Source organism: Leucopleurus acutus, assembly GCF_964270905.1.
Source record: "Leucopleurus acutus genome assembly, chromosome: 16".
NCBI lineage: Eukaryota > Metazoa > Chordata > Mammalia > Artiodactyla > Delphinidae > Leucopleurus > Leucopleurus acutus.
The window spans coordinates 49,223,843-49,368,021 of NC_139158.1; the positions used below are offsets into that span (position 1 = coordinate 49,223,843).

Sequence of the window (144,179 nt, forward strand, 5' to 3'; positions counted from 1 at the left end):
TGCCCCACACAAGTGAGTGAGGCTGTCCAAGACCAGCCTGCCCCTATCTCTTTTATCAGATGATTACAGACTCACGAGCAAATCCAGTCAAGATCAGTCAGGTCTGGTCTAGAAAAGCAGAACGACCCAGATGCTCAATAGACTCATGAAAAATGATAGGTTCATTGTTTTATCCCTCCAAATTTTGAGGTGTTTTTTTCCCACAGCAATAGCTAACTGATATACCCCCTTTAGTGTTGGTAGGGATAAAATAGCAACAATAACCATATTAAAAGCAATAATACTACTTGTACAATTTGAACTGTAGAAAACTGTCAGTTTTCTGCCATATTTGACTTGAAAAAACAGCAATTTCATGTGGACCAACCTAATATTATTAAATACTTCACACATGTCAGGTACTATGAGAAACATTTTACATGGATTATCTCATTTAATCTTTACGATGACTCTATGAAGTATATACTACTATTTCCATTTTATCAGTGAGGAAATAAAGGCTCAGTAAATATCTGCTGAAGGAATGAATAAAAGAAAGGGTAGCATTTCTCAAGGTCACATGACCAGTACCCAGTGGGATGGGAATTTGAGCTTAGATTGGCTTGATTCCTCTGCTAATGTGTTTTCTACAACAGGAGGCAGATGGTAATGGCATTTATCAAGACTTCACTTGGCATCGGGCTAAGACCTTTACACGCCGTATCTTGTTTAACCATCACACATAAACCTGTGAGGTTGGTGTGATTTATGCACGGGGAAGCCAAAGCACTCCAACACTCAGTAATGTAACCAAGGTGATGTAGAAAGTAAGTTGCCAGGCCAGAATTCGAACCCAGGCACTGCTCCAGGAACTGCTGTCAACTATATGTGGCGTCTTTCAGGGGATCAAAAAAGGAGAAATGGAAAGAGAAAATGGAGTTTTTCATAAGCAGTGCCCTCATAAATGTTTTGCATCTCTGAATTTGACTTAGGTCTCCATTACACCAGCTTCATGGTAGTGAAAACACCTGGTTTTATAAAGGCTCTTCATTCCCAAGGGGGCATACGTAGTCTTCTCATCTATCTCCACATTATTACATGTCACCTTTTGGGAAACCAGCTTAACCTCCTCATGGAGACATGGCAGGTATCTGTCCTGCGAGGTCCTTGAAAAAGCCCCACAGTTCTCTACAGAAGCTGACTGCTGCAGCCTGAGATTTCCACCATCAGTATCACAGCTCTGAGTTAAGGCATTATCGCCAGAAAGCTCTTGTAAAAATGCAACTGTGTGACCTGTGAAGGTTAACATTAATTCATTTGTATTATGCAAATTTAATTAAGGGACACAAACTTAGGGGTCAGCAGAGACCAGACACGCAAAGGAAATGATGGAAGTGGCCCAGTGTAGTACAAGAGGGGATGATGGGGACTGTGGCAAATTGAGGCATGTGTGTCCATTCTAAATGAAGATGTTGGTAGTAACATCAAAGCAATCGTTGCCATTGCAATAAGAGATGTTCTATTTTACAAAAGAAGGTGAAACATCTAGATATCTGTGGGTAATTTCTCCTTAAAATATTACGAGGGAAAAAATGGATCTGTGGGCTGGAATTGGTCTGCAGAAGGCCAGTTTGAAACCCTGTGCTGAGATCAATGCATCAATTCCTTAAAGCAGAGGTACCCCAGGTGTGGTTCCTACACCAGTGACATCAACATCACCTGGTAACTGGTTAGAACAGCAAGATATTGGGCCCTATCCCAGATGTTCTGGATCCAAATCTCAGAGTGTGATCCAGGTTTCTGGTTTAACAAGACCTTCAGGTGACTGTTTTGTGTACCAAGATACCAGTGGCCCAGATGCATAAGTACCAGATGTGCAGGGTATTTGCAAGGAGTCAAGGGCAAGATCTGGGGCTAATCAGGAGGAAGGTCTCCAGTCCTCAAGGTCAAGGAGCAGAAAAGGGAGGACAAGCCTCAAAAGGCATTCTGGGAGCTCAGCAAACAGGACTGTCACCTGTGAGGCCCCTGGGGCCTTGCACAGCCTCTCGGTGACTCCCCCTCCAAAGCTGAGATACCGACTCTCTGGGCCTGGTACCCCTCTCCTCCCAACTCTCAGGAAAGTGACACTGTGTTATTTGCAGAGCACTGTTAGGGCAAAATCTGTTCTGAAGCATGTCTCCAAAGTTGTCACCGTGCTCAACTAATTAGTCAAAGGTTTCCATCTGCCTCATGGCTCGCCACACTTTTCATATTAATTTTTTATGCAAATATGATTCTGGGGAGGAATGATGTCAAGCAGAGTGATAGGTACCTCACTGGAGCCAGAATAGGATACATGCAATCTCCAAAATCTCCAGAAAGGTCGTGTGGAACTAAGCTTTTGTATTTGGACTCCTCTGAAGCTTAAAAATAACTTTAAGTAAAGTCATGGGAATGTCTGAGATACATATATACATATATACATATATATATATATATATATATAATATATATACAATATATATGTAAAGGAGATATTGACCTAACCTCCCCACTGTAACCTTAACTGTATAAAAGGCTGTTCACCAAAACAATCATTCAAAGCACAGTTCAATTAATTTCTCCTTTCTTCTTTGATCCCCCCTCATTATTTTGCTTAGCCATGTAATCTTATTTTATTCTTTCCCTCTTTATAATATTTGCTTCCTTCTTTTTAAAAAAGCTAAGTTATCTTTCAAGAACAAATTCCATTGTAGCAGTGACCTCGAGGATGATAAGGCAGTAGATTAAAACCCAGGAGTATCTTGAAATGCCAGGGATAATTTGAAAGAAAGGGTCAATTGTCTAATATTAATTCAGTAATAACTGGAGAGGCATTATCCTTATTGCCTCCTTCCGGGAAGAACTATCCAGTGTCTGATGAAGTTCAACGTCACTGCAGGGGAAAGTAAAGCAAAACTTGGATAGAGTCCAATTCTGACTCCAATACTGAACCCATATTCAAATTCTAGCTACAGATAAGTCTTTGTTGGGATGAAAATGAGACTCAGCGTTCTGATAATTTCCTTCCCTGTGTATCAGGTAGTTAATGCTGCATACAAAGCATGCCAACACTAAATGGCTTAAAACAAGAACTAACCACTAGCTAACAACTCCCATGGTTCTGCTGATCTGGGCTGGGCTCCACTATGTGACTCTATCATGTGGTCAGCCGGTGGGTTGCCTACAGACTTACTGGTCTCAGATGGGCTCACTTTCTGTTCACCAAGCCTGCCTACAGAGCCTACCTAGCTTCTGGGGAGAGACAGTATGACAGCCATTGTTGGCGCCCTGCCCCAGTTCCCTAGGATTCCTTGGGTGAGTTCCTTGTGCCCATCCCCCAGGTGAGCAGTGCTTTGTTGCTAAGGAGCGGCCCCTGTGATCCTTCTCAGAGGGTTGCCCTTGGGCTACTGGAGCTGGCAGTTGTGAGAGTTACGTCCTCCTTTTTTTTGGCCACAACGCACAGCTTGCAGGGTCAGTTCCCTGACCAGGGATCAAACCCAGGCCCCGGCAATGAAAGTGCTGAGTCCTAACCACTGGACCGCCAGGAAATTACTGAGTTGCATCCTCCTGGCCGACCTCTACCCAAGAGCATGAAAACCCAGCTCCCTTACTTCAATGGAGATAAACTCTGAGGCATCATTAATGCTCCAGAACACCCCACAGGACCAGGCTAAGGCTGGGAATTTGCTGGAAACTGCACCTTTTCTCTACTTCTTCCCAGCCCCTTCCTGCTTTCCTAACTTCCTCCTGGAAGCACTTCCTTAAGAGACCAACAGCTCATGTACCCTCATCTCAGGGGCTGTTTCCACAGAGACGGTCTAACCCAAACGTCTTACATGGAGCACAGAGCAGCCCTGTTCATCTGTGGGATGTGTATATAATTTCTTCATAAGAGTTCACATGAAGAGAAGTTTCCTAGCCAATAAGAATTTAAAATAAAAACCACCTCATAGAGCCCGTTTATGTTGCTGAAAGGACAAATACACAAAGAGACAAAGCAACTCCTTGGATGTCACACAGACCCTGAGGACAGGGCAGACTCGGGGCTCCACACTCGGGGTTATCACACTGTCACTAACCTGGGGACTCCCACTGGATTCCCCTGAGAGTCCACAACCCAGAGAGAGGGAAGGGAAGTTGCCTGCATCCTGAGAAACGGGCTTCAGAACTGGCTCAGCCCCTGTGATCCTCTTTCCCCACTCCCTTCTCCCTTCCTTCCCCCCCTCCTCTCATCCCCATCCCTGCCCTCCCTCCTCCCATCCCACATCCTCCCTTCGCCCTCCCTCTTCTCTCTCCAGCTCATCATTTTATCATCCTCATCTTCCTCACCTTCTTCATGATCGTCACCATCTTCTCCAAGTTCCCTTTCCCCAGAAGACTTTTCTTCCTACTAATTTCTGTTTATTGTCACAAGTAAAGACCTGTGAGCTAGTGATTTGGCTCAACGCACAAATCTGGACCGACAGTTGCGAGGGAGCTGCTCCAAGGCATTTCCGTCAGCGGGAATGCCATCTTGGAGATTCACAGACACAAAACTGGAAATGCAGAAGCAGCAGCCCTTCTCCACAGAGGAATTTTATTGGCATTGCAGTTCGCAGATCCGCAAGGCTTGATTTATCGAACGGGAGATCCATGTGAAAATACTGTCAAGCTTCGGGAACTAGGAAGATATTTAGATCACTCCCCTCACGTACATCATATTTATGAAAGGAAAAGGAAGTATGTGGACTGTAAATTAGAAAAAGCTGGAAGGAAAAACTCTATCCTTTCCAAACTCAATCTTTTATGAACTTCTTTCCAAAGGGTTGAGCTCGACGGTAAATACCTTATGTTGGTCGAGTGTGCCTTACTTTCTGGCTTCCAAACAGCCCTTTGCAAAAGAGGCATCTTTCAGGGATTCCGCCTGGGCTCCCCCAGATCTGCCCACACCTATGTTTCTGCCCCTCCCCAACACTTCACCCAAGGGCAACCACCAAGTCCAACGCTTACACTAATTGAGAACTGGAGAAGTCAGAGAAATAATTGTGTCTCTCCATCTTTCTGTAGATAAAGAAACTGAGGTGCACAAAGGCAAGGGATATACAGAGAATCCAAGAAATGAACCAAGGGCCAGCCCTGGTCTGAGAGTCAAGAGTCCCAGGTCCCAGACCCAGCTCTACTAAAAGTTTCCTTTGTGACATCAGGCCAGGCATTGCACCCTTGGGGCCTCAGTGTGGTTAATCATAAAAATAGCCACAATTGTTTGTGCTTCCCGTATCCATGCTCTTTGCATGCGACTCTCCTGCATCTTCCATCAAGAAAAGGAGTCTATTTCCTGGCCCCTTAATCTGGGCTGGTCTTGTGATTTGCTTTGGCCAATAGAATGCAGCAGGATGGCAGTGCCAGGTCTGAGACTAAGCCTCAGAGCCCTTGCACACTATGGCCCCCTTTCTTGGAACCCTGCGCTGCCATTACATGCAAAAGGTCAGGCTAGCCTTTGAGAGGATGAAAGACCACATGGAGCCCAGATAAGCCATCTCAGCAGAGCTCTTCCTCGACCAGCCAGTCCCCAGCTGAGTGGGAGCTGCCCACAAATGCATAAATTTAGCCCAAGCAGACAATGAAAACTATGCCCATCCCGAATGTGTGACCCTCAGTATCATGATGGTTATTTCAAGCCCCTGTCTTGGGGCGGTTTGTTATGCAGCAAGATTTAACTGACAGACTTGGTTTCTTCACCTGCACAAAAAGGGGTAGGACATAAATATCTCATTTTTTAGGTGCTTTTTGAAAGACCAAGTCTATAATAGGTTAAGACCCAGAGCTGAGCTATCCAATATGGTAGCCTCTAGCCACATGCACCCATGTAAATTTAAACTTAAGTAATTGAAATTAAACAAAAGTAAAAATTGACTGCCTTAGTCACACTATACATATTTCAGGTGTTTAACAGTCACTTGTGGCTAGTGGTCACTGAATAGACAGCACAGGTACAGAACGTTTCCATGATGACAGGACACTGCACTGGATGATGCTGGCCTGGAACCATCAAGGGAGTGGGCATCACAGTGGATCCTACAAGGACAGCCAGACCTCCTGACCAGCCCTCCCCCACCCCCCATCTCCACTGGCTCTCCCACAGCAGCCTGCTCCACCATGAGCAGGTTCATACATCCTTGAAATTTTCACATCTATATTTTGAGGCTTCTGCTTTACCTAAAATATCTAACTCGTCAAGGAGGCTTTGGATTGACTGCACGCAAGTTCAGTATTTTGGTAAGACAGTGGGGGAATAAGGCTCTCAAGGTAGGACATTCTTCAGATAGATTGTAAGATTTCCCTCCTTCGGGGGACTGTCCTAGTTTTTATTTTAAGCATTTTTTTTCCATGTTGATGAGGTTGATAGTTGACTTTATCTGCATTCAATCCTTAAAGAGGATTGACGATTGATTGATTGTGTGTGTGTGTGTGTGTGTGTGTGTGTGTGTGTGTGTGTACATAGGAGGTTTCCTCCCAATTCTCTCTCCACTTTTTTCCCCTCTCCAATGCCCAGGGCTTCCTCTGACTTCAAAGAACTAGAAAAGACTCAGAGGAAAACGGATACCTGACCTAATTAAGCATATAGATTGAGATTTTCTCTCTCGGTTGATAAAAAATTCCCTTTTCTTCACAAACCTCATTCCAATTTCCTGGATAAAGGAGACTCAGAGAACCACCCTCCTGCTGTCCCTCGAAGAAGTATTGTCCCTGCAAGAAGCCCAAGGCAGGGAGGGCAGATGGGGCCCCTGAGACAGTGGAGGCACATGGGGGCCATTAACACGATGGTTGGGGACTGCTTTGCCTGGCTTTGAATCCCAGTTCAGCCACCTCCTACCTCTGGTGGATCCTTGGTCTAATTACTTAGTCTTCATGTGCCCCAGATACCACATTCATAAAGTGAGGATGGCAACTGTTGTTACCTGGTAAGGGTTTGATGGATGAATACAAGAGAAGCCCTGAGAATAGTTCCTGGCACAGAGCAAGAGCTGAGGGTTGCCAAAATGGACATGTCAGTGCCCCAGCCAGGTCCTCTGGGACCCAGGGCGCTGGTTCTGGGCACCCACCCTCCAGCTGTGTGTGCTTTCCTTCTAACAGCTGGCACGTGAAACCTTCTTGAGAGGTGTTCCCCTAAGCTCCCGGAGCCACTCTACCTGCTCAGGCAGGCAGCCTGTGTGCCAGGTGTCACCCCAAGCAGATAGTTACTGATGGGGCAGCAGTCACAAAGCCCAGCTCCTTTGACAATGACTGTAATTCACACTCCAGAGCTGCCCTCAGGATCAAGCTGAGGCGGGGGCTTTGCCTGTAATCACTGCCTTGCTTCTTCCCCTTTTCTGTCCAGCTTCCTCTGCTCCCAGGTTCCCCCGGAGAGTGCTTCCTCAATAAATCATGTGCACATGAATCCTTATCACAGGCTCTGCTTCCAGGCAACCAGACCTAGGATGGTAACTATTACAATTACTATTATTATTATGAAAACTTTTTTATTATTTCAGTCATGCCATAAAAAGTAATTTTGATTCCTAAATAAGGTGATGATCATAATTTCTCCAAGTGGACAGCATTCAGCACTTTCCAAAGCACTTTCCTTTTCCCCTATGTCAGTCCCTTGTTAAGATCAGATGTTCCTGGGAACAAGAGATTAAATGAAAACCCCAGTCCATCTTCTATTCTCTTCCCTCCCCTGGCTCCTCCCAGCACAGCCAGGACCTCCTGTGTGATGATTCAGACACATCAGTCCATATGACTAAGCTTGATCCTCTCCCAACCCTCTTCCAAACAGCCATCTCCTGGGCCCCAGGCTGCATACATTCTAGCATGACTCACCCTTAGAAGGACAAACCATGGGGAAAGACCCCCACAGACCCTGGGTAGCAATGGTTCTGAATCTTGTCTTCTTCAAAATCCTTGGAGGGGGATCCCAAGAACTGTCAGATTAAAATACACACTCCTGAACCGCACCACCCCACACACAGTGGTCCTGATTCAGTAGGTCTTGGGTGGGACTCAGGAATTGGTACCTAACAAACAAGTAGGTGATGCTGTTGTGCAGACCCAATGGGAGGATCGTGGCCCTGGAAGACCCCTGACTCCATGGGGAGGGTCATGGTTGGAGGGGGCGCCAGAGAGGGACTGTCTGTGAGGTGCAGCGTCCAAATCAGGGCCTGGTTGCTTGGCTCTTGGGTGGTATGTTCTCGGCCATATAAGAATGTCCACAGTCATTCCAAAACTTATGAAAGGCAGAGTCTGCAACACGGCAAGAACACACTGTATCAGTTGACTATTGCTGCTGTAACAAACTACCACCAGCTTAGCAGCAAAGCAACACCAATGTATGTCACAGTGCTGGAGGTCCCAAGTCTGAAATGTGTCTGATGGTTTTAACGTCAAAGGCTGTGTCCCTCCTGGAGGCTTGAGGGAAGAACCCACTCCTTGCCTTTTGCAGCTTCTAGAGGCTGCCCCACATTCCTTGGCTCCTGGCCATATCAGTCCAACCTCTGTTCTATCATCACACCTCCTTCTCTGACTCTGACCCTCCTGCCTCCAAGTCCAGGTTTCCACTTTCTCCCTCCACACATTGCCTGGCCACCAGGTGAGCAAGCTTGGGCTGGGATGCTGGAGGATGAGGAACTGCATGGATCAGAGACCAGATGTCCCAGCCGAGGTTGCCCTGACTAGTTAGCCCCCAGATGACCTTCCAGATGCCTACAGGTGCTTCTGTGAGCCTAGCCAGACTTCGGAGGAACAACACATGTTTGCTGTATTAAGCCACTGCATTTTGGGGTGGTTTCTTAGGCACAGGGGCTAACAGACACCCACCCTGAGTGGAGGGACGGTGGGCAGTGTGGGTGCCTTAAACCAGGTCCAGCCTATGGTCTGTGTCTTACATGGTCACCACTCAATACATTAAGAATCTGAGGGAAATCACTTTAAATTTCAGACTTGTAGCTTATTGTGAAATATTAGAAGAGCTCGTGGAAAGGGAGCATGAGGAAGCCTTCTGGGATACTGAGGACGTTTGGGTTCTCACTCTGGGAGCTGATTGCACTGAGTGTGTTTAGTTTGTCAAAATCCATCAGGCTGGTTTCTGCCTTCAAGGATCGTACACACTGGCTTAAACATAAGCACAGGCTACTAATGTTTGTTTGCCTTCTTATGTGGCAGCCCGTGGATAAGTTTTACTTCACAGAAATTAGAACATGTGATCAATATACTCATTCTACAAGAGAGGTGTCATAGTCCCTAATTTATAAATGAGGGACTCGAGGCTTAACTGAGTCTGGGAAACAGAACTTTGACTTCAATTGTGTTTTCCCCAATACATTATACTGCTTCCTGGATAGGAAGTAAGATGAAACACAAGAACCGTCAGTCAGGTGAGCTGCTGAGGGTTAAATGAGAGAGTAGTGTTGAAATGCTGGCGATGTTCAGAGATCACTGACTATTTCGATATTCACACTTTCCCCAGGTGACCCTACCCACTGATTCAGCTACTTCTATCTTTGCTCTGGCTGTGCCCCATCCTGGACTTCTCTGATAGCGATACTTTGGGGGCCAGAAAGGTCCAGAAAGGTTCTGTAGCCACCAAAGTGGCAAAAAAGCATCGTGTGTAAGGACTCAGTAAATCAGTAACTGTTGTACCCCTGTTGGACTGCGTGACTGCTCTCACATTGTTTTTTCTAAACTCCCTTTTTCCCTCTATGAAATCGTCTTGGTACAGCCTGACTGGATGAGACTACATTTGAAATATATGAAACCACGGAAAGTATAGAGCGATCTTATAAATTATTCTCATTCACTCATTCAACAAATCATAACTCAATATCTCCTCTATTCCTGGTGCTATGCCCAATTTTTCTCCGTATCTTAATTAATTTCAGGCACATTCTACTCAGGAATATTCTCAGCATCCTAACTTGGCTATAAAATCGGAGGCTTTGCATTGCCTTAGATATAAATACCAGGAGGAACAAACCACATGCAGTTAACAGCATGCAGAATCTTCAGATCTGACACCCTTCCCCGCGATTGGATTGGAGTCTTACGGAAATGGACAACCCATAGACTTCAAGGCTTCTCGTTTTAGTTAAAAGAGATACAAATTGTCTCCCCAGTGCCTCTTCTCCGCAGAGCTGCCTGGGATAAAATGCTGAGGTTGCATGAAACCATCTCCAAGCAGAAACCTGAGGCAGATGCCATTATTTTTTCGGGTTGTTTTAATGGGCTTGCTTTGAAAAAACAGCGGTGTTTTGTCCCAGGGTCCTTCGTATTTTACATTGGCTTCAGTAATGACTCTTTATGATGGCAGAGCAAGACCAGTTGAGAACCAGATGTTACTTAGACATTGATCAAGAGTTCCCTTTCACATAGGTACTTAGCTTTCTCCGCTGGTATGAGCCTTTGCTATTTGCTCAGCTCAGGACACTCTGTTTCCTCCACTCAAGAGTCAACACACAATTACTGGCACCTGTCATGTGCCAGCTCTGAGTGGGGTCTGGGGTTAAGGTGGTATGTGGAGGAATGGGTGCAGCATGGATGGAGGTCACTGCCCTTGCCTTTGAGGATGTGTTCTGCTAAAGATGCTTCTCCACCCTTCATGTCCCTCCTTGAGGACTGCCCTGGAGGGCAGTCTGAGTCTTCTCTACCTCTATGTCTCTAGTGCCTGGCTTTTGGGGTAAGGGCAGCTGCTCAGCCCGTATCAAATAAATAAATAAATGAAAATTAATTGAAAAAAAGAAAGCCATCCATATAATGATATGGAGGAAATGCTTTCCAGACACAGGAAACGCTGCCTGCAAGAAGCAGGCATTTGTTCAGTCCCTTGAGTAGGGCACCTACCCAGCACATCCAATCACATCTAGGTGATTCAGCCTGTCTAAGGTGGAGGCTCAGTTTACAGAAACCCACTTTCCCACAGATATAAGCCACATTCTCCAATACCAGCTTTATTTTAAAAATCCACCTCCATCTGCCATTTTTTTTTTTTTGCGGTACACAGGCCTCTCACTGTTGTGGCCTCTCACGTTGTGGAGCACAGGCTCTGGACATGCAGGCCCAGTGGCCACGGCTCACGGACCCAGCCGCTCCGCGGCACATGGGATCCTCCTGGACCGTGGCACGAACCCGTGTCCCCTGCATCGGCAGGCAGACTCTCAACCACTCCGCCACCAGGGAAGCCCATCTGCCATTTTCAAAATCTTACTTCTCAGCTAGTTCAAAACTTGGGTGGGGAGGAGGGATAATCCTTATTGGTACCCCCCTGAAAACTTATAGCAAGTGGAGAATTGGTCCAGGAACCTGGAGGAACCTCAAGGGATGTAGTTGGTGGGTCACAGTAGCAAATGGAGAAGCTTAGGATGGGGGCTGGTGGACACAGTAAATGACAGATGCCTGTGTTGACCCTGAGGCTTGGTTGTATCATTCTGCAGTTGGGGCCTCAGTGCTATGATCCAGGCAGGTAACTTTAAGCCTCAGGTGCTAATCTCACAGGGCCTTCACCCGGATGGAGGCTTTGTCCATGGGTGAGTAGATTTATTCGTGGAAGCAAGGCTGTGAGCAAAAGTGAGTGCCTCAGCGAAGGTGCTGACCGATTGCTCCAAGGCACAACCTTACCGTATGCCAGGTAGACAGCAAGCATCAGCTGAAGTCAGGGCCTGAGAAGCAAATACTATCCTGGCCTCAGCAAGAAGCAGCCTCATTAAAGGCAAGGTCTGCATGGGGTGGGCTCAGGTGAATGCTGAAGATTATATACAGTTCGTTCTTTGAAAACATCCATACATCCAAGGGACACTTGGGGAAGATACTTAAATGCCTAAAGTCCAGTAACAACCCATGGACACTGTATCAGTTTTCTATTGCTTCATAACCAACCTGAAAAACCTATGGATTAAAATAGCTATTTGTTCGTTTTCATGGGTTTCTGGGTGGTTCTGTTGACATGGGCTGGGCTGGGCTAAAATCTCAACAAGGCTTGTTTGTGTATCCACTTTCCACTAACTGGTCAGCTGGGGGTTAGCTGCTGAAGAATGGCTTTGGCTGGGATGACTTGCCATTGCTCCATGTGTATCTTCGATACCTCTGCAGGGTAGCTGGGCTTGTTCTCTCAGCAGCAGTGGGTGTTTCAGAGAGGAGTGGAAACGTCCATGCGCTGTTCAAGTCCCTGCTGTGTCCCATTTGCTACTGTCCTACCAGCGAAAGCAGAGCACATGGCCAAGTTCAGAGCCAGTGTGGGCACTCAGAATAACCCAGCCATCGCCACTGACCTGCCCTCTAAGGCAATAGGACCTGTTAGCTGTGGGGCTTCGTTGAGTTAGGAGGCGGGAGTGGGAGTGGTTACAGCGAAGAACTTGAGACAACTGAGGAGAGACTGAGAATCGTCATCAGCAGCCTCCCACTCCAACCCCCAGCAGACTCTCTTTTAAATCAGCGTTGACCCCATATTTAAAGAATACTGCGTTGAAGGAAAGACACTGTGAGCACACCCCGGTGCCCACGTGTCTTGGTCCAGAACTGCTTCTCCTCTCTGCCCCTGGCCAAGACCGTCATGAAATAACCAGTGACACAGAGCACAGGTCTGGGGAGGACATACCCTGGATCCTGTGCCAGTTCTGACCTAACCGACTTAGTGCCTTCAAGTTCATCTTTAAAAGGAGACAGGGGGTCTTCCCTGGTGGCGCAGTGGTTGAGAGTCCGCCTGCCGATGCAGGGGACACGGGTTCGTGCCCCGGTCCGGGAATGTCCCACATGCCGTGGAGTGGCGGGGCCCGTGAGCCATGGCCGCTGAGCCTGCGCGTCCGGAGGCTGTGCTCCGCAACGGGAGAGACCACGTCAGTGAGAGGCCCGCGTACCGCAAAAAAAAAAAGAGACAGGGAAAGCACAGCACTGGGCACGTAGTCAATCACAGCCTTTACCCTTATAGTTATTATCTGGGAGGACAAGGTAAGTGGAAGAGTGGAAGGAATGAAAAGAGAGTGGGGCAAAGAGATCCATTAGCAGTGACAGGAATTAGTGGAGCTGATTTATTGATAGTAGGAAAGGGTTTGATGAATATTTAAGCAAACAGTTTACTGGGGTGAAGAAACACCTCTCTCAGGAAGGAGAGGAACTGCATGCATTTAGTGGATAATAGCCATGAAAGAAAGAGCTGACTAGTGGATGTGAGATGAAAGCTGCCCCTCGCCTTTTCCAGACCTCTCTGGTCATGTCCCCTGGGAGAGGCTTGAGGACAACAGACCTCAGGGCTTGGGTCCTTAGGCTTGGGGCAACTAAGGGGTAATGATATCCCAGGCCCATTTTTTTTCCTTAATAGGGAAAAGCTTACGCTGGAAGACTGAACAGCCAAGGCAAGTAGATACATAGCTTCTGACATTGGACAGGACTGTGCCAACCCAACTAACAAATGACACAAGGGACTTGAGTGCAGGGATGCCATATATAGGTGTGTATAGTGTGCTTGAGGGAGCCACTCACATCACGGACTATGTAAACATTGCTCTCTGATGTTGTGCAGTATACAAACTGCACAGCTGTACATGGCTGCCCTGCTTAAGTGGAAACTTGTAAATTATTAAGCTAATGTGGAAATTCTCCGAGTTCCTTTGGTATTAGTCCTTTGAAACACTGACAACTTTCTCTAGATGAGGCCTAATACAAACCTGATGCAAAATTTGGAATGGTTTTTCTACCAATTTTTCTTCCTGAGAATTCGGGCAGATCTGAGATTATATATGATTTCCCAGGCTCTTTTAGAGTGTTCCATTCCATGGTTGACTCCCCATCACAGTGGAGTGAAAATGACACCCTGTGTCTTCCCAGCTGTATCACTGCTACCGCTGATGTGAATGCTATATTCTAAATGTCTTGCCTCTTGGGTTCAAGTCAATCAAAAGTGCTTCTTCCTGTTCTTCACTTGAACTGCTGAAGTCTGCAAGTAAATGAAGGTGAGGGATGATTCCATAAACGAGGGAACTGTCCCAGGGAGTCCTGATATGATTTAATCAATAAGGGAACTGTCCCAGGGAGTCCTGATATGATTTAATCAATAAGGGAACTGTCCCAGGGAGTCCTGATATGACTCGCCTAAGGCTTCACAGCCCTACAGCAGCACAACTGGGTTTAGAAGCTTTATGCCTAGGCTTCCTCCCAGGGTTCTTTCCACTGGTACTTGAAACTATTAATACATTATTTAGGCAATGATGACTACACTAAGCTTTATATATCCATTTGTTGTTTAAATGGATGGTAAATAGAGTAGACACTTGACACTTGGGAACAATATGTCCCAAGGTCCTTTGTGAATCTGCAAATGTTCAAATACTATTAAAGCTATAATTCTCAAACTAGGTGAGGGAGGTGTGAGACCAATGCCCCCTAGACATTTTTGTTGGAATCATGAAGAATTGTGTATAGTTTAAGAATAGTCAACATATCAATAGTGTTTTTATTATAAGCCATAGAATGCAAAGGTCAACAAAATCTTGATGGGTGGGAATAGAGAGAAAATAAACTGGGAGTGCCTTTCAAAGGACATAATTAAAAAAGAAGAAAAAACCAGCTTGAGTAACTGTCTACTGAAACATGCAATTTTTTCCCTATGAGACAGTAAATTGTAACTGAAAATTTTAAGTGACCCGTGCAGACTCTTGAATATTCCATAAATATAGGATTAAAGTCACAGATGTGAACTTCTGTCGAGTAAGATATTTCACTCTTTAATTTAAAGGAGACTTTGACATTCCAACTAAGAACAGCCTCCCACATATCTTTCTTTGCATTCTCTTCATTTCCATACATGCACCAGCAGTTGAATTTCTTGGGAGAAGGGAAATTTTAAGGGAGAAGAAAAGCTATTATTTGGTTGAATTGCAGTATCATTTAGGTGTCTTTTTGTTCCAAAGAGAAAACTCCAATCACACAGGCTGGAATGATAGAATTCACTGGCGTAAGTATCTGTAAAGTCCAGGGGAGAGTTGGCTTGATTCAGATGTGTCCACACCATCATGAGGGCTATGGCACTCTCCTTCTGCAATTCTAGTGGTTCTGTCCTTGTCCTCAGGCTGGCTTCTCTCTCGACAGCAAGAAGCCTTCAAGCAGCTCTGAGGGCTTCCATCTACTTCCTTGTTGACAACCAGAAGTGACACAGAGAGAGATAGACAGTCAATCCTGATCTTGACATTTCACTCTGACTCCAGTAGACTGATTGTAAAAAGGGCCCCGATTCTCCATCTCTCCCTGAAACCATGCCCTTTGCAATGGGAGCTTGTAGCTCCTCCCACGATGAAGTGGAGTCTGTTTCTCCACCCCTAGAATTTGGGCCGCCCTCATGACTTGCTTTAGACAACACAATACGGTAGAAGTAACAAGGGGCTAGTTCGGAGCATGAGCGTCATGAGAATCAAACATTTTCACTCTCACTTGGAATCCTATCTCCACCATAAGAACAAGCTGTGGTTACCCTGACGGGCAATGAGAGACCACATGGAGCAGAGATAAGCCGTCTCCGTTGAGACCAACCTCAACCAAGCTACAACCAACCAACTCCCACACATACGAGAGTCCGGCCAGGAGCAGCAGAACCACTTCCTGATCCACAGCTGACCACAGACACATAGGTAAGCCCGGCCGAGGGCAGAAGAACCACACGGCTGACTTGCAGAGTTATAACAAACGCTCATCGTTTAAAGCAACTGAGTTTGGGGGCAGTTCATTTCATAGCAGTAGCTAAATGATACACAGATCCTCTAAGGTTGCCTTGATTGCATTGTTTTAAGTCACTTGGTGGCCCCAACACCAATCACTGTGGTTGAATCTAATCCAATCAAGGCAGTCCTTGAGCTGCGATGGGGAAGTAGAAGTGGAAACCAGAAAGAACATCACAGATTATTAGGAGGGGGATAGGAGACAGCTGGGGAGTGGGGATGGCTAGGCTGTGGCAACAACCTAGCTACCACCATGGCCTCAAAAGAGCTCCCAGGTGGGTGAGGATGGAACGAGATGAGGATGATGAGGTGACCCCCCACCCCGGGTTGAGTGACTCTTACCCAAAAGCCAGCCTCGCAGCATATGCAGATTAAATGTCCTGCCTCAACAAAATTACAAGTTACTAACAGCCCTGAAATTGCCGGTTGCTTGAAAATTCTTGAAACGAACACGTCAAATCCACCAATGTCAGCGTTTTAAGTACTAATGGTTTCTCACATACCATATAAAAAAATATTAAGAGAACAAATTCCATGTCTTTTAAGCTCAGAAAGCCTTCAAAAAAGAGAGCTGGGCTTCCCTGGTGGCGCAGTGGTTGAGAGTCCGCCTGCCGATGCAGGGGACACAGGTTCGTGCCCCGGTCTGGGAGGATCCCACGTGCCGCAGAGCAGCTGGGCCCGTGGGCCATGGCCGCTGGGCCTGTGCATCCGGGGCCTGTGCTCTGCGGCGGGAGAGGCCACAACAGTGAGAGGCCCGCGTACCGCCAAAACAAAAAAAAAAGAAAGAGAGCTGTCTGCACTAAGTAGGGCACATTTTCCCACGAGTGTCCAATGCGGACTTTCAAGGCCCAGAACTCACACATCATTTTCTCCAGGAGCTTTGTGCAGTCAGGGATTCCTCTCGCAATACGTATCAGTGTCATGAAACCGCCTTGTAACAACTCATTTTGGAGTTAAGTTAAAACACCATCAGATTTTGCTGAAATTTGCTTTTTAAATGTTCTGTTCTAGGCTTTTTTGAAATGCAACTGGAAAAAGGTTAAAATCATGCTTAACGTTAAAAAAAAAAAAAGGAAAAGAAAGCATATGCAATATAAGCATGCTAACCTGACAGGTATAAATGTTGCAGAAGAATCACCCAGGACACAATCAGCAATGGCAGTCGGACTTCAAAGGGCAAAGAGCTACCATTAAGGGAAGAGGAATACTATTTCTTTCCAGCTGGGGGAAGAGATAATCATGGGGTTTCTGCGCGTCCACATCCCATGCACTGCATTTTCTCTTTTGAATCTCCCTTCTGCTTTTGGAAGAAAAAGAGCTAAGGCATGTGTGTACCGGGAGAAGTGAGCTGCAGTCCTAAGAAAACAATTTAAAGGCATTTTAAAAAGAGTATTTGTAAGCAGTTAGGCTTTTATTACTAGACAGCATACCATAGCTTAGGGAAAGCCTCTGGCAACCAATGAAAGAAGGTAATGCCGAGGAATTTTGGTGTGAAAACTGGCCAAACAGATTGGAGTGGATTTAACATTAAAATCCTGTGGACACTTAAGGACTCATTAAAACTTAAGGAAAATTGGATTAGATTAAACAGCTGTGGAAAACAGGGACGTGTGAATAAGGGGTTTGTCATCTTGAAAATATTCCTATAACTTGACATATTTAAAGCGACCTCAGTAGATTGTTGCGGTACATTAACCATATCGATAGCCCCAATTCATCACAGTTGCCTATATCCAGGCCCTTAAGTATTACCCTCCTGAGACTCTGTGCTTAGACATGTGATGCTCTTTGGCCAGTGGGGCAGTAGCAAACCTGACACACACAGAGGCTTTGAAAAGTGCTTGTGTGTTTTCTCTCTCTCTCGGATCCCTGTCACCCTCATGTTTACAAGCCCAGGCTCGCCTGCTGGAGTCACATGAAGCCCACAAAGTCATCTCAGATTTGAACCCATGAGAATATTGCATCCAGAGAATCTGTGAGAAGATACAGTCTTAAAATCTTTAAAGGATCTTTTGTCTGACCTCGCCTCTGCTACTAAAACCTGTATTAGTTATTGCTTGGGACATAACAAATGACCCTATAGTGTAGGTAATTAAAAAACAATAAACATTTATTATCCCATGCAGTTGCTGTGGGTCAGAAATCTGGGTGCAGCTTAAAGGGGTGGGTATGGTTTGAGGTCTCTAATTTGGTTGAAGTCAAGATGGGTGCAGGCAGCTGAAGGCTTGACTAGGGCTGGAGAACCTGCTTCCGAGATGGCTAACTGGCAAGACAGGTATCAGGACACCTCATTTCTGCACCACTTGCATCTCTCCATAGAACAGCTTGAGTGTCCTCACAACATGGCCACTGGCCTCCCAAGAGTGAATGATCCAAAAAAGCAGCTCAGAAGTTATGGTGTCTTGTATGACCTAGCTGTTAAAATCACACGCCATTATTTGTGCAATATTCTATTGGTTTCACAGATCAGCCCATTCAATGTGTGTGGAATCTCACAGCGATTTGAATACAAGGACATCTGGAAGGCTGATTGACACATGTGATTTTGCAGATTTAGATCTACAAGTCAGTGCTCCAAGAACTGTGTGCGTCCTTCCAGATCAGTCTCTTGTATTACTTGAATGTTCTCTCACCTTACCAGCTGCAGGCCCCAGGGAATGAGGCTTCAACAGTTTGTCCTAAAGTCTGTAGACTCATTGGCTACCACAGCCAAATGGCAAGATCTCAGTCCATACCTTTTCTTGTATTTCTCTAGTGGTCACCGGCATTGGCAGTGGGTAGTCTTGTTTGTTTCATGTTTAATTCTTTCTAACCTCTGCTTCTGCAATTGCAGTTGCCTCTCATACCCCACTGGTCCATGTGGCTGTTTCTGCATGGATGTGTCTTGGGCACCTGTTCTCTCTGATGCTACTGCTGCTGCTGCTGCCCCTGCTACCTGAATCTCCATCCCCAGGTGCCCTGATATTGAAGAGGCTTTCAGTGGGTCATGTTCTCAGAGCCACCAGCCACTCCCTGAGCTCTGGGTCTCACCTCTCTGGCTGAATGGAAGGAACCCTCTTTCGTTTCATGTGAGTGCATGCGTGCGTGCGTGTGCGCGTCTGTATGTGCTTGTGTGCAGAAGTACATGGTCCCTTAGTGAAATGTATTTCCCCATTTTAGTCTACACCTCCCTCCTTACTATGATGCAGAGGAACCCCACCAGTTGTAGTTTTCACACTAAACCTAACATTTCTGCTCCCCTCTCCCAGCCCAAACACTGAGAATGACCAATAACTTTCCTTAATAATGGAAATTTTCTTTTCCTCTCTTGACCCCAGTGCCACTTCCTGCAATCTGGCTTCAACTGTTTCATCCTTCAAATCTATCTGCTGTGTCTCTACATGTCTGAACCTTGATTGTAATTCATAAATTCTTATTCCCTTTCTAGTGCAAATAGGTATATCTATTTGATAGATAGATCTTAATAATATCGAAAGTCTTTGTCGGAATATCTTATAAAATTGTTCAAAGCAACTGAATTTGGGGATGATTTATTACACAGCAATAGCTAACTGATACACAGATCTTCATAGAGTGAATTTACATTCTGATTTTTTATTTTATTGCCTTTCCTAGCATTAGATTATTTCAAGTGTATGGAAGTTTTAGTTTATAGACTTATTTTAAATGAGAGCTCCTCCCCCAAGACACACACCTTCCTTTCATGTGTATCCCTCCCTGTCTGATGCTTTTACAGTTGCCTCCACCTGAACCTCTACTCCCACAATTCAGAACTAGATATGAGATGGTGATGCAGAGTCAATGTGGGCTCAGCTCCTGGTCTCAAGGCTGCGTCTGTGCCATCCACCTCCCCATTCCTACACTTGCCAGCAGGACAAAGCAAGGCAAAGCTCTTCCCCATGCCCCTTAACCCTTGCAAATCAATCAAGGGGACATGCCTACCTAGAACGCTTGCTTCAATCTCTGTATCATGTAGTATCTGGTTTTCTGGAATTCTCTGTCTTCATGGCCTCAAGTTCACTTCCTCATGAGGACAGCCCAGGCCAGGAGTTGTGCACCTCTAGGCCCCAGGGTTGGCCAAAGGGTAGCTTTTTGGTGTTGGACTGGGATGGACAGAGTTGAGTGTGTGGGCTAAGGAGATGACACATGAACAAGGAGACTCCTTGTGCTACAAGATAAAGACAGGGTTCTAGGAGAAAAGGTGTGGGCTGTGGGCAGGAGCCCAGGAGCCGGGGACCGCCTCTCCTCCACCAGCACATTCCCTGGTGCAGAACTCTGAGGGGTTAAGGATTCGAAATTTGAACCTGGCCTTACAGATTGCTACAAAGTCGTATGTGTCAAGGTAGAATGCTAGAACATATTTTACTTAGCCGTTACTAGATTTATAACTGTTAATATTTAGACACATAATATGCGGGTAGCCATTTGTACAATTGCCCTGGGCCGTATAACTCTTTGGGTTGGGCATGGCTAAATGGAGGGTCTGAGGTGGAGGGGCTGGTGGGGCTACTTCCAGCAGCCAGAATATCTCAGACTCAACTCCAGTCCACATAAACCCTCACTGCACTTGTAATTAAATTTTGTTAAAATTAGATTATGCTGCCACCAGGGGAACTGTAAGAATGCCCTAATGAAATCGTGATCTAAACGTCCAGGCTTCTCCCAGATATGATTAACAAAGATCAAGAATGTAGAATGCTTTTCCCATTTAATTAAGTATTTTATGAAGTAGGAGTCTTCACTTAAGCAACTAAGCGTAAATGTCAATCCCTGCATTTAAGTGGATGCGTAATTTGTTTTAAAATTCAGAAGTCCCCGCATTTAGGAAAAACTTTGTCTGAGTTACATGATGCCAGAGGTGGGCTGATCACAGAGAACCCTTTGTCCACGTGTGACTAAAAAAGCCAGGTTGACTTTCAAACACGCTTTCAGCTGTAAGTTATTGGAGTGGGTCTTGCCAGACTTGCTAATTAAATTTAGGGGTAAAATGGTCTGTGCCTAGGTATTACCATGTCATGTACGAGCTCTTTGATCCAATTCCTACCGCAATTTAAAGTAATTTTTATTATGGACATTTTCAAACATACACAAATACAGATTGTACAATGAAATGCATGTGTCCCAGTTCAAAGATGATCAAAATTCTCTTCAAGTTTTTGTTTGGCGGTAATTCTACAGTTCCACAATTTTCAAACTGAATTTTCTTGTTGACAGAAGGCAATGGGTTTCTTCTTGGTTTGGGATTGCTTTGACTTTATTTTTCTTTATTTATCATGTCACCTGTGTGATTCATCTTCTTTGTGCCATCAGAAGGTTGAGGACTGAGGCCAGCACGTAAGTAAATGACTTCATCCCAGTTAGGGGTTTTCACAGAACTCTTGTTTGGACACTCTTCTCCCCACCCCCATTATTGTGCCAATGTCTCCATTGTTAACCAGAAAGGAAAATGCCTCTGGGAAGAAATTGGAAAGATGACATCAATTTAACACTCCCTTTGGGGGTTAGCTCAAAATGACAGAGCAGCAGAAAGCAGTAGAAAAAGCTTCCCCCACAAGAGAAACTAAATGATTCTGAGAGCTGCTACCAATCAGGCGTGGTACTGACTAGGCCCTGATAATGACCTATGAAAGACTGCTTTCTGGTTGCACTTGGTAATTCGTTTTTCTAACCAGGGCATCTTATCCGGAGTTTGGGAAGACTGCATAGCTACTATGTAAATGGCAGGCACGTGGCAAAGCCGAGAACTAGCTCCTTTTATTTATTTAGGCTGTAAGAAGTCATGTGTCCTGCCTTTCCTTGTCCACGGGCCGGTCGGGGATCAGGGGTCTGACTACAGTGGCCTCTGTTCCCACCTGCCCTCATCACTATGACAGGGAGTCTGTGGCCTCTTCCACGGCTCTGCCCCTCCCTGTTCTCCCACCCACCGTGAAGTGCTCTTGTGTTGTGAGAGGCCAACGCTGTTCTGCAAGAGAAAACTCCCTCACCTCCACACCTTTGCTGATGGGGGTGGGGCAGGAACGGGCTGGATTGCCCAGGTTCAAGGGTGAGAGCTGGAAGCCAGTGAGCGGCCGTGGGATGACAACACCACTGAGGAAGGAAGGACAGCAAAGGGAGGGATGTGTGAAGGAAAACTCGACACCATCCCCTGAGGCTGCCACGAGCCGGACTTGATTCTTTCTGGTGAAGGACAGAGTCCACACATCTTTTCAGCTGCTCCAAGGCCTGAGGGCAATACTTCACAAAAAGGAGTCAAGGATGGCCTGGTTTCCCGCCTCAACCCTTGAATGGCTGCTCGGTCTGGCCTGTACTCTGGGCCCTGTGTGGAGGTCCAGAAACTGAAGAGCCCTTGAGAAACAGCCCTGAGAAGGCCATTCATGGGACTCGAGCTAAAGGCTTGGCAAGCCGACAAAGGCTCCTTACAGAGAGTAGGAGGTGGGCCAGGGAGGTCTAAGACAGCCATGTCCCCAACCCCCCAGCTTGTCCACTAGTCAGTGTCACTCCCTCCACCCAAGGAAGTCCACTGCTTTCCTTTACCCTCCTTCCAAAGACTTCGCCTCTCAGAGGAAATGGCCAGTCACTCTCTCCTCGCCCCACGGCCCTTTTCCTTCCCCGACTTATTTTGCCGGCACCATCCTGCTTCTAGTCACATCCGTGCTCATTTCTGAAGCTGTCATGAGTTGGAGGTCAAGGTGATCTGTGTATGTGGAAGGTTTGGTTTTCTCAATCTAATAACTGTTTACCTGGAAAGGTGCAAGTTTCTCTGCAGTTACAGGGAAGAGCTTAGTTCATTTCTTTCCTGACTTCTGAACTCAGTCTGAATAAATGAAACACTAAAGAACGGCAGTAAAACCCACCACAAACATCCAAAATCCACCCCAAACAGGAGTTTTCTTGCACATTTGGTCGGTCAGGACACGGGAATCTTACTGGAAATGGCTGCAGTCTTCGCTCTGCTTGATTAAGCTTTCTCGGGAGCTGTCTGAAGAGGGATGCGCCTTTCTCCTGAGTGGAGTGGAAGGGGGTAGGGAAGGGGGAGGAGAACCTTAAACATTGTCTAGCTGGGAAGAGGTTTGGCCTGGGAGATGCTCAAATTCAGCCCGGGTTTCTGATTGGGTGGATGACAGCCAGTCTCTGGGAAGCCACCGCGTCCCAAGGCTCCCATTCACACTGGATGTTATCTCCAACCCAACTGTACCTACAGTCATGGGATTTTTCTAAGGGAAGCCTGATTTTTCTAAGGCATGAGCTGCTTCTCTCTTGATTTCTGATAAACCCATGTGGCAGATAAATTTGAAATTCGAGGAAGGAATGCAATTCTTCCCCAAATTTAGCAACTCTTTCAGCAATCGAGGCTCTGGCTGGTTACTAATAGTAACCAAGTACAGTTCCTCCGTGGGGAATGCAGGATCTGGGATACTCCACCAGTTAAAACTTTCTGTACTGCGGGAGAGGAACAGAGAGAAAGCAGGGGCTCTGACAAGGGAGGGGTTCCTCAGAGAAGAAAGGGACGGAAGCAGAATCAAGGGCATTGCCACATTTCCCCAAAGACCTGAGAGTAAAGAGCTGACTGACAAATGCACATGTGAGGTGACAAAGGCTAGGTGCGACACTTGTTCGGTGATACGGTCACAAAAGACAGAGCCGATTAAGCAAGTGCTTGCCAAACCGTAGGAGTTCAGGTGATGTGCCCAGGCCACCAGCGGGTGAGCTCTCCCTAAACTTTTCCACCTGCTGAGCATCTCCTGAGTGGGTTCCAGGTCAGGGATTCCCGAGGAGATGAGAAAATGAGAAGCTCCCAGTAGAGAAGCTGTGTGAGATTTCCTGCTCACCTGAGAGAACCCATCCTTTCTCCCTGCTCCAGCCAACCGTCTATGTCTATCCCCCAAGTGTTGGCTGAGCTGTTATATCAAAGTCCAACTCCCCCTCCCCTTCCTGACCCTCTGAGCGCCAACACTCCCCATCCTCCTGTACCTGGAAGAAGAAGCCCTTGGGCCATCTTAGGTCTCCTGGGGTGTTTGCTGCTAATGATGATGAAGACACACAGGGGGAAAGGCCCCTTACCATCCACCTCCACAACCTTTACTTGTTTTACTAGGGCCTGGCTTCTGAGTACAACTGTACAGCAGTGCTAAGGGGGATGTAAACAAGAGTGGAAGTGATGCTGTAAGTGACAAGACAATCTTGCACTGAGGTGTGTACTAACTCCAGGTAAAGGCTCCAGTTTGAGGAGGGGGAGATGATAGGGGGGCAAGATGTGGTCTGAGGAGAAGCTACAGCTGTGCCTGGAGGATTCGGGACAAGAAACACCTCTTGTTAGCAGAACCAACTAGTTACCTGGGGAGGAGACCTGCTAAGTGAATGTTTGGGCAGTTCATGCTGTGAGTACGAGAAAGGGATTCCTTCTCCTCTCCCCTATAAAACAGTCATGTTCACTAATGCGTTTTGCTCAAGTGGATTCTCCGTGGGCAACTTCAGCAGGAACTGAGTCTGGGGTCCAAGTTCGAAGGAGCACAGTGTGTTCACGTGGGCCCCTCCAACATTCAGGTGAAATGCTGTGGCCGCCTGATGGCATAAATGACTCAACCAGCCACACCCCGTCCTTATCCACAGCCTTCACCACATGACTTTGCTGCCCTTTTCAATAAAGAGGTAGAGTCTAATTCCCCACCCCTTGCATCTGGGAGGCCTTCTGACTTGTTCTGGCCGACAGAACACAGCATAAGTGATGACATGCAAGTTCGGAGCCCAAGCCTCAAGAGGCCTTGCACGTTTCCTCCAGATGCAGGTGACTTTCATGTGCCTCGGCCGTCGCCACGGGACCACGCCTGGGCTAGCTTTCTGGAGGATGAGAGGCAATAGGAGAAAAGCCACCCCAGCTAACCCTCACATGTGAGGCCAAGTCAGCAGAGCTGCCAAGACAGCCCGCAGCTGTTCTGAACATGGGAGCATAAATGCACTGCAGTGCTACACTGAGCTTGTGTGTGTCTGCTACACATTATTTGTATTTGCATTATTTGCATTATATGTATGTGTACTTTAACAAATGTATTTTAAGTATGTCATTCTGGGGGTCAGGTTGGAGGTAAGAAGAAGAGAACAGGGAGTGGGGGCTACAGAACAGGCTGGGCAGGGGCTCCACCAGGACCAGTGGGGGCGGGAATATCAGCCTGGGTTTGGAGGCTGGGAGAGGAGATCCTGCAGGCCAAGTGGCCAGCACGTACTTGAAGCAAGTGGAATGTTAGAGAGACAGGGCTCACAACTGGAGTCCCCAGCATGGGCAGGCACTGAGACCAGTTAATGGTGATCAGAACTTAAGCAGGTGGCATGGTCCAGTGGGCCAGAATTGGGACCAGACACTGATGAAAGGGCTGGGGCTATGAACTCGGGGGTGCAGGTGGAGGGCTGGGGGGTACAGAGAGATTGACAAGAGTGAGCTCAACAAACAGAGTTCAGGGTCAAGCAGTCAGGGAGTCAGAGGCTGGGCCTTCCGAAACCCCTAGTTTATTTCATCCACTAACGCAGACTGGGGTCGTTTGGGGTGAGCTTCAGGGTCCGTGGGTTCGGAACATAAGCTTCAGACTGATTTCAGGGTGTGTGCGTGGTGCCAGAGCCCCCAGCAGGGAACAGGGTGCTGAAGCTAAATGTCCATGTGGGTGTTATTTTTTCCAGCACATTTTCTACACCAGGGGTTCTCAACCTTTCATGGACATCAGAGTCCCTCATACCTGCTCTCAGCTTCACATAAACACAACTGGCCCCTGAATGAGAATCTCTGGGGGGTAAGGCTCCTGAGGGCTTATTTTGCAAAACAGAGAACCCAGAACAAGGGACCAGGAACTAACTTCCAGGAAACCAGGGCCCAGCACTGGCTCAGGACTAGGTAAGCCTACAGATGGAGGACATCGTGGGGAGGGCAGGTGGAGAGCCACCCACAGTTGGGGGACACGGACTCGGAGCTGCCGGGGCTTCTGACACACCTGTGTTTACCTGAATAAAAACAATTAGCCCTTCAAATATTCCCTGTAATATTCACATCACTCATAATGAAGGTCAAACCTGCTTTCAACACACAGCAAATAATGTCAAAGTTAAAACTGATTTTAATCCCCAAATAACTTGGAGAAGGGGTTATATCCAAAACTGTCTGAGTCTGTAAGCCAAGAAAAAAGAGCTTATTTTGACTCTAGCAGAACTCGCAAAGGGGACATTCTTTCACCTGCAAAATAGACTCCTCCTGGAAGATGTCTTCAAAAGGTCTTTTGAAAACCCGCTGTGTATGTACTCTTTTACAGAGTAATTTTCTGAATCCTAGATAACTTCCTAGCTGTGAAGGCGTCTGACATGCTAGAATCCACCTACCTCAGTGGTCTCTCATTAACACGACAGAATTTAAATGCTTACTAGAAATACGGCTAAAATATGAGAATTCTTCAACAATATAGCTCTTTGTAACTTTATATACTCCCTACCTATTGGCCATAGTTGATTTAAAAGAACAGCAACAAAATGACCCTTTTTAATTGTCTGCGTTGACAACTTTTAAAAAGTGTGTATAAACTAAAACTGGTTCTCATAAAGGCACATATGAGGGAAATGCATGGGTTTAATTTGTGGCCTTTTATATTTTGTTTCACTTAACAACACTTTTATGATACTTCCTGTTTGCCAGGTACTGTCACAAGTGCTTTAGAAATCTTAGTTAATCATCATAATAACCCTATTAGGAAGCACTGTTATTACTGCCATCTTTCTTGAGGAAACTGAGGCTCAGAGAGGTTAAGTAACTTGCCTGAATTCACATGCAGCTATAGCTTCAAATCCAGGCAGTCTTCCTGCATCTAAGTTATAAGCCAGCACCCTAAGTTGACTCTGTTTTTCCTTCTTCCTAAAAGAATCTTAGAATCAAGGGTGGGTACCTATAAACCATCTACAGAGGATGGTAGAGTAAAAACTGTTTTCTTTCCCTTTCCATAAGGCTAAATATAAAGCAAGAGGCTTCATTCCAACTTCACAAGCCCCCTTTTGACTGGATGTCACAGCCACTGCACCCTGGTTGTCTCTCCTCAATGTTTCTAGAATCTTCATCCTTCTCTCCATTTCCTGCCCCCCTTTGATCTTTGCTTGCATTACTCACAGCCCTACCCTCTCCTCCTGCCTCCAGTCTAATCCAGTCTACCCTTCCCTAAGTTCAGAAAGACGTTTTTAAATCACGAAACTGCTGTCTCATTTCAAACCTCTTCAATGTCACTGCTTTTTTCTGTGGATAAAAGCAAATTCAGCCCAATATGTGAAGTGCTCCACGTTCCTGCCTGGTTTATCATCCTGCCCCAAGGCTGGCACACAGCAGACGGCCTCGTTCTCCCACAGGTACCCTTGACCTGAGCCACATCCAGCTGTTCCCAATCCCATCCCCCTGCTGTTTCTCTCCTGGAATTCCCTTCATCCCTATCCCTTCCCTCTAATTTGCGTCATCAGTCTCCACTAGATAATTCTGCACTAGATAATTCTAATGCATCCTTCAAAACCCAGCTCAAGCATCCCTTTTTCTTCCACCCAAGGGTGATCTAGATGACCCTTTCCATCGGTTCCACAGTAGCCAAGGCATTTCTCTACTGCCCCTTAACCCTACTGGTTTATTTCTGTACTGGCCCCTCCCTGACATACCACTCACTTAGATGGGTGCTACTCAAAGTATGATCCGCAGACAACAGCGTCGGTCAGCATCATGTGGACATTCCTTGAGAGGCAATTTCTCAGGCCCCATCCAAGACCAACCAAATCAGAGGGCAGAGGCCAGCAATGCACAATCCTCTGTGCCAACAGCACAGCAACACTGCACTGGACCAGAAGCTTCTGAAAGCACTCACCTTGTCTCATAGCACCTCTTACTGCCTGGGATGGAGCCAAGACTCCACGAATGATCAATGAATGAATGAACATTGAGTTAATCCTCTGAATGATTCATTAAACCTGGTATGTCTTTCCTGGGGAGCTACATTATCCAAGAAACACTAAATACTAAAAACTCTTTAGTCCACTTATGCCTCCAAATATTCTTAGAGTTGAAATTTTTCTTGAACTTTGAATTGGATAAGGCTCAGGAGTTCTGAGGGTTTGTTTCAGCACTATTTGAAGAGATGCTGAAATAACTTTTAAGTTTAGGGCTGGCTAAGGCATGCACAAAAGTGAAAATTCCATAAGATGCACAGAATGTCTCTCAAAGAGTACATTTTTATGTATTCTACTATAGAGCAGAAGGTAGTAACCTCCATTTCAAGCGCTGAAAGATTGTTTGAAGCTTCCTTAAATAGTCATTATCTCCCCTTTGATTATTTTTTGAACATAATAGTTTAGGAATGAAAATGCAAATTGTACAGCCACAGTAAAGACTGCTATAAATCATATTTCACAGACTTTTCCAGTTTCTCACAAAACAGTCTTTATGCTGTATGCTGGTCATGAAGGTTTATTGCAGCACTTCTTATTAAAATTAACAAGGCCTACAATGAGGTAACACCTCACACCAGTCAGAAACGCCATCATCAAAAAGTCTAAAAGTAACAAATGCTGGAGAGAGTGTAGAGAAAAGGGGACCCTCCTACACTTCTGGTGGGAATGTAAATTGATGCAGCCACTATGGAAAACAGTATGGAGATTCCTCAAAATACTAAAAATAGAGTTGCCATATGATCCAGCAATCCCACTCCTGGGAATATATCCGGACAAAACTTTAATTGGAAAAGATACATGCACCCCTATGTTCATAGCAGCACTATTTACAATAGCAAAGACATGGAAGCAACCTAAATGTCCATCAACAGATGAGTGGATAAAGATGTGGTATATATACAGTAGAATAGTACTCAGCCATAAGAAAGGATGAAATAATGCCTTTTGCAGCAACATGGATGGACCTAGAGATTACCATACTAAATCATGTAAGTCTGAAACAGAACACCATATGGTATCACTTATATGTGGAATCTAAAATATGACATAAATGAACTTATCCAAGAAACAGAAACAGACTCACAGACATAGAGACAGACTTGTGGTTGCCAAGGCGTAGGGAGTGGGGGAGTGACGGATTGGGAGTTTGAGATTAGCAGATGCAAACTACTATATGGATAAACAACAAGGTCCTACTGCAGAGCACAGGGAACTATATTCAATATTTTATAATAAACCATAATGGAGAAGAATATGAAAGAGAATATATATATGTATAACTGAGTCACACCGCTGTACAGCAGAAACTAACACAACATTGTAAATCAACTATACTTCAATAAATTTTTAAAAAATTAAATTAACAAGGCCACTAGGATGACTTATTTTTAAAGTTTTCCAGGTACAATTTCATTTCTCTAAAAGAGATAGTCTATTTCATTCCTGTAAAAGAGATAGTCTATTAAACTGTTCACCTAAGTCATAAAAACAAAAAATACACCTTAATTTTGAAATAATTTTCTGTACTGCTGTTGCATTAAGTGAAAAACTCATCCTTAAATTCTAAAGCACAGCCTCTCTTCACAGCACTTAGCTTCGTTACTACCAAGAACAGCTTAAAGAGGAATCAGTAGGAGCAAACTAACATTTCAGTGGTAGTAGTCTAATAGGCAACTTTAATTATGTCCCGTACACAGACAAAGTACATATTTGACAAAGTAAAGGGTGGGTGTTTTGTTTAACTATGTATCTTGAAGTGAGGAACTTGTTAGAAGCTCAAGTATAAAATAGTAGCATCTGCTGGCAAAACTGCTGTCCAATGGACATTTAAGTAAACAGGCAAATAGAAAACTACCATTATGAGGACATTTAAGATCTGCATAAATAGGAATTGTACCTTCCCCACCGCCCTCACTCAAAAAAGGCTCAGAAGAAGAAACAGAGGGGAGATGCCCAAGTTGGGAAAAGGTACCCAACGATTCCTCAGTGACTGATCTACAGATGCTAGTGTCTTACACTGCTTGGTGTGTGACAAGGTGAACCACTGTCTTCCTCTCTTCCTCAAAAGTATTTTCGTCTCACCTAACTGACCATATCTTGGTTGAGAAACTTTTATCACCAGTGCTTAGGTTGTTTATGGAAATAAACGAAGAGGTTCTGTTGTTGAAATGTTCCCCCGGTTTTAGTTTTGTTAGATGATCTATTCTAAAAAGTGGAGGATAACGTGAAGTTTTGAGCAAAGGAAGTAGTTGGTCAATAAATGTAAATGGCTCAGAAAAAAATGCTGAAATCTATTAATTATTGATAGAAATCAAAAGCGTAGTCATCTACTGCAGCATCTCAAAGGCACGCGCAGCCCTCTCTAACAAACACTTAAGGTACCCCCGGTTTTCAGGGCCACCTGCTTGTTTCGGCCTCTAAGTTTCATGCTATTTAGTTCCTCAGGAATGCTTTTCTCCTTCCTGTTTTTTCCCAAGTTTAAGTCCATGGCTTTTGTAGGCAAGCCAAAGAGTCAACTGGGAAGAAAGTGTAATTTCAATGACATTTTGATCCTGAGTGCCGACAGAAGAGGAGGATCATTTCCAATTGTCTTGGGATACTGAAAACAAACACATGTGGATTAAGTTTAAAGAGCACCAGAAGAGATAATGGCTAAGACTTTCCTGGATTAAGGATCTTTGCAATCCAGGTTGTATCTGTAATTACGCTGATGAGAATGGGTATTTCCAGTTCTCTTACTCTTTGGAATAATTCCAAAAATCCTTTGAGTAGGTATGCTATAGAAACTGAACTATGAGTAGATGAAGTAGTTAAGCAAATACACAGGGTTTCACAATAAACTCTAGTATAAAAGTAACAGAAAGCTGTAGTAAAGCAAAAAACATATGTACGTGTGTGTGTAATTATACATGAGTGTGTGTGTGTGTGTGTGTGTGTATACTTGATATAGGGAAATATAATGGAAAACAGTTGAGAACTTAAAAATTATATTCACGATTGTCATATGACATTTATCTTTTTTATTCCTAGACGTAAGCAATTATAACAAAGCAGGAATAAGCAGCAGCACTGGTCACATCTAAAGCTAGATGTGATCTGGTATCAATAGCCCAGAGTACAGGGAGATCTACTAGACATTTGAGCAACTCTACCCAGAATGCCAGCCAACCACAAACTCCATTCCTGGAATATAAATGTATCCATTCACTCCCTCTCATCAACTTCATTCACTCTCTCTCATCAACTTAACAGTCAGGCTTTCCACAACGCAACTGATTAACATATTCATTGTTCTTTTATGCTTTTGCCTCAGATTTTTACTTCTTTAGGGATCAAGGATATGTGAATAACTTAGCAAACAAATGCTCCTGAAAAAACCATCTCTGTAAAATATAAGTGGAACCAAAAGTGCCAGAATGAGTTTGTTTTTTTTTTTTTTTTTTACTATTTCAAGGGACCTACAAAAATGCTAAGGAAAACAAATCTATGAACCACTTTTATTTTATTTTCACTTAACATGATTATATACATTCATGTGTCTAACAAGATCTGCACTGTTACATTAAAAATACAGTACAATAACATTCAACATGAGGTACTTCATATTTATATATTTTTCCTTCATAAATAATGCTGTAAGCTACTGAATTCAAGCACTCTGATGCACAAGTGGCTAGTGTCTTGAATTAGCGAGCTTATTTAAACACCTTAAAAAAAAGACAGTTCAGTGCAACAGTTATGTAGAAATTAGACCATTTACTTAAATACTATATTAAGATATGCTTAAAGAATGTTACATTAGAACTGCTAGCCTAGCTCCCCTTATCCCCAGGATATAAACAATGACAAAGACTGCCAGGTACATTGGGAAAAGCATCTATAGGGCATTGTTCAATAAAGTTGCATTTATACACTACAGTTGCCCGCCTTGTCAGAACAATGGTTTCTAGTTTTAAAAGCAACAAAATTTGAGATTACCAAAGAAAATAAAGCAAGCACATTAGCCTTAATTCCATGTCACTGAAAATGCAGAAGGGAGAATAGGATTTAAAAGATAAAATTTTCTTGTTTTAAATACAACTTTCAAATTTAACCCACAGATCTTGGCACCAGCCAATCAGATGATGGATGGGTTTTGTTTTTTTTTCTTTTTCAGGTGATAGCAATTAATATAAAATTAAGTTCTTCCACACCTAGTGTACAGGATCTCACGTGGCTCTCACCCAGCGGTTCCCCAGCCTCTGGAGGGCAGCTACTAACAGGAGCACTGACCATGGGTGTTACTGAATGAACAATCTTCACTCTAAGGTTATCACACCCATCGCCAACAATCTGATATGATGAAATTAGTGCTAAATAAAGTTTCTTCTCCTCTGGCTTAAAAATTAGTGCCTTCCAATTAGGTATATAGTCTACCAATTTGCAAGGTAACTATGAGTTACCGAAATGTTTAACCGTAATTTATAAATAAAACCCTTTTGTAGAAGTATTTTTTAAATTGAAAACGTACCTTTATTTCAGTTTGCCAAAACTACTGTCATCTTGCTAATAAGAAATAATTGTTAGATAATTTTGGAAAGTTGTCCTGGGAATACTCATCTATAATCACCGTAATAGCTTTTGATCATCTACGCTAACAGACATAGGTAATGGTAAAGGTGATTAAAACATTTCCCATAATCCAGTGTTCTCCTCCATCAGGGAAGCCAGCCGAAGCGACAAGCCCATGTCTACAGGGGGAGAAGTGGCCCAGAAGCACAGGCAGTCACTCACTGGGGCCCGGCTGGGGCCAGCAGGGGGACCATTTCTGTCCCAGCCCTCACTGACCAGGCAGGGAGGAGACAGTTCCTGAGCTGGCACGCACCTGAACGCGCACGGGCACCCACGCACACACCCACCCCAGGACTAACCCCTGCTCCAGAGCCAGCTTCGGGCTCACAGAGCAGAAGAAGGAGGCGGCCAGTGACCACACTCTGGGTGGCGGGGAAGCCATCTCAGGATCACGCTGGGCAGAAAAGCTGCCCAGAAACACATGGATACTTCAACTGGGAGTGAACACAGTGGATACCACCAGGGTCACAGGCACTAAGCCAGCACAAGCCTTCGCTGAAGGAGAATGTTTTGATGAGCTTTTCCCTCCTTTGTTTACATTATCCATGGACAAATAAGAGAGCTGGATGTGATGCTGAGGCAGTGAATATTAGGTATCACCAAGTGTATCGCTCTAGACCATTTTCTAAAAACCCTGCAGGCATATATTGGCACTTTAAGATGGCCAGAGGCCAGATTCTAGCAGTCCAGGAACAGGACAGAATTATAATTAACTAAGAAGATACAATGTGGTCAAAGTAGATCCGGTGAAATACATTACAGATTAAGAAAAAAAAATCAATGAATAAAATATCTCATTACATTAACATGTAGTGCTACAAAACTAATTGTTATTCCATTCATCTAAAGAATTGTTTGGTCCTCTTTTCATGGGAAAAAGGGAATAGGAATTCTATACAGTACAAATTTTGAAAACCAGCAAATGGCAGGGATCAGAAGCTAAGCAGGGAAAAGGGTCTGACTTTTTCAAGCTCTGTATTATAATTTGCCATCAATTAAACTATCTGTCGTATGGGACTTTTTTAGGCTTCCTTTTAAAACCGTTTTAGTTTAAATTAATAGGCCTGCAACTTTTTCCTAATGACAATAAAATTTTATAATTTAGTTACTTCTAAAAGAAGTCTCTGTACTGCAATATTCTGTCTTCTAAACTAAAAGAATATAAATCTGTCTGTAGCAAAAGTCATGACCTAAAACTTCCAATTTCTTACTTTACATTGACACTTTGCAGTTTAAAACTTAACAATCTTATGAATTTAGGATTTAAGAAAAAGCAATGCCCAAAAGTAAAATATTTAAAAGGAAATAAAATAAGAAGGTAAAGTGACTACTGTCTACTTTCTTAATTATTAATTACCAAGCAAAACGTCTTTCAAAATTGTACACTGAGGTTTATCTGTTTTTTGGGAAGTGAAGGGTTCTGTTTAAAAATAATTCTTGTTATTGTTATTTTAGACTATTTATTCCTATTTAAAATAAAGCCCAAAAGGGAATTTGAGGTGATCTGAAAATTGTCCTAAGAGGGACAAAACTGGGAGATCAGTGGGGCAGTTAGAAAAGAACTCAAAATCTCCCCAGATGTATAGATCCAACTCTAAGAACCACAAGCCTTGATGAGAACTTGGCTCTTTTAGGCATAGAGTTAAAAGCTGAATGCTGCATTTTTGCCTGTACATAATTAAAAGGTTGAAAGAAATCAGAACCTGCCTATAGCTCCGTTCATTACAAACTACCTGCGCTGATTGCATATCTGCAGCTGAGCTAAGCATCAAGCAAGCAGGAGTGTGGTGTGCACCTCAGAGCCTGCACTGCTCCGGGAAGCGTGCTCAAGCGTAGAATATAAGTTCGGGGATCTGACCCCCCTGCACCCCAGTGCCGTTGGTGCTGTCCGACGAGCACTGGAACTGGACAGTGACTTTGCCACACTGAACTTCTGTCATGCCTTCCTGTCCAAAGTAGCTGAGCTCATTGCCGTCCAGGATCACGCTGGCCGTGTAGAAGGTGTCTGGCTCAATCTGCACCGGGTACTCGAACCACACGGGGAAGGTGTTGCTGGAGCCGTCTGAGAAGTACTTGCTCAAGTTCTGCCCCAGGACGACACCCTGCCGCTTGAGTTCGATCTTGGCACTGTACTCGGCTGAGCCGCAGCTGGAGCCGTACAGCCCGAAGCCCGCGATGAACACCCTCTTGTCGACGGCGAACTGGATGCTGTCGCAGCGGCCCCGGTAGCGCCACTGGTTGCTCCGGTAGGCGCACGACTGGAAACGGTGGCAGCGCTGCGGGACGAGGCCCTTGCGGGCTTTGCTCACGAACTGCAGCTCGGGCTTCTTGGCCGCGGTGTACCAAAGGAAGATGTCGTTCGTCTCGTTCAGAGTTAAGACTCCAGACTGTGCAGCACCGTTTGCAAAATCGTCCAGGGCCATGGTCGGGATGCGGATCAAGTAAAGCGCCTTCCCGAGGACCTTGCGCTTGTTTTCAATGCTCAAAGCCAGATCTTGTCGCTGGCATTCCACTTCAGCCCAGTTGAGAGCTGCCTCAAAAACCACAATTTCTTTGGCATTCAGAGTTTCCCTGCGGAGGATACTTTCTAGTGTCTGGAAGTCAATATCACAGAACCCCTCAGACTTGAGAGCGAGCTCGGCCTGGGCGTCGATCACCTCCCAGCACCGCTGGGTCAGGTCCGGTTCCTCAAACAGGCAGCTCTGGGACAGGAGGACACAGGCGTTCTTGGCGCTCAGGCTGGTCTCCAGGAAATTGACGCAGGCCCGGGCGAGGTGAGGGACGATGTACTTTTTGGCAGCATAAAGAGTGGCCAAGACTGTGTCAGCAGCCAAGTCAATTTCATCACAATAGATGTATCTGCAAGAAACAGCGCTGCATGTAAACGGAATTTTCACAAAAATGAGCGTGTCCAGTGAGAAAAGATGTAACTACTTTCAAGTTAGTTCCAAGAAAATCTTATGTAACAGTTATTACAAACATGATTAGACATTAAAACAACATCTGAAATACATTCATAAGTTATTAATATTTCAACTTAGTAGAAAGTTTGTATAATTAAAGACATTAACTTCATGTAACCATTCTAGCCTCTATTTTAAAGCTACAAAATATAGAAGATACTAGAACATTCAAGAAAGGGCTGAAATCAAAAATAGTGAATATGAGGAAAAAATATAGCAAAATTCTATTATATATACTATACTATATTTAGTTAAAAATAACCCCTATATGTTTTAGGAGAAATATATGTATGTAGACTTACTTAAAAATTTTTCTGCAAATTCAGATGGAAACAAGTATCTTTAATATCAATACTGTAATGTTAGCAATGATTGCATCTTGACGCTTTCATATAAGAATGACTTGGATTTTCCTTAAACACAAAACAAAACCTGATCTTAAGATATTTTTCAAGTAGTTCCAAGTTCAATAGATTTTTAAATATGGGCTCCAATGCTATCTTCCGGTTAACTTTACATAGAATCCAACGCAGGCTTTGTATCTGGCTTTTTTTTTTAAACTCTAAATTCTTTCTTCTCCCCCACACATTCCTTCCACCTTCAGAATTAAAGAATACATTATTTCCAGATACACTTAATTAAAAAACAAAGTTAAGAAAGTCTAAGTATGCACTATTTGTGTGCTTCTGTGAAGTGTCCCCATTTCAGGAGATAAGACACTTCTTATTGTTTTGGGGGACAGTGTCAGTCTCCCAAGATGCTATGTAAAGATAGAAATCATCTGCTTCTTTTAGATGCTGTGGCTGACTAAGAGACAGTAATAACTGCACATGAGTAAAAAATACATACTAATAACATAATTAAAAAATGTTTCTAGCTACTTGCTGTGACATTTTTCTCACTGAAACACATATAACAGGAAATAAGCAATAGCTTCTGTAACAAAGTACAAAAATATAAGGATGGCAATGAGAAAAATGACCACAATCATGAATGGAACCTGAATTTTTTCTCCCAGGAAGCCCTTACTCTTTTCTGATAGACTAAGCCAGCCACTGGCAAGATGGCAAGACTGCTCGACTAAATACCTGCAGCACCAGGACCATGGGGAGGATTCTGCAGCACGGTCAGCACTTTGTAGCTCTTAACCTAGAACTGGCAAATGAGCAGTCTTCCCTTTTTCTTGACAGCCCCCTTTCCAGTAGTACTGGCTACTCACCCACAATGCAGGGGTGAGAAAAACCTGGCCTCCGCTATCCCAGGCAACTACACTGTGCTGATCAAGCCCAGCATGACAGTAAATGGCACCTGCTACATTTCTGATTCTTACCACTTTACATGGACTGCTCATATAATTTTAAAAAGCTGTATCAAGATATATTCTAGGCAACACATTTATAAGAAAAGATGCCTGTCAAATGATGAATCAAATGGCTTAGGTGAAACGGAATTTTGTGACTCGTACTCGGGTTTCCTAATTATGTACATTTATCTGCGGCAACACAACAGTCTACTTGACTACAGTGAGGACAAAATGCCGAACTAGTGTCAGCATTCTCCTCTGCAACAGAAATAATGTCAAATATACAAAGCTAACTTCACTGGGGAAAAAAACAACACACAAAAATCGCTACAGGTAAAACTGAGTTCTGTATGTATATCTCTAAAACATTACCAAGGTCACAAAGTGTCTGTTCGTTAAAAGTAGCGGATTAGTTTATGTTTTGGTACTTCATGTGCTCACTTGCCTTTAATTTCCCTATCTCCCACTATGAAAGTTCTAGAGAGCAACAAATGGATTTCAAAACCATACTACACATAAAGAATTAAACACTTTAAAGTTCTGGAACTAACTATAATACTTATTTTTCAGTAGGCAGAAGACAATATATATCAGCATTTTAAATGTTTGTGGGATTACTGTCCAACTTGTTGAGCCAATGAATAATTTTTTTCAACAAACATTGTAATTTATTCCAGTGACTCAAAATCCCCACAGCAGCAGGTAACCTTGAACTCTGGTACACTTTGGTGTGCTAGAATAAGAATCAAGAAAAATCACCTAAACATTACTTAGAATAATCACTGGACCCTAACCACACAGTAGACTATCTCACTGTCCAGCACCAACACAGGTCACAGAAGTGGATTCTATTTATCTGGTCAACATTTACTGGATTCTGAAAAAGACCCAGGAGAGAGAAAACTATTTTTTTAAATAAATTTATATCTTATAACTTTACATTTCTGTATGACCAATTAAAGTTTTTCTGAACATATCCATATACATCTATAGAAAATTATTCATCTTTCAAAAATTTCTCTACTACAAAATGCAAATGTCTCTTATCCTTGAGAAATAGTATCTGACTTCATGTGACAGCATGTGTATGTATGTGTGCATCAAGATCAGACAATTTCAACAGATAATAAGTTTTATAATTGCTGATAGGAGACAATAACTCCTAGAAAGCTTAAAAACCTCCTAACCGGTAGTATTTAAATAATGTATATAATTTCTGGAATTGTGAAGCAAAAATATAATTTATGTCTTTTTAAAGACTTCTTCACACACAATACTTTCAGAGAACACATGCTCTATTAGATAACACACCAGAAAGTTCTTTTTCTCTAATTATGTCATTAAAAATGAAATCACTATACGTGCCACTTGCCCCCAAATTCCATGTCAAGGTGTGATTGTAAACGCCTGCTTCATTCCAAATGCTCCCCATGAAAGATGCACAGGAGTTTTCATCAAAAACACTTACAAGGTAAGCAGCACCCACTTTTTTCATCAGTCTCTCTTTTCTATTACCTGGAAGTTATACTTAACTGTGAAGCCATAAGAGCACAAAAACAGCATAAACAAACTCTTTCCAAACATACGCAAGATGCTTACTTCAGCATAGCGAGAAAAGCAGCAGGGTCGACATCTGGTATACGGATTTCATCTTTGTCCTCGGCAAGTTCTCCGTAAAACATTGCATGGAAAACAGAGCTCCCAACAGCTAAAACATACTGTGGAGAAAGGGAAATCTTATTTCATGCACTAAATTGAAAACATTTTCAGCAAATCAATCCAGAAAAACAACTCTAAGCAATCAGCTTTAGTGGACACAGAGCACCTAACACCTGCTCTACTGACAAAGCCAAGGTACAGTGGATCTGGCCATGAAAGCAAAAGACAGAAGTTCACGCAAACCAGTCTCTATGCTGCTAATTATCAAGGCTTTAACAGACTGATGCTCAAGTTCCCTCATTATAAAATAAATAAAATAAAAGCTTATCTAACAGATTTCTCGGAGAAGGGTAAACATATGACTTTCCTAACCTATCACAGCAACTTCCCATGACTGTAGAGTTAAGAGGGCATGTTTTTGTGTGAGACATAAAGCAGGGTAAAAGGAAACAAAGAAAAAAAATTAAGCGTGGCCAAGGCCCTCTGGAGACGCTGCGCTTTCTCTGTGATCGGGTGAAACACGCACTGCCTGCCATTGGCAAGCTGCCCACCCCAAGTTCCAGGCTCACGGAGAGGGTCCCTCTTTGTAAATCTCAGTACTAAACGAGTAATGCATCTGTTGCTTACTTTGTGTCCTGGCAACCGCTGAGTCCCACCTGGTGGCCCAACCACAAAATGTACATCTGCCATCAAATCATTATTGAACATCACTGCATTTCTGTAAACAGAGGCAATTCATTAATTCACAGCGTTTTAACACCCCCTCCCCAACATACAAAACCCACAAAAGATTCACAAGCTAAACAACAGTTTAATAACTTCAGGGTAAAGCTACAAATAAAGGTTCCAACTATACAACTGTGTCTGTAATCACTGCAAACACATGGAAGTAACTGAAGTTTAAAAAAAAAAAAGTTATCCAAACTTTTCTTTAGACTTAAGGACAAATAAAAGGTTTCTATCTTCTATAACCCACAGACACAACCCTGTCACCTAAATGTTACAGCTTACAAAAACATTTTTATCTAAGAGGAAAACAGCTGTACTATTCTGGAAAAGATACAAGGCAGTTTTCCATTACCAATAAAGCTTCTGGGAAAAGAGGAAACACAGATTTATGTTAAAATACATTACACGTTGTGCAAAAGCAGAAACTTCAACACAGGAAAACTTTTAAAGTAAATATGCTGGCCCGGCACTTACCTCTCTCTAATGGTGGGATAAAGACCCTGCCAATTCGGGGCCGGAATAAGGTTGTTGTTACTGAGATTCTGCTGGTGGTACTGCTGGACAGTGGTGCTGCTGGAGTTGGCTGGTTTTTTTCGGGGGAATATATCAGCAGCCATCTTCTTCTTCTTTTTAGTCTTCAAGGTAATTATTTCATAACAAACTGGAGGCAACTTGCTGCTGCTGCTGCTGCTACTGCTGCTGCTGCTACTGCTGGGATTTGTTTTCTTCGAGCTTTTCTTGGACCTGTTCTTTACCGTCTCTGGAAGCATCAAGAAGAAGGTGAGACATTTCATGTTCTTTTCCTTGTCATCTACCATGAGTACAGTAGGTCTCTCTTTATAGCCAGATATTCCAAATCGGTGTGAGCATCAAGGAAAAGAGGCTAGCACGAGCTAAGATGAGAGCAGAGACCAGCAAGCTGATATTTTGCTTCTTTTCTCAGCCGGGCAAGGTGACCTTTTTACTATGTTGAATTAGAAACTGGCTTTAAGTTTTATCCAGTACTGGGTCTGTTAAATACATCCCCATCATGATTCCTGTTTCTCTTATTTGCTCATAAAAATAACCCAGTTTCCTAGATCACCTGAAAATGCTACACTGCGCGAAGGTGACAGGCAGAGAGCCGTAGCACTTGTTTTCTGAATTAGGTTAGCAAGATGTGCTGGAGCCGCGTGAGTCTGTTCGGCCGGCTGAAGTTGTGTGGTGAATGGATCGGAGGAGAGTAGGTATTACAGCCCTGCAGATGGAGTCAGACAGCCAGTGCTCGGAGCCAATAGCTGAAGTCACCAGTCATGATTGGACCAAGCAAAACAGTGACACCTATTGTAGTGTGCATAGTTCTGATATTAAAGGAACAGCAGTTGCATTCTCTTGGCTACTATATTATTGTACATTTAAATAAGATAAACAACCTATGAGATATATTTGAAAACAGGAAGAGAAGAGTTTATGTCCACAGATTTTTCTTCAGTAGATGTGCATTTTTATTCCCCCAGTTAAACAAGCAGGGACTGATATCTACTCTGTTTCTAGTAAAATCTTTATCCCAGCAGCATTCTAGTACTTGAAACAAAATCTTCCATTCTACCAGCTAAAAGGGATTATTAATAGCAAAACCATATTAACACACATTTATTACAGCTTAATGGGAAGGAATGAAATTTTTCTTTTTCCTTTTTTAGTCTCTTTGAATGCAAGTTATAGTCTAGTACAAATAAGAGATGAGGTCATGTGTTCATTTTACCCCCCAGTGTTTTCTAGCTCCTATAATGATCTTTGACAGGAGTCCCAGATCACAAAATACTGTTAATTAGACTAAAATGATACCAGTAGGTTTAGCTGCACTGAAACATAAGACACATTCTGGATGTAAAAGTAAGATTCAAATGAGACAAATCTGGTAATCAGTGTTTAAAGGCTGTAATTCACTAAAAATATGTGAAATGGGGCCCTGTTCAGGACTTCAAAAAAATTCAACCTAAATGTTATGGTTACATTTAGCCTCATCACAGTTTTAAAGAATGTAATTCACAAATTCTAACACAAAACCAATAATAAGGCTACCCCAAATGATACATGCTGCACAGTTAAGATGCAAACAGGTTCTCTCGGCTTTGAATCAGAACAGTACTAACTACTACATGGTTTTTATAGATGTGAATCCTCCAACATTTCTAGCTTTGCTGAGTAAGGAAAAATCAAAACACCTGCTGCAGGTTCCACACATGCACATACATTTCTAGGGGGGCCTAATGAGGAGAATGAAGCACTATCACTCCTACTGGCTTGAAGGGCGGCAGCCACGTGCTGCCCCCACCTGATGCACCTTCATGACCAGAGCCCTGCTTGCTGCACCACATCCATCTGAATAATGAGTTCCTGAGAGCGAGGGCCCAACAAATGGGAGCTTTGGTTACTGTTATAACCGACAATCTACTAAAGATAACACAACTAAAATCAGACTTAAATCCCTGGGACCTGGAATCAGTAAACTGAACCAAGGAATATCCTCTTTATTGTCATCATTATTATTCTTAAACCTGTTTACAAAGCCACTGCAGGACAGACTGTGTGCAAAGAGAACCATGGTCTTTAGCACAGGTTGTTCACCCCCATTTCGTACAAACCCTGAAGTGCCACGTATTTACTACAAGTACCGTATTCCCAGTCATAGGGCTAACACACACACACACACACACACACACTTCCAACTGCCTGCAGACACACTTCACCACACAATGTGTGGGTGTGTGTGTGTGTGTGTGTGTGTGTGTGAGAAACAGAGAGAAAGAAACACATGGAGAAAGGCACAAAGAAGAAACAAGTGAGTTCCTATTAGAGCTAACTTTTCAGAATATGATTAAAACCAAAGGATTTCTCTCCTGCTCAAGTGCTACTGAACTTCCTGACCATCACCATCCTAGGAAAGTCCCCAGGACAGGGAGCTCCTTTTGACTGGGATTAATTCCCTGTGTACTTCTAACAAACCAAGTAGCTGGCTCCTTACAGGTCAGAAGTAATCAATTAGAATGGAAGGGAAATGAAGGGTTTTGAGACAGACTTACCAGCAGCTGGAAAGCCAAAACAGACAAAAAGCATTAAAGACAGACACAATAACTTAGAAGTTTTGTGGTTTTTATTCATTTTGCATATAGTTCAACACCCTTTACCAGAAGCCTCCAAAAAACACTGCTCTTATACCGCTAGAATAAAGGAAAAAGTGCACGTAATAGTTTAAGAAAGAAAATTATATAATATTTTAGAAAATGTTCTTTATAAAATTACGTTTCAGTTACTTAGAAAATTAAGTTTTGTGGAGAAGCTTGGAAATATTTATTAAACTGGAATCACCTAGAACAGTGCTGCAAAGAGGGGCCTTGTCCTTATTCATGGATGTGAGGACCGATGAGCACGGCTGTTTTAAAGACTTTTTTTTTTTTTTTTTTTTTTGCGGTACGCGGGCCTCTCACTGTTGTGGCCTCTCCCGTTGCGGAGCACAGGCTCCGAACGCGCAGGCTCAGCGGCCATGGCTCACGGGCCCAGCCGCTCCGCGGCACGTGGGATCCTCCCGGACCGGGGCACGAACCCGTGTCCCCCGCATCGGCAGGCGGACTCCCAACCACTGCGCCACCAGGGAAGCCCTAAAGACATGTTTTTAACTACAAAAAATAATCCAGTTTTTTAAAAAACAAGAGAGATATTTTAATTTTTGTAGCCAATTTGGAAAGGCATGAAAATGTGAATAAAATCAAGACAATGAAAAGCTTACTGAGAGCCACCGTTTCTTCCCACGATAATAAGACAGTTAATATAAGGTCCCTGCTACTGCACGTGTGGTCGAAGGAGCAGCAGCAGCACCTCCTGGGAGCCTGTTAGAACCCATGGCCTCAGCCAGACTCTGCATCAGGATCTGTATTTTAACAAAACTCTTCAAGTAATCTATATTACATTCAAGTTTGAGAAAACCTCATACACATGACTAAGGGAATGTTACAAGGTCTTCCCAATGTTCCGGTATCAACATCTGGAGCCGCATTTCACATTCAAGTGAATGGACAAATAATTAAAAATAATTTAATTTTGAACCTTCATGTCTTGTTCTGAAATTCTGATCAGTCCCTAAGTGTCAAATTCTATGATTCAGATGTGTAGACAGCCAACTGAGAGGTCCCCAAATATTTTTCAATTTTTAGGAAAAGAAGCTCAAGCCCAAATTATTTCAAAGGGCAGTGACAGAGACAATTAGTGGGAAAAATAATGGATTAAAAAATGCCAAGTGTGAAACAGATGAACCACCTAATATTTTAAAATAATCTACTTCAAATTCTATTTCAAAAAATTAGCACTGTGGTACAGCACAATTAGCGATCAAATAGTCTAGTTCAGTCCTGGCTCAGCCACTAAAAATTAAAGAGCTGTGTGTGTGTGTTGGGAGGGGGAGGGAGGGAGAGTGTCGGAACACATCATTTAGCCTTTAAAGCGCCTACACAATGAAGAGGTTCATCCAGAATTGATGAGTGTTTCTCAAACTTTACCCTCAATCCACAGTAAGAAATCCATTTTGTATTCAGACCCGGTACTAACACCCACAAACACATATATCTATATACAGATGGAAAGAAGGTCAGAAAACAAAACTTATGCTTAGCATGTTATGAAACACTCCAGTATTTTCTGTTTTATTCTTTTCTTTTTAATGTTGGTTTTGATACAGTCCATTGATTTCATGACCACAGTTTAAGTAACACTGGTCTAGATTATTTCCAAGGACTTTTAAGGCTTAACATCCCAGGGTTCTTTCGTATCAGGAATTTGGACTAGGGGCCACTAGACAAGGAAGAAGGCAAGGCTGCATCAACTTAATGGAGCCCATGAAACAAACCCCTCAAATCACATGCAAAATTGGGAGTCTGCATTTATTTTTCTGGAAAGAGAAGCCATATCTGTCTTTCAGAGTAATTCATGATGCAGAACATAATAAAATGTTATGGAAATCGCAGATTAATTTGAATAGTCAAAATATTCATTGTATCATTTTATTTTCTGCTTTCATTTTTATAGTCTATCTCATTAAACACAAATTATGGCTTCTTTCCCCCCCTTGAAATTAAATATAAATAGTTAAAATCCCATCTATTGAATCTGTAACCCATAAACATCACTCACTGGGTTGAAGAATAAAGAATACTAGTCTGGTATCTACTGTCAAATTTCACGTCTAAAATTTCTTTCTGGCTAGCGTACCACTTGTTCCTACACGTCCTGAATTTTAAAGCTGTTATGAGACATGGTTAATTTGCCCTATTAAAGTAAATAAATAGGTGAAGTCAAGAAGCCCATCAATCTTTTATGAAAGTATTCTCAAAATACAAACATGCTGATCATGCAGTGTATTAGGTGTCAGGCATGCAATGGTGAGCAAGATTGGGAACCAAGCTTAAAAGGTTAGCGAATAGCAGTGGATTTCAGATAATTTTATAACTGCCGGAAAGTTCAATCACCTTTATCTCTTCCCATTCAATTCCCCATAATAATAAAATTATGAACAGAATTAAGCTCACTTAGATCAAATCATCCTCTTCACCACTGGAAGGTTTGCCAGACATCCGGTCTTTATTTGGTATTACAGAATCTTGTTTATTCAGTTTGGGGACTTGAGTAAGGTTTGGAACTAAAAGGGACTATAGAAATCATTTAATGCAACTCTGTCCCACAGATAAGGTAACTAGGGGTCCAGAAGATTACGGGATTTGTGAAAAGTCCACAGTTAGGTTGTGGGGCAATGTCCAGACTAGAGCGCAGATTTCCTGACTGCTTGCTTAATTAATTGTGTCTGTTCCACTTGCTCTAGTTTTCACCCACAGTAATTACCCCACAATCTTATATAATGCTTTATCTTCATATTTCTAATCTACTTCAAAAGAAAAACACACGTCCGAATTTACAGATATGAAAACCATGAACATATATATACTCTGTACCCTGCAGGAAGCAACTGCTAGCAGAATGTGAGGACACTTTCTGGGAAGAAATGGAGAGGAACTGTAACAGGAAGGAACACAGGAGCGCAGCAGCCATGAGGAAGCCACTCAAAAACAGAAGAGGCTCTCCAGTAAAATGAAAATTAGAAAGCCAGCCATTCATGGTTAATACCAACAAATGTGATGTCAACAACTAACAATGCTGGCAACTCTTGTTTAACTTGCTCCAACCTTGCACTCCTTGTCTGGACTTGTATTTGGTTTACTACAAGACACCTAAACAGCTACAGGGTGGACACCTCCAGAACCTAACAGAGGAGAGTAATATAACCTGATAAATTATGACAGAAGAGTGCTTTGGTTTTGCTTATCTTTCTCTTCAGTACTGAGCAAAAGTTATGTTTTGATTTGGGAGGTATAAAACATAACTGACAAAATGGTGGCAATCCCTAAAGATAGCAACAGTTGCTGGAAAACAGACTATATGCATGTTAAATTTGGAAATAAATACAGTCAAGCGCTGGCAGCACCGTATAGTGGGAAAAAAGGAGCCAATAACTAGCGAACCTAGGGTTAGTCACTTAGAATCTGTAAACCTCATTCTACTCATCTGCCAAATGGGGTGACTCTACCTAGCTCATCCCTTTCAGGTTTCTCCTGAAGGCAAGATTACATGTTTGTGAAAGCACTTTGATAGAAGTTGGAAACACTCTGCAAAGGTAAACTTCCACTATTAGTAACAATTGTACCCAAAGCAGGAAATATTTGTGATACAATTTTCCAAAACACAAAAACCCAAAGATTCATCTGGCTCCCTGCCCTCCTAATCTTCCTGGCTTACAGCTACTGACATTTCATCCATCTGCAGGCTTGCTCCAGCCCCACCAAGCAGGCTCCGGTTTGCTGGGGCTCTTGTTCAGATTTTGCAGGTGAGGTTCAATAATCAAGATCTCTGTTGTGCATTGTAATCAGGTCCCACACAATGCCCAGGTGTGCACCTGGAACCCACATTCCAGGCTGGGTGTCCACTGGACTTCAAGACCACCTGTTGGTGGATACCCAGCTGTACCCACCTCCTGAGAGAGCCCAAAGTGGCAATTAGTCCAGAGCCATCCAGCAATGTCTACATTAGCAACTCAATTTGGCCTCTCAACAATGACCCAATTTGAATTCTAGCACCAAGGGTGATGATAACTAAGACAAACACTTGGGCAAGGCATGCCTCTGTGTGGCTGGAGGGATGAGGCTCATGGGCTGTTTCACTAAGTCATTTCCTATTTACCACACAAAGTTCCAGTTAACCTTAAAATTGTACATTAAATTTGGAAAAAAATGCCCAAAGGTAGAATGTGACAATTCTTTGAAGGCAGGAACAACGATTCTTTTAAAATTTCATGTAGCAGTTAACATGATATTTGATGATTATAGCTATGTCTATGGGTACCTTGTTTGGACTATTAAACAACTCAGCTAAATGCCGTATCATTCTCTATCATATGTTAAATGAGGTGATCTTGAGAGGAACATACAAAATATATCATATGAGATACTCTAATGATAGGTATTTAAAAAAATACTATAAATTCTTTCGTAAAGTTTAAGATCCTTTAGTAAACAAGATAATCAATTGCTAATTTTTATATACTCTGAGTGATCTCATGTTAAGTTTCCTTGTGTGTGAAAGTTGTTGACTACACAATATCTCTTATCATTTCCAATTCTAGATTTCTAGAATTAAAGAATCTGTATAATGTTTGTTAGAAATAATGATCTATTTAATATAATTTTCTTTATATCTTAATATTATGATTATAACCAAAACCCAACTAAAACTCTATGTATGTATATATAGACATGTGCCACATTTAATTGGTTATAAGATTCCTTTTTCTCCCCCACTGCAACATTTTAACATCTCTGAAATTGGGCTGAATCTTACAATTGATGGCATTTTATAACTTCAGGCTCCTCCCCTTTCTTATTGGTACATAAAATAAAGGCATACCTTACAACTGATGGCACCTTACAATCAGTGAAATAAGGTAAAATATATATAATTCAACAGAAAAAAAGGGCTCTCTTCTTTAGGTTGGTTAATTATCCCCCTAACCAGGCAAGATGCCGGCTCAGAATTCTGGCTGAACTATATTAGAATAATTGAGCTTTCATCAACCAGTCATTTGATAAAGTATATAATCACAATTCTCAATTGAGACTGCTACTATGACAACCGATGATATGGTAAAAAGTCTACGTGGAAATTCCAAAATGAGAATTTCCATTGCCAGGACTGGTAAGAGTTTCAGCATTAATACAATGCATTTCTCCTAAATTCTCATGGCACACAACTATACATGTACTTAAAACTCCTTAATAGAAGCCTATTAACTGGGTAATATTTGCTAAAGATATTTTATCAATCAATCAATCAAAGATTTATTAACCTACAACAATGTGATACATAGGTTAAACCTGGAGCTAAATGACTCCTTTGAAATTATTAATAATTTTCAAACAAATAGAATCAATATTAAAATATTAGTTTTAAGAGGGAGAAATATTATTATCATATTACAATGATCCCATTATATGTATGACTTTCTCCTAGGTACTTGAAAACAATTTACCCAAAGAAAAAGTAAAACCAGGCCTCAGGAGGTCTCTTCTGAGAAGGCCCGAAGGGGGGCTGTTCTGACCCAACAGGGGACATTAAACCTATTGGAAATTCTGGAAAGAAGGACTCTGCCTGACCACAGCTGCGGCTTTTTCCAGGTCGGCTGTTGGCTTTAGTTGACAGAGGAGGAAAATATGTTTTAGTCAAATAAAAAATATTTTTCATAGATATTTTTTACTTTGCCTAGTATATTTTTTTCTGATATTAGGAAGATAATAACCAAACTCATCTCTACACTCAGATCATTAAAATCCAAAGGCCCTCTTCACTTACGTACTTAACCAAAGAATGTCTGGCTTTATTTGATAAAGCCACACTTTTCCAAAGAGCACATGGAACAGGAAGAAAAAATCCTGACAACCTTCAAACCAACCTTCAAACCATTCTATATCAGTCCTGTTTATTAACAGGGTAGATGTAACAAACCAATTTCCCCAACATCTACAACTTAGTGAAAAAGCTCTGCAAGATAAAACAAGATTCCCAAACATAAGTCACTTCACTGTGCGTTTCCCCTCAGTCACTCAGGGGCACTTAGAAATGAGCACTGCTCTCCTCTCCCTCAACATAGTACAGCCCCCCAGAACACTTGAGGGAATGATATACATTATCTTACACTAAAAAATTTTATCACTGTAAAATCAGTAGGATAGTTTTGTTAAAGGCAAGGCGAGAGAAAAACAAAAACCAAAAAGCTTTAATTTCCTATTTTAGCAAAGTCACATAGAAAAGACAAGTTACCAATTTTGTGTTTTGACTATCACCATACACGTATCCACAAGAGCCTTAGTTAATTACTATTTAATGAAACGCCTTCCTTCATTTTTACAATGTATGTGACTAGAATGAAATATAGTTATTTTAAGCAAACAATACAAGATCTAAAAATAAGAGATCTGCTATACTGAGAGAAATTGTGCTACAGGAAAACACAAACACATCTGAAATTACCAGGCATCTTCAAACCCAATTTTTAATATATCCTTTCTAGAGTAGAGACTACCAAATGAAAATGAAAAAAGCACATACATTTCTAAACTGAGTCACAAAAACATGTTCTAACAAAAAATCCAAGTAGAATTAGAAGCCTGTGATGGAGGGTTATTATAGAAACCAGCTTCTGGCAAAAACTCAAAGTAAAATCTGTTTTAAGTCCAAATAAAAAAATATGTTTTAGGCTACTTTTAATTAGCTTTAAAGTCTACAATTCCCCATGATTGTTGTAAAGGACACAATATAAAGGCACACTGTACTGTAAACGTTGGCATAACCTTAACTATATCAACACCAAGTAACATTCAGAGATGACCACCATTTGCTGCAGGAAATAATTATTTGGCACCAATAAAGTACCCCTTGTTGCTTCTATCTCTCATGCTGTTCTAACCAGAATAAAAGTTGAGGGGTTTCTATACAGAGTTTCACTGCATGTGTCAGAACTAAGAAAATGAGGCACTTTAAACAAAAATTCAATTCTAATAATATATTTAGCAAGTTTTCTTTTTGTTTGTTTTTTTAATTAAGAGCTACTATAGAAGTAGGTCAGTACAACTGCCCGGAGGTATAGTATAAAATTTAGTTGCTCATAAAATAATGCTCAAGTAAGTTTCATTTAGAAAGTCAAGACTATTCGTGAAAATATGTTCTCAAATTTGGGTTTCCCCAATCTCTGCATCACACGACAATAGGTAGACAGTATTTACATATGTACCTAAGTAAAATGAGTAGATTAAAAGCATTCGAGTCAAAAATATATCTTCGAAAAGTGGCCACTCAACTATTAGTGCTCCAAATTTTTTAAGTAACACTCAGAGAAGCAACGGTTTTACCACAGTCAAGAACTGCCTAGACTCATACAAGATCCATGGTATTGATGATGACTGGAACCAAACCAATGAAGAGTTGACAGTCTCTGAAAAGGGTGATCAAAATTAAAGGAGTCAGGTCTCTGCATAAGCATTTTACTAGCCAGCTGTAGGGATGCCATGATCCACTGAGAGTTCAGTACAGGAGACCTGGTTGATGTCAGTATTTGTTTAATATAATACTCTCTCATAAAATTTAAAATATGGCATAAAAAGGAAATGAAAAGGGGTATTTATTAACTGGCATGTGGCCAAGTTTTTAAAATTAATTAATTCATTTATTTTTGGCTGCGTCAGGTCTTCATTGCTGCACGCGGGCTTTCTCTAGTTGTGGCGAGCGGGGGCTACTCTTCGTTGCAGTGCATGGGCTTCTCATTTTGGTGGCTTCTCTTGTTGTGGAGCACGGGCTCTAGGAGTGCGGGTTTCAGTAGTTGTGGCTCGCGCTCTAGAGCGGAGGCTCAGTAGTTGTGGCACATGGGCTTAGTTGCTCCGAGACATGTGGGATCTTCCCAGGCCAGGGCTCGTACTCGTGTCTCCTGCACTGGCAGGCAGATTCTTAACCACTGTACCACCAGGCGAGTCCCAGCATGTGGCCAAGTCTTAACCAACTACTCTGTGCTGCTCTTCCTAAAGAGGTTACCATGTGAAAGGAGGATGGTCTCACCTGTTGCTTCAGCATGCTAGGAGTGCAGACCAAGCATCTATCTAGAAAAAAAAAGAAATTCTGTCTCATCTTTCTCAGCGAGAGGAAGCCACACAGTTTGCAGTGCATTCTGGATCTCCATGACCTGACTCCAAGCCCTGTGACTTGTACTCCTCATTCACTCACTTTGCAAACAAGACTATTCCTGAACTGAAATGAGCCCACTGCCTCCCGCCATCCTCCCTGCCCTCTCTTCCTTACAGCCCACCTGTCAGAAGCCTACCCATCCTTCACAATGCAGTCCACAGACACCTCTACAAGGAAGGTTTCCCAGCTGCTCCACGCTGCACTTTCCCACATTTCATCCTGCCTTAGGCGGTCTGACTAGGTGAGTTCTCCAAGGGCCTCATCTCCATGCCTCCCAACAAGAGATAAAAGTACCACACTCACACCTGGCTTACAATCATTCTGTAACAGGAACGATCAAGTCCAGCACTTATAAGTCCATCTAGAACCTTAGATTGCATTGTGGAGTGCAACTGGTCCTGGGCTAACATGGTCTGAAACCGAGGGCTGTCAAGTTTCCAGCTGTCCGAGATGCAGGTTTACACGAGGTACAGTGGTAAAGAACTGAGACATCTGTGAACCGTGTCCTGAGGCTTCCCGAACATGTCTAAGCACAAACGTGGTTTTATAACATTGCATCCATCTAGCATCTAGTCCCACTGAAAATACTAAAGCACGACTTAAAGCAAGTCCCCATAGGTGCTCAGAGCAAGGCTTCGCTTCATTAGAGTCTAAAATTTAATAGATATTCGCATAGTCAGAGAGAAGTATGGGCTAATGAGGAGCAAGACTCAGTTACCCAGGACAAAGCTGCCTTTATCAACTGGTCTCAATTCATGGCCTGGCGTATTTATTTATAGCACCAGTAGAGAATTTTAGTGATTTAATGAACTAGAAAGGATAATAAATTCTCAGCAATTCACTTGAAAGGAGGAAAGCAGTCATATGAATAATCTTAAAAAATGGATAATTAAGAAGACTTTTATATGTGGCTTTGAAACGTGTTTCGTCTGTACTTAACGCTGAATGCAAGAATTTCTACTACATTAGACACACCCAATCTTCAAACAAAGTAATAAAACAGGCCTGTGTGTTCAGGACTGAGTATATGAATAGTCTAGAAACTCACCCCTACCCTGCAAACAAACCACACTGCTAGAGATGGGCAATGTCACATTTCAGATTACTGCAGGGCACAAGCACAAGCAGAAAAATGCACTTCTTAACACGTGTCTGTCTCGGTGAAACACTTTACTAAGAAAAACTGGAATGTTAAGTAATCACGTTTTATTTTTCTTCCCCCAAAATAAAGAATTCTCAGCTTCGGTCTATATATCATCTTACATTACTGGAGTAAGCATAAATGGAAATGGTCATATCAATAGTGGAGGAGCTGAATACCCCAGCCATGGCTGCAAAGTCTCTTGCTGGGTTGGTGTGTTTATGAAAGGAAACTTACCAGCAGCAATGATTTTTAAAATCATTAGTAGGGTTGATAATGTAAACAAATTGTTAAAATGTAATGGCTTGAATTGTGTGTTGGCAAAAAATATAGCTTGAATTTCTAAATAACGGATTCAACTGGTTATAAAAGCACATTTTTTGGAAGGTGGGATGAAGTAAACACACTGTTTTGCGCCTGTTGGTTAAAGTGTGTGTCTTACTGTGTTAAGTATTTCAAGCAATTCTGAACTGCACTGGTTCAGAAGGTACTTGAAGTAGATGCAGTGGCTGAGGCCCTCTGAAACCTCTCTGTGACATCTGGCAGTGGCGATACATCACCAAAAGCCATCACAGGAGGAGCCATCTGCTCCCAACAGAAAAGGGAGCCTTAAACAGATAAGGACTGGTCCACAGTCAGGCTCTGTGACTCTTGCCTTTTCACAACTGAAGCTGCTGGTTCCTAAGCCTGGACAGTCACTCCAGTGGACCCTAAGCAGCCAAAGTGAACAGCACTGAAGGACCTGTCAAGGGGCCTTGCCTTCCCTATGCCTCCCCACCCACACCTGGGGTGGGGGGTGGGGGGCTGGGGGATTTAGGAACAGTGATGAAACATTTTGTGTGAATAGATTAGCTACTGTGCATTCCTTTGCCATAATCCATATATTATTTCATTGGGGAATCTCTATGAGATGCAGTAGCAAAAACTGTTGATTTTATTAAATCTCAGCCCTTGAGTATACATTTTCTTAATATTCTATGTGATGAAATGGGAAGTATGCTTAAAGCATTTCTGGTGAAACTGAAATAGAATGGTTGCCTTGAGAAAAAAAATACTTGTGCAAATGTTTGTGTGAGAGCTGAACCAGCCATTTTTTTCATGGAACACCACTGCACTTGAGAAAATATGCAAAGTATGCTTATTCACACTTAGGTATTTAGCAGACATTTTCTCAAAAATGAATGAAATGAACCTGTCACTTCAAGGAAAAGTGACTATTTATTGCCAATGAAAAAGCAAAAGTTAGAATTTTAGAAATCTTGATTATTGCCACCATGAGCTTGATAGCTTCCCAAGCTATCAAGACTTCTTAAAGACTGTTTCTGATTAACACAGGTGACATCAGGTAAATGTAATTTTTTATATTGTATAATAATACATGTCAACATTTTAAAGATCTGCATAACTCAGTGAACCAATGTTTTCTAATAACAATGTAATGTTATTACATTACAGAATCATGCATGTTGGTAAAAGGTCCATTCAAAGTACAAGACAGATCAATGGATTTTAGTATAAAAGGAATACAAAAAGTTCACTGATGGTTTTAGATTCCACATAGCAATCAACCTTTAAGAAATTACCATTCAAGTTTTGCTGAAGTTATCATAGAATATCCACCATTATCTGAAAAGACTATTAAAATACTCCTTCCTTTTCCAGCTATATGTGTGAGGCCAGATTTTCTTCATAAGCTTCAATCAAAACATTTATTTTTTAAACAAGTAAGTGAATATTAAATTTTTTTCTGTTTTCACTTCTATTCCAGTAAATATTAATAGAGATAACCCCTATAAACAAAAGCTCTTTGGGTTTCTTAAAATATTCAAGAGTATAAGAGTCCTGAGGTCAAAAAGTATAGGAACCACTGATGCCTCACCTGGCATCATAAGGAGTTTGGATTTTATTTTAAGTATGATTGTGGTAAGCTACTAAATGTTTTCAAAGAAGATCCTTTAAAAAAAAAATAAACTGTAAGTGATCAGGGCCAGGTTTTTACACATACCTGCTTTTTGGTTCTACTCTACTAGAAAATAATAATTAATTCTCAGAGCATAATTCTCAACCATTTTTTTGCACATTAGGTAGACAGAATGGAGGACACGAGAAAATGACAATCTGACACAAAAAAATTAACAGCAGTTGGGGCTTCCCTGGTGGCACAAGTGGTTACGAATCCACTGGCCAATGCAGGGCCATGCAGGTTCGAGCCCTGGTCCAGGAAGATCCCACGTGCCGTGGAGCAACTAGGCCCATGTGCCACAACTACTGAGCCTGCGCTCTAGAGCCTGTGCGCCACAACTACTGAGCCCACGTGCCACAACTACTGAAGCCCGTATGCCTAGAGCCCATGCTCCGCAACAGGAGAAGCCACTGCAATGAGAAGCCCGTGCACTGCAATGAAGAGTAGCCCCCGCTCGCTGCAACCAGAGAAAGCCTGTGCACAGCAACAAAGACCCAACACAACCAAAAATAAACTAATTAATTAATTTTAAAAAATACTTAAAAAAAATTAACAGCAGTCAAGGAGCTAATACTCTATTTGTTCTGTTACATTGTTTGGCACCTTAGCTTTACCCCAACCTCAGAAAATTCAAATACAAGGTACAAGATATATCAATTGACACCTTCTTTGAAGATCTTAAGACAAAAATTTAAATGAACTTTGAGTAGACAACTGTCTCTAGCTTCATATAAACCAGCAAGAAAGAAGCAAGTTTCTCTCTCTGATAGTTTGCTCTCTGCTATAGGAAAATGAGAAGTAGCAACTTCTGCAAGGTAAGCACAGCTGCCAACATTTAAGAGAATTTGTTATTCACTTTTTTCCTTCATTTAGAGACACACATTAGACAGAAACTGCCTCCCCCTCCAACACACCATTTTAATATCTTCCTATATACTATTTCTATATAGTACAGTATTTGATATTATGTAATATCAAAATATTCCTCTATAATAAGTAATTGAAAACAGTGTGTTGGAAATAAAGTTTAGGTTAGGACTTTGAAGAAGTCCAGACAAAGGAAATACAGCAGTGACTTTTCATTTAAGAATTGCTTAAAAAAAAAATATATATATATATATATATATATATATTTATTTATTTTTGGCTGTGTTGGGTCTCTGTTGTTGCCTGCGGGCTTTCTCTAGTTGCGGCGAGTGGGGCCTCCTTTTCATTGCAGCGTGCAGGCTTCTCATTTTGGTAGATTCTCTTGTTGCGGAGCATGGGCTCTAGGCACGTGGGCTTCAGTAGTTGGGGCACGTGGGCTTAGCACTTGTGGCTTGCAGGTTCTAGAGCACAGGCTCAGCAGTTGTGGCACAAGGGCTTAGCTGCTCCGCGGCATGTGGGATCTTCCCGGACCAGGGCTCAAATCTGTGTCCCCTGCATTGGCAGGTGGATTCTTAACCACTGCGCCACCAGGGAAGCCCTAAAAATTGCGTTTTCTTAAAAAGCTGGTGTTCAAACACTTCCTCAGCTTCATTCTTGAAACGATTTTAGAGGTTGTGCATGTTAGTAGGATTGTGATCCTCCTAGTTACCTTACATTCAGTAATTATATATTATTATAGAAAGACTGTAAAATCAAAATACTGGTTGATCTGACCTCAAGCATCTGATTTTCCTATAACCCAACCCAAACACCATTAGGTATCGACATCCCTAACAAACACCCACCTGGTTGAGCACAACACTGGCTGGTGACGATTTTGAGAATGTGTCGGGAGCTGTATACTAGCCCAGAGTTCAGGACTGATTTTGGCATTTTGAGGAGTCTTTCATGGCAGTGACAGGAGAAAGGAGATAATAAAGTAACCCAGAATGTCAGGTAAGCATGGGCTGATACCGTAAGTCCCAAAGAAATACTTGTTGAATAGTGTTAAATTAACTAGAAAATCTATTAATTCCTGTAAAGATATTCTACAGCATTTACTGAAATATGTGCTGAAATCCTTCGGGGGAAGGGTGGGGAGTCTGCAGAGAGACTGGTAGGGAGTGGGAGTGACTGCCCTTCCTGTTCCAGCAGCCGGGCCAGCTTCTAGCTCCTACTCACCTCATCTCCTGAGGCTACAGGAGGGATGAGGGAAGAAACCAGGAACAGGGAGGGAGTACTCTGGGATGCACCCCTGCCTGGGTGGGTGTCTTACATGGGGGTGGGGGGAAGGGCTATGCAAAAGAGGAAGCAACAGCTAGAACAGCGGGTTTGGCATCTGAACCTGCATCTGGAGTGGGAGGTGCTTCTGGGCCCCTTCTCATATTTTTAATGTGGACAGTAAGATTATTTTAAGAAGAGAGGCCTGCTGAACTCCAGTTAAGAATTTTATCATTTTCTAGACTTCCTAGGAATGTAAGTGATTCCCCAGTAAGCCCCCCAAAACACATCTAAATGCAGTTTGACTATTACACTTGACTTGCCACTACACGTCCCATGAACAAAGGTATGAAAATAGGTGGCGGTCTAGATGTAAGCCCTGTCTTTCCAGAGACCTACAGCGTCATGCCTGAAGGCCAAACTCAGTCCCTCACTACAGAGTACGTGTGTTTGCTGGTGCTGAGTAGGCAAGATCACCACTTCCGAAAAACTGGATAATACAAGAAAAGGTGGCAATTTAAAAAAAAAAAAAATCTTCACAATGAAAACAAATACTTACACAGGTCCTCAGCCCAGCTGTAGAACTATAAAAAACAAGGTGTGTTTTCCAACTGGGCTATCCATTAACAACCTAAACTAAGGGATATTGTGCAATTCAACAGCAGAGAGGCAGGTCAATGCTTTCCATTCAGTCTTGGCCAACAATACTGACTGTTTCCAGTTCAAAATAAAATAAACTGTAACAGTGGTAAGTCTTAAAGAATGAATTGTCACACTAACAAAGCAGAAATACAGAAAGGGCAGAAAGCAGAAACAAGAAGAACTACAATCCTGCAGCCTATGGAACACAAACCACATTCAAAGAAAGATAGACAAGATGAAAAGGCAGAGGGCTATGTACCAGATGAAGGAACAAGATAAAACCCCAGAACAACAACTAAATGAAGTAGAGATAGGCAACCTTCCAGAAAAAGAATTCAGAATAATGACAGTGAAGATGATCCAGGACCTCGGAAAAAGAATGGAGGCAAAGACTGAGAAGATGCAAGAAATGTTTAACAAAGACCTAGAAGAATTAAAGAGCAAACAGAGATGAACAATACAATAACTGAAATGAAAACTACACTAGAAGGAATCAATAGCAGAACAACTGAGGCAGAAGAACGGATAAGTGACCTGGAAGACAGAATGGTAGAATTCACTGCTGTGGAACAGAATAAAGAAAAAAGAATGAAAAGAAATGAAGACAGCCTAAGAGACCTCTGGGCCAACATGAAACGCAACAACATTCACATTATAGGGGTCCCAGAAGGAGAAGAGAGAGAGCAAGGACCTGGGAAAATATTTGAAGAGATTACAGTCAAAAACTTCCCTAACATGGGAAAGGAAATAGCCACCCAAGTCCAGGAAGCGCAGCGTCCCATACAGGATAAACCCAAGGAGAAACATGCCAAGGCACATAGTAATCAAAATGGCAAAAATTAAAGACAAAGAAAAATTATTGAAAGCAACGGAAAAACGACAAATAACATACAAGGGAACTCCCATAAGGTTAACAGCTGATTTCTCAGCAGAAACTCTACAAGCCAGAAGGGAGTGGCATGACATCTTTAAAGTGATGAAAGGGAAGAACCTACAACCAAGATTACTCTACCGGAAAAGAATCTCATTGAGATTCGATGGAGAAATCAAAAGCTTTACAGACAAGCAAAAGCTAAGAGAATTCAGCACCACCAAACCAGCTGTACAACAAATGCTAAAGGAACTTCTCTAAGTGGGAAACACAAGAGAAGGAAAGGACCTACAAAAACAAACCCAAAACAATTAAGAAAATGGTAAAGGAACATACACATCGATAATTACCTTAAACGTGAATGGATTAAACGCTCCAACCGAAAGACACCGGCTTGCTGAATGGATACAAAAACAAGACTCATATATATGCTGTCTACAAGAGACCCACTTCAGACCTAGGAACACATACAGACTGAAAGTTAGGGGATATAAAAAGATATTCCATGCAAATGGAAATCAAAAGAAAACTGGAGTAGCAATACTCATATCAGACAAAATTGACTTTAAAATACAAAATGTTACAAGAGACAAGGAAGGACACTACATAATGATCAAGGGATCAACCCAAGAAGAAGATATAACAATTATAAATATATACACACCCAACATAAGAGCACCTCAATACATAAGGCAACTGCTAACAGCTAGAAAAGAGGAAATCAACAGTAACACAATAATAGTGGGGGACTTTAACACCTCACTTACATCAATGGACAGATCATCCAAACAGAAAATTAATAAGGAAACACCAGCTTTATATGACACAACAGAGCAGATAGATTTAATTGATATCTATAGAACATTCCATCCAAAAAGAGCAGATTACACTTCCTTCTCAAGTGTGCACAGAACATTCTCCAGTATAGATCACATCATGGTTCACAAATCAAGCCTCAGTAAATTTAAGAAAATTGAAATCATATCAACCATCTTTTCTGACCACAACGCTATGAGATTAGAAATGAATTACAGGGAAAAAAATGTAAAAAAAAAACACATGGAGGCTAAACAACATGTTACTAAAAAACCAAGAGATCACTGAAGAAATCAAAGAGGAAATCAAAAAAATACCTAGAGACAAATGACAATGAGAACACGACGACCCAAAACATATGGGATGCAGCAAAAGCAGTTCTAAGAGGGAAGTTTATAGCAATACAATCCTACCTCAAGAATCAACAAACATCTCAAACAATCTAACCTTACACCTAAAGGAACTAGAGGAAGAAGAACAAACAAAACCTAAAGTTAGCAGAAGGAAAGAAACAATAAAGATCAGAGGAGAAATAGAAACAAAGAAACCAATAGCAAAGATCAATAAAACTAAAAGCTGTTTCTTTGAGAAGATAAACAAAATTGATAAACCATTATTAGCCAGACCCATCAAGAAAAGGAAGGAGAGGACTCAAATCAATAAAATTAGAAATGAAAAAGGAGAAGTTACACTGCAGAAATACAAAGCATCCTAAGAAGACTACTACAAGTAACTTTATGCCAATAAAATGGACAACCTGGAAGAAATGGACAAATTCTTACAAAGATATAACCTTACAAGACTGAAGCATGAAGAAATAAAAAACATGAACAGACCAATCACAAGTAATGAAATTGAAACTGTGATTAAAAATCTTCCAACATACAGAGGTCCAGGACCAGATGGCTTCACAGGTGAAGTCTATCAATTAGAGAAGAGCTAACACCAATCCTTCTCAAACTCTTTCAAAAAGTTGCAGAGGAAGGAACACTCCCAAACTCATTCTATGAGGCCACCATTACCCTGATAACAAAACCAGACAAAGATACTACAAAAAAAGAAAATTACAGACCAATATCACTCATGAATACACATGCAAATATCCTCAACAAAATACTAGCAAACAGAATCCAAAAACACATCAAAAGGATTATACAGCATGATCAAGTGGGATTTATCCCAGGGATGTAAGGATTCTTCAATATACACAAATCAATCAATATGATACACCATATTAACAAACTGAAGAAAAAGCACATGATCATCTCAATAGGTGCAGAAACAGCTTTTGACAAAATTCAACACCCATTTATGATAAAAATGCTCCAGAAAGTGGGCAAAGAGGGACCCTACCTCAACATAATAAAGGCCATATATGACAAACCCACAGCAAACATCATTCTCAATGGTGAAAAACTGAAAGCATTTTCTCTAAGATCAAGAAAAAGACAAGGATGTCCACTCGCACTACTATTATTCAACGTAGTTTTGGAAGTCCTAGCCACGGCAATCAGAGAAGAAAAAGAAAGAAAAGGAATACAAATTGGAAAAGAAGAAATAAAACTGTCACTGTTTGCAAGTGACATAATACTATATACATAGAGAATCCTAAAGATGCCACCAGAAAACTACTAGAGCTAATCAATGAATTTGGTAAAGTTGCAGGATACAAAATTAATGCACAGAAATCTCTTGCATTCCTATACACTAATGATGAAAAATCTGAAAGAGAAATTAAGGAAACAATCCCATTCACAACTGCAACAAAAAGAATAAAATACCTAGGAATAAACCTACCTAGGGAGACAAAAGACTTGTATGCAGAAACCTATAAGACACTGATGAAAGAAATTAAAGATGATACAAACAGATGGAGAGATATACCATATTCTTGGATTGGAAGAATCAATATTGTGAAAATGACTATACTACCCAAAGCAATCTACAGATTCAATGCAATTCCTATCAAATTACCAATGGCATTTTTTACAGAACTAGAACAAAAAATCTTAAAATTTGAATGGAGACAAAAAGGACCCCGAAAAGCCAATGCGGTATTGAGGGAAAAAAACGGAGCTGGAGCAATCAGACTCCCTGACTTCAGACTATACTACAAAGCTACAGTAATCAAGACAATATGGTACTGGCACAAAAACAGAAATACAGATCAATGGAACAGGATAGAAAGCCCAGAGATAAACCCATGCACCTATGGTCAACTAATCTATGACAAAGGAGGCAAGGATATACAATGGAGAAAAGACAGTCTCTTCAATAAGTGGTGCTGGGAAAACTGGATAGCTACATGTAAAAGAATGAAATTAGAACATTCCCTAACACCATACACAAAAATAAATTCAAAATGGATTCGAGACCTAAATATAAGACTCTATAAAACTATAAAACTCTTAGAGGAAAACATAGGAAGAACACTCTTTGACATAAATCACAGCAAGATCTTTTTTGATCCACCTCCTAGAGTAATGGAAATAAAAACAAAAATAAACAAATGGGACCTAATGAAACTTAAAAGCTTTTGCACAGCAAAGGAAATTACAAACAAGACGAAAAGACAACCCTCAGAATGGGAGAAAATATTTGCAAACGAATCAACGGACAAAGGATTAATCTCCAAAATATATAAACAGCTCATGCAGCTTAATGTTACAAAAACAAACAACCCAATCCAAAAATGGGCAGAAAACCTAAATATACATTTCTCCAAAGAAGACAATACAGACGGCCAAGAAGCACATGAAAAGCTGCTCAATATCACGAACTGTTAGAGAAATGCAAATTAAAACTACAATGAGGTATCACCTCACACCAGTTAGAATGGGCATCAGAAAATATACAAACAACAAATGCTGGAGAAGGTGTGAAGAAAAGGGAACTCTTTGCACTGTTGGTGGGAATGTAAAGTGACACAGCCACTATGGAGAACAGTATGGAGGTTCCTTAAAAAACTAAAAATGGAATTAGCATATGACCCAGCAATCCCACTCCTGGGCATATACCCAGAGAAAACCATAATTCAAAAAGACACATGCACCCCAATGTTCACTACAGCACTATTTACAATAGCCAGGACAGGGAAGCAACCTAAATGCCCATCGACAGACGAATGGATAACGAAGATGTGGTACATATATACAATGGAATATTACTCAGTCTTAAAAAGTAATGAAATTGGGTCATTTGTAGAGACGCAGATGGATCTACAGACTGTCATACAGAGTGAAGTCAGTCAGAAAGAGAAAAACAAATATCGTATATTAACACATGTATGTGGAACCTAGAAAAATGGTACAAATGAACTGGTGCAAGGCAGAAATTGAGACACAGATGTAGAGAACAAACGTATGGGCACCAAAGGGGGAAAGTGGTGGGGGAGTAGGGTGCTGGTGTGATGAACTGGGAGACTGGGATTGACATATATACACTAATATGTATAAAATGGATAACTAATGGGAACCTGCTGTATAAAAAAGTAAAACAAAACAGAAACAAAGCATAAATACAATGATCCCATCTTCAAAGACAAGGCAAATTCATCAGGTGATACATTCAGAATGTGGTGCTTGTGAAATTTTATTTGTAATATGTATGGTAACTGAGGCTAAAATGTTTACACTCTCTGAATATGGGGACCTCCCCTGCTCATAGACTATTAGAGAAAAATAAAGTAGATTTTTAAAAAACTAAGTAATTAGATAGTTTGAGGAAAAAAATTAGAAATTGAAGAAAATTTTCACATTTTTGTGTTCAGGTTACTGGCATTGGGTTTACACATTTCTAGAGATACATACATCGTGGTTTTGGTTTATTGTCTATTCTTTGGCTGCCTTCACAATCTCTAAAATAATCATCTTTTTCTGGCACATGACTCACCTTATTTGCACAGTAATTGCCACAGTAAAAAGATTACAAATATTTCCTGCTCTATCAAAAGAGGAGAGGGAGGGCTTCCCTGGTGGCGCAGTGGTTGAGAGTCCGCCTGCCGATGCAGGGGACACGGGTTCGTGCCCCGGTCCGGGAAGATCCCACATGCTGCGGAGCACCTGGGCCCATGAGCCATGGCCGCTGGGCCTGCACGTCTGGAGCCTGTGCTCCGCAACAGGAGAGGCCACAACGGTGAGAGGCCCACGTACTGCAAAAAAAAAAAAAAATTGGAGAGGGAGCCTGATGTTTCTGAGGTATTCTCAGATTTAAAGGACACAAAAGGAGACTCTAGAAACTCTGTAAGCAAAATGGTTGCTGCAGGGATGGCCACAACACATGCTTGTCCGGGGAACTGAAGCTAAAGGCCTGAGAGCTTTTGACTTTGTGGATTTAATATCATGTTCAACTATGTGCTTCTCTGTGCCTCTGAAGGATTTCAAAATCACCTTATAAAAGAACTTATTTCAGCTAGAACCTCAGAGGATAAAAGGACTTAAAGGAGACTGAGAGATGGGGAGATGTCCTGAACAGCAAGAAAGCACAAAAGGAGAAAATAAGTGGTTGCATTCCACTTTAACAGATGGGTTAAAGAATAAACAAAGGAAGAGCACATCACTGATATTTACCAGGGAGCTCAGGCTCCCTGTATTTTGAAATGTTCCCAAGGTGAACCCACTGCCCACCGTTGCTTAAAAAACTGAAATCCAAAGAGATCAGGTTCTAGAATTCAATTCACATCATTCAGATGTGAATCGAGTCAGTTGGCTAAGGCTTTCTGACAGTTAAGTGACCTGTTCCTACACACTGGCACTGTTTAGCACTTTACAGACGGTATCCTATTTAATCCTCATAACCACTCTCTGTATTATTATACCATTATAAATTATACATGTTCTTCAACTTCCCCGTTGCTGATGGGATGCTAAATCACCAATGCTAGATCCACAGATGCCAAAGGACTACACTGCTTTATGAAAAATTCATTGGAAAAAAAAATGGAGAATGCAGACTATGTTCATTTATTCAAAAAACATTTACTGACCATCTTCTATGTACCACACACTTGGGACACATTAATGAACAGACATAAAATACCTGGCCACATGGAACTTACTGTCTAGCAGGGACGGGAAAAGAGAATTCACCAAAAATAAACAATAAATAAATAAAGTCATACGGTAATTTAGAAGTTAGTAGATGTTATGGAGAAAGGAAAATGTAAAGCATTCCAAGAGGGATACCAAACAGTTTGCAACTGTAAACAGCATAGACATCACTGACGAGGTGGTTGGTAGCTTAGTGAAGACCTGAAGGCAGTGAGCGAGCTGGCCATGAATGCATCTGGGGAGAAAATACTACAGGCAGAGGGAAAACCCAGCACAAAGACCTAAAAGTGGGAATGTGCCTGGAGGGTTCCAGGATCAGCAAGGAGGTAAGGATGGCTGGAATGGAGAGCATTCCATTGCAGGGAGAGGAGTGGGGAGGAGGTCAGAGGTCTTGGTAACCAGAAAGTGTCAGGCTTTGTGAATCATTATGAGGAATCTCGACTTGTACTCTGAGTGACATGGAGAGCCAGAGAAGGGTTTTAAGCATATGCAACCTATGGTTGTTACGTCAATAACGTATTAAAAGAAGGCAGGGAAGAAGAAAGGAGAGGCCACTGCATACCATCCAGGCAACAGGTGCTGGAGACTTGGAGGAAGGTGCTTGCAGTAGACGTGAGAAAAGGGGTTGAACTCCTGGATTTATTTGGAAGACAGGATTCTGGATACATCTGGAAGATAGAGCAGCAGGATCTGCTAACAGCCTGGATGTAAAGTGGGAGAGAAAGAGAAGAGTCAGGATGATTCCAAGGTTTCGGCTTGAATAACCCCAAAAATGGAGCTACCCTGACACCAAAATTGGGCAGGCTACAGGGAGAGCAGGTTTGCAGAGGAAGATCAGAAATTCTGTTTTAGTCCTTAAAATTGAAGTATATTTTACGTATTCAAGTGAGAAGTCAAAAAAGTAGTTGGATATATGCATCAGGAGTTTAAGAGACCTACTTCAACTGGAAATACATACTGGGAGTCTAAAGGAGCTACATGGTACTTTATTAAAATCTTACAATTGTTTGTGACAAGAGTCCCACAAGAACTGAGCCCTGAAGTATTCCAAATTAACAGGCTGGTGTGAAAACAAACAAACAAAAAACCACACACGTTTTTAAAAAAAATGACTGAAAAGCCAGTGGTACAGAAGGAAAAGCAGGAGACTGTGGTGTCCTCAAAATCAAATGAAGAAAAATCAAATCAAAAGAGAGAATGACCAATTATATCAAGTGCTGCCAAGAGTAAAGAGAAGAATTGACTGTTGGATTCTGCAATTTACAATATTTTCTTTTGAAAAAGCCCTGGTGACTCTATCCCACACAGCCCCCACCACAGAAGACATGAATATCCACTGAATGTGATGTTATCTTTTAATTTTGTCACAAACTGAATTCATTTTTCTAAAGAATTATTCAGAAGGAAGGATTTACTCCAGTTTAATATTTGGAACTCAAGTCAGTAGATCTGTTAAGAAATACCAGTGATAAACTGTAGCTGCTAACAGTAATCTGCTAATTCCTATTAACAGATTACTGCTAATTGAATTCCATTCAATTCCTATCCCTTAAAAAATAATAATAAAAATACCTCTAGGTAAATTGGAAATAAAAGGATACATTTCCTCTGTCCTGATGAGGAATTATGATAAAACAAAAGCCAATATTGTACTACTGTTTTTTCTATTAAAGAACAAGTTTGCACATTACTGCCATTACTATTTGATAATGTTCCAGATGTATTTTATAATGTTCCAGAATGCTAACACTAGTGCAGCCTGCCATAAAACCAAAATAAAAGGTATAATTATTAGAAAGAAGTAGACACAAGTGTCATTACGTAAATAGGAAACCCAAGAGAATAAACTGCAAAGCTCTTAGAGTAAGAACCAGCTATAAAATAAAATTACAAAAATCAACAACCGTCTATGTCAGCAATAGGCAATTTGAAGAACCCATCACAACAGCAACAAAAACATAAATACCTAAGAAGAACCCTAACAATAAATATTAGGACTTATATAAAGAGTAAACAAACAAACAAAACACCTCTGCTAAGAGACAGAAGGTCCGTATAACTTTTCACATCCCTTCAGAGAAACACTGACTACTTTATATGTACATGACAGTCCTTGCCAACGAACCAAACTAACTGGATATTTCTCAGTTCTAAGGATTCATCTGCAGACCATTCCAGGTTAAGATGGCACGTTTAACAAAACATTCAAGCACATCCTCTCTCTAAACTCCACAAAAATGGCAGTAAAGAGTTCTTTCCAGGTCTTCCCTGGTGGCGCAGTGGTTGAGAGTCCGCCTGCCGATGCAGGGGACACGCGTTCGTGCCCCGGTCCGGGAAGACCCCACATGCCGCGGAGCGGCTGCGCCCGTGAGCCATGGCCGCTGAGCCTGCGCGTCCGGAGCCTGTGCTCCGCAACGGGAGAGGCCACAACAGTGAGAGGCCCGCGTACCGCAAATAATAATAATAATAATAAAAAAGAGTTCTTTCCAGAAGACAAAGATGGAAGGATTTGAAGAACTGTAGTGGAAATTACAACAAAATCATGAAAGTGGAAAGCAGATGGACAAGTAGCAACTCAGCAGCCCTAAGAGTGAAATGCTCCACCACCAGTGAGAAAAGCTGAAAAGCACTCCAGTTTGCTTCAAAACTGGAGAAAGGGTAGAGGGCTAAAATAAGGTTAGCAGCCTTACTTCCCGGATGCCCTTCCCACCTCCTGGCTGTGGAGCTCTGGCCCACAGTCCCTGCCTGAGCCCAGCAAGACCGGAGACTGATTCTTGGGAGAGTAGATAAAACAGGTAAGTATTTGGACTGTGAGATCACCAGAACCTTCCCCAAAGTGAAGAGGATGCTAAGACTCCAGCCAGATGTCTCCCCAACACTGGCAGCTGGACCCTTTCCTCAGCGCAGGGTGCTGCCTGATGACCACCCTGACCAACCCAACAGGAAAAGACCTCGTATGTGGTCCCAGTGAAAAAGAAACCAGTAACAGTCAAAAGACTGACACTGAGGAGCCTAAGGGGATGGGTGGAGGGCAATGAGAGATAGGGGACCACTTATTTTACAATAAGTATTTTAGTATTCTTAGATTTAAATTATGTGCATGTATTAGTATAAAGATAGTAATACAATTTTTATTTGAAAGGACAGATGACTATAATTATGATTTTTAAAAGAACAGTGTGACTTCCTCTAGCAGATACTTCTATATATTCTAAATGTACATTTAAAAAGATTTAACATTGATTAAGATAAGAGGTCAATGATAGATAAGTAAGACCTAAAACAGAATCAGACCCAAAAGCTAGTCAAGATCTTAAAATATAGTAAAGGGAAGACCACAACCCATTGAGGAAAGGATGGACTGTTTAACAGATGGTGCTAGTAGACTAGATGGGCTGGCTCAGGAGGAGAAGGTGCTGTAAAACAATTCACATCCATGTGCTAATATAGAACTAAATGTACAAGTCTAATATATTTCCAAAATTTTCGTTTCATTTACCTCACGTCTGTTTATATTTTCAAACGTAAATATTTACAAGGAAAAGTCATAATGGACAAGATGGAGAGAGCTGACTACATAAAAGTAAAAATATCCTGTTGTTTGGAAAACACCATAAAGTAAATTAAAAGACAAATAACGAGCTGTGGAGGAAAAAAAAATTACAAATATGATAAAGGCACAATGCTCTTTACATTAAGAGCATATTTATATTATATGCTCTTTACATTACGAGCATATGTTATATAATATATATAGAATATTTAATTATACATATATTATCTCTTTATATTAAAAGATACTTTAACTCATTTTTAAAAATCATCATTTAACAATAAAATGGACAAAGTACCTGGACAACTCTCAGAAGGCAAAATGAACAAATAAAAAGCAAATTATTAATTTCACTAGTTACCAAAAAAATATGAATTAAAATAAGACCACATTTTTATAGAAGATTAGGAAAGATTAAACACCGGAGTGCTGATACTATGGAAAGACTGTTCAGTGTGTAAGGGCATCGATGTGCTCTGGCATAAGCAATTTGGCAACAGGCCTCAAGAGTCATAAAAGAGTTCACCTCTGCCCCAGGAATTCTGCTATAAATCTAGCCTGAGCAAGTCAGAGACAGTAAGACTTTCAGACAAGGGCATTTACCCCAGCTCTGCCTGTGTGTCTGCTACTACTTTCTGAGCCTACATCCTTTGCCAGACTCTGTTGAAGACCTTCCTCTATCTGGTTCATGCCATCACTCCAAAACTCTATGTTGCCGGCACAATTATTACCCCCATTCTATGGATAAAGGAAGCACAATCAAGTAATTAGGTAATTAAGGTCACTTAGCTCGGAAGTGGCCAAGCTATGACTTGCAACCAGAATTTAATATCATACCTCCAAACACTGAAAATGGAAATATGTCAAAAAAGAGAAAACTAGCTAAATAAACTTTGGCATACCCATCATTAAAAATTTTACTTTCAAAGAAGATTTAAGGGCATAGGAAATGTCTGTGATATATTAAGCGAAAAGGCAGCATTTAAAAATACAAATGAAATTAAAGTGCCAATTTTGCTTAAAAGTATATATACGCAGACAAATAAAACGGGACAAATGGAAGCATATCATCCCATGAACAGGTGATTATTTCTGGATGTACCTGTGATTTTTATTTTTTTAACTTTTTTTGGTAATTCCCAAAATGTCTACAACAAGGACAATGGCTTTTCATTTTAAAATGTTTAAAAACCATATAAAGAATAGAAATTCTCAACTGTAGATGCTTAGAAGGCCTCAATTTTTAAACATGGAATGAAAAGATTAGGTGAGCAGTTACTGCCTTAGCTGCACAGCATTACTGCTGAACTACAAGGTCCATCAAACGAGAGAGGATTTTCCACTATCATTTTCTTCTCAGAGTGAAATGGGGAAAATTAGCCTTACGGAATCTGCTTGATAACCAGAAAGTTAACTAGCACATAACACAAGAGTAAAGAAAACCTCTGCAATCCCCAATAGATGCTGGGAGTCACTATACTACCATAAGCATTTTGAACTGACTGATCGAATTCTGATTATTATTTACACAGTAAAGTTGGAAAGGTTTCATAAAAACAAAAAGCCTAAAGACACGTAAATATTCTGTACTATTTTGTGTGGAACAGTTTTAAGAGTTCCTTGCAAGGTAAACTGGAATTAGTTGGCTGCGGAATATCTGTTTTGAACATAAAAGAATGAACATTTTAAAAAATTATCTTCGTTTGGATGTGTGTGTGTTGGGGAAGGGAAGGAGTGGGTGAATCTGTAGACAAACTGTGCCTTTCTTTTGTTATTTTAAAGTATAACGTTACAAGTGGTTTAACTTTTTGCAAAGAATCATGGCAAAGCACTTTCTAGGAACAAAACAATTTACAAACTGACAATGACATTTTTGGGCCACAAATTAGCAAAGGTTTTTGCATGGATATAGGATTATATTTCACTTTTAAAATTTCTTAAATATGTCTTCGGAGTTTAGAAAAATGATGCATATACTTCGTAGATTTGTGTGCCCCAAAGAAAAAATAAAAATAAAAAAAGTTGCTTCCACCTCTTTCGGAACTTTGTTACACAAGTTCTTAGTGCAAAGACTGGTAAAGGTAGAACAGCAGAGCTGCTAGCATTATCACTCCATACAACAGCATTAATAAATAATTCTGAAATTACTTAGTGAGAAAAAGTGGAATTGCGTGAACTCACCCTTACCTGAGCTGAGGCCAAGAACTGAAAAGGGTCATTCAAAATCTTTAGAAAAGTTAGAGTCCTATTCAGAAAACCAAAGGTAGACCCGTCCACTTCCCCTGGAAGACCCGTTGCTGTGGTAACCTGCAGTCACCCCTCAGAGTCGGTACATGCTGGGGGAGGGGATCCTCCCAGAGGCTGGGGGATGGTTAAGAGGGGAAATGGGGGAGGGAGGAGGAAAGAGGGTTAAAAGAAGATGAAACCCCTTGGGTGCGGCAGGGGTCAGGAAGGTGGGCTTACTACTAGGAAATTCAACACGCCCGAAAGAAATTCAAAACACCAGTTAGAACAATGTCTGGACGCTGGAGTCGTATTATACAGTTCAGCTAAAGTTTGAACCATTAGAGGCGCTTCCCTCCCTCCCTCCCCGGCGGGAACAAACCACTCTTTGTGAGTTCCTGACTATGGAAAACGAAGCCAGAGTTTCGTCTCATCAGTTACAAACTGAATGCTACTTCGCAAAACTAAAATCTTGACTTTCTTAAATTAAACCTATGCTTCCCAAACTCTGCTGCACTATTGGAATCACAGAGGGAACTTTATAAACTACACACCGTGTTTTAATTGGTCTGGGGTGTAATTTTGAGCAGAGTTTTAAAAGTCTCCAATGGTCCTTTTGTGCAGCCAGTTTTAGGAACTACAGTACTCTAAGAAAGGAAAAAAGAAAGCATAGTTATCTCCCTTTGTCTTTTTACGGCTAATAATAGAAATTAGCTGGCTTTCTCCAAGCACACACAGGACAATAGGTTTCTTGATAAATAGGAGTCCCCGGTATGCCCTAACAATACTTTCTTTGAGATTAAAAAAAAAAAAAACTGGCAACATAAGCCCTTTCTTCCCAAGAGAGCAAATATCCTTCTTACCGAAACACCAAACTTACACATCTATTTTAAGAGCGAATTGGCAGTGAATACAGCTCAGAACTTGGAGGACGAGCTCCAGGACCAGAAGGAAACTGAACCCGCAGAAGCCCACCAGCATTCGCGGGGGTCCTGCGGCCACAGGGGCTGGGCGAAGGCCGGGGTGTCGGTCGGGCCCCGCAGGCTGCGCCCCAGTAAAGTTTTTCCAGGGAACTTTGCTCCCGTTTCCAACCCGCGCCTCCCCGGGAGAGGGGCGCGGCCCCGCCACCTGCTCGACGCCTAGGCTGCTCGGCCGCGCCCCCTCCTTGGACCTCGGCCACCTTCGGGGGTCGCGCACTCAAAGAGCGCCCGTACTGCCGGCAGGAGCCTCGGGGGGTTCGCCTCGCCCCTCCCCGGCGTCCTCAGCTGCAGCTAGCCCTGCCCTCGGGCCCGGACGCCAGGACCTCCGCGCGGGGCCAGCACCGTCCCGCCTGGAGCTCTTCCGGAACCCCACCCGCGCGGCCAGCGCCTCTCGAGCCGGGACGGGGGATCCGGGCGCCCCCACAACCCCTGTCCCGACGCCGGCCGGCAGCCCAGTCTCTGCCCAGCCAAGCTCTGCCCCTCCGGCCCGCGGCCGGGAGCGCGCCCCTGGCCCGGCGGTTCGACGCTGCGCACGCGCGGAGGCGCCCGTCCGCTCGCTCACGGTCCCCTCACTCACCGCTCGCTGTCCTTGTCGCCTCAGGCAGCGCCCGCCGTCTGCTCTGCTTACTGCTCGCTGCCCCGGCTCGGTGCCCGCTCCTCAGGCCCCGGCCCGGGCACTCGGGGAACCAGCGCCCGGCGGGCTCGGCGGGCACCCGCACGCAGGGCACGCTCCGCGGGGCCGCGCACGCGCGCACCCGAGCGACGGGAGGGGCGGGGCCGAGCGAGCTGCGCGCCCGGAGGCGCCTCTGGATACCGGGCATGCGTAGTGCCTTTCCCTTCCTAGGGTCTGGTGGCGTAGTGGGCTGTGTGACCTTGGACCTGTGAAACGTAGGGAAGTGGAAGAGGGCCAAAAGTCAGTCTTCGCTGAGAAGCAAGTTCGCTCTTGTCCCACAAGTTGCAGTCTTCTTCTCTGTATCATTCGTCAATTAAGGTGTTAAATATTTATTGAGCACCTACTTTGGCAGAGCCTTTGTGCAGAACACAGGGCATCCTCAGGTAATGGTGAACCGATTGCATTTGGCTTTGGGATTCCTTTTCGGGCACTGAATCCAGCCCTCTCTTTGAACAGATGAGAAAAGTGCATAAATAGAGATCATCCAGTACCTGAAACTGCAAACCTTAACTACACTCTTAAGCAGTTTGGGGAAGGAGTGTTGCCTCTGGCTGGGGTGATGAGAAAACTTTGAGAAGCCTGGAAGGGTAAGAGATGGAGTCAGAAGATAAGCTCACCTGGGAGGAAGGTCAACGCAAAGGCAGAAACTGCAAAAAAAAAAAAAAAAAAAAATCAAGTAATATACGAGCTCATGAACCTTCTTGGGGACAAGTTTAATCTGAATGTGTTTTTCATAGTGAAGGGCAAAAACGGTGGCAGGAAGGGTACTTGAAGCTCGTCTGGAAAAGATTTTTGATGCTTCACTTCAAATTTTCAGCTTTTTTTTAGTGGATAACTGATAAATACTAAAGGTGTGAGGGAGAAGAGTCTGGTGTTTCTGGCGGTCTGATTAGATGCAGAATTTTGGAATATAAGGTGAAGACTAGCAGTGAAATTCTGTAGAAGTAGAAGGGTCCTGAATTCAAGTGTTGGCATCAGAAATAGAATACATGGAAACGTTTTCAGAGATTGTGAGATTGTGAAGGACAGGATTCCCTAGTTTTTGTCACTGCCTGTTTGGGTGTAAAGAATTGTTTCTCATGACAGACACCTACTTCATTAGATTAGATCATCATCCTTGGTAGATATTTATTAGTGGATAAATTAGACCTTTAAAATGTACAGCTACAATCACTAAATGCTTCTTTTAACATGAGTTTGGTCCTGGGAGAATACATTTCTACTTAATTAAAAAAACATTAATTTGAGAGACAGTATATGTAGGGAAAAATATATGGACTTTGGAAAACAAAAACCCCTTTTATAAAGTCCAGATGCTCTGAAACAAACTGTCTGATGTCATGCAAATTACTAATTATCTGTGAGCCTTACTGTGTTCGTCTGTAATGTCAGGGAGGAAGAAATTTTCCTCTTCCCTTTTAGGTTCTTCTGGCTGGTGTAAGAATTCAATTGAGACAGATTAACAGAAGAAAATCAAACAACAGTTTAATAACATATGTGCATGGCAGAGAGCCAGGAAAACGGAGTAACTCACCAAAATGATTGACACCCTTATCTTAAATATTATCTTCAGTTTAAAGGCAAAAGAAGATGTTGTGGGTGGTGGTTTGGGACTTGAAAGGGGGAGAAGGCAATTCATATAAATGTTTGGTAAATAACTGTTTGCTGGGTCAGGCAGAGACAATGGGACACAGAGTGGACTTTGATCTCTAAGCCCTATTCCCCTACCATCCCTAGCCCATAATTTTTGCAGGTATCTCTGGTGATAGCTCTATTCCTGGAATAGGCCCTATATCTAAAATTTTTAGGCAATTAGCGGGGGAAGGTCAGAATTTCTTCCTGAGTCTTTTGGGCCTTGATTGTTTTCAGTTCTAAAAAAAATCTGCATACCAAAGAGACATTTTGGGGTGGCAAGTTTTGTTCCCCTACAGTAGCATGGAATCATAATATTTACCTTGTATGATGGTTAATTTTATGTGTCAGTTTGGCCAGGCCACAGTACTCAGATATTTGGTCAAACATAGTCTAGATGTTTATGCGAAGGTATTTTTTTTCAGGTGAGATTAACATTTAAGTCAGTGGACTTTGAATGAAGCAGATTGCTTTCCATAATGTGCGTGGGCCTTATCCAATCAGTTGAAGGCCCAAATAGAAAAAGACTGACCTCCCATGAAAAAAAAAAAGGAATTCTGCCAACATACTGCCTCTGGACTTGAACTGCAACTCTTCCCTGGGCCTCCAGCCTGCTGGTTCACCCTGCAGATTATGGATTTGCCAGCCTCCACAATCATGTGAGTCAATTCCTTAAAATAAGTCTTTCTCTCTCTCTCTCTCTCTCTCTCTCTAGTTGAAGAACCCTGACTAACATACCTTGCAAGGTTATGAAGATTACATGAGTTAATTATCATCTGAATCTGAAAAATGGGGATTATAATCTTTAACTTATAAGGTTATGACAAATTAAATAAAAATGGGTAAAGCACCCAGCACATGCTAGGGTCTGAATAAACGGCAACTGCTATTACTTGTAAATGAATACCAGAGGCAGAAACCAAAAGAGGAGAGAGTGTGGATATTGGCACTGTGAGATTTTCTCAGTTCACTGGGTAATACTATTAAATTTAAAAAATTGATATAGGAGGTAACACAATTTTGGTCTCCCTAGCTATGATATACCAAAAAGGTGATATGTATGAATATTTTAATTATTTTCAAATAAATGCCTAATGAGCCTAAAGATAGACTCTAGTTGTACTCTTAAAACACCAGACATGCAAAGCAGTGACATGATTTCACGTCTGAACATTTTATTTCAATTTAAGTGCCAATTAACTACTTGCTGCTAGGATGGAGCAACCTAAGGAGAGTTTATGCTGGAAATAATTTTTAGTCTCAGAGTAGATGCATGATGTAGCATTCAATCAGTGTGTTTATTAAATCCCTTTTGGGGCAATCCTGTAGCTATTGGGAGCATGCAAAAATGGATAAGATATTCCATTTAATCTACAGATATTGCCATTTGTTATGTACTAGGCAACCTCCTTGCCCTCGGGGAATTGATCAAAGAGCCTATGAGTCCATAGCTATAATGTAAGGCAGAATGTGGCAAGTGCCTTAGGAGGGGCATAAATGATTGAGCCAGTTGTACTTTGCACAGTTTGGTTTGGCACAAGCCAGTGGGGTAGAGCAGCATCTTTTAAAAAAAGTTTGAACAAAGCTGGTAAGCGTTAAATAAAATAACATTCTCATTCCCCTGACTCACTTGCTTCAGTTCAGAGTTTACAGGGTATAATAAGAGAGGGTGAGGCAGGAGGGGCCTTGACAAGCCATTCAGAGGTAAACGCTCCTCTTTTCTTCGTTTCCTCTTTCTTTTTCCGTCATGGCTGTTGTTTTGTTTAAAGGAGAATTTAACTTTAGAGTTAAAAAAAAAAATACTTAGGTAAATTCCCCTGACCTCATGAAGATTTATGAGGAGAATACATAAAAATCTAACATGACAATAACAAACAGTGGGGATTGGAGTTCATAAAAGGACAAGGAATAATTGAGCTGGAAACCATGAGCCAGGTGGACAGAGATGACCATCATGTTTGTTCTGTAGCCTGGGCTGTCATGATGTGACCCCCGTTTTCCTTTTGGCTGGGAATGAAATATTCCACTGTGGATGAGAGTAAGCCAACTGCAGGACTGACAAAAGCAAGTGATTTAGGGGAAATACACAGCATTTTAGTAATTTTTAAATAATCAGGATGTTATTTTATTATAAGAATTTGTGAATATATTCATTTCAGGAGCTTTGCCACAGTGAGTGGGAAATAAATTAATCTGGGATTGAAGGAAACTCTATACTAGAAAAGGAAAGGTTTTAATAAAATTGAAAGGACTAGCCTCCAGCCATGGATGTTAATTATCATCTGATGAATAATAATGATGATAATAAGAGATGTGAAATAAGTTAAAATAAATCCTGGGCCAAATTTTTTTTAAAAATTACCAACTCTGGAATGGTGCCTTGCAGAATTAACCAATGTGCTCACATTAAATGGTTTAAAATTAGAACTAATACATAGCTCTGCACTACAGATTTATACACAGCATCCTCTCTCCATGATTTTTTTTTCTCCATGATTTTTTAAAATTAATACTATTCAAAAGAATTCAACCTGGTGAGTATCACAAGTAGAATGTTGCCTACTCAGTAAAGAGAATGGCAATATAAGTATTTCTTATTATAAGAATATTTGATCATGAAAAATCAAAATATAATATAAAATGGCTAGCAGGCACAATATCTATTATTTTTTCCAGTTCTACCTCCCTTTAATATTTTATCCCACTGACAAAATGTCATTGACACACAACTTTTCAATAAGATGACTTTTGCACATTTTAATTATACCTGTAGTTTTAAATCCTAAGTACACGTTCCATCAATATGACATTTAAAATATTAAATTGAGTATAATCATAAAAATTAAATGCATGTAAATTATTTTGCATAAGCAACGACAAAAACTGTGCGACAAACCCAGTACTGGGTTATAGAGGGTTGTTTCTTTAAAAATGAACCTCCTACACTACAGAAAATTATATCCAGTTTTCCAGAATGTAAACACATACTACATTAAGCAAGGTTTTGTAAAGTCACATGAATATTAAAATTATTTATATCTCTTATATTCTAGTTTAATGGGACAGTCTAGGTCAGTGCTAAGAAAGAAATGTTAGCCACAAATTTGAGCTAGATATGAAATTTAAAACTTTCTAGTAACATTTTAAAAAGTAAAACCAGGTGAAATTAACTTCAATAATGCATTAATCCAGATATTCAAAATATTATCATTTCATCATGTAATAAATATAAAAAATTATTAATGAAATATTTTACATTTGCTTTCATACTACATCTTCAAAATCTGGTTTGTATTTTCCTCTTACAGCTCATCCTAATTCAGACTGCAATTTCAAATAATTAGTAGCCACATGTGACTAGTTGCTATCGAGCTGGACAGCACAGATCTAGGACTAGGTTGTTGGTTCTCAAAAGTGGCTGCACATTGGAACCACCTGAGAAAAGATGAAAAAATGTTGATGCCTGTGTCATGGTCCCATGATTCTAGTGTATTTGCTCTAGGGCATCACCTGGGCATTGGGATGAAAAAAGATATTCGGGTGATTCTAATATGCAACTAAGTTTGAGAATCACTAGTTTTATTTAAGGCATTATCAAAACTTAAATATTATGAGACTGGTGTCAGTTGTTCTTTACTTGAAACCAATAGCATTTAAAAATCATGCTGAAACATACTAGCATATATAGCATACGTGGCACATGTGCATCACTAGTATTTCTTAATAAAATTAACAATTGCTAATAAAATTCCAAGCTTTGATTATTCAGGCCATGAGTTCTGATGTAACATGGACAATTCCAGGTAAAGATTTACTTCAGTGCTTGGTGAGAACTGTTGTGTGTTGGCACTTCTGTATTTGTTCTGTGGAATTTTTACTTTATGATTGTTTAGAAAATCTCCTAATAGAGAAACACCTCTGACAATGGGATCACAAAACTTTTCTATGATGCCTACATTTATTTAATATGTTTAACTCTTGCACTCAACATCCTACTGCCAGTATAAGAGCTAACTCACATTCATGACAAAAATTTCCCACCTTGTTTTCTACTCCAGTCATTGTTGATTATCTGTACCTAACATATCAGGTATATCTAATACCTCTCAGTAATAAACCACTCTAGGAATTAGTGGCTTTAAGACAACCTTTATTGCTTCCATCGAATCTCTGGGTCTGCTGTGCAGTTCTGCTTCTAGGCCAGGTGGGGTGCCTGGAACTAGTTGGTCTAGGATGGTCAACTGGAATAGCTCAGCACTGCTCCTTGTGGTCTGTTCGTCTCCAGTAGGCTAGCCCAGGTGTGTTCTCAGAGCAGTGGTGGCCCTCCAGAAACTGTGAAAATACCCAAGCACATTTTAAAGCCTCTGATTACATCAAGTTGACACTGTTTCATTAGCCAAAGTAAGCCACATTGGCAAGCCCAGAATGGATACAGGCATTAATTAATTTAATCTGCCATGCCTAGGTCTTATTTGGTTAGTCCTATCACATTTGATTCCATACATTTCCAGTTATTCTTACTCTGCAAGGTTTCTTTTTTAATCTCTTCAGTAATTGCAGTGTTGACTATCTCTCCCTATTGTAAATGGGATCTCTCTCAAGTTTTATCAGTATCCTTCTGTCTTGTAGAACTTTTCTTTGAGATTTAGTCATTTTTACACTTTTAAAACCTTTTTAAAATTGATTATATGGGTAAATAACAAAAATGAATACAGTCTTTGATTAACCCAACAATCAGTAAACAGATATGTTTAAAACAATATGCAGTCTTGAATTCTAAAAGGATTTTAAATGCTATGTATTTCATCAGAATTCTAAACCTGATTTCAAAAAGATTAAGTAACAAGTTCTCATATGCATACAGTTGTTGATAAACACTTCCTACTTGTCTGTTATCCATTTAACGTTTGTAGTTCACACGTGTGTTTTTCACCTCATCATTGATGGCTCAATTCATCATGTAAAACCATTCCCGGTTGAATTTTGAGGAAAACATACTAAAGAGTTATATAGAGAGATTTTCTTAAACCCACACATTAAAGTAAGAGGCATTGTGTTTTATCACTTGATTATATGACTGAGCTATGTTTTTAAGAAATAAGCAAGTACATTTCCTTCTCTGGGTTTGCTTACTTGGCATCTGTGGAGGTTCAGAGTCCTATAGAAACCTTTTTTCTTTTTCCCTTTAAACAGGCATTGTAAATTGTTACTAGATTATAACCTTATAAGAGTAAATTACAGTTCATAGAGCTGTGAGTTACCATGCAACATTCTGTGCCTACATGAGTGAATGACAAAAAACAGACGAATAAAACACCACCTACTTGTATTGTGCTGTTTGCCCTTCTAAAAAGGGTTATTACTGTGCAACTCCCCATAAAGCTGGAGAAGGTATTCTTTCTGATCAAATAAGTTGGACCCCGAGAAGCCCTGTGGAGTCTAATTCTCCCAAGGTTAGCTTTGTGGGTTTGGAATATTCCAGAATGTGACAGCAAAAAGTCATATCCCACCAGACCATTTAGCTTTGATTTTCCTCAGAACCAAACCTCCAAACAGGATTCAAGTGCAAGTAGTGTGTTTGGAGGTGATCCAAGGAAACACTGAGGGTGAAGCGGGGAAGTGAAACAATGAGTGGGACGCAGCCAGGTTACCAGCTGGAGCTCAGTCCTGTGGGGGACTGGGGGGACCGAGTGGGGAACACACACCAGGGATGTCCCAGTCGAGGCTGGAGGGAGCTGGGATTGTTATCCATCAATTCTCATCCAGTCCATCAAAGACTGAGGTTCTGCTCCCAGGGAAACTGATTTCCCTGTACTTCCATTCAACCTTTGCTTATGAGCTGAAGGTGGTTCAGTGGCCAGAAAAAAGGCAAAGAATCTCAATTGCTGGCATCTGGAAGACAGGCATTTTCCACCAGTAAGTGTGAAGGGATGTGAGCAGGGCAGCTCCACACGCACCAGGTAAACACAGACACGGAGAGGCGTCATCAAGTCCCTTCCCAGGCAGACCTGAGTATTATCTTCATTCCCCTCAGTGATTGCCTCTTGTCCTCTGATTTCTAGTCCTCTCTGATCTTCTCAAAATGTGATGCTGTCAATGGAGGTATGCTCTAAAGATGTTCACAGCAGGCAGTGACCCACTGTGCCAGAGAACAACATGGGTTTGCCAAACCACCCGGTTACTTGCACACCTTAGCAGGGCACCTTACATCCAGACTGTTTCCAGAAAGTTTGGGAAAATTGTACAAAGGTGTCAACGTCTTGGAGAAGATCTGAAGACAAAGGCATTAGCAGATTTCCATCCAGAGCAGTTGTTCTCACCTGGAGGAAATTTTAACCCCCTCTCCCTTCCTGGAGATATTTGGCAATGGCTGGAGACCTTTTTGGTTGTCACAATGTGGGGGGAGGGGACTATTGGCATCAGGTGGTTAGAGGTCAGGGCTGCTGCTAAACATAATGTACAGGATAGCAGCTCCCACCCCACAAAGAATTAGCCATCCTAAAAAGTCAGTTGTGGTACTGTTCAGGCACTCTGATCTAGAGAAAAAACATCAGTGGGAAAGGAAGAAGTTACATATCATTCATTCCGATTTCCTCTCCTAATCTTTTCTCCCAATTTTTGCTCTAACAAAGTTTCCATTGATTTCTAAACGTGTTTCTAAGCATCTTGGGAAGCTCATTATGTTTGTGAAACTTTAGTAAATTGAATAAGGGAGTAGCAGTCTGACCTTTTAAAATGTTTCCAGATGCTGAGCACTGGATTGAAATGCTAAATCCAAAGAACCATCTAATGCTGATTAGTAGTGATACGGCAAAAAGGGCAGTTTTCTCTTGACAAACCAAGTCACAAAGGACAGAAAGGCACTAACACTCAGTGATTAATTTCTGGAAACGTGACTGAACGAATCAAATTATGTATCATTTGATGCCATTAAATTTGAGTTCCTGCATTATAGGTGGACCTTTTACTTTTCAAGCATTCTCAGTGTGTGAAATTGAATGTGCCATTTACAAGCTATCATGTAATTTTCTGTTTTCTGAAACAAAAGCAACAATCTGGGTACATTAAAGACCATTATATAATTGACAAACCTGCTTTTTAAAATTTGATCCAAAACATTTACAATTACTATCATTTGCCAAAGGGAGCTATTCCTTAACAGTGAAAAGTCATTTAAAAATTAAAATCAAAACCTCCTCTACCTTTTTCCAACAGGAATATCTTCCATGTGTATACATTTTCACAGTTTGTGAAGTTTTTTTATACCCATTAACTCACTTGATTTTCACATCAACCGTATGAATAGAACAGATAACATTTTCCCCACTTTTAAAATGAGAAAGCTAAAATTCAGAGAGCATTATTTGCTGAAATAAAAATTTGGTTGTCGGAATTCCCTGGTGGTCCAGTGGTTAGGACTCCACACTTTCACTGCTGAGTGTGCAGGTTCAATCCTGCACCCTGCAAGCCATGAGGCGTGGCCAAAAAAAGAAAATTTGGTTGTCTTACAAACAGCCGACACTATCAACACTACACAGTGTCAGCTGTTTGTAAGACAACCAAATTTTTATCACATATTACTTCGACTTGATGTTTAATTCCAAGTTTTAAAATTTTTATCGAAGTATAACATACACATGGAAAACTATGCATAAGTGTGCAACTCAATTAATTTTCGCAACCTAAAAGCATCCATGTAACCAGCACTCTCACCAAGAAACAGGACATGACCATCATCCAAAAGCCCACCTCATGCCCCTTTTGGACACCACTACCCAATTCCCCAGGATAACAGCATCCTCATTTCTGACAGCGTTGACTCATTTTGGCTGTTTTCAAATTTTCTATAAATGGAATCATACACTATGTCTCTTTTGTGTCATCCTTTGCTCAGTATTAAGTTTGTGAGCTCCATTCAGATTATTGGGGGTGGTTGTAGGTCATTCTGATTGCTGTATAGTATCCCATGTGTGACTGTTTCAAAATTTAGTCATCCAGTGTGATTATCGATGGGCATTGTGGCTGTTTTCCAGTTTTTCCCTGTTCAAACAGTGGTGCTGTGAACTTTCTTATACACGTCTTTGGTGGACAGAGGGACATATTTCTGTTGGACTTATACCTAGAAGGAGGATTGCTGAGTCAGAGGATTTGAATAAGTCAGCCTTGGTAGACATTGCTCAACAGTAGTGGTTGTACAGATTTACACTCCCACCAGCATTGTGTGACAGTGCATGTTTCTTATCCTTGCCAACACTTCATATTATCTGTCTTTTTTCATCTGATTCCTTCCGTTAGGTGTGGTATTACATCATGGAGATATTACATTTCGGTTTTAATTTAACTTAATTTTTTAAAACAGAATGTGTTTTATTTGAATACTGAATACGTTCTGTTGGTACAGAGTGTGCTGAGGCTGAAGTTTTTTAAGGAAAAAAAAAGGCAGTAATACAATTAAAATGGAAAAAAATGATTTCAAATATAACACAAATGACAAATAGATAACATTAGCATTCTGTGAAGCCCACTTAAGGGGCATTCCATCATCTGATAAGTTGTAGTTTAATTTAAACTTATTTCAGACATGAGTATTTGGAACTATCAAAAAAAATACCACATCTATAAAACATGACAGCAAATCAAAGAGTGTATCACGATTTATTAAATATCTTTCATGAAACCAGTATGTGATAATTAGAAAACAGTTAAACCATTTGTTTAAAAAAAACCCTTAAACTGTTGTCCATATTAGAGGTGACGGTATGTCTTTTATAGTTTGTAACATAAAATAAGACCATGTTGAACTTTCCATATTGAAATTTATCTTTTCAATACAAAGAATAGGCTCTGCCCGTTACATCAGAATGACACGGCTTTAGGTTTCAGTTCCTCCGAATTCTCAGAGTGAGACAAGAGCAGCAATAAGACAAGTCTCAGAAGCATCATGAGGCTTAAACCTGCAGCCAGCCCAGCTGGCATGATTTACTTGGATCTCTTAAACCTCACCCCCATTGTGGTGTCCAGGAAGAAAGCTGTAAACAGTGATCGTTTTACACCTCGCTTGTCATTGGAGACACAGTAAGCTCCATAACCAGCCGAAAATCCAACAAAAAGACCAGCAATCAAAGATGGAACACCACCTCTCTGCTTATATCCCAAAATGCTTACGGATGCCACCAGGGCTGCATAACGAAAACCAACCAGGTCCATTGGCAAGGTCAAGTCTGGTGTGGAGTTACTTCCGTTGAATTTCTCTCTCCTCTGGGCCAGTCCAACTCCTTGAGGACTAAGCTCAGGTTCAGTTCGTCCTGTCTTTCTCACAGCATCAACCTCACTGCCAAGCACTAGGCAGGTGCTCAGTAAATACTTGCTACGGTCTGGAAGCTGACCCCGCCGCCAGCGCCTTCTGACTCTGCGTGCTACCTCTCGGCACTCTCAATTTTAATTTTAGTAGTTGGAAGCTGAGCCTCTTGGCATCCTTAGCCTCTAGATTAAACGCTGATTTTCACACTAAAATTGGCTTTGTTGTCCCTAGTTCCCACCTACATAAACGCAGGGCCTTAACACCCACTTCAGAGCCACCTGGTTATTTCTGATTTTCCATTTAGCCTGGAGGACACTGCTTCTGGATTTTGTCCCTGACCACTCGCTAGTGTTTGGTACCCACGAGACGTGTGGTGAGGCATGAGGTGTGGTTCACTCAGAACCACGGATGCCGAGCCCCTAAGTGTACCATGTCTCCACCAAGAGCGGTTCTGCCCAGCACAACAAATGCTGCCAAGGTCCAGGGCTACTGAAGAGCATTCTGTTCTCCCTTCACGAGAGTCATATTCTGAGTTCCACTATAAGAGATTCTTTGTTACCTAGGCCCCAAAGCATTATCTCTGCCTCCATGTGCATCCTCTTGTCCTGACCCAGCTGGCCAAATCCCATGTTCCGGATCCTGTGTCATGACCTTCCTCTCTCCCTGGGTTAATTATACTTGATTGCTAGAAGAGCTTGGAAAAAACATCTCCTACTGGTCTCTTCATCCGTCTCTTCCTTCCTCCCATTTCTGACCCAGGAACTGCCTCCCATGAGTGAGTGCCTTCATCTAACTCCAACTGGTCTCCAAATCACAATTTAGCATAGCCTGGGATATTATGCTATAAAAACATTGTTTTTCTGAGAGGAGGGATACTTTGGAAGTTAGAAAATTATGAGCTGTCCATGATATAAAGAAGTATATCTGCACTCTCTCACTGAGTCACAGGACTACACAAGGTCGATAGTTCCCAGGAAATGGAGAGGCACCTGGACTCTTGAAATTGGATATGTTCAACCTTCAATACCCAGGCACCTAATGTCTACAGATTTGCCAATATCTGTAAAGAATGACTGCAATAAGAATCTTCTCTAGTCCTGGTTTTAATTTTATTAACTGGGTAGATTGTCATAATAATCCCTTATATATAACCACCTTCAAATTAAGTGGCTTAAAATAATAAGCATATAGTTAGTTCATGAATCTGAGGGTAATGACTTAGTCTGGGCCAAACTGAGCAGTTCTTCTAGCCTTGACCCAGTTCACTCACGTGTCTAGATTCTTAGCTGTCTCTATAGTCATGGTTTGGATGGCTGAGGTGACTAGTCTCTGCTCTGGGTATTTTCCCTCCTTCCTCTGGGACCAACAGGCTAGCCCGGGCAGGTGCTTCCCGTGGTGATGGCAGAGGGCAAGAGCAAGGAAGCCCAGGTGTGCATCAGCTTTTCAAACCTCTGCTGGTATTATGCTTGCTGACATCCCATTAGTCAAAGTAAGTTATGTAGGTAGAGCCAGAGTCTAAGTGGAAGAATGGCAAAGTTTGATGGCTAAAGGTATATGTACAGGAAAGGGTAAAGAACTGGGCTATCACACGAAGTAAACTTAGACAAGCCACGTAATCTTTCTAAGCCTTATTTATGTTAGTAAATTAGAGATGATCGTAACTCAGAACCCCCCTCCCAAGTATTTCTAGTGATTTAAATTGTGATAACTGGGTTGCAAACATCTAAGTTCTTTATAAACTGTGAAGTGATGTACACATGTGAGATACCATTATGATGATGATGGTGGTGATGTGCATTATTCTCTTTATTATATTTACGTGTTGTCCCTAATAATTGGTCTACATTGTCCCTGAGCAAAACTCTGAAGTGTGTTAGCTTGGCTTTCAGTGCCTCTGGCCTGACAAGTGAAGTGGCCTCGTTTTTACTAAGCCTCTCAGGAGTGTCCATTACAATAATCTACCCATTTTTAGGAAACAGTCAATAAATGGATGAATACAGAATATGAATAGATGAATGAATAGATGAATGAAGTTTTCAAGGAAATGACTAGTCAACCCTTGTCCTTTCTTGCATTCAATCAAGATGAATTGGAATTGAGTGCCTTCTCTGGTTAGAGCTCCCTCAACCTGTTAGTAACAAGTACCAAGGATTCAAATAAGAAGAGAGACAGCTGCTTCCCTGGAGGAATTCACAGTCTATGAGTGAGAAACACTTCCAAACAAATTCAATTACAATGTGAGGCGTACTCTATTGGAGGTGTGCGCCAGGTGAAGTGAGATCAACTGTGTCTTGTTAGGGAAGTAAGGGGAAGGTTTCAGAGGAGGCTGTTTGGAGCAGAGAGGAATGAGTGGCAGTTGCCCAGGCCCACAGGTAGGGGTGCACATTCCAGGCCAAGGAAACAGCCTACCCAAAGAAAGGATCTCAGAGAGGTGGCATGTTGGAACATTGGTTATACCGGAATTTACAATAGGATCCTGGGTTTAACGGGAAATGTAAGTCAGACAGATGGACAGGTGGGCAGACCTTTTATATTATCCCGAGAATTTTCATTTTGCAGGGAGGGGAGGGCACTGAAGAGTTGGAAAGGGAGTGTCATGTTCAGAATTTAGTATTAGAAGGACAACAGTGTCAGGGAGGACAATAGGAATGAGATTGCAAGAGTCCAAGTGAGAGGTGGCCCATCCCTGATCCTGGGCCAAGGAGGGAGGGATGAAGAGAGAAGGGTAGATCGGACAGAAAGTCACTAGAGCTAATGGGACACAGGAATCAACTTGATGGAGGAAAGAGATGTACCTTCCCAGAGCAGGAGCATAAAGAGTATTCAATTAGGCACTGTGTGAGTCAGTCAGTGGATTGCTGGCATTTACTGAAGGCTTGCTTTGGGCATACCAAGGAGCTAGTTACTGTGGTGCATCTAAAGATGCTGAAGATACAGGCCTCTGACAATTAGTACACGAGTGGCTGTAGTAAGTCACAGAATAGAAAAAGAGCTTTTATTGAGGAACAGTCTTTGTGCCATGATATCATCAAGAAAGGGGTGAATGACCTTGATTAATTAGCTTTTATTTTAGGGGGCTGGGAAGTCTCATTCTAAGTTTGCATTGTTCGTGTCTCTATTAATTGTCCTAATGGATTCTATTCCTCACATGGAAAACCAGCTAAATGCCTTTCTCTCTTCCTAACGTGTGAAAAATGAATAAGACTCGAATGTAGAGTTCTTCTAGAATCTTTTTATAGAAATGGCAGAGCCAGCACAGTGCCCGTCTTGCTTGGTGATGGTTGTTTTGAAAAACATACAGTAAGTAACTAAGTAAATTGACTTACTTATCTGAAACATGTATTTTGAGAATTTTGTCATAGCCCAGTCAATTCGGAAGCAAATCATTTACAGTTAGAGTAGAAGAGCCTAACCCTTCACAGAGGACGTTGAAACTTTCCCACAAAGTATTGAGAGTGACTTCAAGCAGATTATACACTTTTCTTAGGGAAAAGTGGACTAGTATTAGTGGGGATACTACATGAAAGGACTAGGTTTCTCAGCCACAGTGCAGATCACACTGGCATCAAGTCTGATAAGTGCTTGCATCAGGACCATGGAAGATTTGGTAGAAATCTATGTAACCCCTAGATATTGTGTTAACTCACAGTGTTTAAGCGTTAGGTCATCTGATTGGGCAGCTAGTCAGAAAGAACTCAATGGAAAAATATTAAAGAAAAAAAATCATTTCCCTGAAATAAAATGTCTAAAGAGAGTGATAAACTTATTTGCTGCCCCTTTCAAGTATAATGGCTACACTAATCAGAGTGCATCATAAGTTTACATTTCTTTCCCCTAGTATTATAAATCATAAGGAAATTCAAGATTGGTTTACTCTCTTGAGCAAAAGGTAGGCAGGGAATATAAATGAATAAAGAAAGTGAGCTAAAAACTATGGACCTTGTCCCTTTGTAAAGGAAGCACCTACATTTCCAGCCCCTGTCTACAGTTGCCATGTGGGAATGAGAGGTCTCATGGTATCAAACCTTCTGAGGATTCAAGAATAATTGGAAATTTAAACACTTCTAATATTAAAATTTTTTCAATTATTAAAAAACGACTCTGCTAGCCAAATATCATAAATTGCAAGGACATTATTTCACAATAGAATAAACTATGAAGTTATTGCTTACCTTTGAAGTTATTATATTTTAAAGTTTATAATTAACCTTTTGATATTGAAATAAATTTGATTTATTGCTTAGTTTTAACTTACACCTACTTTTGTTCTCACCCCTTTGCATTCTCAGTGTTATGTTTAGAGTCTTAATGTAAAACCAGTCCCTTAACCAATATCTATTTATCCCTACTCTCTTTTCTGGGGATTCCAATGTTAGAAGCATCTTTAGTATACACAGATACCCATATGGACCACTGTGAACTTCTAAACATCTGTAGCCAACAGGCCAGTGAAAAGAACAATAAACAGAATCCAAAACTGGTATTCTGTTCCCGTGTAACCTCTATTCTCTAGTCCATGAAGACAGAGGTATCACTGATTGCTATACAACAGTTAAGGTCTTTGGAGAACTACAAAAAGGCCTCTTCGAGAATATGTATCTCTAAACTATCTGACCTAAACATTTATACTTTCTAATGTGAAATAGAAATTTGCCATGGTGTCGTGTTTTGCTCCAACACAAATTTAATTTAGTCCAACAATTTGAAAAAATGAAAAGAAATATTTCGCTGATTGGGTTAGCAAATATTAGAAAGATTACAAATACCAACTTTTGATGTGGTTCTCTTTCACTCCAGGAGGAAGTGTAAATTGGTGTAACTCTCAGAAACTCAGTTCAGTATTGTGTTATCTAATTTAAAAATACACACACCTACCCTTTGATTTAGCAATTCTACTTTTAGGCAGCGTATTGTAGCACTTTTCATAATCATAAAGCAAAAGCAATAATTCAAATGTTGTCTTAATAAATCACTGTATGAATGATGCCAGAGCCAGTGGTATGTTTTGCATTCACTGAATGCCAAATGGTGTTGACATGGAAATAATATATGTGAAGCAAAAAAGTAGAATTCACAACATTTCTATTATGGTACCATTTTTATTACAGTGCATGTACTGATATGAGAGAGAAACAGAGAGAGAAGAGAAGAGAGAGAATGGATGAGAGAACAGGCAGCCCTTGCTTTGCCTGGTAGTGCAGCCTGTAAAATGGATTATGCAAGCTGTTCCCTACAACCTGTTTTAATTGTATAAAGAAATGAAAAAATAGTAAAATTAATCTCTATTTAGTATACTCTAATTTAAAACATTAGAAGCACTGGGAATTAAAGTGTTTCATTTCTTTAAAAAATTATCAGTAGCAGTTTGAATATCACTTGCCTTCTTGTCATATAACACATGATATGGAACAAGCATCTTTTCTATGTCTTGGTGAATTTTTATCCTCCTTTTAAAGTCTGGGTCATCTTCCAGCATTTTATTCTTTGCACCGTCAAAGTCATGACATGTGTCTGAGAGTTTCCTTAATGGAGAGACTTGGTGGCATCACGTCCTTTGGGACATCTTCATCCTTTCATTAGAACTACATTCCACATTTGTGTCTATAAATGTACCTTCACTTAGTTCCTCTTCAATGGCAGCAGTGTCAACATTCCAGTGGTCCGCTATTTCTTCCATAATCCAGTTACATTCATTCTATCCTTATTTCACTTCCAACATCATCCCTTAAAAAGTTTTTTTTTTTTTTTGCTGAAGTTTCACGTTTTTGGCCAATTTCCTCTTTCAGTTATTCATTTTTGAAAAATGTAACAGAGGTTTTATCCCTGGGAGATAGGGAGGCAACACAGGTACAAAGTTTGCTGTCTGTGTGAATGGAATAACAAATGCACAGAGACCCATCACTGACAGACTTTGAAGAAAATAATATCTTTGGCCACTGATCATGATGCATATCTATTATTTGTGAAGTGGTTGCTGGGCCCAAGAGCGAGAAGCAAAGTTTGCCCTTTATGCAATTACAGTTAATACAACAAGAAAACTGAAATTTGAACCATGTTGTTGGTTATAACTAAACCACGGTAGCTGGAAGTTTTGCATGTCAACGCCATGCAGATCAAGGACCGTAAACAAAGAAAGAGCCAGGAAGAGCTTGCAGCAAGATATTAAGGAGTGGCTGTCTCTAGTTATTGCATTTGTATATGGTTTTATATTATTCAAAAAAATACATCCTTATGTGTATTCTAAATTTTTCTACAATTAATACATATTATTTGTATAATACAAAAATAAACATTATTAAGAAAAAACGTAGTGCTTATTTTTCACTCTTATAAAGCCCAATTAGGCTTTGATGTTAACAACAGATAGAAGGAGACAGTCCAGAGCATTTGGTGGCAAATGGAAACTGCTCTTTAAGAATTCTAGGAAGCGCACAGGAGGGAGAGGGATGCAAGCTGGAGGGGAGATGTTGGTTGAAGGAGAGTTATGTTTTCAGTGGAACAGACTCTCAAGCATGTTTAAAAGCTGTTGGAAAGAGTGTGGTTTAGACTATGAATAAGAGAAACAGGATAACTGATAATGTAAGACCCCTGAGAAGCTGGGAGGGGCAGGAGTTCAATCATGGGGAGAAGGCTTGGTCTTGGCTGCGAAGAGGGCCACTGCTTTCACTGAATCAGAAGACGGTGGTGAGAGAATGAGTTTGAATGGGTGGGGACATGCATACCTGGTATCCACTTGCTCCTCTAATGAATTCTGAGCAATAGCTTTGAGCCAAGCACCGTCTTAGGTGCTTGAGATGCGTGAGTGAATGACACACACAGAGAGCTTGTGGAGTTAGAGTCAATTTGGGTTACTTTTTCCTTATTATACTTTTTGGTTTTATTTCATGTTAAAGGGTAATGTGGCTGTAATTTTTCTGAGAAGGTAAAGGTCAGGCTATTGCTGTAAGGAAGCTGGCAGGGAGTTGGGGAGGCCCAAACGGAAAGTGTAAAAACCTTGTCATTGAGGGCTGGACAGAGAAACTTACTCCATTTGGGGGGGCACTGGGGAGATCCTTTTGAAGCTGACCCTTTGCCTTTATGAAAAACCATTGTGTGGACTGTTGCGCAGCTCTCTCCAGTCGAGCTTGCCTCCTAGGCAAAGATCTAGAGAAAGCAAAAAAAAGGTTTAGCTAAAAGAAGACTCTTAAATTAATTTTCTCCCTGTGCATTTGTGCCCAATTTTATCTCTCCTTGTTTATGCTTTATCTCCTTTACCTTGAGTGCACTTGACAAAAGTTTATCTATTTTATTAATATGTTCAAATAATTTTCTTTTTTCCCCTTTTATCTCCAATATATTGTTTTTACCTTGATTAATTTAACTCTCATTAAATCTTTGTTCATTTCAATGCTTTTTTTTCTCAGCTTTTTTCCCATGAATACATAGTTAATTTATTATTTTTCTTGCTTAATAACAAGAGCATTTAAGACTATACATTTTTCTGAGGATAGTTTTGGATCCATGCATTTGATTTTGATTTATAGTGTTCTTTAATTTCTAAAATGTTTGTCATTTAGTTGTAATCTTTCATTTTATCTTTTTCTTCCCCAAGAGTTACTGAAAATAGAGTTTTTTAGATTTCCAGTGGGTTAGAGTCAATTATTATATATTTGATTTTATTACATTGTGGTGAAAGAATTGGGTGGTATAATTTATACTATTACTGAATTAAGGTATATTTATGTCCTTATATGTTATCAAATTTTGTAATCATTCCACAGACACTTGGAAATAATGTACATTGTTAATAGGCTTAGAAAATTTGCTAATCATTCCTTTGTACAACCATTCCTTATTGAGTTTCTAATATGTGCAAGGAATCACGGTAGGTACTGGGAATGTAGGGAGAACAAGATAGTCAGGGTCCCTGTCCTGATAGAACTTATGTTTTAGTGCAAGAGACAGGGAGAAAAGAGTACACCTCAAATAAAATATAAGTTGCTATGAGTGCTATGAAAGAAGCAAGGAAAAGGAATTGAGCTAGAGATAGCAGACTGCACTCTGCATGGGGTGGTCAGGAAAGGCCACCAGAAGAACTTACACTCAGGTAAAGTCCTAGAGGATCATAAGCTACTGGCCAAATAAAGCCTTGGAGAGAGATCTTTCCCTGGAGAGAGACTGGAAGAGAACCAGGGAGCTGGCGGTACTTGCAAGGGAATAATTACAATGAGAGGTCATGGACTTTGGGCTAGACAGGGAAGGGAGGAAGAAATAAGCAATCAGAAAGTTACAGGGCCAGTATTTTGGCAGCCTCCAAAGAGCTGAAGAATTGGGGGCCATGGGGGTTTGTGATTTAGTGATGTAGGTAGAACAAGGGTGGCAGACAGAGAGTGGGGTGTTTAAACTCAAGATTTTAGAGACAGTGCAGTTTTTGGTGATGACTATCTAAAATGTAACCAGGGGAGGGGGTGACTGAGCTGGACATAGTTGTTGAAGGGGTAAGGATCCAGGGGTCTGGAGCGTTGGAAAGTTCCTCTCTATGGACGTTGTTGTATGACTTTGGGCAGAGAAGAAAGCTAGAGGCCAAAATCAGTTTATTGTACTTTATTGTTAGGTTCTCTATATTTTAAATAAATTTAATCTAATTGATTTGTTGACGTCTCAGATTCATGTTAAATCCTCCTGCTGGGATTATGATTTTTTGCTTTATATGGTTGATTCTCATTATTTGCAGTAGTTACATTCTAAAAGTACCTGGGAGACTGAATTAGCAAATACTAAGTCATTGCTCCGAGGGGAATGTTAAGTTAGGTTCCTGCAAGCCTCTGATCACAACATTTTTGTCCATCAATCAATATATCAGCTTGTTTTATGTGTGTTTCTGTTTAAAGACACCTTATTGAATATGCATTTTTGATTCATTAGCATTGAGCCCATGGCCCACAGTACCATAACTTACATCTGAATGAAGCGTGTCTAAACCCTGTTTCCTCCATAAGGCACATTCAGCCTTCTTGCACTTAGGGATGTTACTCACATTTCAGCTCTTTGTTTAGAGTAATTTTAAACAGGGAGATCACCAACAAAAGCATAAAAAAAATGTGAAAAACATGGCACTAAATAGACCATGAAAAGGACACTGGTTTACAGCCTGAGAGCTGAAACAGGTGAAACCCTGTTTGACCTCAGCGGTTAACTGCACATCGGGAGACCCGCCACTCTGCACACGTCTGTGAATGACTGCAAAAGTGCCACAAGTATTGATTTGGGGGTTATAAATAAAGTTTTGCGAGTAGGCAAATTCGCAAATATGGGCTCTGTGAATAATAAGGAACGGCTGTATATTGTGAGATTATTAATTGGCTGATTCATAACTATACTCTTTTCAATGAAGTTTTTATAATTTTGGAAAATTAAATGAACCCCTTTGCCCAAATTAAAACTTTCTGTCTCAAAAGCTTTATTTTGGCTAGTGCTTATATTGCTATTCTTTGTTTTGTTCTGTTCATTTGTATTTTCCTGGAATACACTTCTTCATATAGCTGAATTTTGTTTTTTGAAACAATCTGAGAACCATTGCCTTATGCTAAGCAAGTTTAATGAACATTAGTTGTTATAACTGTTTTGGCCAATTTTATTTGTGCCACCTTCTGTTTTGACTTTAGAACTCCCAGGTTTTGGGGGATTTCTTTATTTTCTTTCTCCTGCCCTTTGCTACATGATCAAAATCTGTTTGTTCCTTTTTTCCTTCTGTGGTCACTTGAAAGTTACATCATAATTCTCCACTACTAGTGATAACTTTAGCATGGATTGCTATTGTTTTATCAAAAATTGAGTAGATACAATAAATATGATATAAAGCATATGAGCAGATAAAGAATAATCATGCAATGAACACCCTAGTACCAGTAATGCAAATTGATAGATGGAACAGAACGTTTCTATTAGAATTGAAGTGCCCCATTTCCTATGCTATTCCCATACCTACCATTTCCCTCAGAGGTAACTAGCTTGAATGTTGTGTTGTATCATTCTTCTGGTTTTCTTTTTTGTTTTACCACTTACGTTTATAACCTAAACAACATGTTGTTTTCATATTGCTTGTTTTTAACTTTATATCAGTGGACTCAAACTGCATTAATTTTTCTGTGACTTGCTTTTTGGGGCTTAATATTGTGTTTTGGAGATTCATCCAGGTTGATAGATTTAACTGTTCATTTTCTAAAAATTGAATTACACAACTTATTTACCCAATCTACTGTTGATGGAAATTTGCATTGTTTTTGTTTGTTTGTTTTCGTGTTGTATTGGCAGTTCCATAAGCATTCTTGTATAAATCACCTGACATGCAAGAATAATGGTTTCTTCAGGGTATATTCTAAAGAGTGAAGTTGCTGGGTCATAAGATCAGAGCATCTTTAGCTTTCCTAAACAATGACAAATTTTCCTCAAAGTCTTTGTTTCCTTCTGTGTGAAGTGCCTGTTATGTCTCTTGCTCAATGTCTTTTAATTTTGAGTTGTAGGAAGAGAATGGATGGATGGATGGGTGGATGGATGGAGATAAACAGATAAATATCCTAACACTTTGGGTCAGTTATTAAGTGCTGCAAGTATCTTCTCCCAGTTTTTAGCTTGACTTTTAACTCTCATTGATGTCTTATTTAAAACTTTATCTTACAGACATTTACATAATGACATAACACTTACTATCCTATTATAACTCACTTAATCCTCAAATCAACTCTATGATGTAGGAACTATTATCAACCTTACCTTACTTTTGAGAAAAGAGAGGCAGGGAATGTAAGTAATGTGCCGAAGTTCACAATGGTAGTAAGTGGCAGAGCCAGGATTCAAACCCAGGGCATTAATCTCTCAAGTGTGAGATCCCAGCTCCTATTCAGTGCTGCTTCTCTGTGCACTGGAAATCCGAAAATTCTAATTTTAATATATGCAAATTCATTAACCTTGTTCTTCTCAACTGAATTTTCTGTATCTTCTTGAAGAAATTCTTCCTTATCCCAATATCATAAATATGATTGTCTGGACCATTTCCTGAGAATATTATAGTTTGGCCTTTCAAACTAAAGTTTTTAATCCAGTGGAAATTGTGAGTGTGTGTGGGTGTGTGTGTGTGTAGTAAAGGATCCAATTTCATTTCTTTTTCCATAAGGATAACCAGTTGTTAAAATATTGATCTCTCTCTGCTGATGTACTATAATGTTATCTTTGTGATAACCATAGGGTAAAAACTACTAGAAATAAGTGAATTTAGTGATCAACCATTTGGAAAAAATCTACCACTTACAATAGCATGAATGATAACTGAACAAAATAATATGTGATAGACCTGTACAATGAAATCTCCAAAATTGCTGAGGGAAAAAGAGAAGACAAATAAAAGGACAGCTATACCATTTTTAAGGATCAGAGGACTCAATATTGTTAAGATGTCGATTCTGACCAAAATAGATGCACAGATTCAAAGTAAATTCAATCAATATTTCAGCTAGTGGTTTTATGGAAAGTCACATGCTAGTACTCAATTTTATTTTAAGTCGGTTTTTGGCTAATCATTATTTCTCTACTGTTGATGATTTACAGAAGTAAATTTAAATTCTCCATATTGATTTTGTTCCAGCAAACTTGCTAAACTCTCTTATTCATTATAATAATATGCCTGTAGCTTTTTTGGAGGAATTTTTTTTACTAGACAGTCATATTAACTCTGAATTATGACAGCTTTATTTCTTTCCTTCCAATCCTTATGTTTTACAGTTCTTGCCTTATTTTACTGGATAATACCGAATAGAAGTGGTGACAGCAGGCTTTTTTCTTGTCTTTTCTTTTTCCTGTTCTTAAACACATTAGAATTTTCACATAAAATTAGATGCTTGTCATAGTCCTTCCTTCTTTCCTCTTAAGATACAGTTTATCAAATTAACACAATTTCTTTCCATTCCTAATTTGTTCAGAAGTCTTTCTTAAACACATAATAAATGTAAGCTTAATTTCATGAAACATCCTTCCTAACTCTATTGAGATTATTTTAATATTTTTTTCTCTTTTAATCTGTTATTCTTTTTAACCTTTACTTATTCCTTCCCTAATGCTCTTCCTTTCTTTATGTAGATCTGAGTTTCTGACCTATATCATTTTCCTTCTCTCTAAAGAACTTCTTTTAACATTTCTTGCAAGGCAGTCCTACAGGCAACAAATTTCCTCAATTTTTGTTTGAGAAATTTTAAATTTCTCCTTCACTTTCAAAGGATAATTTTGCAGGGTAAGGAATTCTAGCTTGGTAGGGTTTTCCTCTCAACACTTTAAATATTTCACTGCACTCTCTTCTTGCTTGAATAGTTTCTGAGAAGTCATGTAATTCTTATCTCCTCTGTAGATAAGGTGTTTTTCTCTGGCTTCTTTCAAATGTTTTTCTTTTCTTTGATTTTTTGCAGTTTGAATATGCTATGTCCAGCTGTAGTTTTTTGTTTTGTTTTGTTCACACTTTTCCTGTTTGTTGTTCTCTGAGCTTCCTAATTCTGTGGTCTGATGTCTGAAATTTGGGGAAATTCTCAGTCCTTATTTGTTCAAATATTTATCTCGTTCCTTTCTCTCTTCTCTTTCTGGTGTATCCATCGTGGGTATGTTATACCTTTTGTAATTGTCTCACATTTCTTGGATATTCTGTTCTGTTTTATTTATTTTCAGTCTTTTTTCTCTCAACTTTTTGGTTTCTATTCACATATCCTCAAGCTCAGAGATTCTTTCCTTAGCCATGTCCATTCTACTAACTAGCCCAGCAAAGACGTTCTTCATTTCTGTTACAGTGTTTTAGTCTCTAGCATTTCTTTTTGATTCTTTCTTAGAATATCCATCTCCCTGCATATATTACCCATCTGTTCTTGCATGTTGTCCACTTTTCCCATTAAAGCTCTTAGTATGTTAATCATAGTTATTTTTAATTGCTAATCTGGTTATTACAACATTCCTCCCATATCTGACCCTGGTTCTGATACTTGCCCTTTTTTTTTGCCTTTAGTATGCCTTGTCATTTTTGTTGAAAGCAGGACATGATATACTAGGTAAAAGGAACTGTAGTTAACAGGCTTTTGTAATGTGGTGGTGAGGGGTAGGGGAGAGGAAATGTCCCATGGTCCTGTGATAGGTTTTGGTCTTTTAATGAGCCTGTGCCTCTGGACTATGGACTTTACAAGGGCCTCTTTGTTCCCCCCCCCACACACACACTTAGATGGGGCAGGATGGCTAGAGGGAACTGGAGCTGGGTATTTCCCTTTCTCCAGGTCAGTTAGACTCTGGTAAAACCCCAATAGTTTAGGCTGTGGTTAAATAGTTTACCCTGAGGGCAGGCTTTGTTAAGAATAGAATGCTCTGGCATATTTCAAAATAGCTACTTTTTCCCTCCCCCTGCTGGAAGCATGAAGGGATTTTTCTCCAACCTTCACTATGAGAACCTGGTAGAGCTCCAGGAGGTAAAACTCACAAATGTGGTGTCCCTCTTCCCCCAAGACTGCATCCCCCTGGAGTTTTTAACTCTCAGACTTATCCACGCTGAGGCTCCAACAATTCATCAGTTACAGTTGAGATTTTCTTACCCCCAAACTGACTCTTGCAGAGGTTTCTGCTCCTGTAAGTTGCAATTCTCTTTACCTGCCTGTCTGTGTCTCCAATATTTAGGGCAGCAGTTTGCCCTGCTGGATGGATGAATTCTCTGATAGATCTAAGAAGAGTTGTTGGTTTTCAGTTTGTTCAACATTTTACTTGTTAGGGCAGAGTAATGACTTCCGATCTCCTTACATGCCAGACCAGAAACCAGAGTCTTTTAACGTGTCAATATAGTGAATTTTATTAAATTAATTTAATATGTAAATTATAGGTATATAATTACATATATAATTTAATGTATAAGTATGAAATATAATTTAATTATATATAATTTTGAACCAACATCCTATTCCTAGAATAAATCCAACATGGGGTTTTCTATACTCTGCTCAATTCAGTTTGCTAAAATTTTCTTTCAGATTTTTAGACATATGTTACAGAATATCCTGTAAATTTCCATTCCCTGAGCTTCTTGTTTGGTTTTCGTGACATCATTATACACACCTCATAAAATGTTAGGGGATAGTCTTTCTCTTGCTGTTCTTCAGAAGAGTATGAGTAATATTTAAATTATCATTTCTTTGAATGTTTAGTACAACTTTGCCCACAGATCTGTCAGAATCTGGGATTTTCTTCATGGAGAAGCTTTTAAGTGCTTATTCCTTACCTTCAGTGGTTATAGGGCCACTCAGATTTCCTGTTACTCTTGAATCAGTGTTGATAACATCATATTTTGGGGAACTGGTTTATATTCAGTTTTTTGTTTGTTTGTTTGTTTCTTTGGCATTACATTATTTTAGGTTATTTTTAAATAGCTATAATAGCCAGAGTTATGTCTCCTTCATCTTTCAGCTTATTTCAAACTTTATTCTGATTCTTTGATGTCTGAAGTATAGGTAAATTTCTTCAGGCACTATCTGTTTCTGCCTATGCTAAGTGCTTGGCAACTGTGAAACAGGGATCATTTCTGTTTTAGAAACAAGCTAGTTGTCTACCAAAACATTTTCTTCCTCATCCTAGGTACATAACGAGACTGTTATGTACTGGATGAGACTGAATGACTGCTCCAGTCATCCTTGGAGCTGACTATGGTCTTGAGCCTGAGTTCTTGTCCATGGAATACGAGTGGAGTGATGTACCCATCTCCAAACCTGGCCTGCAGAAACCTTGCAACTGAATGAACACCCATTTCAGTTATCTGTTGCTGTGTCACAAACAACCCCCAAGATCTAGTGCCTTAAGACAGAAACTGTTTTATCATTTCTCATGAACCTGTCAGTTGACTGGGCAGTATTTTGCTAGTCCTACCTGGGCTCAGTTATGCAACTACATTAAGCTGTAAGTTAACTTGGGCTGGAAAGTCCAAGATAGTCTCTTTCGCACATAAGGGGCCTTGTTACCACTGTGAGCTGGGGCGTCATGATTCTCCCCTTTGTGGCCTGTCTCTCCGTGTGATGTCCCAACCCTCATGGCCTCTATGTGGCCTTTCTTTCCAGCGGGACCCGGACATCCTTTCAACATGGCAGTTGGGCTCCAAGAGGGAAAATGTGGATACTGCCAGCCCCCTCACAGCTTGAGCTCAGAAGCCCCAGGAAGTCGCGTCCCCCGCATTCTACTGGCCGACACATGTCTCAAGTCCAGCTCAGCTTCAAGGGGTGGGGAAGTAGATTCCCACCTTTTATGGGAAGAGCTTCAAAGTCACAATAAGATGGGCACAGGGAGACGTGATTCATTGGGGCCATTTTTCCTATTCTGACACATCACCCCTGAGCGTCCCCACACAGCATCCTCTCCCTCTCCCCATGACAGGTAGATGCACATGCTCAGGGAGCCCTCCTGAGCCCTGTGATGAAGACAGAGGGGCTTCTGTTAGAGAGCACCTCACCTCCAGCTCCTGCTCTCTGGCAACTGCATGTGGTATAAGCAAGAAATAAACATGGGTTGTGTTAGGCCACTGATATTACAGGGTTTATTTATTAAAGCAGCTAATCTTACCCTAAAAATAGAACTTGAAGCTAAATTCACAGCTTGAGGTTTTTCAGACCATACAGGTAATATGAATTGGGTTGCAAACCTGAGAGGGGAATATCCTGTGACTGTAGACTCTCAGGGGATGTTTTGTCCTTTCCACTCAATGCCAGGGTTTGAGGTAATCCACTTGCCTTGCTGATCCATGTGGTGTGAAGCATGGGAGGGTTTGGAAAGGGTAGGCAGTGAGGACAATTTATTTCTTCGTTTATCTTTACTCTGAGGACCCCATTCTATGTGGGTGAGCTCTGGCCTTGTCTCCTGATCCCAGCCAGCCCTACCCCCAAATCAGGCTGTGAAAACCACCAGATCTCAAGTTCCCTTGGACTTGCAAATGGCCTTAGCCTGAAGCTGGCCTTGACTCTCCACTGGACTGTATGGATTCCTGCCCCCAATCAGTGTTTGGCCTCTGAGAATTCCAGACTTTCTCACCCACTCGTGCTTGCATTTAAAAATATGTTATTTATATTTTAGTTAGCATTGTAAATTGTTTTCACTAAGAGGGTCAGTCTGGTTCTGTAAATTTCAACACTGCCAGAAAGATAATCAGACATTTGTTTGTAGTGGTATTTAAATTTATGATAAATGTATGTGTTTCTCATGACTTCTACAGATGAACTCATCTCAGTCTACTTGTGTGAATTTCCTATTCACATCCCCTGCTTTTTTAAAGCTGGACAATAGTACCAAGTGTGCTCCAAGAAAAGTCCTGATGATATTTCCACTCGCTGTGATCTCTGGTGGCTAGTTTACATCCCAGAACCACTAGTAACATGAAAATCGACACCACCCCACCTTTTCCTGCACACAGGGACTTATTGAACAGCTCATTCTTGCCTTCAAGTCCTGCTTTTCAGAGTTAGGTAATGTTTGTTTCATTCCACTGAACTCTCGCCTCTTTCCCGGGTAGTCTGCTATGAATTTTAGGTTTATCCGTGTTTCCTTCAGTTTAGCATTCTCAGCATTAAATCTATGTCTCAGTCTGAGTTCTCCCAGAAGCAGACCCTGAGACAAGCATTCAAAGATATGTATTTATTTGGGCGGTGATCCCATAAAGCTGGATCATCCATCAAACCAAACTCCCCGTTTGCATTGTGAAAAGAAGATAAGTGAGAATGTCCAGGAGGCAGAATCAGTAAGAAAAGAGGGTTAAATGAATAGCACCCTGTTCTATAATCACCTAAAGTAACCAAAATGATCACGATAATGATTAACACTTATTGAGTATTTTCCATGAGCTTTTCACGAAGTTTAATTCATTTGAATCTCAAAACATCCAGTGAGGTAGGATGCTTCTTATATTCCCATTTTACAGAATGACAAATTAAGGCATGGATGGATTAGTTAGTTGCCTAATGTCACGCAACTAGTAAGCAGTGGAGCAAAGTGTGAACCCAGGCACCCTGAGGAGTTCCACACTCCTAAATACTAAGCTATGTATTGCCTCTCAAGTTTATTCTAGAAATGGATGTCCACTGTAGAAAATTTGGGAAACGTAGAAAAGCAGAAAGGAAAGAATAAAATTTCAGACAATTGTTTCAGTCAAATCTTGATCCCAATAGAACTTGTGAAATTTATGAGGTAGGAATTTTTAATCTGCTTTAAAAGTGAAAGAGCTAACACATTAGGAAAGCTACTCAAGGAATTGCAGCAAAAGGAAAAGGAGGGAAGAGAGGAAAGGAGGGGGGAAGGGAGGGAAGAAAGGGGGAGGTAGAACCAGGATATAGGGACTTCCTTGGAGGTCCAGTGGTTAAGACTCTGTGCTCCCAATGCAGGCAGCCTGGGTTCAATCCCTTGTCAGGGAACTAGAGCCCGCATGCTGCAGCTAAGACCCGGTGCAGCCAAATAAATAAATAAGTAAATATTAAATGAGATAAAATAAAATAAAATAATAAAATAAAAAGAACCAGGATGTAAACCAGGTTCTTCTCCATCCAAAGCACTTTATTTTAATACTCCAGTTGGCATGGGAATTTATTTCAGGAACACATTATGAGATCTAAGGACAATTCCGTTAGACTGTGTGGGTGCATGTTTAGTTGTAAGACTTCATAAATCTTTGAATCTGCACATGGAGTTTGAAGGATTTTGGTTTCAGGTAGCTCCTCTAAGGTCTGACATCACAGAAACTAGCATTTACTTTTAACTTTATACCTTTGGGCTGGACATGAAAGTGACTGTATAGCCTTTTAAGAGCCTTGTGCTTTTTGAGGCTTATTGCATATTTAAAATCGACTCAAAATAGTATTCAGGTCATTTTCCTACTAATAAAAGGGGTATGATCTAAATGATCAAAATAAAACGAAGGTATATTATGCAATTTTAAAGGGAAGTGATTTGCTCTTTTTTATTTTAAGCACTGAAGTAGAAAGATGGATAGAAGAAAGAAATCATTAAAGGAAATTAAATTAGGAGTCAAGGAAGGGCAGGCTAATAACAACCAGCTTAATTATAATAATTTATAAAGACTCATTACAGGATGGTTTCCAAATATCATTCATTGGATCACAACAGATCTGACCTGGTACATCTTAAGTAAGCTGCTTCGTTAGCAATCAGTCTGGAATCTTGAGGACTGCCAGGCAAGCATCTGCACTCTGTTATTAGTGGGGAAAAATATAAATTATTTCAAGCCATGAAGTATGTGGTTGTCACTTAATGCACCATTATTAGATATTTTTGAGAGTATTGGACAAATGGCACAGTTAGGAGGAGCCAAACCTTCTAATTTAAGAAAACCTTGAGATGGATTTTTCATTTTGTGCACAGGCTAATAATTAAAGCCTACTTTACATTCTTTATTTTGTCTTTGTGTTTTGATTTCCGACTTTGGCTGATGGTTACTGTCTCTGGCCTAGATTAACTTTTTCCTTTTGTGAATAAACATGAATTATCTATAAGGAACCTTGTACTTAAAATGTCTTATAGTTGTTAATTGCTCAATTCCTAAGGCTTTCTGAGCTTTTTCACAAAGTGGCTTCAGTTTGTATGGGTTTTCAATGTGCTAATAGCTCGCCATTTAAAAACTAGGGATTTTAATACAATTAAGTTATCTCAGATGGTTAGTGCAGCGTGACTTAAAGCGTGGTCCCCAAGCTGGCAGCATCAGCATCACTTGGTGCTTGTTAGAAATACAGCTTCTCAGGCCTCACCCAGATGTACTGATTCAGAATCTCTGGCAGGCGGGACCCAAGAATCTGTGTTTTAAATAAGATTTCCAGGTACTTTTTTTTTTTTTTTTGCAGTATGCGGGCCTCTCACTGTTGTGGCCTCTCCCATTGCGGAGCACAGGCTCCGGACGCGCAGGCTCAGTGGCCATGGCTCACGGGCCCAGCCGCTCCGCGACATGTGGGATCTTCCCAGACCGGGACACGAACCCGTGTCCCCTGCTTCGGCAGGCGGACTCTCAACCACTGCGCCACCAGGGAAGCCCCCAGGTACTTTTTATGTGCAATAAAAATATGAGGTACAGGAGGTTATGGCTGGGATCAGCAAGCTTTTTCTCTAAAGGGCCAGCCAGATCGTTAAGTATTTTAGGCTTTGTTGGGCCATCTCTGTCACTATACAGCAGAAGCAGCCATAGACATGGGTATGGCTGTGTTTGAATAACATTTTATTTATAAAACACAAAATGGGCCAGACTTCACCCAGGGGCCATAGTTCGCCAACCCCCTGGGTTACAGCATGGAGTGCTGGTTGTCCCAGGGTTTAATAGTATGTCTGGAAATTGGGAGACAGAAGGAAGGAGAGCTAAATTTGTAAATGACTGCTATGTACAAGGCATCTCATATTTACCCCCAAAACATAGGCCTGCCATGTCTAGCCATGAAGATCACGTGCTGAGAGCAGCAGTTGGTGACATTTGGATTTGTATAGTACACAGCCTGGATAGCTTTATGTGGGGGTCCTAGGTTTGCATCATCTTCACGTTATGGGTAAAGAAACTTGCCCAAAGATATACTACCAGCCGATGTCAGAACCAGGATTAATCCTGGGTCTGTCTGGTTGCAGAGGCTGCACCCTGCCCATTGATTCTGCTGAAAAATAGGTAACATAGCTGACCCTAGCTGCGGGCTATATATATTCCCCTTTCAAAAAGCATGAAGGCAAAAACTTGCCACTGGACATTGGAAGAACGAGAAAGAAAGAGAGGACTGTGTGTGTCAGTGAGAGACTCCAGGAAATACTGTTGACAATACATGAAAAACAACAGCAACTGAAAGATTACTTTGGAACAACATCGATATTAGCCTTCTGGCAGGTTGGTGATAAGTTATCTATCAGTTAGCTATCACCACATAACAAACCACAGCCAAACTCAAAATAAGAGTTTATGATTGCACTTGTGGTCTTGACTCAGCTCACTCGTGTATCTGTGGTCCCCTGTGGGTTGGGCAGCAACGCTGCTGGCCTTTGCTTCACTCTCCATCATGTGTGAGAGTTGGCAAAGTGTAGGCTAGTCTAGGATGGTCTCAGCAGGGACCACTGGGCTCTCTTCCACGTGGTTAACCTCTCCCGCAGGTTAACACTGGCTTTCTCTTGTGGTAAGATCTCAAGAAAGAGGGTGAGCAGGAGTGTGCAAGCCCTTTTGAGGCTAAGACTTAGAACTGGCAACCCCGTCATCAGGACTGAATCTCCTCTCAGCAAAAGATGGGGTCATTTCCCCACTTCTTGAGTTTTGTCTGCCTTTGTGATTTGCTTTGGCCGATAGATTGCAGCAGAAGTGATGGTGAACCACTGTAAGCATAGCCCTCCAGTGGTCTTGAGCCCTGCCCAGTATCTGTGCCCAAGCTAGCCTGCTAGAGGTGAGTGCCATATGGAACACAGACAAGTTACCCTAGACTAGCAGCTCCTCACCCACCCACAGCTGACCAGAGAGGTGTGGGCGAGCCTAGTGAGACAAGAAGAACCAGCCACCTGAGCTCAGCTGAAACTGTGGACACACAGAGTGCTGAGCTGACCACAAAGGGATTTTTTTATGGCACAAAAACTAATTGATAACAGATGTCATACATGTAAAATGACCACATTCTTTGGACGAGGTGGGTAGTATTGAATCTTTCACTCCAATTTGAACTTCAAAAAGTCGTCTAAAAACCAGTGCGGATCTCCTGGCTTATCTGTGGCTACTATCAATTCCACCAACATCTTTAGAGGTGTGCTGAGAAGTCTTCAGAACATAATTCTTATCTGCAAGAAATTCGTAGTCCTGTGGGTGAGCCAGCTCTGTAAATAGGTACATGGCAATGCAATATGATACACATTGACATAGAGCTTTGGAAGCACAAGGCTGTCAAAGAAGAGGGTGTGATTTACTGTGCTTGGACAACTTGAGAGTGGCTTTCCAGAACTATTTCCTGTGCAGAGGGAGTGAAATTCCAGCATAAATGACCTGTGCAAAGGTGACTAGGTTCCAAAAAACACAATGGGTTCAGGGAATAAAAGGCTGGAATCTAGGACATTTAGCTCTCTCTAAGCTCTTATGTTCTGGGATCCCTACTTTTCCCTCTGTTTATCCAAGCCTTCGGGGTAGTAACCACATCTTTCTCATATTCATGATCTAGATTGCCTCAACCCTATAAGTGACAATGGCATTGACATTGCTAATAACTGGTTTTATCTCTGTTTTTCCTCTGTGCTCTGAGTAAAAAGTTCCCTTTATTAAATCCTCTCGGACAATACTTAGTGTGCCTTCTTGTTTCCTAACCGGAGCATGACCGATCCAATTCTTCAGGGAAATGATTCTGAGATTTACAGGCTAATATAGAGGATAATTTTGCAGAGGATTGGGTGGGGAGAATGGGAGACAGGAAAACATGAAGATCAGGACAGGACTGCCGTTTCTTCCAGGCTAGAGTTATAGGGAACCTTACCTAAAGCAGGGGCCATGGGAAGGAGAACATTTGCTCAGCGCAAGATAAAAGAGTCACCCTTGATTCTCCTTTTTCTCTCTCTACACCCTCAACCCCACCCCAGCACACGCACAGACAGCAATTCCATTAGCAAGTACACTCAGTTCTCCACGCGGGAATGTTCCGAACCTGGCAGTGCTTCACTACATCTGCTGCAGAAATTCTAGTCTAAGCTGATGCCTTTCCTGCCTTGATGATGACGATAGCCTCCAACTTTCTCCCCTTCTCACTCTTATTTCCCAGATAAGGCAAATCCACAGAAATAGAGTATAGATTAGTGGTTGCATTATTCAGAGAACAGCCAGGGGCATTCTTGAAAAACCATAATCCAGACCATATGGTTCCGTGCTTAAAACTCTCTAATAGATCCTGGTAAGGGAGAGAATTGAAAGCTTTCCAGGTGCTGATTCCTCCCTTCTCTCTGGTGTCATCCTACACCTCTCAACCCCTTAGTCATCGTCCTCCATCAGCACTGGTTTTCCTCCTCCCTGAATTCACCGAGCAACATCCTCCTCTGAGCTTTGCTCTGGCTGTATCCTGTGCAGAGAACATTCTCCTACTGGCTGCCCCTCGGCTGCCTTTTTTCATCTTTCCAGTCTCAGTTCAGAGGTCATCTATTCAGAGGGACCTTTCTTCTCTTTCCTTTCTGATGTAGAGCTTACCTTATCTCCTCATGTTCATCACCTCACTGTTTAATTTTCTTTGCAGCATTTATCTGAATACATTTTATCTCCTTTCCTTCCTCCCTCCTTCGTTCCCCCCTCCCTCCTTACCTCCCTTCCTTCCTTCCTTCCTTTTTCTCTAGTTTATTTTCTGGCTTCTCTCATTACAGTGTAATCCGCACATAAACACAAGGGCAGGGACCTAATACACACTCAATAAGCAGTTTTTAGAGGGATGAATGCTAAGTTTAAGGAAACGTTTCTGAGGTCAGTTCTATAGGCTGTGGCGACCATTTGAGCATGGGAGAAAGGGAAAAGGGAGGAATGGAGAAAAACTCCTAGATTTGTTTTTTTTTACATCTTTATTGGAGTATAATTGCTTTACAATGGTGTGTTAGTTTCTGCTTTATAACAAAGTGAATCAGTTATACATATACATATGTTCCCATATCTCTTCCCTCTTGCGTCTCCTTCCCTCCCACCCTCCCTATCCCACCCCTGTAGGTGGTCACAAAGCACTCAGCTGATCTCCCTGTGCTATGTGGCTGCTTCCCACTAGCTATCTATTTTTTTTTTTTTTTTTTTTTTTGCCGTACGCGGGCCTCTCACTGTTGTGGCCTCTCCCGTTGCGGAGCACAGGCTCCGGACGCGCAGGCTCAGCGGCCATGGTTTACGGGGCCAGCCGCTCCGCGGCATGTGGGATCCTCCCGGACCGGGGCACGAACCCGCGTCCTCTACATCGGCAGGGGGACTCTCAACCACTGCACCACCAGGGAAGCCCTAGCTATCTATTTTATGTTTGGAAGTGTATATATGTCCATGCCACTCTCTCACTTTGTCCCAGCTTCCCCTTCCCCTTCCCCATATCCTCAAGTCCATTCTGTAGTAGGTCTGTGTCTTTATTCCTGTCTTACCCCTAGGTTCTTCTTGACATTTTTTTTTCTTAAATTCCATATATATGTGTTAGCATACAGTATTTGTCTTTCTCTTTCTGACTTACTTCACTCTGTATGACAGACTCTAGGTCCATCCACCTCACTACAAATAACTCAATTTCGTTTCTTTTTATGGCTGAGTAATATTCCATTGTATATATGTGCAACATCTTTATCCATTCATCCGATGATGGACACTTAGGTTGTTTCTAGATTTCTTGTTAAAATCAGGCTACTGGGTGATGACAACACTATCAACCAGATCAGAACTATCCTTAGAAGAGTGCATTTTGGAGAGAAAATGATGAAATTGATTTGGGACTATGAGAGTTATATGCTATAGAATACTTCAGGAGAGGTCTACTGCACAGTAAAAATCTGGGTCTGGAACTCAGGGAAGTGGGGGCTCTGGAGACAGAGCATTCATCACCATCATTATAGATAGATAGACATTTATGCAAATATTTATAATATGGCAACCCAAATTATAACATATACACTTATAAATATAAGCATTTAAAAGAGATATATACTCACAGATTTGAAGGATCACATATACATTCATAAGTATAAAATATAATATATAAATATATTCATAGGTATGAAGATATATGCAAATGCCTTTTACATGTAAATGTAAAAGGGCTTTACATTCTAGGAAAAGTGCAAATGGATATAAGCCAGGTAGATGGGAAAAAAAGATGGGATTTGTGAATTTTAGAGGCTGTAGAATCATTCAGAATCATTTTAGAAGCATATTACTTTGGGCCAGTCCGGGATATATTTAGGCCAGACTTCTGGCATTTGGTATTGTAGTAAGCAAACAGTTTGTATTTTTGTTTCTTTGGTTTTATGTCCATTTCTTGGTCCTCCTGAGTATCTGTAGTTTTACACCAGGGGAGTTAGAGTGGGATTGTTTATTTCAGTCATCCTACTCTTCTCTGCTGGTTTTCCCGCAAACAAATCTCACCAGATTATCTGTAAACTGGTGAGAAATCCAAAGTGAAATGTGTATAGTTGTTCTATTTTAATGCTCTTATGGTGGAGATAAAAGGGTTCCCTCTACATTATGACCTTGAGTGTTAGAGAAAGAAAACCTTCTTTATTTCACTGCTTGGAGGGGACACTGAACTTGTAAAATAACCATATCTATCATTAAGTAAATCACTCTTTCACAGGTCTTTACTGTGTTTTGATATTTCCAATGTAACCTAAGTTTCTTCCTGATAAACTTGTGACAAGGAGGTACCACCTGGCAGGTGTAAACAAATAGGGAAGAGCCCGTTAGCTTGTGTACATTCTGTGTCAATAGGATGCTTTCTGAATGTTTTTAAGTGATTCATCTTTTCAAGTACATTGAATATTTTCTCTGAAATATATTTGATATAACTAATTTGTTTAGAAAATTCCATCTTCTACGTTTAATTCAGCAATTGTTTGTTACCTGTATATTAAACTGTACATAAGTATGGGAAGAGGTGGAAAGGGAGTGATACCAGACCCCAGCCTCCCAGACTCGGAATAGAAGTATCTGAGTCACCACAATATAAGGTATGCTGTGAACATACAATACCACACTTATATTATCTCCATGAATCTTGGAGTCATTCAATAATCCCAGAGGTATTATTCAGAAAAGGAGGGGGAAGGAATGACATTGCAGTGAGGGGCACAGACTCTAGAGCCAGATTTCCTAGGCTTGAACTTTGGTATATTCATCAAAGTTAAGTGGTATTTGTGGCTATAACAAAGATCCCTGAAATCCCAGTGACATAATACAATGTGATTTAACTCACATGCCACTGCCCAGGGTGAGTCAGGAGGAACTCCTGCCTCCCCCTGCCTGCTGCAAGAGGTGATTCAGAGGCCTAGGCTCTTCATGGGGTGGCTTTCCATCTTGGGGTCATTTGCTTCCAGCCAGAGAGAGAGAGAGCATAGAAAACCATGCCACATATTGGCGGGACCAGACCGGAAAAGTGGCCTTCACCACTTTTGCCCACATTCCAGTGGCCAGAATCAGTCACGTGGCCCTGCCTTGATGCAGGGGCAGTTGGAAGTGAAGCCTTCCTGCATCATTGGAAGAAAACTTGGTTTAGCGCCCACATAGCATCAACTTTGCCATGCCTGGCTCTACCATTTGTCAGCTTATGAGTCTCCCTGTGTCTCTGTTTCCTCATCTGTAAAATGGAGATAGTAATAGCACTCAAATGGTTGTTACAAAGAATAAGTGTGTCAATATATGTAAAGTGCTTAGAAGAGTGCCTGGTAAGCACAATTGAAGTAAGTTAGCTATTCCTACTTTATATGTCAGAAAAATTACCATAAGGGAGATAGGAAGGGCTATAGCATTTCAGAGTGGTAAGAGACTATTTTTATCGAGGTGGGGTGTGGCTAGCAGAATAGCCCCCACAAAGATGTTTACACTGTAAACCATGGAACCTATGAATATGTTTTGTTGCCTGGCAAAAGGGACTATGCAGATGTAATTAAGGTTATGGACCTTGAGATTGGGAGATTATCCTGGATTATCTGAGTGGGCTCAATCTAACCACATGATCCATTAGGAGCGGAGAACTTTCTCAGTCGGAGGCAGAGGGGATGTGACAGAGACGGAAATCAAAGAATCTAAGCTTGACAAAGTCTGGCTTTGACAACAGAAAGGCCAGGGATCTCAGTACTACAACCACAAGGAGCTGAATTCTGCTAACAACCCAAGGAGTTTTACAGTAGATTTTTTCCCCAAGAACCTCCAGGTAAGAGCCCAGCTGGTCAACACCTTGACTTCGTCCTTGTGTATGTTTAGCAGAGGACCAAGGCGAGCCTGCCTAGATTTCTTACCTACAGAACTGTGAGATAATCAGTGTGTGTTGTTTTAAGCCATTAAGTTTTGTGGTAATTTGTTATGACAACAACAGGAAACTAATAAAAAGGAGGGTCAATAAAGTATTCATAATAGAAAAGACACTTGAGATGAATTTGATTGACAGGCAGGATTTTGTTACTTGGATAAAGTGAGAGGACATTTCAGATGGACCAAACAGCTTTGAGCAAAGGAGGGGACTGGGAAAGTGGGGTTGGGGGTTGTCAGGGTCGAGTTTCATACAGTATCAGGGATTTATCTGCAGGGGTTGGTGCTTAATTCCACAGCAAATGAGGAATGACTGCTGGATTTTGATCAGAGAAATGATGTGCTCAGGGGCATACGTTAGGAGGATGTGGAACAGTAGGTAAATGGGAAGAGTCACGAGCTGAGATGGTGATCCAAGTACTTACACAATAGATCATGAACTAAGGTGGTAGCTTTGAGAGTGGAAAGGTGGACACTCAAGTAAGACTGTCCTGGGTTGGGTTCTCCAGAAGCAGACCCTGAAGCGAGCGTCCACGGGGAGGTGATTTACCAAGGCGTTGCTCTCAGTAGAAACCAATGAGGGGGTGAGGGAAGCAGGACAGGGAAGGTGAAGACACAAGCAAGAGTGAGCTTTCAGGGCAAGCCCCAGCCTCAGCCTCATCCTACAGGGAGCTCTGGAACATAAATGTCCCTGCAGAGTTTGTTTTGTTTGAAGGTAAGGAACTGGGCTTTCATCCTTCTGCCCTGGTCACTCTTTGGCTGTGGGCCACCCCAGGGTGATATGAACTCCCAGGCGTCGGGAGTAAAGAGTTCCAGTAGTCTCAGGGCAGCTCTCTGAAGCAGACCTCAGGTACGAACCATTGGAAGCAAAGCGACACAGGCTGGTAGATGGACGTGGAGAGCTGGTGAGAGAGACGCCCTGGGTCTGGGAGCTCACCGACAGTGCCAGCTGTGGAGATTTGTGCCCCTTAAGGATGGGGCAGTTGATGGGATGTGAAGGTGAGCGAGATGGAAGGGAATTGAGGGCGGCACCAATTCCACAGCCCTTTGCCCTGGGAGAATGATGGTGCCAGGGACAAGAATAGGAACATCAGGAAGGAAAGTTAGGCCAGATGTAGAAAGACAGGGAAGACGGTGGCATCCCTTTGGGGTACAGAATGTGCAAAACTCTCTTTTCCATGAACACATTATTTAGAACACCAGAGGCTCAGCTCAATTTCCAAGTGATGCAAAGACCCTAAAACTTTCTGAGTTGTATGAACTCCAAGCTCCTGTGATGGTGGGGCTCCATTTCCTACCTCAATGCCTTGATTTCTTTCCATTTTCCAAAAATATCTAACTAATTTTCATGTGGTCAGAATGAAGCATTATTAAATGCTTTCACTTACTCTTAGGAAACATAATTGGATGGCAATGTTTCATTGCTACTAAGGATGAAAGTTGAACTAGATATTGATGACATTAGTATATTGCTCAAGTTAAACAGAGGTGAACAAGAAACCATTATGCATTTTCTCTGGGCTCCAGGGTTAGTCTAAATGAAAAAAAAATAAGTGCTGTTGGTTATAGTATACACAGAAGCACACTGTGGCAAACAAACTAAATTGTGATAAATGAAAGAAAGGACCAGGCACTCAAAGAAAACAAGTATTTCCTAATCTAACAAATTACTGAATCGTTACTCCAGCAAGAAGAGTGGGGAGAATACCGTGTTCTAACTTCAGTTCCATTTAGCAAATGATTCCTGGGTGCTCTTTATATGCAGGAAGCTATTCTAGGTCTTCTGGGAGATAGAGAATGCCTGCGTTGGCTCCTTGGACAGCCTGCTGGTCTAATATGTGAGAGGTACATCCTTGAAAAGCAACCTGGAGAGTCCCTACAAGCTTTGTCTCTGGAATGACAGTGTAAATTTAATTCTTATGGTGCCATTAAGCTACGTGATCCTGTGCAAGTCATTTCACTGCTTTATTCAAGATTCATTGATTGACACCTGCCGTGTACCATGCATTGCAGATAATGTAACCTTTAAGCCGCCCTGGAGCACAGGGGGGTGATAACATCTTCCTCAGAGGGATGCTTCAAGGATAAAATGACCTCCCCTTAAAATGTGGTTCCTGGATGGGCAGCATCCACAAAACCTGGACGCTTGCTCGAAATTCAGATTCTTGATTCTGTCCCACACCTGCTGAATCCCAGGCTCTAGGGAGGGTGTCCTCAAATCTGTGTAACAAGCCCTCCCCACCTCACATGCTTCCCAGGCAGGCTCAAGTTTGGGAAGCACTGGATCCAATGAGGGAGCGTATAAGAGCTGGCATGACGTGGTGACTAAGACTGCAGGTGTGGAGCCGGGCTGCCTCCCCATCTGCACGTTGGATAACCTTGGAACAACATACCCCGAAGCACCGTGTCTCTGTTTCTTCATTTGTTCAGTGGTGAATAGTGAAGTAGGGTGTATGTAAGCACTTAGAAGAGGATCTGGAACCTTGTTTCAAGAAATACCACCCATTGTCATTATTAAAGGACTTAGCTTGATAAATATTGGCTACTTTTTAATGCGCGGGGATGCTCAGTGTATTAAGACCTTTGGGTTCAAATGAAGATTCCAATTCAAGTTAGCTCTAAGGCCTCAGGCAAGTGCTTAGCTTTAGCATCTCTGAAATGGGAATGATACTAGCAACTGTCTACTGGAGTGAATTCTAAAGGTAGTGTGCAGATGGCCCCCAAAAGTATGACCTTGGCCTTGGTCTTGCAAACTCTTATCACTAAACAAAGTGCACAAATTTCCAATTTGCGAAAACCCAGTCTTATGGCCCAGGGATCCTGGAATATAAGAGAAAGATGAATCTTAAGGTCTAAAGTCAGGAAAAATTTTGAATGAATAACAACATAGGAAACAGCTAGATACCAATATCATAAGGAATTTGTGCAAACCCAGTTTCTGTGTAATGGAAAGCATAGAAATCAACCAGGAGGAAAAAATAAATCAGAAGTAGAAGAAGAATGGTTTGGAATGTTGATTGATATATCAGTCAGCATGGGCTAGGTTATTCTGGATAACAAATAGACCCTGTATCTCAGTGTCTTACAATCAAAAAAGATTAGTTTCTTGTTCATACTTTGTGCCATTTGTATGCTACCTGTAGCTTTGTTCCACATCCTCTGCACCTTGAGGTGCAGGCTGACTAATCTGTGCACTATTTATCTCTGAACACATTAATGTGGCAATTTCAAACCACCACAAAACTTCAGCAGTATTCAGGAATAAACATTTACGCTTTTTGCTGAGTCTACATGCCTGCTGGACAGTTCTGCTGATCTGGGTTAGGCTCAGTTGGTCTCAGCTTGGCTCCCTTACATATTTGGTGGTTGACTTGCAATAGACTGGTCTAGGATGGTCTCAGTTGGGACATCTCATCTGTGGGCCCCTCATTCTTCATCCTCATTCTTCAACAAGCTTAAGCCAAGCTTTTTCACATGACAGTATCTGGGTACCAAAACAGTGAGTGAAGCCCTCCTGCAAATTAGATTATGAAATAGCACATCATTGCTTCTACCACATTCTATTGGCCAAATCATGTCATGGACCAGCCCAGATTCTAGGAAAGAAGAACTCCGCCTTTGATGGAAGTTGCTACAAAATCACATTATCAAGGCAGAGATGAAGAGTTGCAATCATTTTTGTCATCAGGTCTTAAAATCTAGAACATTGTTGGTCAAAAAAGAAGTGAACATAGGAAATATCCTCTTGTAAGTGACACACATCACTTCTCTCATATTTCTTTGTCAGAGCAAGTCATATGGCCAAGCCTGAGGCCAACGGGGTAGGGAAATAGAATACTGTATCACAGAAAGGGCAGTGAATATTTGTAAAAATAATAGTCTTCTCAAAAGAGAGAGAGGGAAAAATACAGGTTTCTTCAAGTGTGTTGGTGCCTCACAGACATTGTACTGGCAGGAGAATGTTTCCCAGATGTTAGACATGACATGGAAATGTTAATAATACCCTTTTATGCTTCCAAAGCGTTGTCCCTTAAAAGTCCCTGAAGCATTTAGGGACTCCCACTGTCATAATCTCCAGTTCAGTCAATACAGCCTATTATCAATCTGACCCTTGGAAGCAGCAGGCGTACCCTTTGTGCCTGATGTGGCAAATAGTACAACATACCCCAAAAGAACCCTGAAAATAGGTATGTTTTCAAAAGTTGATTCCCATTCAGTCAAGGTGCAGCAGGTACTAATCCAAGTTCACAAACTCAGGTGTGTAAGAAATTCAGCTCTTTTTATTTCCTGTAACTCTGGTTAATTTCTATTATGAGACTCTGTGCCACAATGGAGTACGAATTTGATTTTAATTAATTCAGGGTTTCCATATGCTTGCCTAGGACTGGATGTCAGCCCTGGGGCTTTCATTGTGCCGTGGCTTGAGTGGTGTGCGATCAGGGATATGGAGTCCTCTGTCATGTTGGCATCTGTTGAGCCATCCTTCATCCTGGTTCTCATCTTTGGTCCTACAGACCAAAGATTCCAATCCTACAGTCTGTCTGTAAGATCAGACAGACAATCCTACAGTCTGTCTGTAAGATCTCAGAGGGGGCTCTCTCTCCCCCACCTCAGGCTTGCTGGACACCTGGGCTCTGGGCCACATTAGCTGTGGGCAGCCTGGGGGTCTATGTGAATCCCTTCACGATTGTCATGCCATCCTGGGTCTTCAGGAGGCATTCTACAGACCCTACCATGATGGGGTTGAAGGCAGGGTCTTTGTGAGTTTGATCAGGGCCAACTGTCTAGACACAGTCTGCTTCCCTTTCCATCCCAGGCTCTTACTGACCACCTAGGATTTTTACCAAAGGATATCTAACCCCTTCCTCACTTCACTCCTCCAAATCTATCCTGTTGTTGTTTATCAATCCTGTCCCAAGAAGTTGAGTCTGAGATTTCAAGGTTTCCTCTCTTAGGCAACCATCCCCATGCTCCTCCCTGCCCTCAAGTTCCTTTCTTTTGTTTGAGGGGTGGGTAAGCTGGTGAGCTTTGCTTTTGCACATCTTACCTTGTCCCAAATCTATTTTATTATCTGTGTGTGTGTGCTCTTTTTTTCCTACAGGACCTAAGCTTTTAAAACTCAAAAGCCTGGAAAGCAGTTATTGTTTCTCCCCTTTTATCTTCCATTCCTTGAGGTAATAAACATAAAGATGATGCTGCTGGAATGGGGGTGAGGGGAAGAGATAGGAGTTAACAGGAATTAGCAGGAATAAAAATAACAAAAGCAAAAATGATTTTTTGATTGTTGGTGTGCTGGTAGATGCTTAATAACCATTCTTACATACACACACACATGCGCACACACACACACACACACACACACACAGAAAGCCTGGATTTGTAGTGTTTGTTGGTTGCCATGGCATAAATACCCCTACCATGGTTGATTTCAAGTTACCAATATGACATTACTGAATATAGAATTGGGAAGAGATGAGCCGTAGTGCACCATTTTGTAGCATTTTTGCCATATAGGTAAAAAAGACAATCTCAAGAGCTTACATAAGAGCAAATGTAGTAAACTAATTAGAAAGTGAAGAATTGTGAGTGCTAATTAACTTTTGTTTTTTAATACAATTTATTTAATGTAAGTTTATATAATTTAATTTTTAGTAACAGTTTTCTTTAACCAGCTAACAAAATTCCTGAAAATTTAACAACAGGCTCCCAGCACACCGCAGTTGTTAATATTTTGAATACAATTGTTAACATTTTATAACCATATTCCTGAGCCCTACCTCACACCCTTTCAGACTCACTTGTGACTCATCTGTTGCCATCAAGCTCATGCTTGTTTTGTCTTTTGATTTATGCTCAGCACACTTTTTTGTTTGTTTGTTTTTGGGTTTTTTTGCGGTACACGGGCCTCTCACTGTTGTGGCCTCTCCCGTTGCAGAGCACAGGCTCCGGACGCGCAGGCTCAGCAGCCATGGCTCACGGGCCCAGCCTCTCCGCGGCATGTGGGATCTTCCCAGACTGCGGCACGAACCCGTGTCCCCTACATCGGCAGGCGGACTCTCGACCACTGCACCAGCAGAGAAGCCCCACACTTTTTTTTTTTTTTGCCTAATGTGGAAGTGTGGGGATAGTTTATACCCACTGGAGCAACCCATGACTGATGGGGAAAGAAGGTGATGGATCACTACTCCTATCTATCCATCCTCACTTACAACAAGCCTCAATTTCCCACAGTTATGGTAACTCCATAATGGACAGTTCCACTGAATATCCCCCATACTTCTTACATTCTCTGTTTCCTTCATTTCTGGTCTCTGAGAGAACCTCGCAACAAACTACCTATACCTAGGCCCATGTCAGGTTCTGTTTTCAAGAGAACTCTCGATTAAGTCACTGACTTTAATGTCACACTACTAATTTAGAAGAGCTTATGTGATTCAAGGGTATCTGTAGTAATTTAAACCATGCACATGTACTTTTTAAACAGAAAGACTATGATATTTGGACTAGCCATTTAGATTTTGTAGAAACAAAACAGATCAAAAAGCAGTGGTTTAGGCACTCTCTGGTATAGAGACAGATAACTTTCTCTCTCTACATGCCTTGGGACTTCAGATGACCTAAGGATAGGCCTTAACTTTCTGGGAAACAGCCTTATGAGACCATCTGTAATCATCTGGCTTTACAAACATGTATTAGATGTGACAGATTGTAGTTTTCAAGATGACCATAATAAGATCTCTCATCCTACTTGTTCTTCTTACAGTGTGAGTTTGACACACTTGCCATCAAAAGTGGGGTCTGTGTTTCCTCCCCTTAATCTGGACAGGCTTGCAATTACGTCAGAAGGAATGAATGCTGTGGATTTCCAAGGCTGTTCAATAAATGGCAATGTAGCTTCCACTTGGTTTTCTTAGGACACTTCCTTAGAATTTCTTACAGCCACCATGTAAGCAGTTCAACTGCCTTAAGGCCACCATGTTGTGAGGAAGCCCAGTTTAGCCCATGTGGAAAGATCACAGGGAAAGTCACTGAAACAGCTTTGAGAGAGGCCCATCCAATCCCCAGCTGCTCCAGTCTCTTGCTGTTCCAGAGGCCCCAAGCCAGAAACACCCCGGTGAGTCCTTTCTGAATTTCTGTCCACATAAACCATGAGAGATAATAAATTGGTTGTTATTGTTTTAAAATTACTAAATTTTCAGTGTAATGAACAATAATAATTAAAATGAAAGAGTTGCTCAATTCATGTACCTCTCTTCACTTTGGCGGATAGCCAGACTTACCTCCTATTGTGAGAGTAAGGGGCAGGATTGCAGCTCAGCTGGGGAACAGTTAATTACTATAAATATATATGGTTTTAAGTTTGGAGGTAATAGTTGCAGCTCTTGACGACTGAAACAACTAAGTAGTAGATGGGTATATAATGCTGAAGGCGTCTTGGGTTCTATATTTTTAAGTAGAGATATTCTTTCTTTTAACTTTATAATTTTTATATAATTATAAATTTACAGAAAGTTACAAGAATAGTACAAATAAATCCCATATACCATTCATCCAAATTTACCAATTATTATTTTACCACATTTGCTTTATCATTCCCTCTCTCTCTTTCTCTCCCACCGCACAGGCACAAATACACACAGATGCTTTTTTTCTGAACTACTGAGAATAAGTTACAGAAGCTAGGCCCGTTTGCCTCTAAGTGTGTATTTTCTGAGAACAAGGATATTCACTTCAATAATCAAAGCACATTATCAAATTCAGAAAATTTAATATTGATAGAATACTAATATCCAACCAACAGATATTATCTGAATTTCTGCAATCATATCAATAAAGTCCTTTTTACTTTTTTTCCCACTCTGGTCCAGGATCCAATTCTGGTTCACACATTGCATTTAGTTTTTGTGTTTCTTCATTCTCAAAAAGAAAGTTACTCTATTTTTCAGCTTTCTAGAAAAAGATGTCACTTTCTTTGTCATTACTATTAAAGAGATACAGGAAGCTCATCTGGCCTTCTTATGCTTTTGCAAGACTGTTTTGGAGACTGCACTCCAATACTGTCTATATCTCTGGCTTTACAAAGTTAGAATATAGAAAAGCTTTTGCACAGCCAGAGAAGGTCTAGACGTGGCTGCTGCACTGTTAGCAGCTACCCAAGTAAACCCAGCGTGTCTGTGGAATTGAAAAGCACCTGCGATCTGACATTTAAGAATCTAAAGAATAAATCAGAATCTGTAGGATTGGCGTTCCTTATGAATAAGTAATTAGTAATTACTACTGTTTCTTGAAATTGGAAATATTTGTTTGTGAGGCTCTGAGAGGGTTATGTAATGTATTTGGGTTTGAAAACACAGAAGTACTGGATCCTTATTCTCTCTCCATCCATCTGACTCTTTGAGGCACTGGCCTGTTTTCTTTCTGACTTATGAATTGAGAGTGGTGTAAGGTCACTGGTTTCTTTTCTTCCCTTTTTTTTTTTTAAACTTTATTGAGAATAGTTGATAAATATAATTGTATATATTTAAAGTGTACAATCTGATGGTTTGACATACATATACATTGTGCAGTGATTACCAAGATCAACATGATTAACACATCCATTACTTACTAACATTTTTTTGGAGGTGAGAATACTTGAGATTTATTCTCAACAGCTTTCAAGTGTACAGTAACATATTATTAACTAGAGTCACCACACTGTATATTAAAGCCTCAGAACTTATTCTTCTCATAACTGAAAATTTATACCCTTTGACCTACATCACCCCATTTCCCCTTCTCCCTCCCCCAGCAACACCATTCTATTCTGTATGTCTCTCAAATCACTTTTTTAAGAAAAGATTCTATATATAAATGATGCAGTATATTGTCTTCTCTGTCTGACTTATTTCACTTAGCATAATGCCCTCCAAGTTCATCCATGCTGCTGCAAATGGCAGATTTTCTTTCTTCTAAGGCTGGATAATATAAGATATATAAACAAATAATAAATATATATAAATAAGTATATAATACAATATATATTACATTTTCTTTTTTTGAATTTATTTTATTATTTTTTTAACATCTTTATTGGAGTATAATTGCTTTACAGTGGTGTGTTGGTTTCTGCTTTATAACAAAGTGAATCAGCCATACATATACATATATCCCCATATCTCCTCCCTCTTGCGTCTCCCTCCCTCCCACCCCTCTAGGTGGTCACAAAGCACCCAGCTGATCTCGCTGTGCTATGCGGCTGATTCCCACTAGCTATCTATTTTACATTTGGTAGTATATATATGGCAATACCACTCTCTCACTTCGTCCCACCTTACCCTTCCCCCTGCCCATGTCCTCAAGTCCACTCTCTATGTCTGCATCTTTATTGCTGTCTGCCCGTAGGTTCTTCACAACCTTTTTTTTTTTTTTTAGATTCCATATATATGTGTTAGCATACAGTATTTGTTTTTCTCTTTCTGACTTACCTCACTCTGTATGACAGACTCTAGGTCCATCCACCTCACTACAAATAACTCAATTTCATTTCTTTTTATGGCTGAGAAATATTCCATTGTATACATATGCCACATCTTCTTTATCCATTCATCTGTCGATGGACACTTAGGTTGCTTCCATGTCCTGGCTATTGTAAATAGAGCTGCAGTGAACATTGTGGTACATGACTCTTTTTGAATTATGGTTTTCTCAGGGTATATGCCCAGTAGTGGGATTGCTGGGTCATATGGTAGTTCTGTTTTTACTTTCTAAAGGAACCTCCATACTGTTCTCCATAGTGGTTGTATCAATTTACATTCCCACCAACAGTGCAAGAGGGTTCCCTTTTCTCCACACCCTCTCCAGCATTTATTGTTTCTAGACTTTTTGATGATGGCCATTCTGACTGGTATGAGGTGATACCTCATTGTAGTTTTGATTTGCATTTCTCTAATATTTAATGATGTTGAGCATTCCTTCATGTGTTTGTTGGCAATCTGTATATCTTCTTAGGAGAAATGTCTATTTAGGTCTTCTGCCCATTTTTGGATTGGGTTGTTTGTTTTTTTGATATTGAGCTGCATGAGCTGCTTGTATATTTTGGAGATAAATCCTTTGTCAGTTGCTTTGTTTGCAAATATTTTCTCCCATTCTGAGGGTTGTCTTTTTGTCTTGTTTATGGTTTCCTATGCTGTGCAAAAGCTTTGAAGTTTCATTAGGTCCCATTTGTTTATTTTTGTTTTTATTTCCATTTCTCTAGGAGGTGGGTCAAAAAGGATCTTGCTGTGATTTCTGTCAGAGTGTTCTGCCTATGTTTTTCTCTAAGAGTTTTATAGTGTCTGGCCTTATATTTAGGTCTTTAATCCATTTTGAGTTTGTTTCTGTGTATGGTGTTAGGAAGTGTCCTAATTTCATTCTTTTACATGTAGCTGTCCAGTTTTCCCAGCACCACTTATTGAAGAGGCTGTCTTTTCTCCACTGTGTATTCTTGCCTCCTTTATCAAAGATAAGTTGACCATATGTGCATTGGTTTGTTTCTGGGCTTTCTATCCTGTTCCATTGATCTATATTTGTTTTTGTGCCAGTATCATACTGTCTTGATTACTGTAGCTTTGTCGTATAGTCTGAAATCAGAGATCCTGATTCCTCCAGCTCCATTTTTCTTTCTCAAGATTGCTTTGGCTCTTTGGGGTCTTTTGTGTTTCCATACAAATTGTAAAATATTTTGTTCTAGTTCTGTGAAAAATGCCCCTGCTAGTTTGATAGGGATTGCATTGAATCTGTAGATTGCTTTGGGTAGTGTAGTCATTTTCACAGTGTTGATCCTTCCAATCCAAGAACATGGCATATCTCCCCATCTGTTGGTATCATCTTTAATTTCTTTCATTAATGTCTTATAGGTTTCTGCATACAGGTCTTTTGTCTCCCTAGGTAGGTTTATTCCTAGGTATTTTATTCTTTTCGTTGCAATGGTAAATGGGAGTGTTTCCTTAATTTCTCTTTCAAATTTTTCATCATTATTGTATAGGAATGCAAGAGATTTCTGTGCATTAATTTTGTATCCTGCCACTTTACCAAATTCATTGATTAGCTCTAGTAGTTTTCTGGTAGCATCTTTAGGATTCTCTATGTCGAGTATCATGTCATCTGCAAACAGTGACAGCTTTACCTCTTTTTTTCCAATTTGTATTCCTTTTATTTCTTTTTCTTCTCTGATTGCTGTGGCTAAAACTTCCAAAACTATGTTGAATAATAGTGTGAGAGTGGGCAACCTTGTCTTGTTCCTGATCTTAGTGGAAATGGTTTCAGTTTTTCACCATTGAGAATGATGTTGGATGTGGGTTTGTCCGTGTGGCCTTTATTATGTTGAGATAAGTTATCTCTATGCCTACTTTCTGGAAGGTGTTTATCATAAATGGGTGTTGAATTTTGTCGAAAGTTTTCCTGCATCTATTGATGTTATATGGTTTTTATCCTTGTTACAGGATTATTAACTTGTTAATATGGTGTATCACATGAATTGATTTGTGTATATTGAAGGATCCTTGCTTTCCTGGGATAAACCTGACTTGATCATGGTGTATGATCCATTTAATGTGCTGTTGGATTCTGTTTGCTAGTGTTTTGTTGAGGATTTTTGCATCTATGTTCATCAGTGATATTGGCCTGTAGTTTTCTTGCTTTGTGAAGTCTTTGCCTGGTTTTGTTATCAGGGTGATGGTGGTCTCGTAGAATGAGTTTGGGAGTGTTCCTCCCTCTGTTATATTTTGGAAGAGTTTGAGAAGGATAGGTGTTAGCTCTTCTTTAAATGTTTGATAGAATTCGCCTATGAAGCCATCTGGTCCCGGGCTTTTGTTTTTTGGGAAACTTTTAATCACAGTTTCAATTTCAGTGCTTGTGATTTGTCTGTTCATATTTTCTGTTTCTTCCTGGTTCAGTCTCGGAAGGTTGTACATTTCTAAGAATTTGTCCATTTCTTCCAAGTTGTCCATTTTATTGGCATATAGTTGCTTGTAGTAATCTCTCATGATCCTTTGTATTTCTGCAGTGTCCGTTGTTACTTCTCCTTTTTCATTTCTAATTCTATTGATTTGAGTCTTCTCCCATTTTTCTTGATGAGTCTGGCTAATGGTTTATCAATTTCATTTATCTTCTTAAAGAACCAGCTTTTAGTTTTATTGATCTCTGCTATCATTTCCTTCATTTTTTTTTTCATTTATTTCTCATCTGATCTTTATGATTTCTTTCCTTCTGTTAACTTTGGGGTTTTTTCTGTCTTCTTTCTCGAATTGCTTTAGGTTGTTTCTTTGAGATTTTTCTTGTTTCTTGAGCGTAGGCTTGTATTGCTATAAACTTCCCTCTTAGAAGTGCTTTTGCTGCATCCCATAGGTTTTGCGTCATCATGTTTTCATTGCCATTTGTTTCTAGGTTTTTTTTTTAATTTCCTCTTTGATTTCTTCTGTGTTCTCTTGGTTATTAAGTAGTGTATTGTTTGGCCTCCATTTGTTTGTAATTTTTAGATTTTTTCCTGTAATTGATATCTAGTCTCATAGCATTGTGGTCGGGAAAGATAATTGATACGATTTCAGTTTTCTTAAATGTACCAAGGCTTGATTTGTCACCCAATATATGATCTATCCTGGACAATGTTCCATGAGCACTTGAGAAGAAAGTACATTCTGTTGTTTTTGGATGGAATGTCCTATGAATATGAATTAAGTCCATCATGTCTAATGTGTCATTTCAGGCTTGTGTTTCCTTATTTATTTTCATTTTGGATGATCTGTCCATTGGTGAAAGTGGGGTGTTAAAGTTCCCTGCTATGATTGTTTTACTGTCGATTTCCCCTTTTATGGCTGTTAGCATTTGCCTTATGTACAGGGGTGCTCCTATGTTGGGCGCATAAATACTTACAATTGTTATATCTTCTTCTTGGATTGATCCCTTGATCGTTATGTAGCGTCCTTCTTTGTCTCTTGTAATAGTCTTTATTTTAAAGTCTATTTGTCTGATATGAGAATTGCTACTCCAGCTTTCTTTTGATTTCCATTTGCATGGAATATCTTTTTCCATCCCCTCACTTTCAGTCTGTATGTGTCCCTAGGTCAGAAGTGGGTCTCTTGTAGACAGCATATATATGTGTCTTGTTTTTGTATCCATTCAGCCAGTCTATGTCTTTTGGTTGCAGCATTTAATCCATTTACATTTAAAGTAATTATCGATATGTATGTTACTATTACCATTTTCTTAAGTATTTTGGGTTTGTTATTGTAGGTCTTTTCCTTCTTTTGCGTTTCCTGCCTGAGAAGTTCCTTTAGCATTTGTTGTAAAGCTGGTTTGGTGGTGCTGAATTCTCTTAGCTTTTGCTCGTGTGTAAAGGTTTTAATTTCTCCATCAAATATGAATGAGATCCTTGCTGGGTAAAGTAATCTTCGTTGTAGGTTCTTCCCTTTCATCACTTTGATTATGTCCTGCCACTCCCTTCTGGCTTGCAGAGTTTCTGCTGAAAGATCAATCAGCTGTTAACCCTATGGGGATTCCCTTATATGTTATTTGTTCTTTTTCCCTTGCTGCTTTTAATATTTTTTCTTTATATTTAATTTTTGATAGTTTGATTAATATGTGTGGTGACGTGTTTCTCCTTAGATTTATCCTGTCTGGGACTCTCTGTGCTTTCTGGACTTGATTATTTCCTTTCCCATATTAGGGAAGTTTTCAACTATAATCTCTTCAAATATTTTCTCAGTCCCTTTCTTTTCCTCTTCTTCTTCTAGGACCCCTATAATTTGAATGTTGGTGTGTTTAATGTTGTCCCAGAGGTCTCTGGGACTGTCTTCATTTCTTTTCATTCTTTTTTCTTTATTCCGCTCTGCAGTGGTTATTTCCACTATTTTATCTTCCAGGTCACTTATCCATTCTTCTGCCTCAGTTATTCTATTGATTCCTTGTAGAGAATTTTTAATTTCATTTATTGTGTTGTTCATCATCGTTTGTTTACTCTTTAGTTCTTCTAGGTCCTTGTTAAATGTTTCTTGTATTTTCTCCATTCTATTTCCAAGATTTTGAATCATCTTTACTATCATTACTCTGAATTCTTTTTCCAGTAGACTGCCTATTTCCTCTTCACTTGTTTGTTCTGGTGGGTTTTTTTACCTTGCTCCTTCATGTGCTGTGTATTTCTCTGTCTTCTCATTTTGCTTAACTTACTCTGTTTGGGGTCTCCTGTTCGCATGCTGCAGGTTCGTAGTTCCTGTTGTTTTTGGTGTCTGCCCCCAGTGGCTAAGGTTGGTTCAGTGGGTTGTGTAGGCTTCCTGGTGGAGGGGACTAGTGCCTGTGTTCTGGTGGATGAGGCTGGATCTTGTCTTTCTGATGGGCAGGTCTGCATCCAGTGGTGTTTTTTGTTGTGTCTGTGACCTTATTATGATTTTAGGCAGCCTCTCTGCCAATGGGTGTGTTTGTGTTCCTGTCTTGCTAGTTGTTTGGCATAGGGTGTCCAGCACTCTATCTTGCTCGTCGTTGAGTGGAGCTGGGTCTTAGGTTTGAGATGGATATCTCTGGGAGAGCTTTCACCATTTGATATTACGTGGAGCTGGAGGCCTTGGTGGACCAACGTCCTGAACTAGGTTCTCCCACCTCAGAGGCACAGGCCTGACACCCAGGTGGAGCACCAAAACCCTGTCAGCCACACGGCTTAGAAGAAAATGGGGAAAGAAAGAAAGTAAGTAAAAAAATAAAGTTATTAAAATAAAAAAATTAAAAATATTAAAAGTAATTAAAAAAAAGAAAAAAATAGAAATAAAGAAAGAAGAGAGCAACAAAACCAAAAAAGAAATCTACCAATGATAACAAGCTCTAAAAACTATACTAAAAAAACAGACAGACAGACCCCTAGGACAAATGGTAAAAACAAAGCTATACAGACAAAATCACTCACAGAAGCATACACATACACCGTCACAAAAAGAGAAAAAGGAAAAAATATATATATATCGTGGCTCCCAAAGCCCACCTCCTCAATTTGGGTTGATTCGTTGTCTATTCAGGTATTGCACAGATGCAGCATACATCAAGTTGATTGTGGAGATTTAATCTGCTGCTCCTGAGGCTGCTGGGAGACATTTCCCTTTCTCTTCTTTGTTTGCACATCTCCTGGGGATCAGCTTTGGATTTGACCCTGCTTCTGCGTGTAGGTCACCTGAGGGCGTCTGTTCTTCGCTCAGATAGGACGGGGTTAAAGGAGCAGCTGATGAGGGGACTGGCTCATTCAGGCTGGGAGGAGGGAGGGGTACGGATGCAGGGCGAGCCTGCGTTGGCAGAGGCCGGCATGACATTGCACTAGCCTGAGGCGCGCCGTGTGTTCTCCTGGGGAGGTTGTCCCTGGATCACGGGACCCTGGCACTGGCGGGCTGCACAGGCTTGCACACAGCTTCCTTGGTGGCTGCAGTAGCAGCCTTAGCGTCTCATGCCTGTCCCTGTTGTCTGCGCTGATAGCCGCGGCTCGCACCCGTCTCTGGAGCTCGTTTAGCGGTGCTCTGAATCCCCTCTCCTTGTGCACTCCAAAACAATGGTCTCTTGCCTCTGAGCAGTGGTTCACTAGCCCCCTTCAGGCTGTGTTCACGCAGCCAACCCCAGTCCTCTCCCTGGGGTCTGAGCTCCAAAGCCAGAGCCTCAGCTCCCAGCCCCCACCAGCCCCAGCGGGTGAGCAGACAAGCCTCTCGGGCTGGCGAGTGCTGGTCCGCACCGATCCCCGTCTCTGCCAATGAAGGGGCTTCCTAGTGTATGGAAACCTTTCCTCCTTCACAGCTCCCTCCCACTGGTACAGATCCCATCCCTATTCTTTTGTCTCTGTTTTTCCTTTTTTCTTTTGCCCTACCCAGGTACGTGGAGAGTTTCTTGCCTTTTGGGAGGTCTGAGGTCTTCTGACAGCGTTCAGTAGGTGTTCTGTAGGAACAGTTCCACGTGTAGATGTATTTCTGATGTACTTGTGGGGAGGAAGGTGATCTCCATGTCTTACTCTTCCGCCATCTTGAAGGTCTCCTTCTATATTACATTTTCTTTATCCACTCATTCGTCAAAGTACATTTACGTCATTCTATATAGCTTGGCTATTGTGAATAATGCTGCAATGCACATGAGGTTGCAGGTATTTCTTTGAGACACTGATTCCAATTATTTCGTGTATATGGTCAGAAGTGGGATTGCTGCATCATATGGAAGTTCTATTTTTAATCACTTGTTTCTTCTTAACCTAGTATCTCCCCACATTTCTAATGTGTCTATGTTTATAGTAACATGTCAGAGTCATACATCGGGATGGATTCTAGACAAAATGGGAAAAGAAAAGTTTGATCATGTTTGCAGAAGTTGAGTACCACAAACGTTGTTTGTGAAATGAATAAACAATACCACTTGTGTGTTAGACTTCAAAATTATGCTTTTGTGATGAGTAAAACAGAAATTATTTTGTTGAATGAATTGAATAATATATTATTGTCATCGTTGATTTTATCAATCAATAAATGTTAAAGTATAACGCTGTCAGGTCCAAGACACTCCACTGATTTTTCTTTAAAAGGAGCATCTATTGCACAAATAATTATTGGCATTATTAAGTAGTTAATGGACTATCTCCATTAAACGAGTCCCAGTCAATATTCTACTTCCCACCTGCTTCACCAAAAAGCAGCATATTCCTTGAGTTGGAACATTTTAGTTCTATAGAAAAAAAGTAATTAAAAAATTTTGACATATGGTTTGGTGATGGAGTTAGTAAAGAAATATCATCGTGCATGCTTAAAAAAATAAGTGTAGATTATGAAATGCTTTTAAATGTTAAGAACATTGTAATAGTCATATAAGGCTGGGGCATAAAATCTTGACTTCAGCTCAGTTTCACATATTATGTACTGTCCTAACATAACCTCCAAAAGAAAGACTTCAAATTCAGTGCCACACAAAGAGGAGTAAGAATGTTTGCAACATCTTGTCAGAAATAAGATAAACCTGTATATACAGTTTAAAAGTAGAAGAGCTATTTTAAGCTTATCTGTGTGTTACAAAGCTCAGGACTTCGATTTCCTTTCATGTCACTAAATGGAACAGTCCAATAATCCATAGCAAAATGCAGGGAAAGGGGAAAGAAAAGTTGAAAAGTTACCAAAACATTAATTATGCTTTTGAGAAACCTGCCAATGCAATAGTGTTAGGCCCAGTAGCCTTTCAGGGCTGTGTGGGAGGGTTATGGCTTTCTCCTTTGTGTACAAGAGGGGCCACCACTGGATCCAGCTTTTTTTACTGTGATTCTTTTGTTCTCACTGCTCTGCATAAGAAAGAGAAAATGTTCTTAAGTAGTGTAAATAAGGTCTAAGAGCTAATGGGTTAAAATGAAGCTGTTGAAACCATAAAATTTGAGATGAAACTCTGAAGCCTTACTCTGACATTATCTAAAAATACAATAGTTTTCCCTGATAAAATATTTCATACACATAAATTATTTCTGTCTCTGTCTCTCACACACACTTTTTGGTGATGGCTAGATTAGCATAAAATTTTTCCTTCAGATACTTATAAAAATGCAAGCCTTTGGAAAAGTAATTTGAATTTATATTTGAACAGATACTTAATGAAGCCAAACTATCAGCCAAACGTGTTGTGAGGTGCACTGATTGAATCTCAAACAAAATTCAAACATATTTAACTGTGCTGAAAACACTGGAACAAAGTATATAGTCTCTAAACCTATTGAACAGAAACAAAACCGAACCATCAATATCTTTTTTGATCCAAACCAGTAATTCATTTGGAATTTCTATTCCTGCTTTTAACTGAAAATTTATCCTGAAAGTGTGTTGGGTTTTATGTGGCTGTTTGGCCAGGTTGCTTACTCCTTACAGGGAGCCCCGGTATTCCTTGGAGCTCCGTTATAGGGAAGCAGCTATGAGGACCCTGGAGAAGGTGCACGATTTTTTTTCCAAAGCAAAGATTAAGTATAGTTGTCATAGATAATAATAATTCCCACTGTTTTCTCAATTATTCCTCGGTTTTCTCTGTTGGAGAACCTTTTGAACAAATATCTATCCCACTGGCAATCATTTTAATTGGAATTTAGGAGATGGCTAATATACACAATAATACATCCAGATAAAATCAATGATCCTAAAAGGCCAAGTTGTTTTTGCCACTGCTCCAATTAAAGTGCAGCAGTAAAGAGCAGAACCGACATTGATTTTCCTTTTGCTTTTTTTGAAAATAGATCTTTTCCTTGATAAGCAATGAAGAAATGTATTCTACAGGACCTTTTTTTCTTTGTGCTGTATAAAGTTGCTTCTAATGTACTCTTGGTTATCTACTTGATAATGAGCAAAGTTTATACCAATTAATCCACTGCTATGGTATTTCCTTTTGCTTGTTTTCATTCAATTCATTTCAAAATACCAAGGTGGAAAAAAGCAAAGACAGGAATTTAAGCTTGTCAGCTGCATTGAATATGTCACTCAAAGGCAGATTAACCATAGCAGTTTTTCACACGATGCGGGGAGAGCATGCCCAAAATTATATTCAGGACAATAACTGAAATATACCAAGGTATTAAAGATTTTTAAAGAGGCTGTAAATTACAGGGCTTCCCTGGTGGCGCAGTGGTTGAGAGTCTGCCTGGCGATGCAGGGGACACGGGTTCATGCCCCGGTCCGGGAAGATCCCACATGCCGCGGAGCGGCTGGGCCCGTGAGCCATGGCCGCTGAGCCTGTGCGTCCGGAGCCTGTGCTCCGCAACGGGAGAGGCCACAACAGTGAGAGGCCCGTGTACCGCAAAAAAAATAAATAAAAAGAAATAAAAGAGGCTGTAAATTACAAAAGGGAAGTACTGTTTATTTTATCTGAGTATATCACACCAAAGTGATAACCTAAAATTTAAAATCAGAATGTAAGTTTGACTTTGGAATACTCCCTTTCAACACTGTCATACACAACTGTGTCTATTTATAACATGAGTGCTGGAGGTGGGGCAGGGAGAGGAAGTGAATCATCAAAGATGTTTTGATTTCATGACAAAGATTCAATTGGAAGCTTATCACCCTGATGCACAGTACTATACCATATGAGTGCATACCTTGAGTTACAATTTCCTGTTATTCTTTATTCCTGTAAAACAAATGCAGCCCAAACGTGGAAGAAGAGTATAGTGGGTATAAAATGTATCTATCACTACAGGCTATGACAGAAAAAGCCATCCAAACCTCCATCCTGTTTCAATAATATCTATTTGCATGCATCAAGGAAACACAGGATTTTTTGTGAAAACCTCCAATGTGCTCGGAAATGTTTTATGGTCATAAAGTCACTCCTTTCCTGATTTAATATTAGCTCCAAGGGAGAAGATTTTTTTCTGCTGAATGGTGGCACCCTTCAGACCAATAAGGATCCTTGGAGGGTCTTTCTTCTCAAAATGAGTTATGCCCGGACCTAGTGAAGGCTGACAGGAACACGTAACCAAGGGTGTTTACAACCCTGGGTCACTGGGTCAGATAAGGGACCACACCGTTAGCCTCCACTTTCCTTTGAGAGATACACAAAACATTCTCTCCTGTCAAATTGGGAAACTTCCATGAGTACTCATTTCTCAAAAAGGAATTATGTCTGCATCTAGAATATACACATTACCAAGATGAGCTTGGAATTGGATCTTGTTTAGGCAATCAAAACATCTTTGGTGATTCATTTCCCATCACTGAACTAAAAAAGTGAAGGCACAAATAACCACACTTCACACATAATTAACTCGAAAGGCAGCATTTCGCTGATCTGAAAGTCATTTCTAGATCCCAACTTCATAGAATTCCCTCCTCCTCTATCCCACAATGGCCCGATCCCCATCCACCTCCCCCCGTTACTACCCACGTGGGAAGTATATAAGATGCATTTGACATGCATTAGGGGGTGCAAATGACTTTTACATCATTAAGTGCAACTGAATACTCAATCCTGGAGTAGGCATCTTGTTTATTTTATAAGATACGGGTTTAGGATTAGGAGGAAGTTTCACTGTGTTATGCGGAAATGCAATCAGCATATTGAAAAGAATTGGGATCCTCAAAAAAAATAAATTGGCCCGTTTATACAAAATACAAAAATAGTCAAAGCTTATCTGTGCTGTTAGAAGTAAGGACAGAGGTATCGCTGGTGGGGATAGTTACAGGAAGGGAACAGATAACGTTCTGTTTTTTGGTTGGGGTACAAAAAGATGGAGCAAGCTCTACACTCCATGTGCACTTCTAGAAACTTTCTTTCTATTTAATAATGAGAGTAGAAGATTTACAGGCATGTCTAAGCAATGCCGTTTGCTTTTAGATCCAGTCATAGAACTGCTGATGACCCTTGGTATTATGATTTTTAAACCTTTCATTTTGAAATAATTATAACTTCACAGGAAGTTGCAAAAGATAGTACAGGGAGTCTTATGTAACCTTTACCTCGTTTTCCTAAGTGGTTCAATTTTACATGACTATGTTACAACACCAAAACCAGGAAATGGACATGGGTACCATGTGTATGTATATAGTTCCAGTCATTTTAATCACGTAAGTAGATTCCTGTGATGACCACCAACCAGAGACAGAACCATTCCACTCCCACAGAAATCTCTCCTGCTGCCCAGGGTCAGGTTCCACCCCTTCCTCGCCACCATTCCTAACCCCTGGTAGCCACTAATCTGTTTCCTATCTCTATAAGTTTGCCTTTTTGAGATTTTTGGAATGGAATCATACTGTACATTACCTTCTCAGATTGGCTTTTTTTTTTTAAACAGCATAATGCCCCTGAGATTCATCCAAGTTGTTACGTATATTAGTAGTTCTCTCCTTTTTATTGCTGAGGCTTTCACAGTATGATGTACATAGTTTGTTTAACCATTTACTTATTGAGGGATATCTTGGTTGTTTCTAGTTTGGGAATATTATAAGCAAAGCGGCTGTGAACTATCATGTATAGGTTTTTGTTCAGACTTAAATCTTCATTCCTCTGAGAGAAATGCCCAGGAATGCAATTGCTAGGTTGTATGGTAGATATATGTTTTGTTTTTTAAAAGAAATTGCCGAACACTTTTCCAGAGTGGCTGTACCATTTTACATTCCCACCAGCAACACATGAGAGATCCAGTTTCTCTGCATCCTCGCCAGCATTTATATTATCATTATTTTTACGTTTTAGTTCTTCCAATAGGTGTGTTGTGATAGCTCATTGTGGTCTTAATTTTAATTTCCCTAATGGCTCGTGATGCGGAACAACTTTTCATGTGCTTATTTGCCATTCATATATCCTCTTCAGTGAAACATCTCTTCATACTGTTCAACTTCATTTTGTTTTCTTTATTTTTGCTATCTTGCCTAATTAAGTCCCTCAATATTTTTAGCTCCTTCTTAAGATAACTAAAAATCTTCCCCTATTCCAGTATCTACAGGTTGTTACTTCTGCTAGTGATGACTCATTCTTCCCACTTGTTTCCAGAGTGCCTCTGCTTTCTCACCCCTTTACATTGCTCATCCTCTTCATTCTGTCCAGAAAGTCACTTTCTAGACTCTTTGCCTCTCTTATACTCTGGTTACTGATGGAACTTCAAAGTCCTAGTGGATTCACATCAAATGACAGCATTTCCAGGAAGCCTTGACTTTTCTTACGAAATAAACATAATCATGAATCCCTTAAATTGGCAGCATACTTTAAAAGATAGTTCCAAGTGGCACCCTGGCAAATGCCGTCAGCGCCCTATCCATATGGCATTTGGCATATTTTCCACACTGACTTCTTTAGCAGCAGCCACTCCTTTCTGTGTTTTTCTGCCCAGAGGCTTTCTCTGGCTTCCAGGGGCTGCTCTGCTGGAGCAGAAGTGCTGGGAGTAGCCCTCGATCAACGTTGAAGCTTCCTTGCTCCTGACTTGAGATTATTGATTGCCCAGAGTCCCCAAGTGGGATTAAGCCCCCCGTTGCCCACGGTGTTAACTGGCTTGAAAACATGCCTCTTACTGACTGCCTTCCCTGTCTTACTTTCCTGGTGATATTTTCTGAGGTCCCCTTCTGCATAAGCTCAGATCATTGTCTCAGGTTCTTCTTTGGGGGAACCCCAAAGTAGGTGAGGGGGATCTGGTTGCAACATCTGTCACCCCACTGATTGCCAGGGTTGATTCGGCTAGGCGGGTGTCCCCTCCCTCCCTCACCACTCCATGTGCATCCCTCCCAAAGCTGCAAGCTCAGTCGAAGAGGACCACCTTCCCCGATAGAGGAGGACTGTTCTTCAGTCAAGGGTATACGAGTAGCTGTGCTCCCCTGCTAGAACCTCCAAACAAGCTCTCAAGGTACCAGTCGGGCTGCTGTGGAGTAAGCAAGGATAAACGTGGCTGGAGTTGGAGATGAGCTCATGTAGAAAAGTTCTGACTTCCCCCTTCTTCAAATAGAGAATGAGAACAAGTGGCTGAAGAGAGTTTTATGGCCAAATTGCTTGGGAAATGTAATATTTCTCATTAATGTCATCAGTGTCTAAATCTTCAATACATCATCAATGCACACAGGCTATTTCTCCTGGTATTTTAATGACTAATACACATAGTCAAACTAATTAGAAACCTTAGGATATTCTTGTTATATGGAAAATTGGATGCACAAACAAGGTTACAGGTTATATATTTATTCACTAAACATATATGAAGGCAGCACACATAGGTTACATCTTGCGGTGGAATTAAAGTGACAGTCTGTGAAATGGGCAGAGATACTAGCCCTTTTCAGACTGGGATGTACCGGTCATTGAATTTTGGTTAGACCTTACTCATGCTACGTTCTCATGTTATTAATCTCAAAGATGAAACAACCTAAATCTTGACATAAATCCTTCCCAAACCAGGGGGTTAAAGCATTAATACCAACTAGCTATATCTGTGACCAGAGGTCATGAAACTTTTCTGCAGAGCTGAAAAATAGATTTCATTCTTGACGTGAGACATTGCCATTTATCAAAGAATTGATCAAAGTCTGTAAGATTCAGTGACTTTGAGGAGAAGAATGTTCCCTGGAGACCAGGCTGAGTGGTATCCAAATCCATTTCACTTCTGTTTGAAGATAGACTTTCAGGATTTAAGTTACGCCATGAACATGAAAAGATACCTGACATCACTAATCACTGGGGGCATGCAAATCAAACTACAACGAGATATTACCTCACACCTGTAAGAATGGCTATTATCAAAAGGACAAGAGATAGCAAATGCTGGTGAGGACGTGAAGAAAAGGGAACCCTGGTACACTGTTGCTGGGAATGTAAACTGGTGCAGCCACTATGGAAAACAGTATGGAAGTCCTTCAAACAATTAAAAATAGAACTACCATATGATCCAGCTATTCCACTTCTGGATATATATTTAAAGAAATGATATCAGGACTTCAAAGAGATATCTGCACTCCCATGTTCATTGCAGCATGACTCACAATAATCAAGACACGGAAACAGCCTAAGTGTCCATTGACAGATGAATGGATCTCTATGTATATGGAACAGATGAATGGATCTATACATATGGATCCATGTATATAATGGAATATTATTTAACCACAAAAAAAGAAGGAAATCCTGCCCCTGTAACAAGATGGATGGACCCTGAGGGCTTATGCTGAGTGCAATTAGTCAGACAGAGAAAGACAAATACTATATGATATCAGTTATATGTGGAATCTAAAAACATAGAACTCATAGAAACAGAGAGAAGAATGGTGGTTGCCAGATGCTAGGCTGGGGAAATGGGGAGATGTTGGTCAAAGAATACACGTTTTTAGTTATAGGATAAATGAGTTCTAAGGATCTTTAGTACAGGATGGTGACTATAGTTAACAATACTGTATTGTACACTTGAAAGTTTCTATGAGAATAGAGCCTTAATGTTCCTACCATAATAACAACAACAACAAAATGGTAATTATATGAAGAATGTGTTAACTAACCTCATTGTGGTAAATATTTCACAGTATATACGTGTATCAAATTATCACATTGTACACTTTAAACTTATACGATGTTATACATCAATCATATCTCAATAAAACCAGGGTGGGGAAGAGTTATGCCATGAACAGGGAAAAGAAATATAAATACAATAAGCCCATCTTGGCATCTTCCTTATATGTATTTTCAGGAATAAAATATTTAAGAAGGGATAATTTATTTACATTATACTAGCTTTCTCTTAGTTGTGTACCTTCATTTTGTAATCCTGTTATCATTTCTGCATAACAAATTAACCCCCAAACGTAGTGGTTTAAAACAACAGAAGGATTTATTTTGGGCAGAGTTCAATAGGGGATAGCTGTCTCTGCTTTACTTGGCTTCTGATAGAAAGGGGGCTGGAATGCTATAATCATCTTAAGGTCTATTCCCTCATGTGTCTTGCTGAGAAGATGAAATAGTTGGGGCTGGCAAGGCCAGGGCTCCTGGGGGCAAGGCTGTCTATCTCTATGGGAGGTCTCCACATGGTCTCCCCTTCTTTGTAGCTTCACTGTAGCTGAACTTCTTGCATATTGGCACTGGGTTCTCAGAGTGCACATCCCAAAGGATTGCCATCAGGCAAAGCCATATTGCCTTTTATTACCTAGTTTCAGAAATCGTATATCACATCTGCCAAAGCCTATTGACTGAGACATTTACAAGATTTACTCAGGTTCAAGGGAGGAGACACAGCTGAAGGAGTGTCAGTGTCACATTGTAGGAAGATGTTTGGCCATCTTTGGAAAATACTGTCTGCCATATCTTGCCTTTTCTAATATGTGCTGAACCGCAGACCTGCAGGCAAAATAGCTCACAGCTTTTGAGATCTGAGTCTGGCTCCCTGAACTGAAGGACCGGAAATGATAAAAAGATTAAGAAAACACTCATGTTACATACATTTTTATACCTGGGCATTGCATTGGAATCAGACAGAACTGAGCTTGGATCTCAGCTCTGCTATTTTCAACTCAGGTTTCTTCATCTGCAAAAACGTGTGGAATTCCTATCTCAGGGTAGTTATGGTGATTAAATGAGATAGTTCAGGTAAACCCTGAACATAATGCCTGCCCATATGGTTACTGGTTTCAGAGGGGAGTGTTAGTGATGGAGATAGAAATGAATAGTAGTAAAAGAAGTGAAATATTTTTTAAAATGTCTGTTTTGAATCATCTCTGTAGGTTTTCTTCTGTGGTTCCCCTAAATTACCAATAAGTGAGCTTCCTCTAGTTTTATACCACTCAAGCTCATGACCATTAGTGCTGTGTATTTGATGAATGCACATGGATTTGAACTAAACAGAATCAAATCAAGCGCCCTCTAAAAAGAATACCTCAGTTCTGTTCTCGGTTCAACCCATGAATCACTGTGGAACTTGGCACTGGTAAGCTTTGTGCGTTTTGCACAACTATAACATTGCCTTAGGGTTGACCCTTTCCACTGTAGAAGATCTATCAGTTAGGATCGGCAGTGAAACCCACAAATAGTGAGTGTGAGACATATGGCCCCCAAAGGGAGGCTGCTGCCCTTCAGAAAGCCTGTGAGCTCACCAGGGGCCCCCAGGCTCTCTCCTTCCATCCGAGGGCCCCATACTGCTTGCTGTCAGGGATCCTCATTCATCATGAAACCTCAAACTCTGCTGGACGTCTTTCACTGCTCTCTTCAACTGTTCACCTGCTCTTACTTTCTAGCTCTGCATTTCATTGAAAGCCTTTAGAATCTTTGAGGGCAAGTAATGTGTGTACTACTTCTTTCATCCTTACAGGTATTTTTAACACCCACCACTGCCTAGACACTGTTCTCGGCCCTGGAAAGTCACAATGAGCTACAGAAGCTCCCTGTCTTAGACTGGGCTCCCCCAGAAGCACACCTGGAGACATGGATTCATGTGCAAGTAGCATATTTAGGAGGTGATCTCAGGAAACACCAGTAGGTGGGTGGGGAAGTGGAGCAGTAAAGGGAGGAGCTGCTAAGGGGTACGTTTTCCAGCAGGTTCAACACTGTAGACAAGTGGAGCTTGATCGTGCTGGGGAGCCCTGGGAAACAGTGCAGGTTACATTCCTCAGAGTGATCCTACCCAAGTGGGCAAGGGGCTGGGCTGTCTATACTCCCATCAACTCCCAACAGGGCAATTCCTGGGCCCCTCTGCAAAAGCTGGTCCCAGCAGCTAGAGAAAGCTCTCAGGCAAATAATTGTGTGTGATAAAAGGTGGTCCAGGGTGGACTGAAGTAATGAGTTGAGGGGATGTATTAGTTTTGTGGGGCTACTGTAACAAAATATCACAAACCGGGTGGTTTAGACAAGCAGAAATTTATTGCCTCACAGTTCTGGAGGCCTGAAGTCTGAAATTAAGGTGTAGGTAAGGCTATGCTTCCTCTAAAACTGCAGAGGAATCCATCCTTGCCTCTTTCTAGCTTCTGGTGTACCGCTGGCAATCATCGACAGTACTTGGCTTGTAGGTTCATCATTCCAATCCTGTGTCCATATGTGGTGTTCTCCCCATGTCCTCATTTCATCTTCCTTCTCGACGTGTCTATCTTTGTGTGCAAATCTCCCCTTTCTATAAGGATACCATTTAAATCAGGGTCCACCTCGTTTTTACTTGAATATCTTGGTAAAGAGCCTATTTCCAAAGAAAGATATGTTCTGAGGTACTAAGGGTTAGGATGTCAACATAACTTTTTGGGAAGACAATTCAACTGATAACAGGGGGTAGAAGTGGGGTGCTGGCATCATCTGATGTAGTTTCTGCTTTAAAGAGCCTATACTCTAGTGGGAGGAAACTAACAATAAAGAAAAAATATAAGTACAACATATAAGATATAGGATGGTCGAAAGTGCAATGGAGAAAAATATAAAGAGGAAGTAGGATATTTCTTTGTAATCCCTAAAAGCCTTAGCACAGTTCTACACACAATGCTGGGGTTAAATAAACGTTTTTGTCATGACTACATGTATAAATATAGAGAGCATTACTATTTTTTTAAAGGAATTTTTTAAATTATGTGTAACACAGACAAAGTTATTTAAGTCAATACATTTTTAAGGAATTTCACATGTTCTGATTCTTTCCACTGCCAATCACCTTAATTCCTCCAAACTCATAATCTTCAAGATAAAATAGCCCTTTCAAAAAGTAGTTATCATGTGAGTCAGCCCACAATTCTTTTTTTTTTCTTTTTTTTTTTTTTTTTTTTGCAGTACGCGGGCCTCTCACTGTTGTGGCCTCTCCCGTTGCGGAGCACAGGCTCCGGATGCGCAGGCTCAGCGTCCATGGCTCATGGGCCCAGCCGCTCCGCGGCACATGGGATCCTCCCGGACCGGGGCACGAACCCGTGTCCCCTGCATTGGCAGGCGGACTCTCAACCACTGTGCCACCAGGGAAGCCCCAGCCCACAATTCTTTTAGTTAAGCTTCTTTGATCTCCAATGAAATATGGATACACTTCAAAATTCCCCACCTGTAATCTTTGGGATCCAATTTCCTCAAGCGATTTACTTTAGGACCATGTTTAGGGTCAGGAGATGGATCTGCCTGGTTCTGACTTTGACACCCTCTAAAAATGTATTAGGTTCCAATCATATTCACTCCTAAGCCATCACATATTCACTCCTAAGCCATCACACAGTACAGATCATTGGGACATGCCAATACCTAAGATAAAAAGTTTGTTAGGTTTTTCATAGTTTACTTGGCAGAGAGCATTACTATTTACGTTGTTATTCACTGGATGTTTAATATCCATCAAAGATCATACAATTAGTGTACTGGGTCTTTGTGGAGCTTTTGTGTCTCTTGTTATTTTAATGGTTTGTTTATTTACTTACTAAGGACTTTTAGCAACTCCAAATGTTGAGATCACTGAAGTGATCAATTAGAAGAAAATTGTAATCTCCCTGCAGAATTACTTTGAGGAAGAAGGGTTAACATTTTGATATATATATTGATATAAGGTGCCTCCAAAAAAAGCAGTTTTATAAAACATTAGCCTGAAAAAGGAATGTCAACACGGAAACAGTCTCCAGTTTACTTAAGGTGGTCACAGTGATACCTCTTTCTATTCATCTCATGAGGCTCTCATTTGGTGCATTTAATTTTATTATTTTTTTTTTTAAAGAAGATGTTGGGGGTAGGAGTTTATTAATTTATTTTATTTATTTTTGCTGTGTTAGATCTTCATTTCTGTGCGAGGGCTTTCTCTAGTTGTGGCAAGCGGGGGCCACTCTTCATTGCGGTGCGTGGGCCTCTCACTATCGCGGCCTCTCTTGTGGAGCACAGGCTCCAGACGCGCAGGCTCAGTAGTTGTGGCTCACGGGCCTAGTTGCTCCGCGGCATGTGGGATCCTCCCAGACCAGGGCTCGAACCCGTGTCCCCTGAATTAGCAGGCAGATTCTCAACCACTGCACCACCAGGAAAGCCCTATTATTACTTTTAATGCAACTCCTTAGCAACTCAGAAAGGGACATTCTAAGCACTGAAGGTATAATTATATACCACAGTTTCACAGTGGTAGAAATTATAGCAATAAAACCCTTCTAACTCTGTGTATTGTGGGGAAAAGTGACATTAATGCTAAACAGTGGGTAATAAATGAGAGGTGTTGTCAAGCAGTACAGTGACAGAAAAGTCCCCTTGCAGATCTTCTTTGTTTTTTTGAATAATTTCCAGTTATAAAAAAAAGGGAACAGGTCGATACTATAATCCCTTTCTGTTATTAATTGGAAGACGGACAATTTTAATCTTATTTTGACAGTCCTTACCTAAACTGTTAACAGTTTCTTTACGTTGTTAGATTAAACCACCAATTGTAGTTGTTGGTGACCGGGCATCCTCTCTCTGCTCTTTCAAATCTTGCTCCCTGGGCTCCATGCCCTGAGACCCAGGAGGTTCCACTCAATACTGGTCTTAAATATACACTTTTTTTTTTTTTCCCTGAAAGCTACTAAGCACAGTTTGAATGCCAGTGCTTTCAATTAAACCTTCTAGGTTTTGTACTGGTGTTAAATAGGCCACCACCAGGGTTGGTTGCTTCCAATAAATGTAGAACTAAGGGAAACGGTAGTGTGTAGAGACAGATGATCTTTTTAAACAGTATAATGGAGATAAAAGATTGAACAAACTGCTCTTTTTCTTGCTTGAGTTAGAATAGAAACGTTGTAAATGATACTCTTAAACAACTGAACCACAGTAAATATATCCACTGACAGAGGAAAAAGAAAGAAAGAAAAAGGGCCTTTAGTTAACTGTGTTAGTGATTGGCAACTCATATGTCAGAACAGAAAAGAGAGCCGATCCAATATTCAGGGTTGATTTCATATTTAACAAGATTACATAGTGAAGAGACATTTAAATGATTGTCTTTCCTCCCCTGTCCTTCCTTCTGTCTTTTTGTGGCATGTGTGGAGGACCAGGTCAGCTTCCTCTAATTGCCATGCACATTGGAAGGCCAAGAGGACAGTAGGCAAGCCCATGTCCCCTGGCCCCCCTCACCCCCTGCACGCTGACTGCTTCTCACTGTATGCAGTTATGACTGTCTTCGTGAGCACTTTCTCTGTCAGTGGAAACCAGGCTTGGCCATTCACAGGGCAGGTGAGTGGTAGGGTGAAGTCCTTGTCCCTGGGGACAGTGCTTAATCTTCCCCCTTCAGATGAGGCAACTCCGAGTGAGGTGTGTCCTACACTCTCCCCAGATGTCCTCAGTTGGATGGAGCTCCAGTTGCTCACAGTGATAATCTGCCTGTAATGCACCCAGTATTTGCTTCCTTCCTTGCCTTGTCTTGTTTCCTGGAATCGCGCCTCCCCCCACCCCCACCCCCACCGCACCATAAACTGCCATTACTCACATCCTCGTGTTACAATCACTATGAAGATTTTTGTGTTTTAGATATAAAGGAGCTCTTTGGCCTTTATAATTGCCCTTTTCTTCTTTTCTCAAAGCAATATTCACAGTCAGTCCAGATTTTTCCAGAATCCTTTTAATATTGCTTTTTTAAAAAACCAGATCAGATTGTTTATGTCAGCATGATTCTGTCCTCTAACCCTGTATGGTCTTCTTAAGCTCTCCCTTCTACAGGATTAATTAAAGCACTTGCTTCACAATCCAAAGGTTAAATAAAGTAGCCTGGGTCATACAGATAGGTTTCAAGTTGAAGTTGTCCTGACCAAAACTTCCTTTCCAACCCCCAATGCACACCATCTCCCAATAGTTTAGAGTGCCAAGTAGCACAGTGGTCACTGGTTTGGTTGGAGGTTGTTAGCTTCTTCTTTTCCCTTAAACAGCACAAGAAAAGAAGGGAAACCAGGGCCAGGGTCCAGAAAGTTGCCTGAGACTATCGTGCTTGCGCTTTTGTAGGCCAAATGGCTTGGCCCATTACTTGTGTGTGGTTAATAATCTTTCTGCAGGCCTTCCTCAAAGGAGAGCAATAGTGCTTAAAATTATACCTTTTAAGGGAGGAGTCTCCATATGGTTTCCTAAATCTTAGAGAGGAAGGTATCATGTCTTCTGGAAATTCAGTAAGCTTACCCCTGGTCTAAAATATCCAGGACTTTGACACGTACATACTCTGGTTAAATAAATACATCAACAATTGTTTGAAAAATTGGTCTATGAGCAATAGTAGCAATAGTGGTTTTCTTTTTTCCTTCAAGGAAATAATTATTGAGATCCTACTGTGTACATATTTTAAAAGCTGGTCCCCTATGCATGATGGGGCCTCACCAAAACTCAGGGCTGGGGGTACTTACTGTATCATGGAAAAGAGTCTGTTCCCTTCTGCTATAAGTTTCCTTGCATTGTGGTGTTTGCAGAAGTGATTGTGTCATACCCAAGGAAAAGAAGCTCGCAGGATGAATGGGAGGATTAATGGGGAGGTTAAGCTCTTAAACAAATGCAGCTCACATTTATTTCTTGTTTTTTCGACCAGGATCCCAAACAGGTTTGCCCAAGAAGCATTCCAAAATGAGTTTTGGTGATTAGCTATCATATAGAAAAAGAAGTAAGATAACTGACCTGTCCTTTGTAGAAACGCTTCAACAATAGGACGAGGATTCCTACAAAATCTAAATATTGGTTTGTTTCCTCCATCTAGTTACCAGTGTCCACAAAGGCCATAGAGATATAATTGTTAAAGATTAAAGATAGGCACCCATAGAAGTCATTTCTCTAATTTGTTCCTTCAGGAGTGTTTTATATGGTATAAAAAAAGTACAAAAGTAAATACCATGGCCAATACCAAAGTAGTATATTTCCCATGATAGGGAATGCCTTAAAGTAGATAGAAATGTGATATGATCAGGGCAGAAATGTAGAAACAGAACCGTCATGTAGGATATATCCTATAGAACTATATAGGTAGCTGGAATATAGAATTAGTTCAAGAAGTAATAGTAACAGCCAGTATCATTAGAGTGACCTGCGTCTCTCCAGAGAGCTACTGAATCATAATCTGAATTTTAAGAAGATACCCTGCACAGCCTGAAGTTTAAGAAGCATTGCCATAGAGCCTAGACTTATGCTGTTCAATACAGTACCCACTATCCATGTGTGGCTACTGAGCATTTGAAATGTGGCTAGCCTAAATAGAAATATGCTATAAGTGAAAAATACACACCAAATTTCAAAGATGTAGTATAAGAAAAATAATGCAAAATATATTACCAGAGATAAAGAAGGCCACTTCATAGGGGTAAAGGGGTAACTTCCTCAAGAGGACATAATAGAACTTCAACATACATAAAGAAAAAAAACTGATAGAAATGAAAGAACAAATTGGCAAATCCACAATTATAGTCAGAAATTTCAATGCCCTGTCTCATCTCAATAACTGATAGTTGAGGTAGGCAGAAAATCAGTAAGTATAAAGAAATATTCTTTATAACATTTAAAAAAACATTCTTTTCATGTGCACATGGAACATTTATCAAGACAGACCATATTCTGGATCATAATACAAGTATTAGTAAATTTAAAAGGATTAAAATCCTTTATTTATTTAAGAATATTTATCACAATGGAATTAAAATAGAAATCAATAGCAGAAAGACCTCTGGAAAATTCTTATGTATTTGGAAACCAAATAGCACATCTAAATAACCCAAGAGTTAAAGAAGAAATCAAAGAAAATTAGAAAGTATTTTGGATTGAATGAAAATAAGACAACATATCAAAATTTGTAGGATGTTGTTAAAGCAGAACTTAGGGAGAAATTTACAGTATGTTTAAGTACCTATTTCACAGGAAGAAGGAAAGTCTCAAATCAATGACCTCAGCTTACATCTCAAGAAACTAGAAAAAAGAAAATAAAGTAAGCAGAAGAAAGGAAATAATAAGATCAATGCTTACATTCAAGAAGTCAAAAATAAGAAAACACTAATGACAATTTGTGAAACCAAAAGCTGGACCTTTTGTGATGATAAATAAAATTGATAAACCTCTAGCTAGAGTTAGCAGGAAAAAAAATAACATTAGGAATGAGAAAGATGATACTTATAGGGATACAGTAGGATAATCAAATAGTTAGCTTAGAAGGCCCATTAGGGGATTGTAGATAGAGAGGGAACTTCAGGGGACTTTGGGAGACCACAGTAAGATTAATGATCACTCAAGAAAGTAATGGGAAAATCCTGAAACAACGTGGGGTTGCTTGACTCATAAAGCAGAGCAAGTCACTTAGCATCAAAGCCAGATCGGCTTGCCTAACAACAAAACCAAGCTAATTTGCTTAGCAACAAAACCGTGCAACAGAAGCATGAGACTTGCCCCGAAACAATAAAACAATAGTGGAAAATAAGGCCTGCAACCTGCCCAGTGGTGTCAACAAGTTAATGACCCCCAGGACATGCTCTTTGCACACAAAAAAACAATCATTTATGGAAGGTGACATTTCAAAGAGAAAGACCCTCATTGTACTGAGGACTGAAGTAATTTTTCCATAGTGCCATGACAGTCCTGGCCTGACCATGTAGGGACAAAACTCCCCTGCCCAATCTGGAGGAAGGGCTGATGATGGAAGCGTGACATCTACTCAAGAATGAAAGTAACCATACCATTTTGCATTCCCACAAGCTTCTCCCCCTCCCCTTTCTTCCTCTGATTATAAAAATGTAACCTACTAAGTACTCAGGGCAGCACAGCACTCGCCTGCCTGCTTATAAGCCTCACAAGCATCCTATTCTAATAAATCACTTCTTACCTATCACTGCCTCTCACTGAATTCTTTTTGCGTTGAGACATAAAGGACCAGAGCTTTTCGGAGCCCCATGAAACGCCACCTAGCGGTTTCAATACCACTATATGTCCTACATATGTTTAAAATATAATAAGGGAAAATTATGAACAACTTTATGCCACTAAGTTTGATAACCTAGATGAAATGGACAAATGCCTCGAAAGTCCCAAACTACCAAGGCTGACCCAAGAAGAAACAGATAACCTGAACATCCCTACTTCCAGTGATTAGGATATATAACTAGTTTATCATGATAATTTAAAGAAATTGAATTCATAGTTAAAAGCCTTCCTCCAAGGATAAATCCAAGCCCAGATGTCTTCACTGGTGAATTCTGTCAAACATTTAAGGAAGAAATAATACCAATTTTAGGCAAAATCTTCCAGAAAATTGAAGAGGAGGCAATACTTTCTGACCCTTTCTCTGAAGCAACCATAACCCTGATATCAAAATTAGACAAAGATATTACAAGAAAAAAAAAAAGGACAGACCAATATCCCTCTCTCGGGAACATAGGTACAAAAATTCCAAACAAAATTTTAGCATTTCAAATCCAACAATTTGAAAAAGAGAGAATACCTCATGACCATGTGAGGTGTATTTCAAGAAAACAGGATTTATTTAACATTCAAGAGACAATCTATTTAATGCACCATATTAAAAAAACTAATAAGCAAAAATCTTTGTGACTTTTGGTTAAGCAAAGAGTTCTCAACAAAAGCACAATCTATAAAAAAATTGATAAATACTTTTTCAGAATTAAAACTTTTGTTCTTTGAAAGACAAAGAATGAAGAATTACAGACTAGGAGAAAATATTTGCAAATTGAGTATCTCACAAAGAACGTTTATCCATGATATATGAAGAACACTCAAAACTCATTAATAAGAAAACAAACAGCCCAATAATAAAATTTGCAAAATATTTGATCAGACACTTCACTAAAGAAGATATGTGAATGGCAAATACACACATGAAAAGATGTCTTAAGATCGTTAGCCGTTAAGGATATGCAAATTAAAACCTCAAGAGGATAACACTACAAACCTATTAGAATGGCTGCAGTAAAACAACAACAACAACAATGCTAAGCGCTGATGAAGATGTTCCACAACTAGAAGAGATACGCTGCTTGTGGGAATGCAAAATGGTATAGCTACTTTGGAAAAGAGCCTGGAAGTTTCTTACAAAGTTAACCATACATTTGCTTTATCACCTACCTGTCCCACAACTGGGTAGTTACTCAAGAGAAATGTAAATTTATGTTTACACGTAAACCTATATACAGATGTTTATAAGCAAAATCTTTTTTATCAATTTTATCTTCAAAATTGGACATGACTAAATGTCCTTCGATGGGTGAAAGGATTAAAGGTACATTCCTAAAAGAAAGAAGACTCACAAGAAAAAGAGAGGAGACTATTGTTACTTGCCACAAGATGTGTAAATAATTACGTTATTTTGCTAAAGGAGCCAGACCCAAAAGGCTTCTACTGTATGATTCCATGTATATGACATCCAGAAAAGGCAAACAAAAGGGATGGACAGCCCATTGGTGTTTGCCAGGGTTAGATTGGGGGGAAAATTTGAATACAAGGGAGGAAAGAGAGGGAGTTGTTTTGGAGGCTGGAACTGTTCAGTGTCTTGACATTCATGGTGGATACATGACTCTGCATTTGTGAAGGCAGAATAATAGCCCCCAAAGATGTCCACCTCCTAAGTCGCAGAACCAGTAAATAGATTACCATGATGAAGAGGAGTTAAAGCTGTGGACAGAGTTAAAGTTTCTAATCAGTTGATCTTAAAATAGGGAAATTATCCTGGATTATCCGGTGGGCTCAGTATAATCACAAGTGTTCTTAAAAGTGGAGGAGGGAGGTGGAAAAGTAGGTCACCGTGATGTGATTTGAGAAGGACTCATCTTGCCTCTGCTGACTTTGGAGATGGAGCAAGGGGGCCACAAGCCAAGGAATGTGGGAAACCTGTAGCTGCAAAAAGCAGGGAAAGGGATTCTACCCAGAACCTTCAGAAAGGAATGCAGCCCTGTCAATGCCTCAGTTTTAACCAAGTGAAAATCATGTAAGACTTCTGTCCTACAGACTGTAAGATAATATATTTGTGTTATTTAATGCACTCAATTTGTGGTACTGTGTTATGATAGCAATAGAAAACTAATACAGCATTCATTTGCCCAAACTTACAGAATTGTGTATCAGAAGTGGACTTGATGTTAATTAAAAAATAAATTGAGGGCTTCCCTGGTGGCACAGTGGTTGAGAGTCTGCCTGCTGAAGCAGGGGACACGGGTTTGTGCCCTGGTCTGGGAAGATCCCACATGCCGTGGAGCGGCTGGGCCCGTGAGCCATGGCCACTGAGCCTGTGCGTCCGGAGCCTGTGCTCCACAACGGGAGAAGCCACAACAGTGAGAGGCCCACGTACCGCAAAAATAAATAAATAAATAAATAAATAAATAAATTGAAAACGCTTAAAGTTACATAGGTGGTTCACAGTGTATTTCTGGTGGACAACACCAGTGTAAACCATCTCAAAAGCAGGGAATTACCTTTTTATCCTGAGTATTTAGCACAGTGGCTGATGTGAAACATTGTAACTACCAAATATATGTTAGATGCATATGTGAATTAGAAAAGGTGACTGGCATTGTGCCCTGCTGTTCTTTTCAAGCTTATCCTCCATCCCCCAGAAACTCAAGGACCCCCCCCCCCCAACATTCCCTCTGATACATTATCCTCTTCCTAACCTATTTCTGTTCCTTTTTAGAGCCAAGGAAGATGCATATAGATTAATCCTTTGTTTTAAAATGAATGTGAGTACAGGGACTCTGTTTTACAAGCAAAAGTTGAGTACATACAGGCAAATGCCTGTGTACTTGAGCTAGAGAATATTTAAAATAAAGATAGTCACAGAAAATACAAGGCTTCGGTTATCTTCAAGGAGTATGTGGGCACCTTGGATGAAAAGATTCAAAATGTAATTACCCTGCATAGTCTTCTGAACTCAGACACTTCAGTATTACTGTGTATTATTTTTGATCATCAAGTAATTTTTACAATGTCTTATTCTCTAGAAGAGGCTTAGGAATTTCATATCTTTCTGTTTTCAAAAAAGGAGGCAAAGACTGCTCTTACTCAGATAATAACACTTTGTGTAAAACACTTTCATCCTTAATGTCTGGAATATAAAAAAAAATGGAAGAAACCATGAAGATTTTTAATTTCCATGGCAAAAGTTAGCTCACATGGTTCAAGAAGATTCTTTACTTTTTGGAAGAATTGAAAACTAACTATTGTCCCTTAGATAGGGGCTGTAAACATCCTGAAATTACAAGTAAAATTTATGTGCATTTTTTTCCTGGAGACAAGAAACATACCTTTCATCAGCATCACAAAGAGAACAGCCACTGCCTTAGCAGATGCATAAGAGTCCGCTTCTGGAGGAGAAAAGAAGAGTTATTTCATATATATTGCTCACATACCAATTTTCCTAAAATGTGTTTTGTAGAACAGTGGTCCCAAAAGCATCTTTAAGAGGAAAAGGATTCCACGGTGAAATCATGGGAAACATATTCTACTTTATGTATTTCTGGAGATTCTTAATACACAGCACTCATTTTTTACATCATAGGTCTTGAGAAAATTTACTTGAAAGTTAAACTCCAACTCTCACCATAGAGCAACATTGCTGGTGCATTGTATACACACACTGTGACTCTAAAGCCATATATTTATTTGTTTTAAATCT

The 144,179-nt window shown here is 40.8% G+C and overlaps 1 protein-coding gene and 1 pseudogene across 4 annotated transcripts; both read right to left on the bottom strand.

Annotated features, from left to right (window-relative positions):
* Positions 1 to 31,153: 31,153 nt before the first annotated feature.
* BTBD3 (BTB domain containing 3) lies at positions 31,154 to 70,276 on the bottom strand. Of its 3 annotated transcripts, XM_082856534.1 has the most exons (6): positions 70,179 to 70,243; positions 50,112 to 50,152; positions 39,402 to 39,687; positions 38,826 to 38,916; positions 38,139 to 38,257; positions 31,154 to 35,132 (listed from the first exon to the last, which is right to left on the bottom strand). In XM_082856534.1, the coding sequence occupies exons 3-6, from the start codon at positions 39,542 to 39,544 to the stop codon at positions 34,100 to 34,102; spliced, it is 1,386 nt and encodes a 461-aa protein (XP_082712660.1). In that variant the 5' UTR covers positions 39,545 to 39,687; positions 50,112 to 50,152; positions 70,179 to 70,243; the 3' UTR covers positions 31,154 to 34,099. The 3 variants fall into 3 exon arrangements, with proteins under 3 accessions (XP_082712660.1, XP_082712661.1, XP_082712659.1); XM_082856535.1 differs by lacking the exon at positions 50,112 to 50,152 and having other exon boundaries at positions 70,179 to 70,276; XM_082856533.1 differs by lacking the exons at positions 50,112 to 50,152; positions 70,179 to 70,243 and having other exon boundaries at positions 39,402 to 39,882.
* Positions 70,277 to 80,762: 10,486 nt separating this feature from the next.
* Positions 80,763 to 81,113, bottom strand: LOC309973507 (transmembrane protein 14A-like; annotated as a pseudogene). The gene has a single exon. The product of its transcript is annotated as a transmembrane protein 14A-like (transcript).
* Between the last annotated feature and the right edge of the window lie 63,066 nt (positions 81,114 to 144,179).

Coding starts and splice junctions, on each gene's coding strand:
- BTBD3 (XM_082856533.1), bottom strand. CDS start 39,745: ATGGTAGATGACAAGGAAAAGAACATGAAATGTCTCACCTTCTTCTTG. Junction 38,917..39,401: donor TATCCCACCATTAGAGAGAG/GTAAGTGCCGGG, acceptor CTCTGTTTACAG/AAATGCAGTGATGTTCAATA. Junction 38,258..38,825: donor AGCGGTTGCCAGGACACAAA/GTAAGCAACAGA, acceptor CTTTCTCCACAG/TATGTTTTAGCTGTTGGGAG.